This window comes from Macrosteles quadrilineatus, unplaced genomic scaffold (assembly GCF_028750875.1).
Source record: "Macrosteles quadrilineatus isolate MER2022 unplaced genomic scaffold, UCM_ALF_1.0 Scaffold_2__2_contigs__length_208266976, whole genome shotgun sequence".
NCBI classification, from domain to species: Eukaryota; Metazoa; Arthropoda; class Insecta; order Hemiptera; family Cicadellidae; genus Macrosteles; species Macrosteles quadrilineatus.
This window is the reverse complement of record NW_026542595.1, coordinates 120,816,398-120,939,633: the sequence shown is the minus strand read 5'-3', so window position 1 is coordinate 120,939,633 and position 123,236 is coordinate 120,816,398. Positions and strand designations below refer to the sequence as shown.

The 123,236-nt window shown below is 35.0% G+C and overlaps 3 protein-coding genes, 1 long non-coding RNA gene and 1 pseudogene across 4 annotated transcripts in view; 3 read left to right on the top strand and 2 right to left on the bottom strand.

Annotated features, from left to right (window-relative positions):
• The first annotated feature begins 11,748 nt into the window (after positions 1 to 11,748).
• LOC128986122 (uncharacterized) lies at positions 11,749 to 27,091 on the top strand. Its single transcript, XM_054406273.1, has 5 exons — positions 11,749 to 11,775; positions 21,602 to 22,632; positions 23,380 to 23,551; positions 24,696 to 24,874; positions 26,067 to 27,091. Exons 2-5 carry the CDS (start codon positions 21,664 to 21,666, stop codon positions 26,316 to 26,318), a joined length of 1,572 nt encoding a protein of 523 aa, XP_054262248.1. The 5' UTR covers positions 11,749 to 11,775; positions 21,602 to 21,663; the 3' UTR covers positions 26,319 to 27,091.
• A 4,088-nt stretch (positions 27,092 to 31,179) lies between these two features.
• On the top strand, positions 31,180 to 67,370 carry LOC128984828 (uncharacterized). The gene is made up of 5 exons (XM_054404196.1): positions 31,180 to 31,192; positions 31,661 to 31,733; positions 60,078 to 60,200; positions 61,613 to 61,693; positions 67,229 to 67,370. The coding sequence occupies exons 1-5, from the start codon at positions 31,180 to 31,182 to the stop codon at positions 67,317 to 67,319; spliced, it is 381 nt and encodes a 126-aa protein (XP_054260171.1). The 3' UTR covers positions 67,320 to 67,370.
• Positions 67,371 to 102,743: 35,373 nt separating this feature from the next.
• Positions 102,744 to 108,508, bottom strand: LOC128987934 (coiled-coil domain-containing protein 12-like; annotated as a pseudogene).
• A 3,225-nt stretch (positions 108,509 to 111,733) lies between these two features.
• Positions 111,734 to 114,073, bottom strand: LOC128987935 (uncharacterized). Its single transcript, XR_008490293.1, has 2 exons — positions 113,572 to 114,073; positions 111,734 to 111,800 (listed from the first exon to the last, which is right to left on the bottom strand). It is a non-coding gene; the product is annotated as an uncharacterized LOC128987935 (long non-coding RNA).
• A 1,627-nt stretch (positions 114,074 to 115,700) lies between these two features.
• Positions 115,701 to 123,236, top strand: part of LOC128987857 (28S ribosomal protein S15, mitochondrial) — a 12,863-nt gene continuing 5,327 nt past the window's right edge. The window contains exon 1 of the mRNA XM_054408911.1: positions 115,701 to 116,150. Within this exon, the coding sequence (XP_054264886.1) occupies positions 115,921 to 116,150 (230 nt within the window). The 5' untranslated portion in view covers positions 115,701 to 115,920. The remainder of the gene's footprint in view (positions 116,151 to 123,236) is intronic.

Below are 123,236 nucleotides of genomic sequence, written 5' to 3'. Positions count from 1 at the left end.
TACATCCTTTCTTTATGGTTCAAGTCTAAGTAGGTAGTTTTTTGATGGTTCCAAACTGTACATAGCTGGCCTTTATCAGTTCTTTTGACTAATAAAACAACTGATCTTAGTCATTAATAACGCTACTCAGATCATCTCAATCCATTCTGCACTCACTATTCATACTCCGCTTGAAATACGCACCAAATTGTATGTTGCTGTCTAAAGAACTAAGAATACCTGACGTTCAGCAAGGTAGGTCGCATTATTGAGTAGAAAAACCTGCAGTGCTCGTAGCATCAGGGGAATGATAGAGCTTATCTTGTTAGAGCCGTTGGCAAAACTCAAGCAAGTTACGTAGATTGAGAGATGTAACGAGAAGACAACGGTGAACAACCAGGCTCGGACAGTGCTACCAACTGCAGCAGTGACAGCGCAAGTGTAGTTGTGTAGTTCGACCCACAAAGAACGGTGAAGACGCAACCTCTCGACATTGGGGTCTCCTGCCATCATCTTGAATCAGAAGAGGAATTATTCAGATAAGAATTTCATGATATGTTTTAGTGAATTTCCCATGTTTGAAATAACACTTTCCCATATAAAGAAGAATCTATTACCCTCTCATACAGTAACAATGGTCTACGTGGTCTTCTACACAATGTTATGTTGTCACCTGAGTAAGGTTTGTGAAATTATGTTTTTCCTTTACATTTTAATTTCTGTGGTGTATGGAAATATATTTTGTAGCATGAAGTACAAGATGGAAAACATGTTCACTATGTTGGCCAGTGAATAGACTGTGTCATTTTTTATTGATCATAGGTAGTTTAAAATTGTAGGTTGATTGATATTAAGACCTAGCCAATTGAATTGTCATTGGGATTTAGCTGGTCTAGTGGTCTTCACTCTCCGAGGTCCTGGGTTCAAATCACACCCATCACCAATGGGTTTTATCTAAGTGACCGAATAAGCCTAGCATGGAATTGAGGGGGGAAATAAGTTTGAGCCTCAAACCACAGAAAACATAAACCTCATCAGCGGCATAACTGTTAATGGTTGTATTATCATCCTAAGTTCTAGGATAAAAAAACAACTATAAAACCAAGACAGAAACTCTAATAGAACATTAATGTTTATTTAATGGATGGAATGTTACAGAAATAAATCAAACCTATTACCTCGTTCAAACTTTTCTTCAGTATCTTCGCTGCTTGGGAAACAGAATGTGTAAACACCAGCCAAAACCACAGGACCAGTTTTATGTACCAAGTTGCTAGGAAATACATTACTGAAGTGGCTTTGGTGACTCTGTTCTTTACATCTGTGTAGAACGTGAAGTATATCAGAAGGGGAATGTATTCAATGAAAATGAGATAACTCGTGATAAGTGTTACTCCTGTGTATGGGTGATCTAGTAGCCAAGAAGATATTCTATCAGCCTCAGCAGCTTGAAAAGACTCCTGAAACATTTTTTGCACTGATGTTAAGTCAAACATTAAATAAAGTTTTTGAACTGTACTCATTATTCTATACATGGCTGCAATGAATTTGTTTCAGTAAAAAAGAATCCATAATACATTAAAGTACCTGGTGCTCAAGAAGTACGGTAATTTTATAGTTTTCAATGTGAATATTGTTATTCATGGTAAACCTGTATTGTTTTCAAATACATGCAGATTATGAATTAACTGTATTCATCCCTATTGTTTGAACTGAACCTTTCCTCATCATCTTCGTTTGCATTGAAGTATAGGAAAAAAATCATTGTTTCAACTGTTATCATCAAAAACATTTTGTCATAAACTTCAGGGTAAACATGGTGTTGACCGTACATTAATGTCAAATGTCAACCTCAATTGTTTCGAATACTCTTTGAACTGTTGTCAACTTCTCGTGGGAAAACAAAAAATTCCGTTGTAAACACTGAAAACTGTTACCATCATTGAAGTATGGTCAACAATAAACTATAGTTCGGCTGCTTAGAAAACGAGCTGCGCGCTAATGCTAAACCAACGCTGGAGGAGGTTGCTTTCTAAGCGGCCAAACTATAGTGATCTTTTTATTGTTGTAAACATTGGTGTGAATAAAACTTTAGTGTAAACATTTGTTGGACATTTCTAATAAATTGGTTTTGAATAACTGAGTTTATGTTCAATAAGCCAGATAAACATTGGAATTGGACATACAAAAAACTACAAGAAAATAAAGAACATCAATAACAACACAATCAGTTAGGGGTTCATTCGACTGTTCTCTATGAATAAGAAACTGGGTTTAAGTTATCCATTTATATAAAATGATTTACTTTAATACACTGAGTCAAAAATACCTGAAGACGTCGCCAGCCATTAAGTGCCTCTGCAATTTGACTAGATTTACTCCAAGTACATAATACTGCATGAGACAGTGAAACCAATAGCGAAGCATTCATCAGCGAAGTGACTGCAGAATCAAAACTCCTCCATCTCTCCATCTGAATGTAGTAATCGATGAGAACTGTGAACATCATTGCAACCTTGAGACCCATGGAGACTCCGCAGTAAATGCTCCATGGAGATCGGATATTGAATGAATAATCACCTAGAAAGATTGAAAGCACATTGAAGTAATATATTAATAATAACGTATTAAATATATAGATAACAAGGGAATGGAATGCATGTTTCACAGTTGTGTAATTAAATGCTCAAAGGACAGTGTAGGGTTGAACAAATAGTTATTTGTGTAACTAGTGAGCAAAGTGGCACATTACTGCACACAAGAGAAATGTTTACGCACAAGCCGCAGGCGAGTGTATCTCGAGGAATGAATCTCGAGTGCAGCAAAGGACATTTGCGCTCGTGTTGCACATTAGGCCCCTACATTTTTCCTAAAGTCACTATAAAGCATATAAGTAATTAGTCTTTCAACACTATACAAACACTATACAACACGTATTTAGATTAGGTTAAACCCAAGTGTTATGGAATGGAAAATAATGAACCAGCTGATTGTAGTATCTTTAGTATTACTTATTGTTCAAGAGTACAAGTATAAACAGTAATAATCAGTACAGAATAAACAAGTTGATTGTTCTAAAAAATATGCCAATATAACATTTTCTGACAATTTTGTAACTTTCTTACTTACGCACCAAGAGGAAAACAGTTCTATGCTGGTTCATGTTCATACTTACTCTTGATTTTTCAGTTGACAGGTTTTATGAAACGTGTTTTGCAGTTTCTTCTGGTCTACACATATATTCACAATCACTTTAACTGACTTCATTATTTAGGCCCACTTATCTTTCATTAATCTTATATTAATCTTTCAAATACTACACTTTAGGTTATGTTCAAACCAAGACTTGAACGAAAATAGAACTTAAAAACTATAAACACGAAATGACAGGTTAAGTCGTAGTTGTAATTGTCTTAATCAGCTGATCATAGTATTTACCTTTTGCAACTAAACATTTTATCAAACACTAATTGTTGCACCAATCAACAATTAAATTGGCCTGAACAGCTGATTAGTTGAATTTCGAATCATTACAATTTTACTTCTCCTCTCTCAATCCTTGAACCTCATTGGTCCGTTACCCGTGTTGTTATGAGTAAAACTAAGCTGTTATGAAAGTAAACATTAAACAATGCTGTAATGAGATACTTTTAAATTCTAAGAACTGTACTGAAATGGCTAATTTAAAAAACGGTCGTAGGTAAACATTTTTCATTCATCACTATGTATTTGAAAATAACCCATTTCCATACAACTTAACTTAGATCTTAAAAAATCATCAATTTCCATACACGAAAAACATGTTAATACATGAATTTTACCTGACTTGTTCCTTGATAGTGGAGTGCAGCCCAGCAGCCGAAGCAAGGTAACTGTAGCTTGTAGGGGTTGGGTTTGTGGAGTTTTCTTGTGTCTTAACTTCATTGTATCCAATTACAAGTCTTTCTACATTAGAATTTACAAAAATTTAGCAAAATCAAAATTGAGTTTAAAAGCAAAAGGTATAGGCCTACTTTAAACTAGGTATATATAAAGTCCTCAGAAAACTGTGATTAGATGACAGAAGGGTTCAAGTTTTCATTTGAGCATAATAAAGACTAAAAATTGTAGTACTATGAAAACTTAAATCTTCACTAGGTTTAGGTTGTATCTATCTTATTGTAATCATTTATTTCTGGTGGTCTGGGTCCAAATACTTCCAATCACTAAATACTTATCTCAGTGTGATTGAAAAGACCCGGAACGGTTTGATATATTTTTACCGTTACAGATAAAGTAATGGGACTTGGTACTATATCAATAATATCCATAAATGTGTCCTCTTAAGCTATTATTACGTTTTTAGCGCTTATGGGGGACGGCACACGAGGAGTCAGACAAAATTCTTAAATATCAGAACAGGTCGAGTTTGTTATCAAATTAAAGGTCTTAGGTAGAAGAACACATTGCCACAAACCCAAACTCAAAAGGACAATAACTGAGTCAATAATGGCAGGTGTTCAAAGATTCATTGCATTTTCATTGCTATTATAAGCTACCTCCTCAAAGGGGGGACCGTGGGAATTCGGAAGAAAACCATAAAATAAACGTAAGCATAGGTCGATATGCACATAAAATTAAAGGTCTTTATTAGTAGAATACAATTCCGCAAATTTGAGCCCAAAAGAATAACTGTGTAAAATATTGCAGCCGTTTGAAGTTTCAAAAAAGCAGATTCAAGAAATATTTGAACTGCTGCCATTTTTTACTCGGTTGTCCGTTCAAATTCAGGTACAAATCAATTATTAGAACACATTGCCACAAGGCAATGTGTTCTAATAATTGAGACCCTTAATTTTATACCAAAATTGACCTATGCTGCAATTTAAGAATTTCGTCTAACTCCTCGTGGGCCATCGTAAGGGATGATCAAGTGAAAATAGCTCAAAAGAGTGGACATTTATGGCTATTATTGATTTACCATTACCAAATCTCATTACTTTATCTATAATGGTAAAAAAAATATTTCACCGTTCTGACACTTTTCAATCACACTGTATATTATGAATCTGTTACCAGTGGTATGGAGGTCATTTCATGATGTATAACACAGTCCTAACTATAGAAGGCCTTACTAAGAGCTTAACTAGAAAACAAACAGGATAGGCCTCTAGATGAGTAGAACTTTGCTGTAACTCTGCTGAAAATCATACAATAACCAATTAACAATCAATTAGTAGACAGTAGCCGAACAATTGTACCATCACTCATCACTTTAGTCATTGAATAAATCCTCCCTGAGAAAACCGGGCATAAGTCAGAAATGCCGCAGCCATTTTTAGCTCAGAATTCCAGCAAAGCTAGTGAAATGCTATAACAAACTACCACTTGTACACAATCGGCAATAAGTTTACAAAAAATATCTCTCTTATATTTTAAAGTCGCATGCATGTGTAGCTGGACTAACAAAATATTAACCCAGATACAAGAAACGCATTATGAACAACTCTCCAACCCATTATCTCCATGTTTAGCGAGTTTATAGTTTGTGTAATTGTTTTTGTAACTGTTTCCATAATTAAAGGGTAGTTACGTTTTTACTCAACGGCCATAAATTACAATATTTGTTCTGCTTGTCCAAATGAACTATAATCTACTAGGAAATGTACTTGCCACACGGTAATACATTTTCACCACTCAATTTGTGTTACATTTTCGTATTAAAATTGATTGTAACATTGTTATCATTACCGGTACCTACTAAAGTGGCGTACACCTAGGTGGCAGATGCTAGATGCATATTTTAAGTGAATGATAAGAACGACGGAAGGATTCGTTATCCAAACACCATAAAGCTAATAATTGCTTTTCTCATAACTATTGGGATGACGTTGTACTACTCTCCATGAAAATGTAAATACAGAATACTGTGTTATCAATTGTCAGGAACCGGTGACCTATTGATTCGCAGGCGATCAATATAACCACTCGTCTATATATATGGGTGTGTGTGTGTGTGGATATCTATATAATTAATATACCACCAGCATGTGTTTTATGATGATTGTTTTGTTGGTCACGCAACCGATCCTAATCGCCGATGCTAATCATTTAGCCTGCTCATCTACGTCTGCTAACACAACATACAGTTCTAATCTGTCTAGTCTCAATGACAATGTCATAAACAGACCTTCACTGAGCGAGTCAGATTGTTTCCCGTACAATAACGTGTTTTATCACATTGGCAACACTTTCAGAGAAACGGAGTTTCCACTTTCCTGGCACAGATTCACACAAAGCCTATCTCACCATCTAGTCAACATTCTCATTGTTGGATAGGAAAGCACCGAGCTCGCAGAGTAGGCCTAGGCTAAAATACCGTAAACAATTAAATTTGCTCGGCATTGAAGATGTTTATGATTCTTTTAAACTAGGCTTCAGTCCAGCGATTGTTTTCTATAATATCTCAAGGCTAGGCGATCATCACTTGGAGAATATAATCCATTGGTGGTTGGCGGGATTTGAGCCCGGGGCTACAGAGACCAAAGTCGCGCTCCACCAATAGACCAGCTAGCTTTATCGCTTATGATGACCGGTTTAATTACTCAGCACGAAATGCCACTAAAAAATATAATATTGTCATTTATTCCAAAAGTGAAATCTAAAGCATGGTGTAAAAAGGTATTTAAATTATTGTTAAATAATGTATTGCAATAACAGAAGTTAAAACTGAAAATTATCAATAAGTTAGCAATTTTTAACAAAAAAACTTAGTTGAAAGCTTACTTACAATTGAATCTCTTCACGAATTGAGCTCTAGCTGGATTCGCCAACTATAACAATGTTTTAAACATTGGCTATTTACAAACAATTGGCTAATTTTTCTGAAACCCAACGTCAATCAATGCACAAGAGAGTAAGGAGTGAATAATACAAAAGACTGCTTAAACGTATGTTCCCAAAATGCTGTTAATGTATCCTAGTAAAAAAACAACTCAAACGTTTTTCAATAACAGAAACCAATCAGGCGAAGTAACTTTTTTCAGTCATCAAACATTTTTAAGGGTATATATGAGTATTTCCATGATCACTGAGTGCTTGTTATTTATTCAGTTACCCTCAATTGTATTCATGCAATTCGTTCGGCACTATTCAAATTAAAATGTGATTGGTTTTGAATCTGTTTATGGAAAGAGTTCTAGATTAATTAATGTTAGGGCTGTTGTTGTATGAGGGTTAATCGGAATATGTTCGTGTTCCTAAATTTAAAGAATTGTTGTTAGACTTTGTATTTAAATAGGAATTCAACATGTTAGAATAATTAACAGGCTAAAAGTGATGTCCAAAACTGCATTCTTAAAAGCAACAAATACTATTTCCGCCATTAAAATTTTCCTCCTCTAATATCCAATCTAAAACGACCATTTTAAAATTCAAATTCCTCCTTTGTTTTTAAGGTTTATTATTACAAAAGATACTTATTTGATTTGAAAGTAAAGTAGCAGGACTTTTCCTATCCCTAGGATGTTAAACTACTCTATGTTTCAGGAGGCAAGACAACTCCCCTCTTAAAAGTACTGTTCTTCATATGCTATTAACTTTTATTAATTTCTCCAAATGATATCGATAATGGCGTTTGATTTATAAAATTACGAAAAACCGAGTAAAATATGTTTTAAGTCAAATGAAAGGTCTCTGGAACAAAAACAACGATGTTGTTTGTCGTCTTACCATCGATTTTTGCATTGTATTAGGCTATATCTATAGTCAACTATTGCCCTGGTAACCACTGATGTCAAGTTACTGCTCTCAAGGGTAACACATTACTCGCCATTTCTCCTAAATTACACCGTCACGTGACGACGATCACCATTTACCACCCTGACTTATCGTCTGTGAAATTACAAACCATTTGACGATTAAACTACGTGATTCGAGCTAATTCCCGCCCCAGTGGTACGATTTGGCGCCAAATAGAGCGGCTTCGTGGCCTTGCACCCACTTTCCTATGTAGCCATGCGTATCGGACGGGGTCCTGACATGTCAGACGCGTGGCAGGCGTGCACGAACATGCACGGACACGCACACGCACGTTTTCTCCTTCCGCTCCCGAATCCATTGTCTTTTACAAGTCGTGAGATGAGTTTCAGGAGAATACTCTGATCGGCGAAGCCGGTCACAGTCTATCTCAAACTCGAGCTCAACTACATTGGTCCTCTGTTTGTACGGTGCAATACAGTAATACCTCTTGCAGTCTTGGTTAAAGGCTATGTAATTTGCCTTAGTTCAACGATTTATGTTGGGCTGGTAGTGTGTTTGTGTCCTAACGACTTGATCTTCTAGAATACCATTACCGCTTTGTTTTCGTAAGAATTTGTTTTTAAAATTTCCATTTTTCCATCCAAACAACAATAAAAATAACTGGAAAAATACTTTAGACGATATCGCTTACCAATACTGTTACAGAAGTAAAGTTTAACAACACAAAGAAACGTTCTCAGCTTTAAAGTTATAAGCCCAAGTCTCCGGGTCCGGGGTGAAACTTGTCCTCTTGCACGTTACAAAACGCTCATTTGAAAATTTCACTGTGGTGTATCCAACGCTAAAAATTCTTGAATTGTTTTCTTTGTTTGGTATGACAATTCATTGAGTGATATGAAAATACATTGCCAAATGTTCTGACTACCTAACGGGTACAACCTTAATCAAAAAAACAATTTAAACATTTCAGGAATAGCTCGAACCATTCTCACGAAGAAACAAACAGAAATGCTAATTTATCAAACTAGACGAGAATGGGAGACCGAATAGAGCAAAAGTCCATGCGAAGAAAATGATATTAGACCTTTCATTAGACCGAGTGTTGTTTCGTGATTCCTTCTCGTATCCATAGCTTTTCCACTCTTCCTCAAACCCAGAGAGAGAAAAGACCCTGTCTCTGTGCTACATCTCCATAGATTGCTTCACTTGACTCATAAACATCGGAAAAGACTCAATTCAACAAGCGTTCGAGTGGAAAGTGAAATTCCACCCTATTTTAAGTGACTAGATGTTAAATTAAACTAGGAGTTTACTAGTAGCCTATGCATGGTAATTCTCATCCCATTGTAAATGTTGAAGCTCGTTTTTCGTGTCAAGTTCATGTCCGGCGACACTGATCGATCAATAGGGTCGATGACATTTTGTTTCTATTGTTTTTGGGTTGATTTCATGATATGTGCTGTACTGTTTGGTTATATAACTAGGGAACAAGTTATTGTTTATAATTTTATTTGGCTAAACGAGGTTTTAAATGACTTAAATAACAAGTAACAAATTGTAAACAAATCACGACTCCTACAGTGCACCGGACAGGACTAACTAACTTTCAGCGGTTGAATAAGGATTTGAAATATACAAAGGGAGTAGGTTTTACCCAGTTGTTTCGACTAGAGTAACACACTTCACAAAATCAGCTGTTACCGGGTGAAATCAGGTGTTTACAAACGTCAGATGTTCGTCATGTGATCACTCTCGCTGTCCGTGGATCCATTGATCGCACCATGACATGGTAGAAAGTGTTGTCCTCTGCTGTTGTTGAACAACAGGGTTGACGACGGTGGGAGGTTGTATAGTAAAAGTAACAGTATAGTAATACAAGATGTATTATTTTAACTGTCTATGGATGCATTTCGTTTTAACATACTGATTAATTCGACAGCGTCTTTTATTTTAGAAGCTTCCTGAGGGTGACAGAACCATGCTTTGTTAAAAACAGGGTCACTGGAAGTCCTTGAAGACGTGCCATTGTCAAGACATGAATGGAGTAGAGAGTACAAGTGTAGGGAGCAGGATGCGGCAGAATACAGGGTTATTACAAATGATGTTCATGATTTCATACATACATGAAATATAGTTTTATTTGTTATACAAGAAATAATATGGTTACAACTTTTGAAAAACTCAAAAAGTTTTGACACAGATACACAGAACTGTAAATGCTCGATACCGGAACCCCTTGTGGTACGATGGATGTCAATAATATAGTCAAGCTCTTGCTAGACTTTGAAAAGTGTCTAGGTCTATTGTTTCGATAGCATTGGTAATCCGTTGCTGGATCTCAAGTATGCTATCTGATAATGGTGGTGTGTACGCCTTATCTTTGATGTATCCCCACAAGAAAAAAATCAGGGGGTGATGTCCGGAGATCTTGTAGGCCAGTTCAGGGGTGTGTCATTATTCGGACCACCGAGCTCGTTCCATATCTCAAGCAGCACATTGTTAAGTTCAGCCCTACTTCAAGTAGCATTCAAATGCAGCCCTTTTTTCTTAAATTTCAAGTGTCACTTGCCAATATAGTGGTTACTAGGAGGATAATCGTTAAACCTGGTTCTAAAGTGTCGTTCCACACTAATAACAGGTTGGTTAATGTAATATTCCAACTGGCAAAAAGCGTTCCTGCCTTCAAATTCAGCCATTACACAACACTTACAACAATTGACTTGACAAACAGCTGATATGCACCCAAATAAACTAAATGAAACTTTATGAGCTTTTCTTTCCAATGGTACCAACTAAAATAGTCTTGAAACAAATTAACCCAGTAATATTTATAATCAAAATCAGGAACATCATTTGTAATAACCCTGTACATTGTGTATAATTGAAAGTGTGATCGACTAGAGTGTGTACAACTAGAGACTCAATTATTACACTTACTTCATCAAAATTAAAATAATTACCTACTATTACCCCCATTGACCTAGTACAACTAAACGCTTGAAAATAGAAGACTAGAATAAATGCTCAAAATATAATATTTTTGGTGTTCTGTCTCGAATTAGGGTGCATATTTTATTTGTATTTGTATGAGAAAACAGAGATAGTTCTAAAACGGCTTTTATTTACCACAGAATCACCATCATGCGCTTTGTTCTTATACTGCTTTGATACAACTCTCCTGTATTTTTTGTGGCCTTGGCCTTAGGCTATAAATGTCAACAGTTTTGTCATCTTTAGCATTGTCCATAAATAGTTGTTAACTATAAAAGAAAACAAAAAACTTTACTTACATTATTAGTTTATGACTCTACTAAGACAACGCACTTTCTGTAGGTATTTTAAGCTGGCTACTGATAGACAAATAGAATTAAATATAGACCGTCAGCAGTGTTGTGGTTATCATAAGTTCTGGCGTCCACCACTGGGAGCACCGTGTAGTTGTGGCGCACGAGATACGTAACTACACGGCACTCGCAGCGATGGACGCCAGAACCTATGATAACCGCAGGACCGCTGACGGTCTATATTTATTGTATTTGTCTATGCTACTATGCGGCATTTTCAGCAGGGTGGGGGTAGAGCCGTAGAACAAAGTGGATGATATGACGTGCAGCTTTGTTACTTTCAAGATCAACTGTTTTTGTTTCTTCAGCCAGAATGTTATAAGATGCAATAATCAAGGACAGTAGGGTCCAGTTACGAACCATCAAAAAGCTCCAGACTTTTCTCAGACGACTTTTTGATTATAGTCCAGTGCTACCACCACCAACTACCAAACTATAGTGGTCCTTCGATTAAAATATATAATTTCCCCTTTCGTAAATTCGAGATAAACCTCGTCCAACTAGATACGCTCTGGCTACACCCATCTGGTGTGCCAGATCAGCTTATCTTACTCTATGCGACAATCACTCTGTGACAATTAAACCGCCAGTTTGGGCGCGCCAGAGCGGCAAAAGCCCGGGAAAGCAGGACGACGGGAAAGTGCGATTATAACGCAGTAGAGGGCGCATCTAACGTCAGTTGTGTGTTGGGCCGCGCCGCAGCCGCTTCGGGGTACGTAGCTGAAATTTGACACTACTCTTGGATAGTTTAAATAAACATAGATATGTTTGTTTGAGAAATGTGGTAATTTAGTTAAGTGGATGAGATTGGTTTTAACTGGTTCAGTTTTGTTTTTGTTGTTTTGTTTAAAATACATCTAAAAGTGTGGACGTAAGACTACGTTTAGAGGTAGGGATCCCTTAAAAGTGTAAAAAGCTTAGAACAATCATTGGAGTTTTCTATGGTTTTGTTTCAAATTAATTCATATAATTTAAGGAAATGAATCAACTCAATTTCAAACTGCTTACAATTTAGGCATCACGTTTTGTCGTCCAAAAATTAGAAAGACTAAAGAGGTTCTTTAAACTAATCTAGTTGTTTTCAACACGATGGTATAGTCATAGTGTTCATAAAACAGTAAGTTGTTGCTGTACCTTGCTCTTTAAACCTTACTATCCGGAGAGGTTTAATACAAGTTTTAATTAAAGCATCTTAAAGTTCAAGCGGCATCTTGAAGTTTTATTAAAAGGTTTAATAAAAGACATTTTTACCTAAATAGTGTTTAAATCCAAACAACGTTGTTGTTAAAATCATTTTTTGACGGGTTTTAACATATACATTCCATTGTCACCCACCCATGGTCAGAATGATAAATTTAGCGTGTAAAAATAGAATGCTGCATATCTCATACATTGTTGTTGTTGTTGATGTTGTTTTGAGTGAGAATGTTAAGGCGAGGATCGATAAAAGATGAGTGTTTATTTAATGAAATAGTTGCTTTTACTGACTAAGAACAACTGGTACAAGCCAGAACCATCTATTAACATTCCAACAATCAATCAAGAACAGTTAGGTTCAGCATCAAACAATAAAACAGCTGATATTTTAGTCTCCTTCTACTCACAATAGTGATATAGTGACTCGGACACTGATTAGCTTTGGTTATTGATTCGTCAGCTGTTTTGCACTGTTTGACCTTCTCTTGGTGATGATGTTTGAGAGAAAGACAGATGTGTCGTGTGAGAAACTTGTCATATATACCCCATTCTCACGGCTAATGTAGCCTCTCAAGGGTGGGACTCACGTGTGAAAGCATTGTTCACCACGCCGGTGTCTGAGTAAATCTTGCGACATCAGGGTAATTTGTGGTTAAATACAGTAAAAAATATGTAGACAACACGTTTCGATTACAACCATACTGCAAACATTTTCAAGACAGGAAATATTATGATGTAAAATATATCGTCAGGCCGCGCCGTATATACTTCTCAGTACATTTCACTTTTTAATTCGTTTATAGTATAGCAGACTACTTAAACACTTCAAACAGATATGATCTAACTAGTTCAATGTCCTACAGCATATTTAGGACATTTGTCTTCCTCAAGCATAACCATTTAGACGATATCGGCTGCCGCAATTCGACAATAATTCACCTATAAGAAAAACATTTTTTTTTAATTTCTTATGATAAAAATGATAGTCAAAAGATTAAAATATAAATGAATTATAGTCAAAACTAACCAATCTTATACCCAGGATCAATTACACAATTTTCCCACCCCATACTTTGCAAGGCTTGTAAGACCAATTAATTATTTATCATAGACTACCCATGTCAGCAGGTTCTTTGGACATGTTTATCTCAACAATCAGCTGATTTTATACAATAACTTTAACGAAAGTCAGAATTTTAATCCGGAATGTCCTAAAGGCCAGCTGACCATATACGAGATTTTACAAATATCAGCTGACTTTCTGAATGTTTGATCAGGATATGAACGATGGAGATCGTTTTAACTATGACTAGAAGTACGCTTATTCTGCGCGTAACGGGATGAGTGAACGTGGGCGCAACAATGGTCTTCCACCTACGATTTTTTTTTTTTTTTTTTTAGTACCACCTATCCTACTTTGATAAAAAATTATAAAAATTATCAAAAATCCAATATATGTTTATCTAACTAATGAATCTAAATCCCATAAACGGTTCCACTCCGCACTGCTTGCCTTTACCACTTCCATTGCCACTACCTACGTGGACCTGTTTCCCTCCCTCAGCATTTTAGTATTGCATATACATCAATCTAACTGCCACAAACTGTTCCCACGCTCAGAACTTCTCGCTTTTACCACTTCCTTCCCCACTTCCTACGACGTGAACCTGTTTTCCTCCCTTCCTATAGCCTTTTAGTATTGCAGATGCATTAATCTAACTGCCACCAACGGTTCCCACACTAATAATGTAAAACTACTTAGTTCTAAATATCTATATTTATAAAAGAGGAAATTTGTATATATATATTTAAACGTTATGGACTCTGAAACCGCTCGACAGATTGTAATGAAACTTTCAGGCATTACTAAGCATTATTCAAGGGTGGTTTATGTGAAGTTTGATGCAGATCCGTCAAAAGGGCTCCGCCCAGTGGCTCTAGTTACCTTATGAGTACTCATATTTAAATGGAATTAAAGAATCTTAACAGCTGTGTAAGCCAAACAATTTGATTCTGTGATGATCGATAGGCAGCATCAATAGGTTACAAAATGTGCCAACAGGGTGCAGCAATACAGTTGTTGCTAATTTCAACCAAGCAGCTGTGATACAAAATAAACTCTCAAAGTAGGATTGTTTACAGTTATGTTTGTTTTTAATTTAATAAATAATTTTTGATAGTATGTGAATAAGGAGTTTTATTTTTAAGTGCGTAAATCATTAACTTCACTAACATCATTAACATAATTGACTTTCTTTTTTCCAAAATGTTTATAAAAAAAAAATTGAATTTGTTTGTATGGTTTATTTCCCACAAAATAATGTATGGGAAATAAAAGTAACCAGTTAATATTTTAAGTTAATACTTTTAGTGGATTACTAAAAGTTTATCTACATACAGCAGATATATGGAATAATAATATTCTCTTAAGCGTTCTCTTCCTGTTGCGAAGCACAGGTATGGTGGCTAGTATACATATACTGTATATTTGTAATGTAAAGTTGAATTTTAATACTGAACATAAACTGTATATAACTGCCAACTAATATTGTGAATTTCAATTTACTAACGAAACGAAGACAGTGAAAAAGGCTGCGCTGGTAAAAGCGACCAGAATACACAGTAGTACCCTAGTTGTTATTGCACATAAAAATTATACTGGATCTAGCAGGCGAGATCGTTTTAACTATGATTAGTCATGATTTAGAATAGTGTAAGTAGACTTCTCACCCTTTTATAAAATTATGAAGCCTGTTTTATGTAAGCTTAGAGTGCGCTGATACCGGCCAAATATTTCCATTATATTTTAGGCTAGATTTCACGATTTGTCGATTTGTGATGTGCATTTGGTTGCAATATCAAACCCTTAGATTTATAATTTGATTGTTTTGTTCAATAGTAGTTTAGTTTAAAATATCAAATAAAAAATACAATAATGAACAGACCATCCTCTACACAAACCGGGCAAAACTAACCTTAAAATTGTCTTTTGCTTTTCCATAAATATATAAGGAGGCATGTTTAGTTAGTCGTCATTTTTACAACTTCACACTAGAATGTTTAGTACAACCGTTTTCTTCTTAATAAATCTGATAACAAACCACTAGGACTTGAAGGTCAGCTCTGAACCCAACAAGTTTTCCATCTTAAATGAATATGTTTACTGCGATGTTATCGCCAAATATTTCAACTTTTTGTGCCAAAGTTGGTTTCATCTTACAAGATTTACCGATTGTGGTAAAGTTCCCTGGAGGTCAGAGGTCAATATAACCTTGTTAATGATGTGGTTTGACCGCAGTATCGCGAATGTCATTTCCATGCCGTTGCCCTCTCGGCGAAAACCACTCTTTATACACAGTTTGTTAGGGTATTCGCCCGTTTATTAAGAAAAGAAATATGTTGAAGTAAAAAATCTCTACTAGATTTAGTATTATAAATGTAACTTTTGGTTTTACATGTCAGTAGTAATATATTCATCTAATCTATGACACTTTTAGTTTATAATTTTTTCTTTGATTTGAATATTTTTTGTCGTATCTAGTCTTCTTATCTTTATTCGTTTACTTCGATGAAATAATAAACATATTTATGTAGTCATATATAGTGCTAATTTATATGATTCTTTTCTTAATTTAATTCTATCCTCAATTTAATTATTGTTGATGTAAGTTTTTGTCATTTAACGTCGTGAGAGGTGGAGACTCGTGTTTCATACAAACCTGAGGAAATGTACAAAGATTCCTTAACATGAAACCTGAAAAAACGTAAAAATATGACTTAAACCATTGAACTACAAACAGGTCAAGACCGTTGCAACGTTATACTGATACAGATGTTTCTACAACTCACATGTTACCTTTTGCGTGTTCGAAACACTGCTGAATCTCTAATGTTATATTGATCGTCAAGCAAGTATCCTAGATTTTGTTCAGTTTGTTGAATAATTACTTGTTAATAGTATAAAACCGCCGTACGCTCTCTTAATAGTTAACTTAATAGTTAACCACCATTGAAACCATTCTAGTATGCATTTTGTGTACAATTTTATTTTGGTTTTCGGATTCTTAGGGATATTCACGACAAAACATGGCCTTTTTGGATCCACAGTGCTAAATTCTGCCCAAGAAAAACTCTAAATAATAAAGAATAACCTGTTACTGCACTTCAACCAGCCAAAACGTATAATTCCTTTTGAATCGCTAATTCTTTTCATTGTTGTTCCTCATCCGGTATCACTTATATCGAAATATGTAATCGAGTGAGATGAACAATCAACAATGGGTTGCAAAAATACGACCGCAACATCGACTAAAGATGTCAAGGAAAAATCCTTCTATGAATTTCTACTCTCTTTAAGTTCGTTACTATGATTGACTTTAGATACTTGACGTATTATTCCTATTCATTATGAACAAGCTGTTGTAACTGTTTGGTTCAAAAGGTAATTATTCTTTCGCGGCTTTTGATCATTGTACAAATCTGAACCACGTTTTGATGCGTGTCTCGTCCGGTTACTTTTGAATTCCTGATGTTTACTTAATTGATTTTCATATTTTAGGGTAAATTTGCCGATGTGCTTTACTTTTAGGTGGCAACAACAGAGGAAAGACAATATCTTATATTGATTGGTACATCGGGTTAAATAGATAAGAAGAAATAGTAACCAACAAAATGTTTGACACAAACCGAAAAGAATAAAACATGTAAAATAGTTTGTCTTCCAGCTGATCCCTAACGAAGTATTTACATTTTTTTCAACCCCACTGCAACCACAGTGCCATCCTTTATCCAGTGTAGTTCCCACTACCACCTCTAGTATCGCTAGTGTCGCTACGGACGCGGTTGGGTGGCCGTCACGGTCACGGACGGACGGGTAAACACGGTTACGGACCGCAGCCAGGGTCACGACGGATTGGTACTCCCACTTATTGTCACGTAGTCACGTAGAATAACAATAACAGATGTTATAAACAACAGGTGTGGTAAAGGAATAAATCAGCTGTTTAGTAGCCATTTTGCGATGATAACAGACGCGTTGTAGTTATGGATAGCCTATGGTGAACCAATGGTCGGGTCTGCGTTATAAGCCTGGCATTGTTCACCGGTTCGGCGGTCCTAAACTACTGCTGCTAATGTCACACTAAAGGAGACTAGAAAATCCAATAGGAAGAAGTAATTGTATGTAATACTGAAAAAATAACAGAAACAATGCATTGTTTTGGTTTCTCCTAAAGTATCTGATAATATCATACCAAATTTCACCCAAAATTTGTCAACGTTGTTAACATATTTTCTGTTGCATATTTTTCTGTTGCAACAATCAAATATGTAGATTGGATAAAATGTGTAAATCGTTGACTTATTTACTTGACTAGTGGAAGTACATTAACAGAAACAAACCAAAATATCGTATTGTTAATTAGATGTCTTTAGTCTAAATGGTATAAACACAGCGGTTGTTGTCAACCTAAAGGGCGGGCCGCCGCACTTGTGAACAATTCATTGACATAATCAATACAAATACCCTGCTTTGGACACGGACCCAATCTTTGGTTCATCATAGGCTGGCCAGAACTATAAACAAAAGTGAAAGATTTTTTTATATCCATTGAACCAACAAACCACCGGACACCGCTCAAGCGAAACTACAATGGAGTTTGACTGGTCATAATAGACCAAAAGGGAAACCAACTGTTACAATTGGGAACCTTGACAATGAACGAGAGAGACGGGAGAGAGTGAGGAGCATTTGGGCCGTGACCGAAAGTGAAGAGGGAAATTCCCTATCGTTCTACATCTGCTGGAGCTGTCACTCTTATCTTTATTGGACTGTGTAACAATCTGTGTAGTCGGACAAAACCGTGTTGCAAAGTTGAATACTTGTTTTATCTACAACTCTAAACTCTATACCACAGCCTATAGAATGTTAGCAACATTTAGGTAGTTTGAGGGGAAGTTCTCCAACCATTTATTTGCATTTTATTTATGTTGCTTAAACAGCTGTAGAGCTGTTATTTTAAAGGTAAAGGTCAAGTGGAGGGAATAGTACTCCTCCTATAAAACCGCCTAAATAGTGTGAACGAAGTATAGTACAACAATCTAAATAACTGAATAAATAAATCAATAGCTTATACAGCAGCTAATTGTGCTTGAAACCAAGCTAAACTGTAGATAATTAATTTCTTAAGCTATTTTACAAGCAATGATATCCAATGTTTTGTGTTTTGTGTTGTGTTGTTTTGTTTTGTGTTTTGTGTATCCATGCAAAAACGGTTGTATGTAAAAAGGTGGGTCAAAACGAATTAAAGAAATTTTAAATTTAAAGCCTGTTTTGACAAGGTTTCACATGGGTTACATTTGATTTTGGTTATGCCGAATAATGGTTTATACCTTATTCCAGAGTAAATTATAGGCTACAGTTACCACTCTATTCAGCTATTTTATCAGAGGACAAGGAACATATTTTTCTTTCAAATAGATCGTTGTTTTTTGTGCCAATGCTTTAAGAGTTATAGAAATATTTAAACAATAAATAGGTCACAGACATAGAATAAGAAATACATACTCAAATATTGTCTTCAGACGATCTGACGATTTTAAATATGCGTGTTAAATCCAAGCTAAAACTAAGTTTCTCGAAATTATAAAGTAAGTGCCAAAATAATCAGTGACGAAATCGTTATATATTATTAATTTTCAATACTGTTTTTCGGCACACATTGTACAATAGCTCAGTTTGCTTGAAACCAAGCTAAAATGTAGAGAATTGGTTTCGGAATTTATTGCAGTATACAAATAATTATATACACTGTTAAAGTGTTATTTTACCAATAAAAAATTGTTTGTAAACTAAATAAATGGGTCGAAACTAATACAATTTTAATTAAAAAATTTACAGCATTATATTTGGTTGACTTTTTAAATTTTATAATAAAAAAAAAGGCAAATGATTTCTTTTGCAGCACGGTAATTTGTTCCTTCGGATACTCTTGTGGCTGGATATTTCATTTGATTTTAGAACAGATTATGTCCGGTATTTTAAATTTATCTTATTTATTTAAAACAAGCGCATACAACTTGTTTACTCGTTATATTGTTATATTATTACTGTATTTGCTTTGATCAGAACCTCAGAAACCATACTATAATACTGTACTATGTTTTCTGTGTCAACGTGTAAAGTGGAAGGGGTCGGGTAGGCAATTTGAGTACAGTAGTTGTATTGCATCACTATTTTTGCAGGAGCTACGTTTAACTCCGCGACATAAATTAGAACGCAATGCTGTTATTGTCATAAAATGACGTTTCTATGAATAGGCCTACATTGAAACAATGTACATTTTTTTTCTGTGATTTTATGTAGAGTACGTTTTATGTATCCTAATTACTTCTTGACATCTTTCTAGCTTTAAAATCTTAACCAGATAAAACAATTTATTTAATAACATTTGCCTCTCCCAAACTATTTAAGATTTTTTTTTATTTAACGAATCATACTAAACAATTCAATTTATTTACAAATGCTTGTGCGTTTTTAAACGGTTGGTTGGCTTCTAAGCAAAAAATTTAAGTTTTACACTATTTACAAAATAAGAGAAAAAACTTTATACGCAGTACCTATTATTGTTATTGTCAGCACACTCAAATATAGACTAACATGAAACCCTCTCTAAAATTAAGTTAAGATATTTTACAATAGGATAACATGTATACTTTCAGGTCTAAAGCCACTTCACTTTAATTACACTCCTGTTTTATTATTTTGATTTAAACAAAGAAATCTATAATTAAGTTATAATTTCAATGTATTAGTCTATGATAACACTCACTACCAACTCATCTGTCATCTAACAATAATTTAAGCTGTAGTCACAAATCAGAAAGAACGGTTTTTGACATTTTTTACCGAAAAGCTATATAAGCTTTAACTGTACAATATACATGACCTTTAAAGAGTAATAAACCAAAAACTAAACCTTCCCATATAAAATGCATTTTACTTTTACAAGCATAAAACTAAAAAAAAACCTGTATTGTTTGGTAATACGTACAATTAACATGCATTTTGTATGGGAAAATTTTGTTTTTGGTTTATTACTCAAATACTTAAAGAAATAGACACTAGACGTAAATTGGAAAGTTGTTCATAAGACAACTTGACTTGACAAGACGCTTAAATTTATATGCTAAAATGTTTAGCGGTTTTGAAAATACTGGGTACCGGTATTACATAAATACAGGAAACATTCACAAAAATGCCCGCCATTTTGAAACTAGTTGAGATAATTTAGTTCTGTCTTCACCAAAATGTTGCTCTAAGCGAGCCCTTTCTACAAGTTTATAATAAAGATATAGGTTGACAGGAAGTTTCGAGATTCGAACCCGTGACCTCCATTTCTGAAACACCCTTTGCTTGAATCATGTTATCTAAGTATTTTAAATATGGATTCTTCGTAGGTGAATAATCGTAGGAAATAATTTTATTTCACGTTTTTAGGTGAAAAGGTACTCCCGTAAAAGTATGCATACGGGTGGTCTGCCTCACCCTGTATATTAACACGTACAAACTATGTACAAAATATCAGTGATAACAAATCGAGACAGTTTCTCCCTGAATTTCCCCTCAAGTCCCTAGGATAGTTGGTAACAATGGTGGTTCATGGATGAGAGATCCCGCCATATATTGGCCTCCGCTGAACCGTTTCCCGTGCTATCATGGTTCATGCTTCACAACCCCACCTCAGAGCAATCACTGAGTCATCGGAGCAAATCAATTTTCTCTCAGTGTAGACGTAGATGAAGAGTTAAATTACCCTTTCTGTAGTGTGAAGGAAATGTGCCCTTTCTCTGTCAATTCTGTACTCTCTTAGATCATAACTTATTGTCCCCATGTTTTTGAGGTGTTTGCTTTCTGGGATAGAGCGTTGTTACATGTTTCAAATGGTTTTGGGAGTTTCCATAGTAGTTTAAAGGTAGCTGAAGAAGCGGATTTACCTTGAGAAAATTCAGCAGCTTTTGAACCGTCCAAAACTTGATGCAACTGCTTTTGATCAAAGCTAAATAAATTATAATGGTTGTTTCATATTATAGAGTAAAATTTACATAGACATTTGTGTAGTCTGTCCGCAGCTTCCGTAATACAAGGACTATCTGAAATTATGATATATTTTCTCTAAATAGTTAACAGCCAAGAAGTTTCCATTTTAATCACTTACAATTTGACACTTGCAAGGAAATTCAGGGAGAGCAGCAGCAATAAACAATTAATCAATTCAATGTTTTTGTTCTTTTTAAATGAAACTGGTTTTGATTTTATTTGAATCCAGTGCGTTCTGTTTCAGGATTCTGGAAGCCAGCCTAGCATGACGTCAATTACAAAGAAGCCAGAAATTTAAAGAGTAAAATGCTTACTTCTGCCGTTCTTGTGGCTGTACTCAAAATTACGACTTGTTTCTCTTTGCAATTCCCATCTCATTTGTCAGATACTTCAGGAACGTTCACCGCAAGATCACATGGGCAGTCACAGGAGAATACGATCGTAATTCAAAGCAAAGCTTACAATGTCACAAGCGCTCCACAGAACGATTCCACAGAAACCTCTGTAAAGAAAAATGTTTACGTACGAGTAGAGGACTCGGAGGAAAACCTGACAGAACCAAAATCACCTTATGCCATAGACTGTGGGGACGACAAGGCTTGTTTGGAAGCACATGGACTGGACACACCGACTTTCAAACCTTACTCTCAAGAAGAACTGGAGAAATTCCTCTCACAATATGCTGAGAGTCACAAAACACCAATGGATGCTTCCAACAAACTAGCAAATCTGTACATGGACGATGAAGAAGCTGTTATCAACGTGTTGGAGTCGAATCCAAAAAGTAATAAGGATACACATTACAGTAATGACAATAATGAACAAGACAAGTCTAAATCTGCATCGTGGCATTTGCTGCAAGCGCAGAAACATAATCATCCGTATGATGACCACAAGGGTTGGGTGACGTTGGAGCCAGTGCCTTGGGCTCAGAGTCAGATTCAGAAATGGGAGCCGAACGCTAAGCCTCAGATACCTTCGTGGGAGCCGCCTCATCATCGACCATCTAGCCACTGGGACGCCCAAGGTCCTCCTCCATCTCATGACTACTCCACAGAAAGGCCTTGGAATAAACCTTCCTACGAGTATAAACCCTCAAGACCACAGTGGAATGAGTGGTCTAGACCTAACGATTTCCCTGAAAGACCGACCCCTGGGTGGGGTGGCAATCCTGATATCATCACAGACAATCGCCCCGGCTACTTTCCAGGCACACATCCTAGTCAGCGTCCTTGGTTCGACCAGGAACCTTACAGCTCTAACCGACCATCTCAGGTAACCATAAATTATGCTCTAAATAGTAGATTAGATTAGATTTTTTTAAATAAGGAACTAAAAAACAGTTGAGTAATCAGTAGTGCCACACACCTATCAACTGCATACTTGAAGTTCTTAATGTGAAACTTCCTAAAAAAGTATTACTTTTTTCTTATACTCTCAGAGCATGAATATTAATGAAAGGATTGTATTTAATCACATCTAAAATGTTGAATATGCACCAGCTGCTATATACGTTAATTTTGACACTTTGACAGGACTTAATTGGTTGTTTACTCTTCCTGAATTTAACTTTTGATTCTTACTATGGATTTTGCTATGTTTACTTAACAATAAAGTTATTAGTTTAGTTCGCACAGCTGATTGCAAATACATTAACCAAAACATGGCCTTATTATTTCATTGAGTACAAGGCTGATGAGACAAGAGAGTCCCAATAAAGCAGTCCCGGCCTATATAGTTGTAGCACTAATTCACAATGGAGTGTCTGCACAGCGTTTATATTTACTGTCTTATTTATGATTACTTTTATTACCATGGCAATAGGCCAGCTGTTGTGATTTTGCCACATATCATTACATCAGCCTTGTTAGAAGATGATTACCAAAGCCTCATATAATATCTTTATCAAAATAAGCAGAAACTACAATTGAGATTTGCCTATATGATGAACCAAATTAATCTGTTTTGGCCTAATACTATCAATATTCAATGCCATTATGTAATACTCTGCTAATGCTGTAGGTGTATGAGCAAAGGCCTGTTCACGCTCCATATCCTCACCATCCCCCGACCCATCCAGCTGAAGGAGATGGACAATGGGTGCTTCTCTCTAGCACTAAGGGCTACTCTCTACCTCATCGCAACAGGGGCGGCTATCAGCGAGCCCTCACATTTGATGCTAAAGCACCAACGGGTAAGATCACTCTGAGGTTTTTATTTTATTTTGGGTTCATCAAGACCATTAGTAATTGAAAAATAGTTAAAAGATATTTGGAAACAGACAAATCAAATTGTTGGGAACAGGAGCGTACACAGAAACATTTTTTGAGGGAGCAAACGATATTATGGTTTTGACTTTGGAAAGAAGATCTTTGAACAATTTTTTCTAAAACATGTTTTGCGTGGTCCAAACCCAAATTTCTTTCAAATTTTAAATTTACAATGTACTTTTTTGTCTTCATCAGTAACAAGACCTTATTAATTTGTGCAAGTGTATTGTGTGAGTAATCTACATGAGAATCTATTTTTTTCCTGATCGTAACAAGAACAAGACTTTAACTGTCCAAAAAATGTAAAACAATGGGTTGAAAAACACATAAAAATATTTTATTTATTTTAATTGCGTTTCTCTATGCTGTTGGCATTTTATACATTTTGAAGGGAATGGTTCAAGCTCTAGTCTTGTCAATATCTACCTTTTGTTACATACCATCATTAATTGATTAGCTAAATGAGAAAAGGCATCTGTGTCTGGTGAAGAACTTATTGGGAATCAAACCTTCAGATTCAGCACTGTGAGGACTTTGCTACCTAGGTCCTAGACAATCTATGTTATCTATACTTATTTAATTAATACGCAAGCAGATTTTTTGTGACGGAACTACTGAACCAATTGTCATTTTTTTGGTGTCATTGGAAAGAGCGTAACGTGAAGTTGTGCAGGAAACTTTCTTTTTAAGGAAATAATGAGAGAGTGAGGCCCTTGGAGCCCTTTAAAGTTTTGTATTTCTCCATAAGATTATAACATTGGAAACAAAAATTTTTATGAAACTCCAGCTGTTGTCAGAAATCAAAAGTAAGAAGAAGAGCATATGTTAATTGTAAACAGCCAATAAGTTTGCTAAATTAACAGTTTGCTACAAACATTTGCTGACTTGGTTGAAATTTGTTTTAAAATAATGCCTGTAATACTTAGCGATTGCTCAAATTCGAGCAACAGGGACACTAGCTATTTATATTTACCAAACAAAGTAATATATAAATAAAAAAGCCTACAATATTCTAACCCTTAAACTTAATATTTCATATTTCATTACACTTGCTTGTTATGTTGTCAGCCTCAATGTCATCGCATCGGACTGTGCGACTGACAGTGCTACCAGCTGATAACTCAACCAACACCACATTATCCCACGGAGGACTGTTGGAGGTGGAGAGCACGCTACAAACAGTGGAGGAGGCGCAGAGGGAACACGCTGCTAAGATGCTCAAACTCAAAACACTTTCGCCTGAACAGGTAAACTATTAAGATTATCTTTCATCACTTTTTGGCAATAGAAGCTTTTTGGTTTGTGACGTTTTTAAAGTTTCCTATGTATCCTTATCTATCTTCAACTTCTTCTAGTATACATAAATTATTCAAATCCAATTTTTTCAATTATGAATCATTGAGATATGGACGCCACCACCACTTATGTACAGTACGTATGTTCGCCGTAGAATGGAGAGAAATGATCTGTGCAGCTTTGTTACTGACTAAGTTTCAGTACTTTTGCATTCATATTCAGCAAAATATATGCACTTAAGAGTCCTTGGAGCCTAGACATTCTAACTCGTAAAACAATTAAAGAAATACAAAGACAATTTTTAATCTCACAGTATAAGTTACTAGATATTTAAATTACAATCACTCTACTGGAGTTTGAAATTGGTGAATAACACTCTTCAGCGGCTGTTTGAAATTAACAAAATTAACATTACTCTTATGGCGGGCAAATCCAAGATGGCCATTGGCTTCCATGGACTCCTTTGAAGAACAATTCAAAAAGAACATTTCTAATCTCACAGTATAAGTTACTAGATATTTAAATTACAATCACTCTACTGGAGTTTGAAAAAATATTTTGAGATGGTGAATAACACTCTTCAGCGGCTGTTTGAAATTAACAAAATTAACATTACTCTTATGGTGGGCAAATCCAAGATGGCCATTAGCTTCCATGGACTTCTTTGAAGAACAATTCAAAAAGAACATTTTTAATCTCACAGTATACTAGATATTTAAATTATAATCACTTTGGTGTTTGAAAAAATATTTTTGAACAGTGAATAACTCTTGAGCAGCTCCAAGGATTTTTAAGTGGTGTTCTTGGCCACAAAAAAATCATTGTAAAGATAATAAAAGGACAAAATAAGTCCTTATCAAGTTCCTCTTTCCGAACCTCCCATAGATCTTTGGATCCACCTCATCTTTTTAAAACAACAACTTTCAATAACATTAGTTTTTGGAGGAAAGAGCACTTTAGTGATGCATTGAAGCCAAAATTTGATACAGTATAACTAGCTACAAACTTACCCAAGAAAATTTTCAGGCAGTTGACAGCACACAACACAGTAAAGTTAAATTAAAAACTTGTGTTCCAGCAATTCCTGGATCCCTTTAGTATCCATTCTTTCAGTTTTCAATACCATCATCTGTCAATTTACAGGTCAAAGCTACCACGTCCGCACCAGTGGCTAGTCGTCGCTCCGTAGACGAGATCAAAGTTTTCTCTGCTTCGCCGAGCTCCATGCAGAGCAAAACCGCTGTTTTGGCAGCCATTGGTGCAGGAATGATCCCAGCCACCATGGCCATGCTGCTTCCCATGGTCCTGGGTAGACGGAAGAGAAGCACTGAAAGTGAAGTGAATAAAACTTTGGAGGAAAACATGTTTTTGAGACACAGAGCTAGATCTTTCTAGAGTGTATATAATATGTTCAACTATTTATGGCTGTAAATATGTAGTTTTAAGGTATGCAAAATTGACTTTAAAATAGTACAATTAATTCTTATGTAAATGTAAATATTTAATTTATTGTTTTTATTGTGGTTTTTAAGTGAATTGATGTAACAACCAGAAACCCGAAGTATTGTGAATAAAGGATGTAATGAAATTTAATATTATCTCAGGTACAAATATTTACAAAACTTCTTGATTAGCATTTTGCGTGTTGGAGATACTAAAGGAATACTTGTATGAATTTTAACACTAGATTTTTTTACTGTTTTTAGGATTTTGAAGTCAGACTGTAGAACTTGTATGTGTTTATATGAATTTATGAATGGTTGTATGTATGTTGTACTAAAATTTAATATTGTATTTAATATGTTAATCAATTTTTTTCGTGACACTTTATTTTACTTTTGATACATATTGGTTCAACAACTTCCTACTTACTGTATTTTATTCAGATACCAATTTTGATCACTATAGGCTAAATTTAACTGACTTTGACATTTAAAGTAAAAAAAAAATTTTTTGATATGGACTTGGTAAAATCATCCAGTGTATATTAGAAGAGGCTATGGTTAAGTTAAAATATTATTTTATTTTGATTTGTAAACAAATTATATCAGTTAAATTTTGTGTGAATGGCTGTATTATATAATACAGTACTGTAAAACAATCCAAATTTAGAGCTCAATATGTTATTGTAGGTTAAGGAACAATTATATAAGAAATATAAACTGTAAAATAGCAATTTTATTTATAAATCTACTGTGTTTATTAATTAATTCTTCCCCCGGCCATCCCATAAAGGTGAACTACAAGTGCTGAATTGACATGTTCCAACACTAAATGGTTTGTACTAAATGGATAAGGTTAATCTGATGTATTGATAGCAGATCAGAAGGACAAACAAACTCCTAAATATAAAAATGGCAGCATTGATGTTAAAGGGGTAATTTTACTTTATACCTTCAATATATTCTGTTTGGCCAATAGGGTGTGCCAATTCTTCAGAGATTAAAAAGCACAACCACTATTACTGTGGTAGACAAGCCTTTTTCATGGAGTAAGCTATATAGGCCTACAGTTGAATACTTCATACTTCATACCTCTTTTCTTCATCTTTGACCAGCAGTTGCTGAATAGAACAAGAGGTCAAGCAAGATGATGTTTAAGGTACAAGTTTTCACACTACATCTTGTTTATTTATTCAGTATTTTAGTTATGCGTAGTTTGTTGACTAAAACCTTTGACTATTAATACAACATAGTCAATGCTAAAACCCAAAAGTAAAATAGCTATAATGCATAATTCTTAAGTTTAAAAAGTATAAGTACTAAGGACTTCAACTCCTTAAAATGAATTTATTTATTTTGACCCAAAACAAATTTTTTACAATAATTTTACATCGTTATAGATACATGAGACAAGATACAGTACATATTTTTTTCATGCTGATTGTGCAGATACTTACAGTGATACATGCAAAGATGAATTCACATTTCAAGAAAGTTATCAAAATTATCCTACCACACAGGTGATTGAATTAAACTCAATTGAATTTTTAAGAAAAATAAAATACCCTTGGAGCAAACTTCCACCCTACACGGGTACGCAAAATTGCATTTATCTGGTTGGATTGTAGTGACACTTTATTTCCTTCACTTTGAAATTAACCTGACATCCAATTTGAAAAGAACAGGGTATTTAGTGAAATACCCTGTTCTTTTAAAATTTGATGTCAGGTTAATTTCTAAGTGAAGGAAATAAAGTGTGTTTTAATTTTAATTTTATTTAGCATTAAATAAAAAAAAAACAATAAATTTGAATTTGATCAATAAGTTATGACTTTAAATAAGTAAACTAAATTAGTTTATCAGACTCCATAGGTATAACATTATAATTTTTAATTTACAGTTTTTTTTATTTCCCTTTAACCATATAGGCCCACAACAATTGCCTCAACATATTATTAAATTCATGTTGTTTAAGCTCTAAAAATATTGTAGAAAAAACATTTATGTTTTGGGGGGCAGAAATAGGAAGAACCAATTTTGACCCCATAATTAGAAATCCCAGTAAATCCCCGTTCCCACCGTCCAATCATGCTGGTTTGAGAACTCATCCGAATAAATGTAAGTTTAGGTTGTTGGTTGTTTACACATTTTGTACCGAATTTAATCAACATTGCATGGTTTTTACTTGAGTATTTTACTTATTCATGGAAAAGTGATCAACGTACCCTCATGAAGTATGATTTTGTCTAGCGTCTGTAGAAACGGCCAAACCTTTGTTAACAATAATTATTGCCACAAACAGAAAACTTCTATCTAATTTGGTTTTAAAACTACAGATTTGTTTCAAGACTTAATTTACACACTGTGTAAATTGTATGCAGTATAGAGATATAGTATAGTATGGTATAGAGAATTTCATTGCAACTACTGGTAACTTAAATGTTGCTCGGCTAATTATCTCATTAATACCAAATACCTCATCAAAACATAGCGCAAACCGATGTCCGCGTGCGGTCTTATATCTGACCAAAATTATCATTTGGTTCTGTCACTCAAGTAAATCTATCTACAAACCTATGGATTTACATTGTTAAAATATCTTCTATTTTAACTGTTACTTATTGTAAACATAAATGATTTAAACATTCAGCTACTTACAAGAAGTGCAAAAAATTACCTTAGAATTACAGAAGACACGCCTGCTGATGACAACATGTTTGCAAAGGAAGTTCAAAGAAAGGCCAGACTTTGTACTATCGGTTTGCAATCATCTCACTAATGTAGACTCTCGCTTAAGTAGATTCTTGCTAAAGTTGACACTCATTAAAAGATCTGAAACAGTATCAAAGAATTCTTAAATGGTATACCAACTTGACCGAAACTTACTTCTAATTACCTATTTTAGACAGTGCAACCTGTTTTAAGTTGTAGAATTGGTTAACATAGTTTGTCAATGATCAATAATATAATTCTTAAAACAGTAATATGTGTGTAAAAAGCCAGTCTTTGTAGCTTCTTCCAAATCCTAAAGAGACAGTTATCTGTGTATTTTCACTAAATAGCAGTTAAAAATATAGTTAGGATATTTAACTTAAAACCTTATTCGCTCAACATTTTTTCTATGGGTTTACTCTCATTGAGCTCTAAAATATGCAATTGTGGTTCAATTCAGCCGTAAGTGTTAAGTGCGGGTATTACACATTTTGGACTTAGAAAGGTTTAGATCCTAACATAACAAATCTTCCCATAGCAATCAAACAACTTCCTTGTAAAATACAGCCTTTTTTTGTCTCCTTCAAGATCTAATAATGTTCATGTAACGTGTTGTGGCTCCACTATATTTAGTGTACTTTCTAGCTTACACTATAAGGTTCTACTCCCTATGACTGTTATTCCTTGAATAGATACTTACATAGTAGAATACAGCTCTTCCTCTCTGATGATGCATTGATAACAGCCAGCTGGATGATGGGAAGATAGTAAGGAAGCCAGGCCAGTGGGTTGGAAAAAGGTTTAAGGTATACTTTGGGTAAAGGACAACTAAGATAGAGAGAGGAGGTCCAGACACAATTATCTACCTCCTCTCTCTACCACCAGGGCTCCCTCGGCCATGTTGGGTTGGAGGGCCTCCCGTTTCTACCACAACATTACCGTACTATGGCAGGGCCGTAACACAAGCTTAATGCATATATTTATAACATAAATAAATCTTTATTGTCATTTGGTAATATAAAAATTACAATGGACAAGGTCAACATGTTTTGTCATTATATAAAATATTAAATAGGCTACAGAAAATGTTAAAATAAAGTTAAATGAATCTTGAAAGGATAAAGCATCAATAATAATAAAAAACTTTGAAATTAACTGGGAAAAAACTTAACAAGAACAAAGAATCATCAAGACTGCTTGGCCTCACATTTAAGAGTTGAAAAATCAACATTCTGCAAAAACTCCTCGACTGAATAAAAAGCACAACTTGTAAGCCAATCTCATAATTGTGACCTATACAAATGAATCTATATATTAATTTGAAACTGTTTTTCTTTGTGACAGCTAATTTGAGAGAACTGCTGGGCGTAGAAACTCGGTAGAGGTGTCTAAAGAAAGGGTTTGGTCAGTAGATGAGCCATCAAAAGAGAAACATGGTAAATTCCCTTGGCCTTTAAATTCCCATCCCATGTTATGGAGGAAAAACGGGTTTTTGTCACAGCTAATTTCAGAGAACGGCTGGGCATAGAAACTTGGTAGGGGTCTCTAAAGAAAGGTATTATGGTCTGTAGATGAGCCATCAAAAGAGAAACGAGGTTTTTTCACATATACACATAAACACACACGAAAACATTACAAATCATGTACCGGTACATGCGCGTGAGGCTGGCCAAGGACAAAACCAGACTGCGGGGTTTCACACACTCTTAGCAAACCCCACAGTCTGGTTTTGTCCTTGGCCGGCCTCATGCGCATGTACATGATTTGTAATTATAAATGTTTTTGTGTTTGTTTATGTGTATGTGTGAAACAATTTTGACGATGGCTTTTGCAAGAGAATATGTTTGACATTTGACGACTGAAGAGAAGATTTGAAAATGGGGTTTTAACCCCAAAACTATTGTTATCGAAGACAATAGGGGACTGATTGACGACAGGTCAGTAACCTCATTTTATATTACCCCACAGTATATAGCCATACAGCAAGTGTGAGTGAAATAAACTGTGGTACAGAAACAATTAAAAGTGTTGGTTTAGAAACACAATTTTTAAGTTTTCTTAACAAACAACATACTCGACAATTTTGAAATGATATTATTGGTATGTATTTCCCAAGTGAGTTTAGAGTCTATGGATATTCCAAGTAGTTCAACAGAAACAACATTGTCTGCTTCAAGATTACGCAAAGTAAAACAAATGTTTTATTACTACTTAGTAGGTAAAAAAATAAATCCTGGTATCAAAACTGTAAACAAAATTTTGAATTTTATCAAATGTCCATTGCGGTTTATGAGTTTTGAATTTTTTATGGGCCAAAGCCCACTTATCCCTCCTTACCACCCCTGGCAAGAATCTTAGAAGTTTAATCATGCAAAACCATACTTAAAGAGTTTATTTAAACTTACCATTTAATGTATTCATGTGTAATAGGAGGGTCAAATATTGTAAAGAGGAAGTGTTTGGCAATGTTGTGTGAGTAGGCTGGTAGTGTTGTTAAACAATAACTTGTTGTGCTGACCTACTGAAGGCTGTTGCTTTAAGTAGGGCAGGGCACTTGATAAAGGGGTCAGTTTTGGTGTGGAGTGTTGTGTGGTGCACCGGAGGACAGGGTCCTGCTGAGGGAGCTGGAGCCCAAGGCCCTTGGCCTTGGGTCCAGGTAAGAAAATGTTAAGGGTTTTCAAAATTGGGGTTTCAGTTTCTAATTAAATTATTTATACAGTTCCAGTCTACTCTACCTTTTTGATTGTTATGGTAGTTAATCTTTGTGTTCTTTGTGTTGTTTTGAGTAATTAATAAAGTTGGGTTTTGTAAGCGAGTGCTGAGTTTCATTCCTGAGCTACGTCACCCAAAGTAACAGTAGTATTCCAAAAATACGTACCGTTACAAGGTGATGGCGCCAGGAGTTTTTTACATTTTTACAAAACTTCGATCCTGGTACCTCTTGGGCAAAATAATTGGCTTTAAACACTACCAGCCTACTCACACAACATTGCCAAACACTTCCTCTTTACAATATTTGACCCTCCTATTACGCATGCGCCTCCATCGATATGGGCGAGGAGCCCGCCCCCCCAAGAGACCTCACCAGGGTGACCATACGGACCGAGAGTTTGAGGAAGTTTGTGTAAATTCATGTTGAATCTGGAACTATACGGGAATTTTAAATTTGCACTGGGGAAACCCGTTTTAGTCTGCAGTCTCGTTAAAATTGTGATTGTCATCCGTGGTCACGGCAAAATCGTTAACACCTCTCAAGGTCACGGCAAAATCAAGAACATCTTCCACGGTAATGGCAAAATCAAGAACATCTGCTAATACTATCAATTGGGTTTAACTATCAACTTTTTTCATGGTCGCAGAAAAATTGAAACATCTTTTTTAGTCACGGCAAAATAAAGAGCATAATCTGTGATCTCGGCGAAACTGTAAACATCTTCCACCGTCACAGTATAATCAAGATCATTGTATACGATCATTACAAAATCGAAAACATCTTCTGCCGTCATGGCAAAATTGAGAACTTCATACATGGACTTAGCAAAATCATTCACAACTCTTGAGGTTAAGAAAAAATCTTGGACATTATTTATGTGACATCATCGTCCCCCACGATCAGGGTAAAATCATTAATTTTCAAACGTGTATCTTCATAAACGCTTTCAGCGGTCACAGAAATTTACGCTCGGCTCGACTTGATCCAAGTTTGACCTGATAATTATTTTCAGTCCGTACAGACCTCTCGTGCAAACCGTTGGTCCGAGGGCCGACCAGATCCAAAAATATGGAGTACTCGCAGAAAACTAGTAAAAGATACACTGGGTGACTAGTAATCACGACTGGGAAAACCAGGTTTTCTAACAGGAAATCTGGAAAAGTTAGTGAATTTTGTTTAGGAGTTATGCCCACAATTAAAATTATGCTGTTTTGGGTGAGGGGAGGAGTTTCTAATTACTTAACAAGGTTGCCCCTGTAGTACATCTCCCTTGATGTATAGTATAGTGGCCTTTCGTGATTAAACTTCTGAGACTTTTACCAGACTACTGAAAAATGAGTTAAGAATAACTTAAAACACAAAATCTCTGTCTATCCTAAACCCCTTAACTAAACCTCAATCCCTACTTATAAAAACCAATATCAAATAATAGAAATGTATGTTAACTATGAATGTATTGCCTTTGTAATGAAGAATGTTTAATGCAATAAAATACTTATGACTTATGTTAGAGGAATAAATAAATGAAATTTGTATTAACATTTAGATTACACAACTTACCCCTATTTTGTGTGTATTTTGGCGGTTTTGCTTCTTCAAACGTTCAAACTAATATAACCAACCCAAATTTTTGTGTACTTGAAACCGCGATTGTGCAACGAAATGGGGTACATTTGTAGGCTACCTCTTTCAACGGGACATGGAAATACACAGTACGTATTCTAGCTTAAAGACTTTCTAAATCGCGTACATATTATTTCTACTCAATAATTATTAAAAGTTTTATTCAGGTGCACTATTGATTTAACAAAATATGGACTCAGCTCATATGGGCAATGTGCTCTTCTGCACTTGTATTATTTTGTATTGTATTACACAACCGAATATGTTTCCAATGATTGAAAACATGTATGACAATAATCTCATGAACTTATGATGATCTGTCTTGAATAATATGATCAAATATAAGCAACATTTGTCAAAAAGGCAGACACCAAACCCGCAGAATAGATATAGATATATGATAATTTCAAAAAGAAATAATTTTAAGACTAAGTGTGATACTGTATTGAGATTTTCCACTGATTTCGTAATGGTACGTTTTATTGCAAAACATGACATGATGCAGAAGAAAATAAATTTAAAAATTAGAAAATAACATAGCAAATACTGTACTTCTTTTTGACTAATTCAGTAACTCCTTATTATAGTTCGGCCGCTTAGAAAGCGACCTCCTCCAGCATTGGTTTAGCATTAGCGCGCAGGTCGTTTTCTAAGCGGCCGAACTATGTGTGATGTTTAAAATACAATTTGAATATTAACAGCTGTTTTATTAAAATGTAGTGAAAATTATGAATATGGCCATAATGTAAACACATCTGGGGAGTGGACTTTAAAGGTCACTGGGGCAGAGCCCCGAGGGAATTAATTTACTTTGTTTTTCTTTAGATGGCTTATCTACAGACCGAGACCTTTCTTTGGGCATCCCTACCAAGCTTCTAAGCCAAGCAGTTTTCTCAAATTATTGGAGACAATGTTTCCAATTAAATAAATAGATTCCTTAATATTAACCTCATGGGAGAAAAACCAACTTTGATGGAATAAAAAAGTTAACAAGACAACATTTTAAAGCTGGAGTAGTTTAATTACCATGTAACCATCCATCAGACTTATCGCCCACTACTATATAACACTTTTGTCTCTATCCCAACTGTCACTCAACTAATCACCTGTTAGTGACGTCACTCTATAGATTTATGTTTTTTTCCTCATACGCTGGTAACGATTTTCTAAAATTTGTCTCTAAACTCATAAAAAAAGAAACAAACCTATCTAAATTCAAGAACATTTTAAAAGAGCATATAATAAAGTTAGCATTCTATTCTTTTGGTGAGTTTTCCTCCTACCATAAACAGGAATAATAGTATTTTATTATTCTCAGTAATATAGTATATTATTATCAGAATAAGAATTCTGACACTATTCACTGTACCACCAATGTACATGATTTATGACGAATAAAGATGTTTGAATATGAATATGACTATTTTCATCGATTGGGTAAATCCCGAGTAGGTAAGTTTAATAACAGTTAACAGTAAAAGCAAAGTTAGAGAGATTTAATTAAGATTTATTGTTTACTTTTTAAATAAACGTGTTTGCATTAATACTATAGTTAAATCATCCGTGAGGGCCACATACAGTTCTTAACCCTCGAGTAAAACAGGAGCGGGCGCATGCGGAGGTTTATTCCGCAACACTAAATAGCATAATTTTTACGCATTTTACTTGTTGTTATAATGAAATATTATATGTAAATGTTGAATAACCTAATCAGAAACCTAATTTCATTGTTAATAACATTATTTGTATAATTTTATATGAGTAATATTTCAAATTATCATATTGAGTAATTTTCTAGTATAAAGTGGGTGTTACGAGAGAGGGCACGTGCGGAGTTTTGTTCCGCAATAATGCAATTATACATATACACGCAAACAAAATATATTTGATAGTAATCATAAATGAAATAATACATTTAAACATGTTTATAATTTTGTATGTATAAAATATACACACAGTTTGACAATAGCGCATGAGGAAATGAACTCTGCGCTAAGGACCTACGTGATAGGGCGCACACGGAGTAAACCTCCGAAAACTCACACCGCGTCAGTGAATTGCAACTGACAACAAAATGAGGAGGAATTCGGGAGTAAAAATAGCTTAGAGGCATTACCAGGATGGGATGCGTGAATTGGAGAGCCGGACACAACTGCAGACACCCATTATGCATATTTATATTAACCAAAACTACAAGTGCGGAGGAAAACTCCACAAGTGCCCGCTCAAGGGTTAATCATGTACAGATATACTGCACTGCTTACGCATCTTCGAAGCTTGTAGTACCAAAATACCCTTGTGCTTATCTAAATCATCGTATAACATTATAGCAACCGCAAGTAATCTCTCCTGTGAACTTACGTTATGCACCAACCGTATGTATTATATACGCAGTCTAGGAAACCACTGACGGCGTCTGCGTTTTGAGACCTGGATGAAAAGTGCAGCGCATCTATTACGTGTCTAGGAAACCATAGGCTCTGCAGTGAGGTCATCTGGTATCCCACACCTGCAGGTATCATTTCAGACACTCAAAAATCCTCCTGGTGCCATCCACCCCTTTAGCACGGTCCACATGATATCTTAGGTTGGTGGTCTGTGACAAAACTTGGGGAAAGGGAGCAGAAATGTAGGTTAAGAGGAGATGGATAGGTGGAATACAGTTAATCCACGTGTTAGGAAGCTGAAGAAATATGGATTAATGGTACAGCCCCTGCTCAGATGAAGAGTAGGGAGACAGGGAGGCTGGTTGCGATGGGCAAGCCACCGGGCGATGGGATCGCCAACCCCTACGCCATAAACAGCTGGTCTTAGTCAGTAACTAAGTTACACAGTTGAAAATACACTATGATGTTGACTTAGTTTTATTTTTGTGAGGTAGATTTACGATTTCTGCTAACTCTCAAGTTGTTTTACCAGAGAGGATGATAAAAATAATTTATTATAATGTACATCAGTTATAAGTTGCAAATAATTAATTAACTAGTGCTCCGCCACGGGAATATTGTCAGCATAGCAAATACTATTTATCTTTGTATTTTGCTGTTATATGAACTCAGAATGTTCAATGGCTGTAGTTTTCAAATTGACAGTTTGATTTTAATTCATTTTACATTTGATTCAAGAGCCACTGGCAGTCAATCCTTCCACTGTTTCAAAAAGCTATAATTGTATTTACTCAAGGCTGTATTTCAGCTGTAATTGTTTATATATGTGATGTAACATAATTATGTTCTTTTTCTATACACATTACACAAGGAGTTGATTAGCATTCTTATGGAAGTTGTTTGAAAAATTGCGATACTTGCAAATAAAGATTAGGCCTAAGCCCAGATTTCCTTAGACCTTAGATGCAACATATTTCTAGTTTCCACAAACATACTTTAAAACATGTTATCATCTGATTATTCTGAAAGATAGAATAAACAGTTGGCTCCTCAAATTTTACTCAAAAACAAGCTTTATAAACTACTAGCTGTAACCCGCGGGCTTTGCCCCGTTTAACTTCTTAATTTTCAAGAGGATCTCGTTCGCATGGCTCAATCACGTCCTGGTTGAAGTTCGTTCGCTATGCTCACTCACCTTTAGGTTGGAGCTCGTTCGCTACGCTCACTCACCTTTAGGTTGGAGCTCGTTCGCTGCGCTCACTTCCCTTCAGGTTAGCTCGTTCGCTACGCTCACTTGCCTTCAGGTTAGCTCGTTCACTACGCTAACTCGCCTCCAGGTTGAAGTTCGTTCGCTATGCTCACTCACCTTTTGGTTGCAAATTAGCTGTTGTCATAAATGTAAAAGAAATAATAGTGCTGCACCCTGTTGGTAATCCTTGTAACTTTAATGCTATATTGAACATCATAGAACAGAACCAACTTTTTTAATTGAAACAGCTGTTAAGATTCATTAATTCCATTTCTCATAAGGTTAACATGGGAAACTACAGAGCCACTGGGGCGGAGCCGGTTGGACGGATCACGAAATTGATGGTGTATAAACCTATTCCATGAAATTCTACACGTATGTACCAAGTTTCGTGGCAATCGGTTCAGCGGTGTCTGAGTTTATTACTGCCAAATATCTATACTTATAAAAGGCAAAGCCCTCACTGACACACTCACTCACTCACTCACTCACTCACTCATCACTAATCCTCCCAATTCCCATTTACCTAGGAGGCTAAAATTCGGTACACCGATTCTTTGGGCATTAAATAAGAAAACTAAGTAGTTTTTATTCTGATCGGCCATTCGGGCGAGTTTCCGATGTTAACCTTATGTTTTGTCATATTTAAAAGGAATTAATGAATCTTAACAGCTGTTTCAATTAAACAAGTTGGTTCTGTTCTGTGATGTTCAATAGCATTAAAGTTACAAGGATTACCAACAGGGTGCAGCACTATTATTTCTTTTAAATTTAACTTATGACAACAGCTAATTTGCAACCAATAGGTGAGTGAGCGTAGCGAACGAACTTCAACCTGGAGGCGAGTTAGCGTAGCGAACGAGCTAACCTGAAGGCAAGTGAGCGCAGCGAACGAGCTCCAACCTAAAAGTGAGTGAGCGTAGCGAACGAACTTCAACCAGGACGTGATTGAGCCATGCGAACGAGCTCACTTATGAAGTTAAACGGGGCAAAGCCCGCGGGTACAGCTAGTATATATAAATACTAACATCCTCTTTTATACTTATAGACTATACTGTAATCATGAATAATCCAGAGTCTGATTTTTACTCACTATTGTATGGCACTATTTATTAATATTATTACATGTCTTGCTATTATGATTTGTATGCATCTTGTTTCTCTTTCAGTATTATTATTAAGCCTTTCGCACGTTACCTGATATCCTCTTGCATATCTTTTTGTAATGCTAGCTTCTTTTGTTCATAGTCCACCTGTTACTAATTTTGTATGTTCTATTCAGTAGTATTACTATCCTTATGCATCTTGTGTTCACCTATTGTATTATTTAGTATTTATTATCGTTTGTTATCTCCCGTATGTAATGGCATTATTGTACAATGGCATCTGCCGTGAATAAACGAATTGAATTGAATTGAATTAACTATTTGTTTTAGATGTGTTTATTTTGTATAAGAATGCAATATTTCATTATCATTCATTAGACAAATTCGAACTGAATTCCAGCAACAAGGAAGCAAGAAAACAGCCATCTGACACTGCCTCATAAATCACAAAGTTCTTTCATAACACCATCTCTGCTAAAGTGGCGACAATGCATTATGTATTTTCTTCCAAGTTATTCGGGAATAAATTTGATCTTCAAACTCAACCCTTAACTCTATTGGCCACTGTTTTTGTATGCAAATTTAGGTTAATTCATTACCTACTCTGGAAATACTCTGGACTGGCATTCTAAATAATTTAATTGTTTAACAACTATTCTAACTACAATCAATTTATCACTGGAATGAGTCATAATAAAACGGCATATATATTTGCAAATCAAGCTGTCCCCAAAGGAACGGTAAATGACTTTGTTCTACCTACGAGTAGTAGCTGGCTTCTTTAATCCAACGGGAGTGGGAAGATTAAGAAAAACTCACTAAGTGGATTTACAATTTATTAACTTAACTCAAATAAAAACATTCTGTTTAATGAAAACAGTTGGAAACAAAGTGAAACTAAATAAAAGTAAAATCAGACATTAATAGTTTACAATACAATACAGTTTAAGAGGGAGGAAAAAGTAAGAGAGTCACGGCACGGACCTACCTGTAGGTTGGTTTTCAATATTTTCAATTGTTAATAATAAACCTATTTCTTTAATTGTGGTCAGCTTGGGTTTCACGCTGCTGTAGTTTTAAGTCACCACATTCTGCGGAGTAAGCAAAATTTATAATACAGTATAGCCTGCCAGGCCATGACGTCTTGTTAGAATTGTAAATAAATAAATAAACTAAAAAAAAATTAATAAATTGTGTACAATTATGACGGTCAGAACTAGAGCTCACCTCGTGGTCAAAAACTCGACCAAAAGTATCTATTGTTGCAACCTTCGGTATTTTTACCCCACGCTGAAAACAAAATACCGTATAAGATTGAAATTTTTTCCATTTTCTTTAATTTTCTGTATATATTTTGTTGTTATTTAATCACTAAAATGGCAACCCATAAGGCACATGTAAGTTTTTAAAAGTTTAAATTCATTTTTGTCCTTATTCTTGTGCCTCTTTTATTTTAGAACGGTATTCTGCACATCTACAGGCAAATATCTTCCTAACAGTTTTTCCTGCGATGCAGAGGAGCTGAGAAAAAAGTGTTTCAAAAAATACGCTTGACTATTAATATACACAATAAACCCCATGTTAAATCTCAAAAATAAAAAGAAATTTCCATTTTTGACCCAATTTACATACGTCATATTCTCAAAATATAAATAAAACCTGCACATTTAGGACCGATAATCTTTATTTTTGTACAACCAACGAGTAAATAGGTCCAATAGTATGGTCAGGGTGGCTGTCGTAAGCTTAGAAATTTGGCCCCATATTAAATCTCCATAAGAAAAGTTTACTTTCCATTTTTGACCCAGTTACAAAAAAAAAAAAAATAAAAAAATTTAAAATACAAATAAAATTGGCATAGAACCGATAACCTTTCTTTTGGTACAACCCATGTTTAATTCGGTCCAGTAGTATGGTCAGGCTATCTGTCATTTTACTTGCAAAAGTTTTTTAATATACAAGTTTAAGCTGGAAGGTTTTAGACATCACTTGGATACTTATATTATGTTGAATATAATTTCTGCTCCTGGCAGATTAAAATTTTGACCTCTTTCAAAAATCTGACCCCTTTCAAATTTTGAACTTGCATCTCTTACTCTTTCCTTTGAATACCACAAAAAATAAACCTACAAGAAACATTTTCTTAACATGTCGATTTTACAAGACTACAATAACACATTAAGATTTACTGACTTTACAAACTTTACTTTTTCCCAAACTAAATTAATAGCATTATCTATCATGTAGAATAAAATGTTAACAGAACAATATACAAAGAGAAAAGAAACTTATAACTACATGGTGTACATGATTGTTGAGTCTGCATTACTACTCCGTTCACAATATTTAAGCGGTTTGAGGGGAAGTTCCCCCACCTTTTTTTGTATTTAATGTACCTTATGTTGCTTAATCAGCTGTTGAGCTATTATTTCAAAGGTAAGGGTCAAGTGGAGGTGATTCTTCCACTAAACCTTCTTAATATAGTGAATGAATAACAAAAATAACTACAGTACACAGAACAGAAAATCAGCTAACAAAAACAGAAAACTTATATATACCTCAAATCCAGATAGAAATTGAATTAAATTCTACAAGGACCTTCAGACTTGCCAGTAAATTGCTTAGAAATTGTGAGGAATAAATACAACCTGCAGACCAAGAACATTTTTATTTGCCTGATTGGCGTTTAACAAAAAATTGTCACATTTACCTTTGTTGTTGTTGCCTGACCTCTTGCAGGTAAGATGCTTGTGTCACCCTATGGATTTCTCCACCTTATGCGGCGTCTTCAGGGGTCTTCTTGAATTTATCTCCTTATTACACTACGCTATTGTCTAAATTTACAAAAATATTGATACATAAATGGTCACTAGTATAGCGGTAGGGTCGATCGGACAACGCGTCGATGAGTAAGTGGCGTAGTCATGGCAGTAGGTCTTTCTTCCTCTGTTTCAATTCTTGGACTAGGATTGTCAGCATTAGACTATTCGAGGTTTGACACGATAACCAACCAAATGGAAAAGGAAACAACCAGACATACATGACCCAACCAAAAGATACGTACGTATCCACCAACTATATGGGCAAATCAACCTAAAAATTCCAAAAGAGTTGGACACACCTACCTATAAAGTGAAAACCAACCTCATTCCAAATTACGCAATTCCTTATATAAAAGACAGGCTAATTTAATAATGGGAGAGTCACAAAAATATTTCCTATAACCACCATCTAACAACTAATACCATCGGTTACACCAACAGAACAGTTTATCAACGATTTAAAGAGCATGACACAAGTCATCATAACAGCTCTACAATTCTACAATTCCCGATTCCCTCACAATTCAGAACAAAACCGACACAAAATCCTTAGCAAAAGTACAAGAAAGCTACAAAATATAAATGGATCGAACACCCTCCTAAACAAAAAAGAAGACTACACCAGTCCTACAATTTTCAAATTAATATACGACAGCGTCATTGAAACGGACAAAACTGGAAACACAGCACCTAACCATCAGCAACAACAGAGATCAAAGCACCGACCATAAACCAGGGGAGTCAAACTACCCTCAACCATCAATCGGCCCTAATGCCGACATCCCTAATTCTAGAAATGAAACGGGGAAAGAAAGACCATCCGCTATGATTCCGCCACGTGTACATCGTCGCCGTCCGATTGACCCGACCCCAATACTAGTGACCATGTGTGTAAATATAAATTAGTGTAGTAATAAGAAGATGAATTCAAGAAAACACCTGAAGATGAAACACAAGGTGGAGAAATTCATGGGGTGTCACAAATATCTTACTTAGAAGAACTCAGGTAACTACAACAAAGGTAAATCTAATGCGTATAATTCAAGTTCTTGAATCTGGTATGGCAAAAGATATTTAAAATATTTAATTTACCTTGTAAAATGTATTTCTTATTTAAAACATTAGGTTTAGTGAGTGCATAGGTTTGCTGCTACAGGACAGTAAAGTGTGTTTTTAGTGAAATACTAAAAGCCGAGTATGAAATAAATCAATTTGCCATAAAAGAAAATTACTTAAGATTATTATTATTTTTAAAATAACATGGAAATTTCAGATTTACCGTTTTTCTCCGGAACCATATAAAGTATGTACAATTTAATCTACTAAATCATCATTTGGGTTTCCAAGCTTTACAAAAATGTTTTAAAAACAATTCATACATTTTATGTTTTAGGAATGAAAAAGAAAAACCAATTTTTACCGCAGCTCCCTAGAACTCCATCCTCATAGCCCAAGCATGCTGATTCGCAATTTCATTGGAATAAACGTAAGGTTTACTAAATGTTTACATCAAATATGATCAAAATCGAATTTTAGTTACGAAGTTATCGGTTATCATCCTAATGGAATGAATGCATTTCAACGGATGGTGTTTTTGTTCTCTGGGGACATCAAAACGAATAAGTCAACCTGTCCCAGGTCCGGATATTACGGTAATAGCTTATCCCCTATATTGGAAAAGGAAATTTGGTAACAGTCGGAAAAGATATACTTAATGGGTGCGTTCGAGCGCATCAGTTTATATTTTGAAAGCTATCTGTTCCCTCTGTGAAGAACACACACACCGCAGGAGCTTTCACCGGACTCCTGTGCATGGCTAGTCTACTAAGTCCCTTTTGTATCAACTTGATTATCTTAAAAACACTCATACATAAATACACTATAACACAAAAAACTAGAGTACTGTATTATACATTGTAAGTATATGTGCTACATGAGACCGTACAAATGATTATTTTACATAAAAGACATGGGTAACCCAAAACTACTCGTGTAACAAGTTACACAAAATAAAAAAAAGAATAATGAAAAACACATAAACTCTGGCTCAGTACCCTGTGTTAGAGAGCCGGCTATTCTCTAAACAAGGCAATCTAGGCTTACGCCAGTTATCTCCCTAAACATTTTACTTATTGTTTATATTTTACCTCTCAGAGCTCTAACTCGGAATAGAGGAGACTACGATCCAGTCTTGTTATTTCGGGTGGGTTAGGAAAGGGTATTGGGAGTTAGTGAGGCACAGCGCTGTATTAACCTTTTCGTAGCTCCTCCATTCCAGCCATACATCTGTGAATTTTTCCAATTCTATTTAATTAAGTCTAGCACCAAAATATTGTTACAAACAAAAAACGGAACACTCTGTGCAAACGATGTTAGAGTATACCATATTTTTTATACCCTTGCCTTACATGAATGGACAACACAGTACCGGTACCAAACAATAATTTAATACAAACAATAATCACATCACTATAGTCCGTTGACAAAATGCAGGCGGTTTAAGGGGAAGTTTTTCTGGGTTTCCCTACCACTTTTCTCTTAATGTATGTACAGCTGATTAAGCGGTTGAGCTTATTGACATCTGTCCAGCTATTGTTTCTGTTGTAATAATAATAACAATAATCATCCTGCTTCACGATCTAGTCATCCTAATGATTATTGGAACAAAGTTTGGAAGACTAGTGAAACCTGTAAAAAGATATGAGTGAAACTGAAAGGGAGAGATGTTGTAATAATAAGCAGATGTTAGAATTAACATATGTTTGCTTGTTTACTTTTCTATGTACTTTTCTATGTATGTAACAGATCGGAAGAATAACTTGTACAAGATATGAAACTGACTGGCATTTTGTGAATGGACTTTGAACTGGACTCTATCTATAGCTGCAGACAAGCCTACTGAGGCGTTTGAAGCTTTGTACGAAATGTATTTTGTTTATAATCTTTTGTTGCATGAATAAATAAATAATAAATACACTTTTATACTTTTAATGTTCATTCATTGTAATTTTATCTCAGTTAAAAATATACTTTTTCTTCAAGTCAAGTCTAATGAATTTTCAATAGACAAAAATAAAGAAATTAAAAGAATTAAATTTATAAATTAAATTAAATTGAATTAAATTTTATTAGAGTTAAATTTAAAGAACCCCCTATAACCACCAAACTTTTGTAAACGGAGTTTAATACAAAAAAAGATTAGAAATAAACAGAGCATGTTCCAATACTTTGCTTCCCAAAGTCGTTCAGAGTGGCGAGTCGGTCTGTACAGCCCTATGTGGTTATACTGTTCCTGTGACGGCGACACAGAGCAGGTCCAAGTCGGCAACTAGTACTCTCCCTCGATCTTAACAGAAGAAAGACAACATCATCAATAGTATCAGGGACATACTACCTGATACTTAGAATACTGATAAGTCACTCATAATACATATATGTGTCGCATATCTAACCACCGCTACTCTGATAGTAGGACCTGGGACCTAACTAATTGTACATAGTCTCTTTCAATGAATATTCTTTTAATTTTTATGGTAGCCTATAGCCGCTGGATAAAAGAATATTACAATAAAAGGTTTAAGTTACCTGTATCCGTCAAGAGATCCTGGTTTGTAGTTAATTGAGTACAGCCGTTTTGTGTTGTAAAAACACATCTTCACAGGTCAAATGTACATTAATTATTTATTCCATGGAATGGTCGTCATAAGGTTTAAAGTTCATAAAAATAACACCTAGACATACACGAATCGGACACATACGGTGCCAGTAGAAGGTAGGTCATAGGCGTTTTTGTATTTTTTGTATTGACCAATTTATGTTTAATGTTTCAAGTATGTGTATGTGTTATTTCTGTGAACTTTAAACCTTATCACGACCATGGAATAAATCAATGTACGTTTGACCTGAAGATATGTTTTTACAACGCGAAACAGCTGTAGTCAATTAACTATAAACATGACGGATACAGGTAATTTAAACATTTTATTGTAATATTCTTTTACATTCCCCTTTAACTCCAGGCCACAGCCATTGAAGTGGCACAATAGGATTCTAATCTAACAGCTGTTTAGTTTCAAGGCAGCTGGTATTTGTGTATTTTTTAAAACACAAAAGCTTGGTAACTGGGGCTACTAAAATGTTGACTCCACTCTAAATGCACTGTTAGAAATATATTTTGAATTCTACTTGTAACAAGAAGATTGTTCTCTTCTCAAACCTCATACAGGAAACAGATAAGCTCAATATAGCAAGAACCTTAAAAAATATAAGATACCATTTAAAGTGGCTATGTATTTAGCAACTAATAAAAAACCATTAATTTCTTTGTTTTAAATAGTAAATCATTTGTAAGATAGTTACCTCAAGGGACAAAAGTGTTCGGGGAGCCTGATGTGGGGCAGAATCCAGCTGCATTAAATCCCATGCTACGCTTTTGATTGGAAGACACCAGCACACCACTGTGATATTCCTGCAACAAGGCACATCAATACAAGGGGTTAAAGGATTAACACAATTACAATTAATTATATACGTTTCTTGTGAAATCAACCAAGTCTAGAATTATCTATCATTTGATCTTATTTAATTGTTAGTTTATTTTTCCAATTTATAAATCAGTTTATTTATGTAAAATTGCATGTTTACTGTTTTTTACTGTATATTTATCGGGTAAATGACCAGTTGCTCGGTAGCTGTGGACGAGTGAGTGTGTGTTGTGCAATGTATTAACAGTGGTTCTATATCAAAAATAGTAAAACAATGAATCCTTTACGTGATGTTGCAATGTGGCGCAGAATTAGGCAGCGTAGGATTGAGCGGAAGTACTGGATTCACCCAATTAATCAAGTTATTAATTGAGTAAAAAAACAACTTTTTTTCTTTACCCTCCAATTGTTCAAAATCCTCTCTCAGAGCAGAGCAAACTAGTTTCCACGCATCTTTCGTTTAGTTTCTGTCCTTATAATAGTTTAAAGTTTCATCCCACAGTACTGGGTTTGCTTCCCCTAATTAAATCAAATCATCATTGTCGATTAACACTTCAGTTGCTATTTTCGATCTACATGATAATTCATTTGATGCCATTTCCACTCACAACTGTCACTATCACTCCAAAAAACAAACGCAGTATGCAAAGTGCACAGAGAGAAGGTGCAACGAGAACTAGGAATATTGGGGAGAACGCACGACATCCGACAAAAATATTGTGGTGTGGGTGAACACCAATTTAATCATGTACGACATTGCGAGCACGACAGTCTGGCGACAGTCGTGGATCACAGATTCAGTGGACAAATGCACCACGACAGAATGATGTGGTTGTTAGACTGTAGTACAGTGGGCAAGCGCTCATAAGATCCATTGGTTTACTAATTGGAATGTGCAGGCCGATGTAAGGTGCGAGGCAATTGGCTTTTTTGGGGAGCGACAAAAAATTGTAAATTAAAACATAGTGATTGTATTTGCATGCGATTGTGGTAATCTTCTGATTATCCTCGCAGTCCTGTAGGCATAATTCTGACTATTTTCCTGCGGCCGTGTAGACATTATTATCATCTTCCATTATCATGGCAATATATGATATACAGGGTGTCTCAGACCACCCGGCCGGCTTGTATAGCTCCAATATGAAAGCAAATGGAAACCTAATTGCAACTGGAACCCCCTATTTTGACCCCAAGGAATTCAGCTAAATTATTTTCAACCCCAAAAAAGCACCCCAAAGGGCAGATTTTGGGGGGTGGGGGTGGTTTTTGGGAAATTTTCAAATGTAAAGGGGGGTCGTGTTATACCTCTTTTTAAAGGTCCTTTAGTCCTGAGTATTTTAGTGGAAAAAGATTTAAATTATCTTCATCCCTATTTACAGGGTGTTCAAAAACGTACAAAAAATAGACCTTTGAACTACTTTTCACTGTAAAGAGGTGGAATTTCGTGGGGGGTTCAAATTTTGACAACACTTTAATTAATAAATGAGCTTTCAAAAAACTCTAGTTTTAACCCTTTTTCTATCTTTTTACTTATGCTACGCATTTTCAAACTTTTTGAAGTTTCAAAAGCTGTTATCTCAAAAATTTCAAATAGCAACATGGGTTTCATTACAAACCACATTGTAGCCCTTGAAATTTGCTATAATCTTTGTATTTAATGTTCTTTGGTATCTTCATTGGTTAAAGAGATATAACGAAATTAGTGTATTTTAATGTTTTATTAAATGGTATTCAAAGTGTTTGCTGTTGCAAATGTACACCTCTAGGTCTCAATTAAAACAAATCTTGTCTAAAAAAATAAAATAGTACTCAGATTGTTGATCTTGGAAGATTGATAAAGGTAAGAACACAACTGCAAATATGCTTAGTTATTTTACAATTCCATGGCTCTAATAGTGCTTTGAATGAATAATTTGTTTGAATCAGCAGCCTACATACCGATGGACTTCTACAAATGCTTAAATTGCCTTCCAATTTGTTCCATGCAAACCCCAACTCTGTTTATGCACGTAGTACTTCTTCTCCACTATTATGGTACTGTATTGCTATTTTACTACCGCAGGTGCATTCACCTCTCGTACAGATCCAGTAAGTTCCTTATAATTTGTTTTATCTGATCAAACGTGACCAGTTTCACGCTCACGCTCATTGATTTCATGATGATTTTTTTTTTATTTACCAGTAGCATTTATAGACAGTATTCATTCAAAGCACTATTAGAATTTTGTAAATTGTAAAATAACTAAGAATATTTGCAGTTGTGTTTTTCCTTTATTAATCCTCCAAGTTTAACAATCTGGGTAGTATTTTAATTTTTTAACATAATTAGTTTTAATTGAGACCTAGACGTGTACATTTACAACAGCAAACACTTTGAATACCATTTAATAAAACATTAAAATACACTAATTTCGCTATATCTCTTTAACCAATGAAGATACCAAAAAACATTAAATACAAAAATTATAGCAAATTTCAAGGGCTACAATGTGGTTTGTAATGAAACCCATGTTGCTATTTGAAATTTTTGAGATAACAGCTTTTGAAACTTCAAAAAGTTTGAAAATGCGTAGCATAAGTAAAAAGATAGCAAAAGGGTTAAAACCAGAGTTTTTTGAAAGCTCATTTATTAATTAAAGTGTTGTCAAAATTTGAACCCCCCACGAAATTCCACCTCTTTACAGTGAAAAGTAGTTCAAAGGTCTATTTTTTGTACGTTTTTGAACACCCTGTAAATAGGGATGAAGATAATTTAAATCTTTTTCCACTAAAATACTCAGGACTAAAGGACCTTTAAAAAGAGGTATAACACGACCCCCCTTTACATTTGAAAATTTCCCAAAAACCACCCCCACCCCCCAAAATCTGCCCTTTGGGGTGCTTTTTGGGGGTTGAAAATAATTTAGCTGAATTCCTTGGGGTCAAAATAGGGGGTTCCAGTTGCATTTAGGTTTCCATTTGCTTTCATATTGGAGCTATACAAGCCGGCCGGGTGGTCTGAGACACCCTGTATATGATGGAAACATATGAGGCAAAGTTCTGATCTTTTTCTGCACTTGTGTGGACATTAATATTGTCTTGCGTGATAGCCGGGGAAGTCAAATTCTGATCACCCCTCGCAGCCATGTAGAAATCATTATATCGTCGCCCACGGTCGTATGGACACATGTGTGGACATAGTAATTGCCTCCCCCTACTGCAGCTAAGTGATTAAATTGGTGTTCACCCACACCACAATTTTTTTGTCGGATGTCGTGCGTTCTCCCCAATATTCCTAGCTCTCGTTGCACCTTCTCTCTGTGCACTTTGCATACTGCGTTTGTTTTTTGGAGTGAATAGTGACAGTTGAGAGTGGAAATGGCATCAAATAAATTATCGTGTACATCGAAAATAGCAACTGAAGTGTTAATCGACAATGATGATTTGATTTAATTGGGGGAAGCAAACCCAGTACTGTGGGATGAAACTTAAAACTATTATAAGGACAGCAATATAGACAAGGCACATCAAGGGGTTAAAAGGATTAACACAATTATGATTAAATATATAAGTTTCTTGTAAAATCAACCAAGTCTTCGATTTATATAGGATTTACTGATTATTCTGGACAAACGCCAGTACTCAGTTAGGTAATTCGAATCTATCATGAGATCTATTTTATTTGTTAGTTTATTTTTCCAAATTATACATCGAGTTATTAACATACTATTGCAAGTTTACTGTTTAATTAGTAATGCTGATCTGTAAATCCATTGTGTATCTTCATAGACTAAAACAATTAAATATAAACTGTCAGCCGAGCTGCGGTTACCATAGGTTATGACACACACCACTGGGAGCGCTGTGTAGTTACGGAGCATGTACGTCGTAACGTAAATCCATTGAGTATCGTATTCTTATCCATTTAAACATTTAGTTATTAGATATACGGAAAGTAAATAAAAGAAACGTCTTATAACACTTAAAACATATATTTACGCTTATACTGTTACTCACAAGATGGTAAATATACAAAACAGATGGTAAGTGGTGATCGATTTCGATTGGACACACCAATCATCATCAGACCCAATAGGCGAATATCGATCACCACTTACCATCTGTTTTGTATATTTACCGTCTTGTGAGTAACATAAGCGTAAATATATGTTTTAAGTGTTATAAGACGTTTCTTTTATTTACTTTCCGTAAATTTAATAACACGTACAATGCTGATCAAGAAGTTATTTAGTTATTAGATATGTAAAAAGCTACCTGCAAATGATAAAAAAGACAGCTGATATTAACAGCTTCTCGAAGCGGGAAGTTCATACTTGGAAGTAGTTGAATTACTTGCTGTGAGATTTTCTCAGGAAAGTTCACCCGCTATAATCGGAGAGATCTGAAACAGGATCAACGAACTATTAAAAGTAATCCTATCTTGACCTAAACTTACTTCTATTTACCTGAGTCTCTTCATTTAGTGGCATTTGACTTCCAAATCCTAAAGGGACAGTTTAATAGTTGGCAGTTATTTTTTAGATTAGTAATTTTAAATATGGAATAGCTTGACCTAAAATATGTTATTTGCTGACATCTTATATTTTCCATTAAACTGGCTTGGATACTTCAAAATATTCTATGAGTTGAGATAGGTAGTAAATTTCTGCTATCTACTTAGACTAGGTTGTATTACCCTATTATTGTTTCTGTTTGTAGAGTAGATAAGATACTTACTTAGGTAGTCGAATACAGCTCTGACAGTGGGTTAGAATAAGGTTCAAGGGATACTTTGGATAAAGGACACCCGTGGTAGGGAGAGGAGGTCCAGACATAATTATTTTTATCTACCTCTTCTCTCTACACACAAGCGCTCCCTCGGCCATGTTTAGGTGGAGGGCCTCCTGTTTCTACCACATAATATTACCGTACTGTGGTAGGGCCGTAACACAAGCTTAAGGTGAGAATTACTAATCAAAAGATGTTTTCAAAACTCCAAAAATTTTTTTGAATTTTGTCAAATATATCTTAGGATATAAGTTTTGAAATAATTTGAGGGCCGAAGCCCATTTATCCCTCCTTGCCACCCCTGGTAAGAACCTTAGAAGTTTAATCATGCAAAACCTTACATAGGAATCTATTTTATATCTATTTTTTGGTCAATTGATGTCCATCTGCTGAAGCCTAAGTAGATGGCTTTGCCTAAGTAGATAAGAGTTATATAATGGCTTTTCATGGTTAAACTTCTTAAACTTTTACCAGGCTACTGAAAAATGTTAATAAATAATGTGAAATAACTTAATACAAAATATATGTATATCCTACAATTATTCCCTAACTTAAAGAAGGCGTATTAATAACACCTAATTAAATCAAATCAAATCAAATCAAATCAATTTATTGACACAAATAACGTTACATTGGGTGCTTATAGCAGTAACTGGTGTCTTGTCAATTACATAAATCTTAATAATAAAATACAATGGAAAAAACATTTTACATAAAACATAGAAGATTACTATAACAATAAAAATGTACAATGACTAACCCAAGGAGGTGTCTGCTAAAAAGTCTGAGATGGAATAATAAACCTTATCCAGTAGAATTTCTTTAATTTTAACTTTAAAAACATTTACTGCCAATTGTTTAAATTTATTCGGCAAATGGTTGTACAGCTTCAGGCCTGTATAAAAAGGACATTTTTCAAATTTTGTTGTCCGATGGATTGGGTAACTGTAAAGGTTCTTGTTCCTAGTGTTGTATTTATTTTTTATTAAGAACTTTTCAAAATCTTTTTTATTTTCATGGACATAATTAAGGCTTTCATAAATGAACAGGCTGGGGAAAGTTAATATGGACTGATTTTTGAAATGTTTTTTACAGGAAGCCCTAAATTTAGCGTTTGCCATATTTCTAATGAATCTTTTTTGCATTGAAAATATCTTTTTACTATTTTTTGAATTTCCCCATAAGGTAATGCCATACCTCAAAATCGATTCTACATGGGAAAAATAAACTATTCTGATAACATTTTTTGATGCACACTGAGAAAGAACTGAAAAAGCAAAAAAGAATGATCTTAATTTTTTTAACAAATAATCAATATGTTCCTTCCAATTTAGTTTTTGGTCAATGATCACTCCGAGAAATTTTTGTTGTAAAATATCTGTCATGTTTGACTTTTGAAAAAATAAGACGTTTGTTTTATCACTGTTTAGTGCCAGGCCATTAGCTGTAAACCATTCACGGAGATCTTCCAAAGTTTTGTTAACTGAAATTTGCACTTCCGACATTGAGTTGCCTTTCACAAAAGCAGTGGTATCATCTGCAAAAAGTATTAATTCTGAAAGAATTTTTTGGGGCAGGTCATTGATATAGATGATGAATAATAAAGGCCCCAGAATTGAGCCTTGAGGAATTCCACATTCTATATTTATCCAGTCTGAATAGTACTTTATTCCCTTTTTTATGATGAGAGTTCTTTGTTTACGGTTTGCCAAATATGATCTAAACCATTTAAGAATGTTACCTGTTATTCCAATTTTACTAAGTTTGTGAATTAGAAGTTCATGATTGACACAGTCAAATGCCTTAGACAAATCACAGAAAACACCAGCTGCATACTGCGATTCATCCAAGGCCAACATGGTTTTGTTAACAAAATTTGATAGAGCTGTTTGAGTGTTCATGTTTTTTCTGAAGCCAAATTGGTAATTGTGAAAGAAAGAATTATTTTCAAGAAATCTACTTAGGTTATCACACATAACCTTTTCAAAAATTTTTGATATGTTTGAGAGTAATGTGATTGGTCGATAATTATTTATGTTTACTTTTGATCCCTTCTTAAAAACTGGAATGACATTACCATATTTAAGTTTTTCTGGGAAAACACCACTGCTAATGGATGCTTTTATGATGTTACTCAATGCCGGTGCCAGTATTAATGAATTTTGCTTCAATAACTGGACAGGTATTCCATCCCAGCCTGTAGAAGGTTTATTTTTCAGACCTTTTATTATTTTGCTAATGTAATCATCAGAAAAATTCTCAATATAAAAATCTGAATAGTTATAAGATGGATATTCTTTCATGGTTTCTATTACATTTATCTTCGGAATATTCAATTCATTTACAATGTTTTTAAAATGGTTATTGAAATATTGTGACACTTCCCTAGGGTCATCAATCCTGGTATTACCAATTTCTAGCTCTATACAAGTTTGATTGTTACTCTCTAAACCTAGCTGTCTCCTTGCTACAGACCAAGTAGCCTTTACCTTATTGTCAGACACTTTAATGAAATTGCTGTTGGCCTGCCGCTTAGCTGCTTTGACAACCTTGTTAAAAGTGGTTTTGTATCTCTTAACATAATTCTTAAAATCAATGTTACCACTTTTTTTAGCCAACATATGTAATAGTCTTTTCTTTTTTGCAGATATTTTTAAGCCAGGTGTTATCCACATTTTATTACACTTACTTGAATTACTAGAATTTATTTTAACAGATTTTAATGGGAAAGATTGATCAAATTTTAACAGGAGCTCTCTAAGAAAATTATTATAAATATCATCAGCATTGCCACTGGTCAAATTAAATTGTATATCAAGGATATTTTTTGAGAACTGTGCCATTGATTGCTCATTAAAAATCCTTTTGTTTACAGTATTAGACTTTCCTTTCTTTTTACAGAAACACAGTTCCAACATCAAACAATTGTGGTCAGAAAAACTTAAGTCTAAATTCAGAACATTTGATACATCACACACTATATTAGTTGCTATATTATCTATACACGTTTTGCTCTGGTTTGTTATTCTAGTTGGGCTTTTAAAATTAAATTGAAATCCATAACTTTCTACAATTTCTATGAATTTATTGGATATGGTGTCATTTTTTAGAATGTCAATATTGAAATCAGCGGCAATAATAATTTTTTTAGTTAACTTTTCCTTTTTGAGCAATTGTAGTAGAAATTCTAGTTTTGACAGAAATAAATTAGCATTATTGTATCTTGGAATGCGATAAATTGAAATAAAAACTAAATTATACTCTAAAATCTCTACAAAAGATCCTTCAAAAACAAACTTTTCATTAATACTAGCTAAATCCTTCCTTACTCTAAAATCTATACCGTTTCTCAACAAAATACAAGATCCACCTCGAGACATGTTCTCCCTAGCATAGAAATCTGCTAAGACAAAACCATTTAAAGAATTCAGCAGCGATACACAATCTGGTGATAGCCAGTGTTCATTTAGAGAAATACCAATTACATTGTTTGTGCTACAGCTTAGAAATATTTCTAACTCATTTAGTTTGTTTGACGCATTAGTGAAAACTCCCTCAATGTTAAGATGCAAAAATGATTTTTTAATGAAGTTACTTTGTTCTAGCAATTTATCTCTAAAAAAGCTCCAGGATGTGTATCGGTTGCCGGACTCTTGCAGTGAACCTGATCTTTAACAGTTTTGACAGAATTTTTAACCTGACAGTTGGCAAGCTTCATTTTTACCCTTTTTGACCTTCGCAGAAGTGTCGGGTATTGCTCCAAAGACAATATGTTAGGCATGGAAGTATCACTTGTCACTGCACTTTTTCCATCTTCCTTACACAGGACATCTCGGTAAAGTCGCTGCTTCTCTGTGTTTGGTGTGTCCCAGCCGTAGAACTCGTCAGAAGAGCTTGGAGATGTAGAACCCCTCCTCACGGTTGACTGTCTAGTGAGCCCTCCTGGCAAGCCATCCAGCATTTGGGTTGAAGTGGAATCAGTAATAGCAGCAGGAACAGTAGGGCAACTTGAAGAGTCTCGAGACTGATTTTCACATGAAGAACTTGCATCTGGAGATTCTGATTCAGAATTTAGGTAGTGGTGCTTGCAAATAAGCTTAGCAAGATTCTCTGACAGAATAGATTTACCATGGTTGTTCATGTGTAAGCCATGACGTGTGAAGTGTTCTCTTCTTTGCCAGTTTAGATGCACAATATCTATGTATTTCTCCTCTCTAAGCCGCCTTTGTAACACTCCATTAAAGAATTTTATATTTTTATGTGACAAAGTTGTGTCAAACCTTGCAGGAACCAAAACTACTGATACCTTGGTTGATTTGGCGATATGTTTAATGTCTGCAAGGTCGGGTACAGACTGCCTTTGCATGTCAGGCAAAATGTCATTCGTACCAGCAAAGATTATGACATGATCATCATGGGTGTAGCCTGTGGTAAGTTTCAGGATATCACTGGTGACATACTTAAATGGTGCTCCAGGACGAGTTATGGCCATGACATGTGCGCCTGAGGGTAGATGTTGTTGAATTTTTAAACTAATGTCTTTTCCGTGACTGTCGCTTACCACTAAAACTTTTCTGCTCTGCTTCAGTTTTTGAATCGGGATATCATTTGTAGGAAGATGATTTGTTTGAGGCTTGGTTGCATTATCCTCAATACACCATTTGTTCAAATTTCCAGATTTATACTTTTGTTGGTTTTTGTTTTCTTTCTGTTGAGTCATTTTCTTCTTAGGACATTTCCTATTGTAGTTTTTATTACTAACAATATTCACTGGAGGTATAGGAATATTAGTTTGTGGGTTATTGCATAGTTTGCTCCAATAACTAGAGAAAAAATTAAAAAGTTCAATCTTTTTTTGTAGAACAAGATCCATATTTTCAGAGTTGTTAGCAGTGCGCGGGTCTGAAGTTTGTGTCTGTAACTTAGATATTACACAATCAACGTTTGTTAGCATGTGTACACCACAATCATGTCCATTGTTTTGAGTACTTGATTTTTCTTCTTCAAGTTTTATGTCCTTCTTAAAGACTTTATTAACTTTGGTGGACACAGCAACTGCACTATCATGATTTGTTTTGTTGAGAGAGTCATAGTGCCTCCATGTGTCGTGAGTGAGGTCTAGTACAAGAAGAGACCAGTGGCTGCCACTACTACCACTGGTAGATGTACTGTTGTTCAAGGGGAATAGTATAAGCTTGTATTTCTTTAAGCTTAGTCCTACTATTTGACTCTTGACTGTGTCCAAATCTGCTAGCTTAATGAGTTGGGTGACTGAAGGCTCAAAGATGTAGACGTTCTTCTCTTTTGTACATTTTTTGACATGATTTGTCAAATAAAAAGAGATCGCCTCATCTCCTAACCATTGTTTGCTGTTTAAAATGTCCATCTTATATTTATTGCAGAGTTTTTCGGTTTCCTTCATTTTAGTCCAAGCAGTTTCTTTTTCTTTTTTTAATTGAGTTATAGTCTTCTTTAACTCCTCCATAGCGTGTTGCAGTTCAGATATTCTCAATTTTTGTTCATTTGCTTTTGTCTCATAATCAGCAAAATAACAAACAGAGTCTGTCAGATTATCCTTGGTTATTGATAAGTCATTGTTGTCAGCCTCAATCAGTTCTTCCATTAACGACTTATTTTTATTTTTGGAGTGTTCATATACATTTTCTAAATGTGAAAAATCTTGTTTTAATGTGTCATAGGATTTTTGCAATTCTATATTCTTGCTAATATCAATATTCCATCCCTCCAAGGTTTGTCCAAAGTAGTTAACTAGTTTCTCAAAAGGTTCCACACCATACTGATCAATTAGTTTATTTAGCTCATATCTTAAAGGAACTGACAAATCAGTGATTTTCTGATTAATGCAATCAACTGTATTTTCATCCAAGGTATTTTCTGTTGGGGAACAGTTTTCATTTGTGAATACTATTATATTCTCCATATTTTTAAAGAATATTTTTATTAATCCATTTCTTGGAAAGTGAATTATAAAATAAAATATTTTTTATTGTTTGTAATGATATAGGAATAACTGCTTAATATGTATATTAGCTAACAATGCAGTAAAAGGAAAAAATATCTAATAATAAAAATATATGTACAGTATGCAACATTTGAGGAATCAATAAAATTGGAATTTACGTAAAACTACACAACTTACCACTTTTTTTTTTTTATATGTGATTTCCTTAATCTTCTTCTTCTGGTTCTTTTAACTAATATTAACAATCAACTCAAACTATCCAACTTTATGACTCATATCTGAAATCGCGTCAAATCAACGTTCATCACTATGTCCGTACAACAATATCAGATGATTTGAAACTGGACATTAAACTTTTACCAGGCTACTGAAAAATGGCTTAATAAATAGCTTAGGCTTATACAAAAAAAACTTAAAGAAGGCGTATCAATAACACCTAGTTAAAGGAAAACAATATCTAATAATAAATACCCCTGTCACAGCAAACCTGCAGACTAATCGAATTTCCATTTGCCTGATTGGATTTACACTAAAATGTCTACTTAAAAATATAAAACTTATTTCCTATAGAATTAGTTTAACAAGTACTTAGGTTTGCTGCATCAGGGAGGGCAAAACTGTTTTTTTTTTTTTTGTAAAATGTTAATAGTTAGTAAGAAATAAAAAAATTTTCCAAATTTGACCAAAATATGTTCATAAACAAGCAAACTACAACTGTTTACTTGTTCTCCATAAGAATAACATGGGAAATTTAAATTTACATTTTTTTGGAATTTTCTTCGTAACCATTAGGCGCATAATAACACTTCAATATACCGTACTAAATTATTTGTTTTTTTAAGCTCTACAAAATGGTCTGGAAAGAAATTGCTAAATTTTATGTGTTTTGGGTCAAAAATGGGAAAAACCTCTTTTTACACCATAAAAACCCCCGTAAACCCCCGTTCCCATAGTCCAATCATGCTGGTTTGCGAACTGGTTCAAGTTTATCCCGCCTTACACCTTCAAACAAAATTTTATCAAAATCGGACAAAAATTACTCAAGTTATCGGATGGACATATATATATATCCATATATAGATATATAAAAATTTGAGCGAATGGTGTTTTTGGCCTCTGGGGACATCAAAATGAAAAAGAAAATCGGTCCCGGTCTTACCATGAGACCTACGGTAATAGCTACTTCCCTATAGGGAAATTCGCTAAAATATATGTACAGTATGCTACATATTTTGGGAATCAATAAAATTTGAACTTTTGAATAACTACACAACTTACCAGTAACTTTTCATGTGTGATTTTCTTCCTCTTCTTCTTCTTATTCTTCTGGTTTTTTAAACTAATATTAACAATCAACACAAACCATCCATCTTTATAACTTATATCTGAAATCGCGTAAAGTGACGTTCATCACTATGTTGTCATTAGCTGTATGGGCTATTAATTAACAGCTGTGTCTAAGGAACATGTCGGCCTTAGTCACTAACAAGACTACAAGATCGCGCCACTCATCCTACACTCATCCTTCACTCATATTTGGGTTAAAATATGCACATATTGGCGTCCCCATCTTAAATAACTGATAACTGAACTGATAATTGTTCGTGCAACAATATTAGATTATTTAAAATTGGACATGGAAATAAATATAAGTACACACACACAAAACAAACAAATAATTAAGCGTCTTGAATTTGAAGATCTGCTCTCGAAGATGTCTCGTAGAGGATGGCCTGACACTAACCTATCATAGCTATAAAGCCTTTGTAGGCTACTGTAATAATATCTTAATTATCTTCCTAACTCTCTATCTGATAAAAAGAACCTGAACATCCCTATTCTGTCCTAGGACTTATGGCTATTCTATTCATGAGATGATATAGTAAAACTTGACCTAACACTATATACTTTAAAAAACCTAAAAAAATATAATCTGTTCTAAAACTTTATGGCTAACCTATTCATAAAAAAATATAGTAAAATTTCACCTAACACTATCTAATAAATAAACCTGAAAATCCCTAATCTGTTCTAAAAGCTTATGGCTAATTAATTCATGAGAAGATAAAGTAAAATTTCACCTAACACTGTATATTAGAAAAAGTGAAAATCCCTGATCTAATTAAAATTATAAATAAAATGAATTTAGTTATCTGTGATAACTCTAACCATCCCTAACCTCTTTCTAATAACCTAAAACTAAACGACGGGGATTTCTTCAGTGAAGCGAAGATTCAATCCGATGAAGGTCAGAACACATAATGCACACAAAAGGAATGTTGCTACCTTTGGTACGACAGCAACTCGAAACCTGCAAATAGCGAAGTCCAAGTGAGCAAATTTTGTGAGTTTAAGTCCGGCTTAAAGTTGTAATTCATTCTATGACGATCTTCTCCCAAAAGTTGACACCCATTTCAGTCGGAAAGATCTAAAACAGTGTCAAAGAATTGTTAAAATGAATCCTAACTAGACTGCCACTTATTTTAAATTACCTGTGTTTAATGATTCTACACTTTTTGGTGGTCCCACAGTTATGGTTTGATTAGCCTTGTCATAGTATTAAAAACACTAGCTTGACTGGCAATTAATTTTAATTATCTGTGTTAAATTTTTATGTATCCCACCTTTAGAGCCACTTTTGTAGTATTCAAAAACATAGTGAAAGAGAATTGACGCTTCGACCATGTTCCATGATTAGGTTTGTTTGGCGTCAGTTTTCAGCATCAGCCATTAATGTCCCTTGCCAATTCATGGAGGAGGGTTTGATTCTAGCATATCTCAACTAAATGTTCTATCCACATTGTTGAACAGGTTACAGTCTTTTTGAAGTATGTCACTTATTTGCTCCACCACTGACAAGAGCGCCATTGAACCAAATATGCTAAACAGTTCAACTAAAAATGTTTACTCAACCAAAGTTGAGAAAATAATAATAAAGAATGTTGTCTGTTGTCTATCAGCTCAATAAGGCTAGAACCTGTCCATCAAATGATGACTTAATATCGGGTAGCTCATGAAACTTTTTATAGTGTTAATGTATGAAACAAGTGTTGACCCATTTGTTTCTCTTAGGATATCAAACATAGGATATTCACCTGCGATTTAAGTGTTGGAGGAGGTTGACGTAGTGAAGGCTACAGTTCCGTTATTTCCCTTGATAAACTTTTGCTATGGTTGACAGACACCACAGTGATATGCCTGCAACAAAGTACGTCAGGAGGTTAAACGATTATTTCTTGTAAAATAAACCTAGTTGGTTTAGAATTTTAATAACCACATATTCTTTCACCATATATTGATTCTTCTGATTTGTCTGGACCAACACTAGTGAACTGTCAGGTAATTTTAATTGTTAGTTTTCAATACCAAATAATGTGTTGATTTATTGTTTATATACTATAGACAATTTTCTAAAACTATAGGCAAAGATCTAAAACAGTATAAAATAATTGGTAAAAGTTATCTCAAATTGACAAGCACTTTCTTTCAATCGCCTGTGTGGAACGATGCAATCTGTTTTATGTTGTTGGCAGTTAAATGTAGTTACCGTACTAAAAATGGGGAATTTAGGTTTTTACCTAAAACCCTATTCATTGACATCCAAGGTGGAATCTTCTTTCACAGCATTTTGACTAAAAAGCTTAACTGTCTGAAAGCTTTGCTTTGAATAGAGAAGAAAGACATTTTTATTTAGGTAAAGTTGGTTAAATCGAGGGTGTCTTTGAACCTTGTACGGGAAACAGATCAGCTCGACGGAGCAAGAACCTATCTACAAATTAATATTATTACCTTAATATTATGTAGCTTAAGAAACCTTTTACATTGTCAATGTACGTAACAGCTGTTGATTTGTTTGTTTCTATTAGGATATCAAACGTTGGCTACTCACCTGGCACCAAAGTGCTGAAGGAGATGGACGTAGTGAAGGCTACAGTTGCGTTGATTGACAGACACCACAGTGATATGCCTGCAACAATGCACGTCCAGAGGTTTGACTAACAGCACACTTCCTTTTATACTACAATATTAATTATTATACTTAATATTAATGAGCACCTAGCTTTGCTGCTACAGAGAAGGTGTTTTTAATTGAATCATTGATAGCTAATTAGTATGAAATACAAGGATTTGTCAAATTGTATTACACCCTATCCATAAACAAGCAAACTACAGCAGTTTACTTTATTCCCCATAATAATGAGCATAGAAATGTTGAATTTACACTTTTTTTACTTTCTCAATAACGGTAAGGCGTAAAACAACGCTTAATGCACTGTTCTTAAGCTCTATTAAAGAGATTTAGAAATAAATTGCTAAATTGTATATTTTTAGGTTAAAAAATGGGAATAACATATCTTAATCCCATAAAACGACCCATAAATTCCTGTTTCCATAGTCAGATCAGACTGGTTTGCAACCTCGTTTGAATAAACATGTTTACACGATACGTTTAATAGTTTGTACCTAGTTTAAGATTTATCCGATCATTTTTGCATAAGTTATCGCACTAATGGACATGTATATAAATATATATAGATAAATTTGAACAGATGTTGTTTTTGGCCTCTGGGGACCTCAAAACAAAAAGGTAAATCAGCCCCTGGTCCAGGTCTTACCACGACCTCATAAATAGCTAAGGTAATAGCTCATTTTCTATAATGGAATATTCTTCAAAATCAAACAAAATTACCTTAGCATTTATCAGAGGATACAGAGCTCACATCGCCTTTGTATAGGAAGTTCTAAGATGTCAGAACGCAGATTCTACGAATTCCCCTGGTCATACTAGTCGCTCACAACAATTGTAAAATCTAAAACAGAGTCTTAAAAGACAGTTTTTGGAAGAGGGCAAGAGTTATATCAACTGAAATAGATCCTACAAGTAATTGTTTTTGTTCCTGTACTTTGTATGTTTTGTACTTTATATTCATGCCTAGTTTTGTTGATAAATGTTTGGTCTACACTCAACTAGTGTTTGCTGCAAACTACTCTCCTGAAAAATTTTTCTCAGAACAGTCATGGAGGAAAGAGAGGCACTGTGTTTGTATAAACACAAGTACCGTAGTAAAATATGATCAGTAGCATACTATGCATTTCCACTTTGTCCCTTACCCTATGTTTTCACTTTATATGTGATATTTTCTTCAATAGTTTCATATGTAATAGAGTAATAATATATCTCAACTCTGAAATGACCAGACTTTAGAGTCTGCAATAAATGTAGTGCTTGGAATCAGTTGGATTACAGGTCATCGGTTCCCCTCGTAACAAATTCACAAGCATGCACGTCAACATTTTATAGGACAGGACCCAGAAAACTTGGATACTTGAAATATTCTGAGTTGGAATGGTAAATTTCTGCTATCTACTTACACTAAGGTTGTATTGTTTCTGTTTGTAGAGTAGATAAGATACTTACTTGGGTAGTCGAATACAGCTCTTATGATGCCTTTATGGAAGCTAGCAGGATGAAGAGTAGAAAGTAAGGAAATCATGTCAGTGGGTTAGAATAAGGTTCAAGGGATACTTTGGATAAGGGACCCGTGGTAGGGAGAGGAGGTCCAGACACAATTATTTTGATCTACCTCTTCTCTCTACCCACAAGCGCCTCCTCGGCCATGTTCAGTTGGAGGGCCTCCTGTTTCTACCACAATATTACCGAACTGTGGTAGGGCCGTAACACAAGCTTAAGGAGTGTATTACTAATCAAAAACTGTTTTCAAAACTCCAAACAAAATTTTAATTTTATGAAATATATCGCACGATATGAGTTTTGAAATAATTTAAGGGTCGAAGCCCATTTATCCCTCCTTGCCACCCCTGGTAAGAATCTTAGTAGTTTTAGTAGTTTAATCATGCAAAACATCCCATAGAAATCTTTTTTATATCTATTTTTTGGTAAATTGATGTCCCCATCTGCTGAAGGTGTATATAATCCCCTATTTACTGGCTTTGACTAAGTAGACAAGACTTATATAATGGCTTTTCATAGTTAAACTTCTTAAAATTTTACCAGGCTACTAAAAAATTATTTAATAAATAACTTAATACAAAATATATGTATATCCTACAATTATTCCTTAACTTAAAGAAGGCGTATTAATAACACCTAGTTAAAGAAAAACAATATCTAATAATAAAAATATATGTACAGTATGCAACTTTTATAGAATCAATAAAATTTGAATTTACAAAAAACTAAGCAACTTACCCCTATTTTTTTATTTGTGATTTCCTTAATCTTCTTCTTATTCTGGTTCTTTTAACTAATATTAACAATCAAATCAAACTATCCAACTATATGACTCATATCTGAAATCGCGTCAAATCAACATTTATAACTATGTTCGTGCAACAATATCAGTTGATTTGAAACTGGACATAGAAATAAGTATAAAAGCACGCACACACACACAGAACAAACAAATAACTAAGCGTCTTGAATTTGAAGATCTGCTCTCGTAGATGTCTCGTAGAGGATGGCCTAGCACTAACCTATCATAGCTATAAAGCCTTTGTGAGCTACTGTAATAATATCTTAATTTTCTCCCTAACTCTCTACCTGATAAAAAGAACCTGAAAATCCCTATTCTGTCCTAAAGCCTATGGCTAATCTATTCATGAGATGATATAGTAAAACTTGATCTAACACTATATACCTAAAAAAACCTAAACATTTTCAATCTATTCTAAAACCCTATGGCTAACCTATTCATGAAAAAATATAGTAAAATTTCACCTAACACTATCTAAAAAATAAACCTGAAAATCCCTAATCTGTTCTAAAAGCATATGGCTAATCAATTCATGAGAAGATTAAGTAAAATTTCACCTAACACTTTATAATAAAAAAACCTGAAAATCCCTGATCTAATCAAAATTTTAATAAAATGAATTTTGTTATCTGTGATAACTCTAACCATCCCTAACCTCTTTGTATTCACCTAAAACTAAAAGACGGGGATTTCTTCAGCAAAGCGAAGACTCAATCCGATGAATGATGGCAGAACATATAATGCACACAAAAGGAAAGTTCCTACCTTTGGTATGACAGCAACTCAAAACCTGTAATAGCAAAGTCCAAGTGAGCAAACATCATCTAAAAATTAGATTTTGTGAGTTTATAATTACAAAGATATTCCAATATTGCCTTTTAAATTATATCTATTTGGTATCTATTTACCTACTAAACTGAAATGTTGTATATTATATGTAATTATTGCAAATTACATGTACACTTCAATGCAAAATGCATGAAATAAGATCCCATGGAACCAAAAGGTTGGTTTAAATTTAATGAAAGATTATGACTTTGTTCGTAGATAAAGTCTCCATCAAACTGACGTCCCAGTAAAGCAGGCTAATTCAAATAAGACACCTGAATTCGTATTACTTGCGTTTTTTAAAATATCTTTCATCTAATTGATTTTTATCAAACCATTTTACATATTTAGTTACAAGAAATATAAAAAAATTACCTCTAATTTTTACAGAAGACACCTGATGTCAACATCTACGTATAGGAAGTTCATGTGTGATCCTCTTGAAAAATTTAACGCGCACGAAAAGTCGGAAAGATCTAAAACAGAATCAAAGAATTATTAACATGTATCCTAACTTGACCGGCACACACTTCTAATTACTAGTGTAAAATGATTCTACTATTTTTGGTGGTCCCACTAATATAAGATTATTAGTCATGTAAATCCTGTATTTGTTTGGTATTCAAAAACATAGTTTCAAAAATTGACAACTTCATATTGTTCTGTGATTAGGTTTGTTTGGTCTCAGTGGTCAACAGCTACATCAGTCACCGATCCATAAAAAAGGGCATAACTCTTATCTGTTTTTAACTAAATGTTCTATCCATATCGTCTAAGAGGTTATAGTTTTTATGTAGTTTGGCATTTCGCTCCACCACTGAAAGAGTTTCCTTGAATCTTATGTGGGAAACAGATCATAATCCAGTAACCTAACGCATTTTACCTTGCATGAAATGGGGTAGTAGGTTTCTTTTTTTATGTTGTTTGTAATAGTACCGAGTTGCTAAATCCAAATTTTCGACCTCGGCGACCTTCCGGATCACCTCCAAAAACCTTAAAAACTGGCAGAATTACGCACTATTTTTACGTTTGTCCAATTTTGACCATGAAGCATCACTTTTTCATAAAGAACAACCATAACCATTTTTAAAGTATATTAAATTACCTATCACATAAGACCAAAATGGTTATTACAGGCCTAATAGTTTTCAAGATATGACTCCACAAACAACGACTAAAATTACAAAATTTTGAATTTTTTTTAATGTTTGGCTAACGTTAACCCTTAAGCATAACTTAATCGTTATTTTTTACTAAAACAACCATAATAACTTTGAAACTGCATAAAATTACTCACAATTAAAGACCAAAATGGTTATTATAGGCCTAACACATTGAGAGATATGCCTCTTCAAGGTTCATAAAATCTTCCATAAATGTTTGTATTTTAAGATTCAAGTTGTTCAATTTGATCAAATTTTATAAAAGAACCATAATAAGAATATAAACAAATTTATTTAATTTCAACAACATAGTATAAGTTTTTTATGGAAGAAATCTATTGTAATTAAAATGTTTATAAAGTACTATCAAGAGGAATTGATATAAAGAATGAAGATGCAACAGTGAAAAAAGGTTTCAACTTTGCTGTCGTTCTGCCATGCAATATATTACTTCTTTTATGTCAGGATTTACTGGCACTCCTCAGGACCTCCTGTCCTGTCTGTGCTGTATGAATTGAGCAGTAGTGGGGGGAAGGACCAACTTGTTCAAACTACAGCACTGACACTAGAAGGACATGGGTATAGGTATCCTTACATGAGCCGGATAACAGATAAGGAACTCTTACACTGGATCTGCCTGCCTGCATGCTTATGAATTTTCACAATTTCTTGATAAGGAATAAGATTAAACAACTAGCATTAAATCAAGAGGACAGATTGTAACAAATTTCGAGAATTTAATTGAAAATAAGACTAATAATATGATTTTTTGGGTGAAAAAAGTTGTCTCAATTTGAAATTTCAAAGTCCTATAACTTCTGAACGCTTCAACCCATCAATTTGGGATTACCTGCAGGATATTATATAATTCAAATATCTACAATATCTGACCAAAAAACTATATGTCATCATGAGTCATATTATGGTTGTTTAGATAATAGTGACCACAGGTGTCCATAGTCCCCTTGGCACTGTGGGTGGTCTTTAGCTCTTTCCTGTGTTAAAACTTAATTCTTGCGTAAACTATAGGCTTTTATTGGTATTTTTTTCTTACTTTGCTCCAACTAGTACTCTTTTGATATATGAGGTTTTAAAAAGTCAATCGTGATTAATTTGAAAAATATTAACTAATAATGTATGATTTGCACAACACAACTCGCTTAAATTCTTGTAAATCTGACTTTGTTTTTGAATTATGAAGCAAGCTAGCTATTGACTTTTTATAGTCTAAATTGGTTCTTCAGTTCTTGGATCCTTCAGTGTAATAAAGCATTTTCAAGTGTTAAAAATATATAAACTGCAAGGAAATATAAAGTAAAATGTTAGTAAAAATAATTTGTAGTAGGTATTTTGTTTACGTAATGTTTTTCACTCATTAAATATGATTTTTTGTCTAAGTTAGAATTGTATTCCATTTATATATTATTTGTGTAATTTGTAATACCATAATCCTATTCAAAATTATTAAATTTAAGCTTTTTGCCATTTTAAAGTTGAAATAAGAAAATCTGTTACGCAAAATCAATGTTTACGTTATGTTTTTCACCTATTAAGTAAGCTTTATTTGTATCTTATACTTGTATTTTATACACTTTTTATGCAATTAAAAAAGCCATAACTCTATTCAAAATTATATAATTTAAGCCAATATTAAGCATTTTAAGGTTTAAGACACAAAATGTGTTAGGCCAAATTAATTAATTTACGTTATATTTTTGACCCCTTAAATGGGGTTTATATGAAAAAAATATGATTGTAATCCTTTTATACACTCTTTATACTATTACAAAAGCCATATTTGTATTCAAAATCATAGTATTTAAGCCATTATTAGGTATTTCTGTGTTGTAAACAGTTTAATTTAAAATCAAAATTACGTAAAAATGAATACCGTTCGTCACACAGGCCTGTGTTCTATCCCCGAGAACCATTTATTGTAACAATGTATGTGAGTATTTATGTAGATAGATATAATAGATTTATTTCCATTTAAAAATAAATTGTCAAAACACAATCTGTACTTGAAAAGAAATAAATTTTTTATTTCTTATTATATGGTTCTTTTATAAAACTTGACCAAATTGAATAGCTTGACAGTTTTGAATCTTAAAATACAAACATTTATGGAAGATTTTATAAACCTTGAAGAGGCATATCTCTCAATGTGTTAGGCCTATAATAACCATTTTGGTCTTTAATTGTGAGTAATTTTATGCAGTTTCAAAGTTATTATGGTTGTTTTAATAAAAAATAACGATTAAGTTATGCTTAAGGGTTAACGTTAGCCAAACATTAAAAAAAATTCAAAATTTTGTAATTTTAGTCGTTGTTTGTGGAGTCATATCTTGAAAACTATTAGGCCTGTAATAACCATTTTGGTCTTATATGATAGGTAATTTAATATACTTTAAAAATGGTTATGGTTGTTCTTTATGAAAAAGTGATGCTTCAGGGTCAAAATTGGACAAACGTAAAAATATTGCGAAATTCCGCCGATTTTTAAGCTTTTTGGAGGTGATCCGGAAGGTCGCCGAGGTCGAAAATTTGGATTTAGCAACTCGGCACTAATACAAACAACATAAAAAAGAGAAACCTACTACCCCATTTCATGCAAGGTAGACCCTGATTTTTATAACAAGGTTACTGGGTTATCAGCTCAATATGGAAAAAATGTTAAAAATTCTTAAGAGACATTTTACAGTGTCCATGTGTGTAACAACTTTTAACAATTGATTTCTTTGTTTAAATTAGGATATTCACCTTTGAGATCAAGGAGCCTGACTTTGGGGCAGAATACAGCTGCATCAAAATCCTTGCTAATCATTCGCAGACACCGCAGTGATATTCCTACAAAAAAATACGTCAAGAGGTTAGACAATAACCACACTTACTAATAAATACATTTATTGTACAATCAACCTAGTTTAGAATTTTATTTACCATATATTCTTTCACCATAAATTGATTCTTCTGATGTTTCTGGGCCAACACTAGTGAACTGTCAGGTAAATTTAATTGTTAGTTTTCAATACCAAATAATGTGTTGATTTATTGTTTATATACTATTTACGATTTTCTAAAACTATAGACAGAGATCTAAAACAGTATTGAATAATAAGTAAAAGATATTTTGGAGAAAGAATTTGAGTGCTGTATGACTAAAATTATACTAGATGGTATGTCGTTTATATTGTTAGGGTTATATAGAACTCCTGAATATAAATATATCCAACCTTTCTTAGCAAAACTAGATATTACTCTAGATTTATTAACAAAAAAGTTCAAGAATCATATTGGCAGGTGATATAAATATTAATGTTTTAAATCATGATAATGTGTACCATCAATTTTTAAATATCATAAATATATATAACATGTCTTATAGGGTTGACTTTCCAACTAGGATTACTGATAAATCAGCTACTGCAATTGATAACTTCATTACCAGTATTTTTGAAACAAAATTAAATGTCTCAGGTGTTATTACTCATGTCTCTGATCATGATGCTCAATTGCTTGAAATACAAAATGTTAACAGTATAAACAAAAAGGTAATGAAGAGGTTATGCAGAAAGTATACTGAAAATAATTTTAAAATGTTCCTTAGGGAATTAAGTAATGAACACTGGTATGATGTTTATCAATCTTCGGTGGATGCAAAATTTAATGTCTCTATGTCTACTTTCAGTCACATTTTTAACACTAATTTCCCCCGAAATGATGTGTGTAGAAAAAGTATCAAATATATGTAAATGGAATTCAAATGAAAAAGTGTGAAATCCATGAACTAGTAACATATACTAGAGCAAAAAGGAATTCACTGTTATATAAAACAATAAAAGTTTGTCGTAGGGGCCTGTGCGCATGGCGGTCGCTGACTTGTATGTATATGTGAGTGAGTGTGTATGTGTAAGTAGTTTTAAAATTTACTGATTTTTGATAAAAGTTTCTGTATCTGAGTTTCTGTAGATTTCTGTTTTGTTTTATTGTATAAGCTGATTATGATAAAATATTTATATTATGTTTTAAAGTACAGGTTAAGTGTAAGAAAGGGCCATGTGGCCCTAACTTTGCCTGTATAAATAAATGATTTTTCGTTTCGTTTTTTTCGTTAAAAGTAAAGAAAAAAGAGTTAAAGGAATCCATAAACAGTGCTAAACAAATATTTTACCAAAATAAATTTAGAAAATCTAGAAACATAACAAAGACTACATGGAATATAATTAAAAATGAGATTTCACTAAAATCAAAACAAACTGTCCCCTCCAAAATAATCTTAGTTCAAAATGATAACCAAATATCAGATCCTGTTGCTGTGAGTAATGTTTTCTATTTTGCAAAACATTGATTCAACATCAAATCACAACATTTTCACCAAAAAAAAGTGACTGCCATGACAAACGTTTTAAAATTTGAAACAATAACAGAAGACCATCTTAAAAAAGTTGTGCTTTCATTTGAAAATAAAATTTCTTCTGGGCATGATGAAATACCAATTATTACTCTAATTCAAAAATCACTACTTTTCATATCAAAACCATTAACACATTTAATAAACTCCTCTCTCATTTCAGGCATATTTCCATCCAAATTAAAGTTGGCTAAAGTTATTTCCGTATTTAAAAAAGGTAATCCTAAAGATCCATCATGCTATCGTACCATTTCAATTTTACGTGCCTTTTCCAAAATTTATGAGCGTATAGTTTATATTCAGCTGTCTGGATATCTTGAAATCAATCAGTTACTGGACAAAGAGCAACATGGCTTTCGAAAAGGAAAATCCACAGTAACAGCTGGTATAGAATTTATAGAGTCTATAATAAATGCAATTTGATAAAGGGAAAAAGGTTGTAGGAATATTCTTAGATGTCAGTAAAGCCTTTGACAGTGTGTCGCACAATAAATTAATTAACGTTTTAAATGAACTTGGAGTCCGTGGTAAAGAACTTAAATGGTTTGAATCCTACATTAAAAATAGACACCAGTTTGTTGAAGTGGATGACATCATAGAACATTATAAAATAAACTACATTGAAAAAATTCAATCACAGCATCAGACACTACGATATGGAGTCCCCCAGGGATCGATCCTGGGCCCTCTACTATTTCTTTGTTGTATTAGAGGTTTGCCTGGGACTATTCCTGGGAGTGACGGATCCATGTGTCTGTATGCTGATGATTCTAATATCCTGCTAAATGGAAATTCTAATTCTGAAATTGAAACATCTTCTTCAAAAAATCTTCAAGTAACTCATGAATTTTTAAAAGAAAAAAATCTTCTTATAAATGCAAATAAATCAAACTTCATATATTTTTCAACCAAACAATCAACAACAAAATTTGAAGCAAAAATTTGTATAAACAATGACAAGATAGACCAAGTTGGACAAACTAAATTTCTTGGTTTAATTATCGACAAAAATCTTAGTTGGGACAATCACGTTAAACATGTTGTAAAAAAATTGACTTCTGGTGTATGTGCTTTGAGACAGATGTCTCAGTTCTGCAGCATAGACACTTTGAGGATAATATACTTTTCATTACTGCATAGTCACATAGCTTATGGAATATCTATTTATGGAGCAACATCAAAGACCAATTTGGATTCTATTCTTATGAAACAATACCCCCGCCGCAGCAAACCTGCCGACTAAGCGAATTTCCATTTGTCTGAATTGATTTTCAGTTAAATATATTTTAATAACATTAGGTTTAACGAGTACCTAGATTTGCTGCTACAAGGAAACTAATAAAGTGTGTTTTTGAGTAAAATATTGATAGCTTAGTACAAAATAAATAAATTTGCCAAGTTTGATCAAAATATATTCATAAACAAGCAAACTACAACATTTGACAATATTCTCCATAAGAATAACATGGGAATTTTAAATTTACAATTTTTTTAATTTTCTCCGTTACTAATATTCGAACAAAAATACTTTTATATACTAAATTATTTGTTTTTTTAAGCTCTTTAAAAAGGTCTAAAGAGAAATTGGGAAATTTTGTGTTTTGAGGGTCAAAAGTGAGAAAAACCAATTTTTACCCCATAAAACCCCCCGTAAAGCCCCGTTCCCATGGTCCGATCGTGCTGGTTCGTGAACTCATTCAAGTTTATCCCGCTTTACACCTTTAAACCAAATTTCATCAAAATCGGACAAAAATTACTCAAGTTATCGCGTTCACGGACGTATATATATATATATATATATATAAGTCTATATATATATATATACATATATAAAAATTTGAACGAATAGTGTTTTTGGCCTCTGGGGACATCAAAATGAAAAAGTAAATCGGTCCCGGGTCTAGGTCTTACCGTGCCACCTACGGTAATAGCTACTTCCCTATAGGGAAATTCGCTAAAAGAGAGCTATTCGTCTAATGATGAAACTGCAAAGAAAACAATCAGCTAAGAGATATTTTAAGGAATTACAAATCCTAACGGTGTATAGTCTGTATATATATGAAGCATACCCTATGCAAAACAAATTCAATTGTCATCCACTTCAAGCAATACTGGTGACTATAACACTAGGTTTAAAATTAACCTACCCCGACATAAATTGGAATTTTTCAAAAAGAAAACTTATTATTCAGGTTTAAATTTTTTGCAACACCTGCCGGCTTATATAAAGACGGAAGACAATTTGAATAAATTTAAAAGAACACTAAAAGACTTTTTAATTAAATTTCCATTTTATTCCATAGAAGAATTTTTCAAAAATAAAAATTAATAGCTTACATAATTTGAACTCCATAGCAAAATTAGGGGAACAATTTAAATTTTCACAATGATTAGCAATACATTTTATTTTCTTTGTATATTTTTACCTAAGCCCGGAACCGGAAAATGGGTATATGTTTTTTATTTTAATAACTGCTAATGTTATTGTGATTGCAATAGTGTTATATTTTTAATATATTCAATTAGAAATTCTTCACTTATCTTAATAGTATATTTTAAGCACTTTGTAATATGTAGATATATGTATTTATAGCCTATTCGACTCTATTCAATACATGTTATTTTATGTATAATGAATAAAGAATGATTTGATTTGATTTGATTGATTTGATACTTCAATTTGACAGGAACTTGCTTTCAGTTACCTGTGTGGAATAAAAAGTAGTGAATAGTAAAAAAAATTCCGAATTTGGTTTTTACCTAAAAACTTATTCATTGACATATAAAAGTACTACCATGGAGGTAGTAATTCTTCTTTCTCAACATTTTGAATACTATGACAAGCCTTATTGTCTTAAAGCTTTGCTTTGTATTCAGAATAAAGAATGTATTCTTCTATTGAGAAGAAAGACATTTTTATTTATTTAAGTAAAGTTGGTTAAATCAAGTCTTTGGACATTATACGGGAAACAGATCAGCTCAAGGGAGCAAGAACCTATCTACAAAATAAGCTAATGACCTTAATATTATGTAGCTTAAGAAAACCTTTTACAGTGTCAATGTACGTAACAGCTGTTGATTTGTTTTTTTCTATTAGGATATCAAACGTTGGCTACTCACCTCTGGCACCAAAGTGCTGAAGGAGATGGACGTAGTGAAGGCTACAGTTGCGTTGATTGACAGACACCACAGTGATATGCCTGCAACAATGCATGTCCAGAGGTTAGACAAACAGCACACTTGCTTTTATACTACAATATTAATTATTTGTTTCTGTTTATGACTGATTTGTAATTTAAAAATAATTATAAATATCATTATACCTCCGCCGCAGCAAATTCTGTAGACTAAGCCAATTTCCATTTACCTAGCTAGATTCCCACTAAAATATTAACTTAAAAGTACCAGATTTATTGAGCGGAGAGAGCGAAGCTCTTATACGTCGACTCTTATGCATTTCGTAATACGCAAACTCCTCCTAGACGGCTGAATCAATCGTTTTCAAATTTTGCATGGTGATAAAGACCATATCGGTTTCAATGTAATCCTTATGGAAGCAGTATTTGACACATAAACAAAAACATATGATCAGGTGTTGACTTTTGAATGCAGTAGATAAAGAAATAGCTGATAGCATTATTCCACAGGTATTAGAACAGAAACGGTATGGATCATTAATATAATCAAATGACGACACTAGCTTGGGGTCCGTTACGTATGAAGTGGTTAAGGAAGTAGTAAAGGGGAGCAGTCTGGATTGTGGAATCTGTTTATGACGATTAGATTAAGGTATCTGAATTCCAAAAATTCTATGTTAAGGGAGGAAAACAGGTCCGCGATGTAGGAAGTGGTGAAGGAAGTAGTTAAGGCGAGCAGTCTGGAGTGTGGAAACTGTTTATGACGATTAGATTAAAGTATCTGCATTCCTAAAATTCTAAGGGAAGGGAGGAAAACAGGTCCGTGACGTAGGAGTGGTGATGGAAGTAGTAAAGGCGAGCAGTCTGGAGTGTGGAAACTGTTTATGACAATTAGATTAAGGTATCTGCAATCCTAAAATGCTATTGGAAGGGAAGGAAACAGGTCCGCGACGTAGGAAGTGGTGAAGGAAGTAGTAAAGGCGAGCTGTTTGGGGTGTGGGATCTGTGTGTGACCATTAGATTAAGATATTTGCAGTCCTATGATGCTATGGGAAGGGAAGGAAACAGGTCTACGACGTAGGAAGTGGTGAAGGAAGTAGTTTAGGGGAGCTGTCCGGAGAGTGAGAACTGTTAATGACGATTAGATTAAGGTATCTGCATTCCTAAAATTCTATGGGAAGGGAGGAAAACAGGTCCGCGACGTAGTAAGTGGTGAAGGAAGTAGTAAAGGCAAGCAGTCTAGAGTGTGGGATCTGTTTATGACGATTAGATTTAGGTATCTACAATCTTAAAATGCTATGGGAAGAGACGGAAACAGATCCGCGACGTAGGAAGAGGTGAAAGATGTAGTAAGGTGAGCAGTGTGGCGTGTGGAAACCGTTTGTAGCAGTTTAATTGTATCTGCAATGCTGAAATGCTATGAGGAGGGATGGAAACATACCCACGACATAGGGAATGGTGAAAAAAGTAGTAAAGGCTAGCAGTACGGAGTGTGGGAATGTTTGTGGCAATTAGATTAACGTATCTAAAATACTAAAATGCAATGGAAAGTGATGAATACAGGTCCACGACGTACGAAGTGGCTTAGGAAGTAGTAAAGTATGAGCATCAGCATAGCGTGAGATCCGTCTGTGGTAGTTAGATTAATGTACCCTCAATACTAAAATGCTATGAGAAGGGAAGGAAACAGGCCCCACGACGTAGGATGTGGTGAAGGAAGTAGTAAAGGCTGGCAGTGCAGAGTGGGGGAACCGTTTGGGCAGTTAGATAAATGTATCTGTAATACTTAAATGCTAATGAGAAAGGAAGGAAACAGGTCTATGACGTAGGGTGTGGTGAAGAAAGTAGTACAAGTGAGCAGTGTTGAGTTTGGGAATTGATTAATGTATCTGCAATGCTAAAATGCTACGGGAAGATCATGTAGACTGTATGTTAAAATGATTACGAAGCACGAATCGATACATATTTTATATACATGCAATCATTTACAATCGAAATTTACAACTGAGTTGACAACAGCTGATTTTTACTCCATAGAGGCTAAAAACTATTTTTACTCCCTAAATATTAAAACTGCTACTTTAGACCCGCAACGCATGCATTAAAAACTACTGTTTTTACTGCAGTATGACAAAAACAATATAATATGAACCCTTGATGATTCCGCTCAATTTTGTGGATGCCTCTGCAAACGCCACCTAGTTACCTTTATATTAATGAGCACTTAGCTTTGCTGCTACAGAGGTGTGTTTTTAATTGAATCGTTAATAGCTAATTAGTATGAAATACAAAGATTTGTCAAATTGTATTACAATGTATCCATAAACAAGCAAACTACAGCAGTTTACTTTATTCCCCATAACAATGAGCATAGAAATGTTGAATTTACACTTTTTTCCTTTATCCATAACGGTAAGGCGGAAAAAAAATGCTTGATGCACTTTTTTAAAGCTCTATAAAATGATTTAGAAATAAATTGCTAAATTGTACATTTTTAGGGTAAAAAATGGGAATAACCTATATTAATCCCATAAAACAACCCATAAATTCCTGTTCCCATAGTCAGATCATACTGGTTTGCAACCTCGTTTGAATATACATGTTTACACAATACATTTAATAGTTTGTACCTGATTTATCCGATCATTTTTGCATAAGTTATCGCACTAATAGACGTGTATATAAATATGTATGGATAAATTTGAACAGATGGTGTTTTTGGCCTCTGAGGACCTCAAAACAAAAAGGTAAATCAGCCCCTGGTCCAGGTCTTACCACGACACATAGGGTAAGGTTATAGCTCATTTTCTGTAATGGAATATTCTTCAAAATCAAACAAAATTACCTTAGCATTTATCAGAGGAGGCAGAGCTCACATCGCCTTTGTATAGGAAGTTCTAAGATGTCAGGAAGCAGATTCTACGAATTCCCCTGGTCATACTAGTCGCTCACAACAATTGTAAAGTCTAAAACAGAGTCTTAAAAAGACAGTTTTTAGAAGAGGGCAAGAGGTATATCAACTGAAAAAGAACCTACAAGTAATTGTTTTTGTTCCTGTACTTTGTATGTTTTGTACTTTATATTCATGCCTAGTTTTGGCCTACATGATAAATATTTGGTCTACACTAAACTAGTGTTTGCTGCAAACTACTCTCCTGAAAAATTTGTCTCAGAAGAGTCATGGAGGAACAACGAGAGGCACTGTGTTTGTATAAACACAAGTACCGTAGTAAAATATGATCAGTAGCATACTATGATCTTCCATTCTGTTCCTTACCCTATGAATTCACTTTATATGTGATATTTTCTTCAATAGTTTCATATGTAATAGAGTAATAATATATCATGGTAAATACTTGGAACTTGTGTTTGCCGCAGATTACTCTCCTGAAAAATTTGGCTCAGAAGAGTTATGAATGAACAACAAGAGGTGTGCGATACCTTCTGAACTCTGAGATGAACTGATTTTAGAGTCTGAAATAAATGTAGTGCTAGGAGTCTGCAAGATTACAGGTCATCGGTTCCCCTCGTAACAAATCCACAAGCATGCACGTTAAAGTTTGATAGGACAGGACCCAGAAAACTTGCAAACTGCAGAATCATAGAACTGCATAAATCACAGTCTCGTTTATCCGTCCGTTCCAGGGTAGACAAGGCTATAAATACAAGCTATAAATACGGCAAGCAATAACAGGCAATATATACATGCAAAAAATAACAGGTGCTCAAGACCTTCTGAACTCTGAGATGAACTGATTTTAGAGTCTGAAATAAATGTAGTGCTACAAGTCCACAAGATTACAGGTCATCGGTTCCCTTCGTAACAAATCCACAAGCATGCACGTTAAAGTTTGATAGGACAGGACCCAGAAAACTTGCAAACTGCAGAATCATAGAACTGCATAAATCACAGTCTCGTGTATCCGTCCGTTCCAGGGTAGACAAGGCTATAAATACAAGCTATAAATACGGCAAGCAATTACAGGCAATATGTACATGCAAAAAATAACAGGCAATATTTACATGCAAAAAAAAAAAACAGGCAGTATATATATGCAAAAAATAACAGGTGCTCAAGACCTTCTGAACTCTGAGATGAACTGACTTTAGAGTCTGCAATAAATGTAGTGCTAGGAGTCCACAAGATTACAAGTCATCGGTTCCCCTCGTAACAAATCCACAAGCATGCACGTTAAAGTTTGATAGGACAGGACCCAGAAAACTTGCAAACTGCAGAATCATAGAACTGCATAAATAACAATCCCATATGTCGGTTCGTTCCAGGGAAAAGAAGGAATTGTTGACCACTTGTAGTATTTCATAACTTTTCCAGGCCAAAATACTCCTACTTTAAAAATACATTTTTCTCTGCTATTGAACAATTGGGTTGCTCATCATAAACATTTGTAGTAAAGTATGGTCAATTACATACTTTGTAAAACTGCAGCATCAAAGAACTGCATATATCCCAACACTATATGTCGGACTGTTTTTGGGAAAGAAGATGTTGTTGACTACTTGTAGTAGTTCACAACCTTTCCAGGCTAAAATACTTCTGTATTTTTTGTTTATTCAACACCATCACTTTGTTTGATGTTCATATTTTATGGGCTTGCTTAACAGTTGCTCAAACATTGTGGTAATAAAAACCAGTGCTGGTTAACCTGTCTTTCTTCAGTAAAAGTGCTGAGATTCAATCCAAAGGATGGTCGTCAAAGATCCACCGTATATAAAACTAAAGGTAATACTTTTAGTATGACAGTAACCAAAAACCTGCAAACAGGGGAATCCAGATTGCTGCTTCCTTCACACTATCGAGTCTTGAATCACCTTAGTGTTGAGATACGGTTGATCTATATTCACGGTTCATAACTCGTCCAGGTGAGGTATTAACAGTGAGATATCTGCAACAAACAATGTTTTTAATTATTATTTCCGAATAATTGACATACTCAAACCAATGTTTTGACATGATTACAAAAGTAGTAATTACGTATGTATGTAGTAATTACTATTGTTGGGGTCAGCTCCGACGGGGAGTTTTAAAAGTTAAGTTATGTTTTTGGGAGAAAGAGTAGAGTTAAATTTTGTTCTATCAGAATAACATGGGAGTCAAAGGGGTGGTTGTTTAGTCGTCGTTTTTGAGTAAAAAAGGAGAAGTTCATTCTTATTATTCAGGTTTCAAAGGTTTAAGGTAAAACAGGGAACCTAGATTAGCGAATGCGCTGCCTCCAGATCGGTTCTGTAGTCGGCTTTTACATTGTAGTTACAATAGTCTTATTTGTAGGGTTGCTGTTTGTTTTAGAGCTCAATTAAAATAAAGGCTTGATTGTTATATACAATTTGACTTCTTATTTCTGGGGAAACCAACCCTTTCTCACATAACATAAGTAAACTAATACAATAAATTAGTGAAGATCACAGCTATGCCCTCATGTGTAAGTTCATGATAAACTAAGGAGTAGAGAAGATAGGTATCACAAGTTCCTCACACTTGGTTTTACCCAGCAGCAGTGGCGTTACCCAACTCTTGCTTTTATTCATGTTCTTAAAACCTGTATTAATACGGCCACGTTTTAAGCCACGTTTTAAGAAGGGAAGAGTCTAGTTAAACAGGTATACACGGGTAGACCAAAGGGTAGAAGACCCAGAGGAAGGCCAAGACTGCGTTGAAGAGACCAAGTCTTGAAAGATGTTAGAAAATTGGGAGATAAGAAAAAAGAGAAGAATTGACCGAAGACAGGGAAAAATGGAGGCGGATCGTTGGCGAGGCTAAAAACCACCTTGGGTTTACATGGCCACAGGAGTAAGTAAGTAAGTATAGTACGGCTCAGTAAAATGTCTAGACAAAGATATGTCTAAGAAAATCCACACATGCCTAATCTAATTACCTCAGTTTAGTGGTTTTGTCCCAATTACTCATCTTCTTAATACTGGTTTACTTACTATTCATAATTGGGCTTGGTAGAAACGGGATATATTACATTACCGATGAATAGTCATCCCTTGAATTCAAATTATTTTCTAACAGATGAATTTTTTTAAGTAGAGGTCCCATAGTCACAAAGTAAAATTTTATTAGTATATTCGTTTAAATAACATTTGTATATTTAATAATATTTGTAAATTTGAACAGATGGTGTTTTTGGCCTCTGAGGACCTCAAAACAAAAAGGTAAATCAGCCCCTGGTCCAGGTCTTACCACGACACATAGGGTAAGGTTATAGCTCATTTTCTGTAATGGAATATTCTTCAAAATCAAACAAAATTACCTTAGCATTTATCAGAGGAGGCAGAGCTCACATCGCCTTTGTATAGGAAGTTCTAAGATGTCAGGAAGCAGATTCTACGAATTCCCCTGGTCATACTAGTCGCTCACAACAATTGTAAAGTCTAAAACAGAGTCTTAAAAAGACAGTTTTTAGAAGAGGGCAAGAGGTATATCAACTGAAAAAGAACCTACAAGTAATTGTTTTTGTTCCTGTACTTTGTATGTTTTGTACTTTATATTCATGCCTAGTTTTGGCCTACATGATAAATATTTGGTCTACACTAAACTAGTGTTTGCTGCAAACTACTCTCCTGAAAAATTTGTCTCAGAAGAGTCATGGAGGAACAACGAGAGGCACTGTGTTTGTATAAACACAAGTACCGTAGTAAAATATGATCAGTAGCATACTATGATCTTCCATTCTGTTCCTTACCCTATGAATTCACTTTATATGTGATATTTTCTTCAATAGTTTCATATGTAATAGAGTAATAATATATCATGGTAAATACTTGGAACTTGTGTTTGCCGCAGATTACTCTCCTGAAAAATTTGGCTCAGAAGAGTTATGAATGAACAACAAGAGGTGTGCGATACCTTCTGAACTCTGAGATGAACTGATTTTAGAGTCTGAAATAAATGTAGTGCTAGGAGTCTGCAAGATTACAGGTCATCGGTTCCCCTCGTAACAAATCCACAAGCATGCACGTTAAAGTTTGATAGGACAGGACCCAGAAAACTTGCAAACTGCAGAATCATAGAACTGCATAAATCACAGTCTCGTTTATCCGTCCGTTCCAGGGTAGACAAGGCTATAAATACAAGCTATAAATACGGCAAGCAATAACAGGCAATATATACATGCAAAAAATAACAGGTGCTCAAGACCTTCTGAACTCTGAGATGAACTGATTTTAGAGTCTGAAATAAATGTAGTGCTACAAGTCCACAAGATTACAGGTCATCGGTTCCCCTCGTAACAAATCCACAAGCATGCACGTTAAAGTTTGATAGGACAGGACCCAGAAAACTTGCAAACTGCAGAATCATAGAACTGCATAAATCACAGTCTCGTGTATCCGTCCGTTCCAGGGTAGACAAGGCTATAAATACAAGCTATAAATACGGCAAGCAATTACAGGCAATATGTACATGCAAAAAATAACAGGCAATATTTACATGCAAAAAAAAAAACAGGCAGTATATATATGCAAAAAATAACAGGTGCTCAAGACCTTCAGAACTCTGAGATGAACTGACTTTAGAGTCTGCAATAAATGTAGTGCTAGGAGTCCACAAGATTACAAGTCATCGGTTCCCCTCGTAACAAATCCACAAGCATGCACGTTAAAGTTTGATAGGACAGGACCCAGAAAACTTGCAAACTGCAGAATCATAGAACTGCATAAATAACAATCCCATATGTCGGTTCGTTCCAGGGAAAAGAAGGAATTGTTGACCACTTGTAGTATTTCATAACTTTTCCAGGCCAAAATACTCCTACTTTAAAAATACATTTTTCTCTGCTATTGAACAATTGTGTTGCTCATCATAAACATTTGTAGTAAAGTATGGTCAATTACATACTTTGTAAAACTGCAGCATCAAAGAACTGCATATATCCCAACACTATATGTCGGACTGTTTTTGGGAAAGAAGATGTTGTTGACTACTTGTAGTAGTTCACAACCTTTCCAGGCTAAAATACTTCTGTATTTTTTGTTTATTCAACACCATCACTTTGTTTGATGTTCATATTTTATGGGCTTGCTTAACAGTTGCTCAAACATTGTGGTAATAAAAACCAGTGCTGGTTAACCTGTCTTTCTTCAGTAAAAGTGCTGAGATTCAATCCAAAGGATGGTCGTCAAAGATCCACCGTATATAAAAATAAAGGTAATACTTTTAGTATGACAGTAACCAAAAACCTGCAAACAGGGGAATCCAGATTGCTGCTTCCTTCACACTATCGAGTCTTGAATCACCTTAGTGTTGAGATGGTACGGTTGATCTATATTCACGGTACATAACTCGTCCAGGTGAGGTATTAACAGTGAGATATCTGCAACAAACAATGTTTTTAATTATTATTTCCGAATAATTGACATACTCAAACCAATGTTTTGACATGATTATAAAAGTAGTAATTACGTATGTATGTAGTAATTACTATTGTTGGGGTCAGCTCCGACGGGGAGTTTTAAAAGTTAAGTTATGTTTTTGGGAGAAAGAGTAGAGTTAAATTTTGTTCTATCAGAATAACATGGGAGTCAAAGGGGTTGTTGTTTAGTCGTCATTTTTGAGTAAAAAAGGAGAAGTTCATTCTTATTATTCAGGTTTCAAAGGTTTAAGGTAAAACAGGGAACCTAGATTAGCGAATGCACTGCCTCCAGATCGGTTCTGTAGTCGGCTTTTACATTGTAGTTACAATAGTCTTATTTGTAGGGTTGCTGTTTGTTTTAGAGCTCAATTAAAATAAAGGCTTGATTGTTATATACGATTTGACTTCTTATTTCTGGGGAAACCAACCCTTTCTCACATAACATAAGTAAACTAATACAATAAATTAGTGAAGATCACAGCTATGCCCTCATGTGTAAGTTCATGATAAACTAAGGAGTAGAGAAGATAGGTATCACAAGTTCCTCACACTTGGTTTTACCCAGCAGCAGTGGCGTTACCCAACTCTTGCTTTTATTCATGTTCTTAAAACCTGTATTAATACGGCCACGTTTTAAGCCACGTTTTAAGAAGGGAAGAGTCTAGTTAAACAGGTATACACGGGTAGACCAAAGGGTAGAAGACCCAGAGGAAGGCCAAGACTGCGTTGAAGAGACCAAGTCTTGAAAGCTGTTAGAAAATTGGGAGATAAGAAAAAAGAGAAGAATTGACCGAAGACAGGGAAAAATGGAGGCGGATCGTTGGCGAGGCTAAAAACCACCTTGGGTTTACATGGCCACAGGAGTAAGTAAGTAAGTATAGTACGGCTCAGTAAAATGTCTAGACAAAGATATGTCTAAGAAAATCCACACATGCCTAATCTAATTACCTCAGTTTAGTGGTTTTGTCCCAATTACTCATCTTCTTAATACTGGTTTACTTACTATTCATAATTAGGCTTGGTAGAAAAGGGATATATTACATTAGCAATGAATAGTTATCGCTTGAATTCAAACTAATTTCTAAGAGATGAGTTTTTTTAAGTAGAGGTCCCATAATCACAAGGTAAAATGTTATTAGTATATTCGTTTATTCATTTATTTTTGTTGTTATTAGTGTTAAATATCACTACCTTTTGTAAACTTTACAGTATTTCGATTATTAATACAATATTTAAGCAAATAACTGTACCTTCTTTAGGCGGCATAGCTGTACATGCATCAGAAACTTGTATATGCTGAACTAGCAGTATTTGTTAAATCCCCTGCTCTCTCTCTACAGACATCGGACAGTGTGCGTTTAGTTCTAGAAACAAAATAAATCGTTGCAGTTATAATAATAATTTATATACAGATCACTCTAGTTGGTGTATAGCCTTAGGATATGTAAACAGCTGTGCCTGGCTGTACACAGATAGCTAGGATGGTAGCTTACTCAATTACTATATCAAGATGAGTAGGCCTACTGTACCTAACTGGAATGGACACATCCTCGCTCTATGCTTACTCGCTTTGTGTTGTGATATCATTCAATATGGAAGCACCTCATGATGATTAAGTCTTGACGAGGAGCAATGATAAAATGTTATTCCTCAGACTTTTTATGATGGCCATGAGTAAATAATCCTTTGAACTTTGGAAGGGAAATTTACGGTGATTTTCATCATTTGTACAGGAAGTTGAGAAACCATCCTGAAGTAACCGACAGGATTCGTGGATCCATATAGGGATTGTCTTTTTCTTTCGTTTTTCCATGTCCAATGACATCAAGAAAACCAATTATTTGGACGATATAAAAAACAGTCAATGTGATTCCAAAAGTTGTAGCATACACCATTGACTATTCGATACTGAAGTAGGCTTCCCATCTATGAATCAGCTGTCGCCATTTATTTATTGAAAAATAACATAGTTAATTGTGTGAGCCAGTAACAGATGTAATACTGGTAGTGTCTAAAATCCTATTTTGTACCTTATATAGCTTCCACAACCACGGAGGACATCATCGTCGTGTTCCAATAACATTAGTAAAATCTTGGACATCTCCCAGGATCACAGCAAATGTGTGAACCCCTCCCACGGTTGAACAGAAAGCGTAAACTTCCCCCTCGATCTTGGGATGACCGTGAACATGTAATGCCATCATGTCAAAGTCGTGAACATATTCCACGATTGCATTATCATATCATTAATCACGGCGCCGCAAAATCGCTGATGGTTGGAACAAATCCCGTCCCGAGAAAATCCCAAACTAAATGTAAAGATTGAAAATACATTTTCCCTGAAAACATCCTACAATTTTGTCACCCTGTCACCCATTCATCGCTACCTATATGATTCCATCAAATATTCTTTTCAATGATAGATAATATTGTAATATACTAATATCAAGAACTTCTGATCATGTTTCTGGAGCACCTATCATAAATAATCACACAGGAGACTGCAGGTGCCATCCCTTACAATAGATGAAACTGGATAAAAAGCCATAAGTTTTTTGACATTGTATCCTCAACAAATTAGATCATGCTAGTCATGCTGCAGTAAAACACATATCTTAAAAACACAACAATTAGTGCAGTAAAACTCTTTATTTTTAACTATAATTTGTTCACAATTAAGGCGGTTTGAGGGGATGAAGCTCCCCCACCACTTTTTTGTATTTACATACATTGTTGCTTAATCAGCAGTTGAGCTATTATTTTCAAGGAAATGGTCAAGTGGAGGGGATAGATTTCTTTCTTTAATTGCCTAAATATTGTGAACGAAGTATAATTAAATTAATCTTAATAGCCTATGTAGGAATGAATTACAATTTAAATACAATCAACTGTTAAAAATATTAGTAGAAATGTTGAAGTTGGCCTATTTATCTGTTTAAATGTAATCAAACATTTTCTCCACAAGGATAACATTGAAATTTAGAAGACAATTGGGGCAGAGGTCTTTAGGAATTTCAAAATTTTGTTTTTGGTGGCAAATCAACCTATCCAACGACACCTTGAACATGGCGATCGGTTTTGTGACAACTTCAAAAAAATTATCATGAAAAGTCATGTTTGCCTATTAAATGTATACTAAGTGCACCTGTTGCTCGAATTCGAGCAATTGCAAAGTATTACTGGCGTTAGTTTCAAAACGAATAACAGTGATAATTTCTGACGACTTGAAGTCAACTCAAAGAAGATATAATCAATCACTCCAGTTATTGAAATTGAAAACGAATTCACTCTGAAAACGAACGCTCTTGTGTGTATCATGAGTTTACTATGAACATCTGTTTTAGTATGCAATTAATACAAATTATTTGTCTATTTAAGTAAACAAAAACTTTTCATCATAAAAAATACATTGTGATTTTGATGGCCTTTGGGGCAAATCCCGAGGACTTTTATTGTAGGAATTGGTGAAAGGTGGCGTCTGGACAAAAAATACTCAATTTTGACACATTGTTTGTAAAAATCCATCCATTATTAACAGAGGAGTAGAGTTTCGTATAAATTTCCTTCACGTATTATATATAAGGATATAATATATATGAGTATATGGAAGATAGATTTCTATTTAATAGCTCTTCTAGTAAAAGCATTCCGATTTTGGTTTATATTTTAAATAGCTCAATTTCCTTGTAAAACCATGTATAGAGCGGAGCGAGCAAAAGGAGAGAAGATCTTGTACGTCTCTTATGCGTTTGTCAACACGGAAATCCTCTTGGACGGCTGAGGAAATGGTTTTTAAAATTTGTGTGGTGATAGAAGACCATATCAAAGAGTGCCACATCTATAATGACATTGAAAAATTCTCCCAGGTATCCGCTACACGAGTCTCAAAGTTTCATTGTAACTAATCCTTGTGGAAGCAGTGTTTGACACTTTAAAAATGGTATAAGATAACTGTTGACTTAAATGCAGTACACCGGGAAACAGCTGATTTAATTATCAAAACCGTTAATGCAGATATTAATAGAACAGAGACTGTATGGATCATAAACTTGGTGTACAGTGTATAGAATATTCTATACCATCAGTGTTGTTTGTCGGGACTGAACTCAAATTATGAACTGTTCTGTTCAAATGCAGCTGTTACCATTTCTGTACTGTTTATTTTGCCTAATGATGTAGCTGTTGTGTTGAATTTCGTAAAAAAAATCATGTGTTGTGATTTGTTAGTTATTTTTTTCTGCCAGGTTTCCTGTGTGAACTTGAATTTTGTTAAATAATTGTGTGAAATTATTTGGTATAATTATTTTATTTCAGCAGTTATTTGTTAATGTAGAGGACAAAGCCTATTGTAATTCTTGTACTGAATGGCGAATAAAGCATTTGAATCTTTGAATCTTTTTAATCAATGGGGCCTAGCATGTCTCTTGGAGACATGAACGGTGGAGTAATACCGAATGCTTTACGGTAACCAACACAGCCAATAGCGCCTTCAAGATATTATGAACTGCCTGCATGACAGCGCTGCACTGCAAACCTGCATCACATCAAATGAAGGAGTTAATGCATCACATAGTGAATGAGTAAGTCGCGGTCGCGAAAATTAGACCAGCTGCGAATACACCCTCGGAAAGAAACAGGAGAAGTTGGTTGAAGAAGACGACTTTGTTATAAATTGGTGAATAGAGGCCTACACGGCTAACAATAACGCTTAATTATAACCGAATTTTAATTACCTCAGTAGATTATATAGAATTGTCTTGAGTGGCTAGCTGAGTTATCGTCACGGACTCATGTATATTCTATGCCCGATTAATTTATAAAATAACATACACAAAATAAAATTGCCAGAAATTGGTTTAAGTTTAATTCTTACCATAGATGTAGTTCGACAGTCGTTAGTTGTTGGTGAAAAACATCAATTTGTAACTTCGCTGCTTGTTTCTAAACACAGCTTATTTGATAAACCTGAAAATAAAAAGCTAATTAAAAATATAACAAAAAATTGTCTGTGTCATAAGTATTTAAAACAAAGTGATAGGTCTATAGTATTCGACCTTAGTCACTAACAAGACTACAAGATCGCGCCACTCATCCTACACTCATCTCCATTCATACTTGGCTTAAAATACCTACTTTGTATGGTCGCCATTTGATTGAAAAGTATAAATATAAGGTGTCAAATAATACATTTTTGCAGTCACTGTAGGTCGACTCCTGCATCTTATACCTACAGTTAACTTGGAAACAGTAGAGTCAATTTGAATTTTGATTGGATTTAGGGTGAATAATAGGGGTTTCGGCAAAACCTCACTAACTCGAAAGGCAACGGCTGACTATACGCAAAAAACAATTTTCAGAACATTTAGTTTTAATTGTTGAATATTCTAAATGTCTTTGAAGATTGTTTACCCGATATGTAAAAATATTCATGCACGTTAGTTTTTGTGTAAAATGTTGTCTGTTATGTATTTGTTAAGTCCCATTAAAATTTAAATGTTCTGGATAACTCATCAAACCCCAAATTCGACAACCCTTGGGCTCTCAAGAGTTACTAAGGTTTTACTGTATATGCCTTGTCACAAGAATACCTTCGAATTGCAACTTTTAAGACTACCCGAAGAACCCACAGATAAATTGAAAACTGCAGTTAGGTTCTGTTCAAGTATTCGTGGCTGTAGCTAATCATTTATTAACTATGCCTACAACGTGGTTAAATTTTTTGAATGATGAGCTACTGTCCAAAAATCTAAATCCGTTTGTTTACAACACTGTGATGCTGGATGTGGATGTGTTATAGCTGTTATTACGGTTTAAAATTTGTTTTATTTTGTAAAATGTTATAAAAAATCGTAAGATATTTGTGATTGTTCAAACAGAATCATTAGAATAGAATTGCACAACATGTCCACGATATGCAAAATTATCGAAAGCAAAAAGGAACACTAGTAGCCTAAAAGAAAGACCGAGCCCGTTTTGTGACGTCATCTTCTGCGATAGTTCTATTTGGTTCTACACAATAGAAGCATCATGTAGTTTAATCTTATCGCCTTGGATTTGGAGGAATAGAGAAGTTACGATCAATATTTTCAGTAAAACGGACTCTATATTGTGTTATCTGTGTTTTTCCAAGAAGCCCGATAACGCGTGTGTTGATAAAACAGTCAGGTTTGTGGTTTATAGCTAACATTTGCGACGCATGTGATGATCGTTTGAACGATAATGGAATCGAATATTTGTTGATATATGAATTCAATTCGGTTTTTTTAGCGAGCAGATAACAAATTCCCCACGTATTTAAATAGGGAAATTCGCTATATAAAACAGCTGAAGGGTGAAGGGGAGATGAAAAGCTCAGGGCTGTCAAACACAAAACTTGGACGATGGATTAAATAAATACCCCTACCACAGCGAACCTGCCACCCATTTACCAGGCTGGATTACCCCTAAAACATTCGCTTCAAATTCTAAGGATTCATTTCCTATATAAATCACATCAATTTGAATAAATGCTTAGGTTTGCTGCTACTGTACAAGGAAGGGACCTTGTATATGGCTTTTATTGAAATGTTGATAGCTTTGTATGAAGTAGACAAATTAGCCGAATTTGATTATATATCCCATAACAAGCAAACTAAACCAGTTTATTGATTATCCTCCATATGAATAACTTCAGCATTTTTAATATACACTTTTTGGGGGTTTTCTCCTTATTTTCAAAATACTAAATTAGCTCTCTTCTAGTCTCTACGAAATGGTTTGGAAATACATTGCAATGTTTTATGTTTAGGGGGTCGAAATGTTTACCCAATAAACCCCATACAACCCCGTCCCCATTGTCCGATCATGCTGGTTCGCGAACTCGTTCGAATAAACGTATAGGTTTACACGTTTGTACACAATTTCATTGAAATCAGATCATTTTTAATCGAGTCATCGCACTAATAGATCAATCCTACGGATTTTCAAGTTTTTATATTTAATAGTAAAATAATGAGGTGTATTTCAAATTTTTCAAGATAAATCATGATATAAATTTGGGGTCTCAGTTTATCAACATTGTTGTGAACTAAATACATTATTAAATGGCGTGTTCAGTAATGTTCAAAACAATTGACCACTTCATAGCTCAAGCAATCTTACTTGAACCAAAAAGAGTCCATACAAATTTCCAAAACAACCCTTTAATTTCCTTTTGAAAACTGTGATAAGCTCAAAGGGAAACTAAGTTATAGGTTGTAAGTAAGAGAGCACTTAATAAAATTCAAAGCTTTTATTAAATTTTAATTTAATAGCAATAACATCAGAGGGGTAAGTCGCAAACCTAATCTACTTATAATCCAATAGTATGTATACCCCCGGCGCAACAAACCTGTAGACTAGGTCAATTGCAATGTTTCTGGTCGGATTCTCACTAAATGCTATTTCCCTAAACAAGCCATATTTATTCCCCATAGCATTAGATTTAACGATAACCTAGGTTGTTTCTGCTACGAGGAAGGAAAAAGGTGTTTTACCAATCGAATAGCAGATTGAATAAATAAATTTGCCAAATTTGGAAAACATACAATCATAAACTACAGCAGTTCCCTTTTTCTCCATAAAAATAACATGTGAATCCAATGTACAGTTTTGGGGGTTATCTCTATAACATAATTGTACAACAACGCCTCAATATACAAAATTACTTGTTTGTCAAGCTAGATGGTTGTAATGAAAAATGAAAATCTTCATTTTTTAAGTAAACATTAGAAAAAACTATTTTTGAAAACTTCAAACCCCCATAGAACCACGTTCCCATGACTGTATTAGTCTTGCTAATTCGCGAACTTATTCAAGATTATTTAGTAGTATACCTTTTAAGCCAAATCTCATTAAAATCGGGCCAAAACTACTCAAGTTGTCGCGTTTGTATATTTAAATATATACGTATACAGTATCTATTCTGTATATATATAAATGAATACAAATTTGAACGAATTGTGTTTTTGGCCTCTGGGGAAATTACAATAAAAAAGTAAATCGGTCCTGGGTCTAGGTCTTGCCATGCCACCTTTGGTAATAGCTTCCCCTATAGGGAAATTAAATTACCCCCGCCGCAAAAAAAGAAAAATAAATAAAATAACTTAACATGTTTTATCAATTTGTGATAGCCGTTTTGTATAAATAGCTTTACATCAAGTTGATTACTATGGTCTGATTTCAAACACTTTACATAGTTAGAATCTAGATTAACTGCGATGGGTATCTCAAAAATTAAATATATGCTAAATGCTCAAAATATGTATAATTTCACTTAATTTATCGCAGTTAGATGAATTAGCGTAAGACTTGAAAGTAACCGTCGATTTCGACGGGTTTCACCTATTAATGTAAAATTGTTCATTATTGTAAAATTCTATACGGCTAAACTTTATATGTCGAGGGTAGAAAATAGGAATAACAATTTTACCCCAAACCTCGTTTCTATAGTCCGATCATGTGAGAGACATATGTTATTTACCTACATGGAAAATCAAAAATAGACCACTGACTTGGCAGCGTTTTATGTGATAGAGGCTTGTCGATAGAAGCACCGTTAGTTGTTATCTTATCGCTCCTACGTTCGAAGGAAAAAATGAAATCGAGTGCTGACAAAACATTACACAATACACATGTGTTAGTAGTCAGTCGGGGTTTAGTAACCGTCTGCGGCGCATGTATTTTATTTGTCGCAGTGATACTCTGATCGATTATTTTGTTACTAAATAAAACGCGGGTTGGTTTATAACAAACGAAACATTTACCGTCACGCAATGTATCTTGAGTTCTTGCGGCGACAAAGGAAGGTGAAAAGTTTTGCGTTGAGGCTGTGATCGAACCGCGAACTCGCACGACAGACACTAATTTCACACTCGTGAATCTCACACTAATTATTTTACGCGATGCATTTAGGACGAGCAACAGTTTCGTACGAGTCTCAAATACCATCGCCGATTTTTTTGGAACACCGATGATCGCTTCGCGTCTGGTAGCGACACGCGTTAAAGTCTCTGAGATCGCGAGTGTGTTGGTGTGTAGCCCGAATGTGAAATAAGTCATTTGTTTGTGTATAAGTGTTTGTGTTGTGTAAAAACGGATACCATTAAAAGGTGAGTACCGATAATAGGTCGGATAAATCATTGTAAGAATTAACTTTAATCCCTTTACAAAGGTACATTTTTTTTAACGATCACTAAAATTGTATTACAACGCTTGGTAAAAAAATACAAACATGTAGCTAATTATTTAACCTTTCCTCGTGTACAGATGTTTTTGTATAAAAAAATCACTGGACGTTGCACGTTTACTAAAATATCATTATGGCTCAAAATAAAAGTAAGTAAAGAAATGCCACGCCCCCTTGGATGGAAATAGGTCTAAAGGATAAAATTTGGAGTACATGCTTAGGTCGAGGTCTTTTATGACACTAAACATAAATTTTATTTGAATACCTATTTTTTTATTCGAAGGGAAGTTGAGGAGTTTTAAAAAGTACTAGATAAAATTCAGTTTAAAAAGTTTCAAGTGTAGCCTATATATGCTTGAATAAAAGCATCTTTGTAGAAAGGGGGGGGGGTGATAATTTAATTAATTTGGGGTTACAATCATTAAGCCAATGATGCTGACAAATAATAATAATAACTGTTGTAATATAAATTATAAATTGGGAAAACTTCCCGATTAGGTTCTTAACATTCAAACAACGTGTATATAACAGATCTTATTTGAAGGGGTGGAGGGTGAGTTAGGACAAAAACATGTAAAAGCGTTGACAACTAAAAAGGCTAAATGATGGTAATGTCCACAACAATTGAACAGCTTAACCTATCTGAGACTTGAACCTATATTAGGCCATAAATATTGTTAAAACAACCCTTCAACTTCATTTGAAAACCATCATAAACCTAAGGGTCAGGGGGGCGCTAAAATATAGGTTTTAAGTAAGTTAGCATTTAATATATTTATTGAATTTCAATCCCAATAAAGTCAGAGGGGTCTGTTGTTATCTTAAATCCATCAACAGAATCCAAAAGTATGAAAATAAACTTTAAATTGTTTCTCAATTTGTGCTAGCCGTTTTATAACAACCAGTTATTTACTGGTTAGTTAGTTAGTTATGGTCTGATTTCATAACATTTTACATAAAAAAAAAACTGTTAACTGTAATGGGTATCTCGAAAATTAAATATAGGCTAAACCGTTTTAATAAATGATTTTTAAATTAAACTAGGCCTTTACCCGTTTACCTATGTTAGGTTATTAAAAAGAAGTAGGCTTAATTTAAATAAACGCCAGATAAAACAGTCCAGGCCTATATCAGATTGTCTGAAATCTAGGCTAGAATAGGTCTGACCTCACACATAGGTTAGCTGCTAAATACAAGTCTGATACAATATATAATTATTATTGTAGTTGCATTAACCCATAAACAATAAGATTATTACCAATAACTGACGTTAATTACAAAAATAAAACTCTAAAATCCTAATCTTAATGTCCTAATATCCCAAGTCCCAAACCTAGGCCGGAGATTTTAGGCTCGGTTACTTGCCTCAAAAAATAACACATCATGTACATAAATAACATAAAATAAGAATTAAATACATAAATAACCCATTTTACAACAGATTAGTATCAAAATAGTTGGCAAATAATAATAATCAAGTCATTAAAAGCCAACAAAAATGTTGAGATAATCCCCCAAACTGCCTTCAACCAATGAGAAGATAGCTTTAAGATAGCGTAGGCTTACCATGGATACAATTAATAATTTCAGTAATAAAATTCACGTTAAATATAACTATTATTTGATAAAAACTATATAGGTAATTGCAACCCGTTTTATTTATATCAAATATAACATAGGCTACGACATAATTCACCTAATCAATCATAAAACCTCTCCAAAAATGTAGGCCTACCACTAAAAATCAGTAGGCCTAATTAACTTAATTCAACATGGCGGCCTTCAAAACTGCCGACAATCAAGTCTAAAGCTGAAACTGAAAATTATCATTTCTCAGAAATAAATTAGGCTAAATCACCAATATTTTATACACATAGCCAATCAACATTATTTCATACATTATTAGTGTAATTACGCGAACAAATTAACGCAATATTAATAAAAATTACAAAATCAGATCCTAAATTAATGCTATTAGGCCTAGTCCATTAGCTTCTGAGGTACCTAGACTTATTTAGTTGAAATTAACAACAAAAACCAAGTAACCAACTACAATCAGTTGAAAATGACTTACTTGGTACATTATTTAAAAGTTTTGAGACTAAATTTAATGTTATAACGCAATTTTTAACTTGATAATTCAATTTTATGCGTCACTGATAACGCATCACTTTACATCTGAGAACAATGAATAATGGCGTCAGCGAAAAGGAAAGTGAAGCCGGAAAATCATAATTCAACCGGAAGAGCAAGAAAGATAAGTGCGCCAAGTCGGGCGTGCCAACCTTTGGCGATAAAAACTAGCCAGTCACCTTTCATAGATTGATTAATTAAGCTGTTGCACATTGATCATCGCATCGGGATACGATGTTTCGGAACCGAGTGGACCCGATGATAGCCGACCTATTCCGATCAGTCTGAAGCGCGAATTTTAACTGGTTTTTGGCGGGGACGCGTTAATTATGTATTTGTGACACTAGTTTTAAACCCAAATATTAAGTGGGAGTAACTTAAATGTGATATTGTGTCTGACTTACTCATGATAGCTCTTGGCGTGCAACATTTTACTTAATATACTTCCCTTGAAATAAATCTTACTGTCGATAGTTTTGAATAAGTATTCTGTCTGCTTCGTTTTAACTAAAATACACTACAAAATAGCCGCCAGAGGTACAACCCACCTACCCCCCCCCCCCTGAGGAGTGCAATCTCCATTTAATCATTATATCTCTGCTGATGTCTATCCTGGTATCTAGTCAATGTTTTTAGGTGATGCATACTCAAAATGGCTTCAGTTTAATTTTGATGATAAAAATCACTTATTCACTAAATGTTTGATAAACTTCATTCGAACACTATTTATAAATTTATCTCTTACTCCCACAAAGGTATATAGTGTTGGATATATTTAGTTATTGTCATGTTTACTCAATAATAATGAATGCATATAATCTAGAATCATTGATTATACATACGAGTACGATATTAAATTAAATTTTGATTTGTATAGTTTTGTCAGAGATGTTAATAAGGTTGTTTTATTCCAAGACTACACCATCAGTATTAGATTAGCGCGTTACTACATCCAAACGTATCGCATTCAATTAATAAAAATAAACTATATACATCAGACAATACTGTTCAGTAACGTGTAAGCACACATATTTCCACTCAACCTAATTGCCATTATAATTTATCACCGTGGTAATAATTACGTTTACGGACAGATCGAAAACGCCGAATAGTTACTAGCTAAAAAGGTGTCGCAAATAAATAATCAGCGCTGAGCTCTGTGGCGTTTGTTATCTTATCGCTGGAGATTAACACCTGCAAGTAGATCGACTCAGATTCGCGAGTGGAGTGAAAACAACGTAACTGGGCGTTAAAACAGTTATCTATGATTGAGGTTATGTATCAATTATTGTAAAAGTGACTTGTTTTTGTTTAAATATACTTGATTTGTTTTAAGCAATACCTTATTGATTGATTAGCTTTCTCTGCGTCAACTTCGGAACAAATCCCTTTCATCACACACGTTTTTAGAGTTCTCATCGATCTGTTAATTGTTATTTTTAATTACATTCTTCAGGTCGTTTCACTAATGTCTTGACCTAACAGTGAGCTTGTTGGTTACACTTAAAGCAATTAATAAATAAATAGTAAATATTAGTATCTTTAAATATTGTCTTGTAAATTACGGCATGTATACAAACTGATGTTTCTCTGTAATTACCAGCTAAAATGTTAGTTTCCGCGTAAAATTACTTTGACTTAAAACTTGGAATTTTTCTTCAATATGTTAATCACAATTAATTACCTAGTAAAATAACATGTTAAACTCCCTTACAGGTTTCAGAAAATTAGTTAAACACTTTCTGCTTTATCCTACTCGTTTTAAAATCTAATGTTACTTTTATGGAGGTGTGGAAAACGAATTGCTGCTCTCTCATCCAACGTAAAAATACCCCCACCGCAGCAAACCTGCAGGACAACCAGCATAATCGGACTATGGGAACGGGGGTTTATGGGATAAAAACTGATTCTTCCCATTTTTGACTCTAAAACACAAAATTTCATAATTTATCTCCAACCCATTTTGTAATTTTGTAGAGCTTAAAAAATGAATAACTTTGTATTAATGAAGTGTTGTTGTATGCCCAATGGTTACGGAGGTAATTTACAAAATTGTAAATTTAAAATTCCCATGTTATTCTTATGGAGAATAAATAAACTGTTGTAGTTTGGTTGTTTATGGACATATTTAATCCAACTTAGGAAATTGTCTTTATTTAATAGGTACTAAGCTATATACATTGCAATAAAAAACACATCTCAATATATTCCCTGTAACAGCAAACCTAAGTACTCCATAAAATTAATTTTAATCAAATAGGAAATAAATCGGATTTTTTGGGATTATTTTAGTAGAAATCGAGCCAGGTAAATGGAAATTCGCTTAGTCTGCAGGTTTGCTGCTGCGAGGGTATTTCTACAATGCCACTTTAACCAACAACCAAATAAATGCAACATCAACAACAATAACAAAATACAAACAGGTACCTAACTTAATTATGATAAGTTCTTGAAACTAGGTAACACCATAATAAAACAATTCCACGCAGATTTTCAGATGATAATTTTAGTCACGTGGATTAGAATAAAGAGAATTAAAATTCCGTCGTCGTATAGGGTCTATAAGTGTGGTATGAAAAGGTAGTTGATATATCTGAACCAAAGTGTTTTACGTTCAATACTTTGCCCGGTAATCACGATTTTATTTACAATCTGTTCATCTCTTTGAATTCAGAAAATACGGTAACAAATGAAACATTCGCTAGTCCATCGACAGATCTGATTTAAACATTTTGATTTCAATGAGAAAAATATTAAAATACAAAAGGTAAAAGATATAAGAGTGTTAAATAAGTGGATTTGGATACAGTTAGATTTGGAATGCAACAGCTGACTTCCCCTCTCTCCTCATCCCCCCCCCCCCTCAAAGGAGGAGGTCGAACGGTCAAATTCACCGATTAGCTGGTAGACAGATTTAAACAAACAACGCTTCGACGCGATTATTTTATTTTGTAATCCCACTCAAGTTTCCGATTATACCTGTAAATTACTTTTTCCTACAGTCACCCGACAAAGTTGGCTTCCCTGTACTGTTTATAGTAGGTACAGAAAGCTGCTAATTGCTGCATATTTATACTTTGCCGTACGGTTTATACTTTGCCGCACGGTTTATACTTTGCCGCACATCAGGATTCCAACCAAACAACACAAAACAGCGTGGTTTTATTATGCACGTAATCCGTGTACGCTTGGAAATAGGTTGGCAACACTTAAAGATAATAATACTATGAACAGCTGATTGACTATTATAACTACGATTTAACCTGTCATTTCGTGTTTATAGTTTTGGTATTTCTGAACTTTCTGGACTTTTCTTTTAAACGTTTTTAAAACATTCCTACGGTCTTAATAAACAGGAAAATACCTTTAAAGCATTTTTTTTTTAGGCGCGGAAACCACTTCAAATTACAAAAACATACGGAACTATATTCTCAAAAGACGGAGCACATTTCTTGCCGAGGAAAAATAGCGGAGTGATACGGACCACGGGTACTACTTTCTCCAGGGCACCATTTGTGTAATTGTGTTGCTAGCTGAACCTAAAAACGTGTTGTATAGTGTTTGAAAGACTAATTATTTATGTTTTATAGTGACTGTAGGAAAAATATAATGTGTAACACGAGTGAAAAAGGCCTTTGCTGCACTCGAGATCATTCCGCACTCGCCTGCGGCTCGTGCGTAAACATTGCTCTCGTGTGCAGCAAAGTGCCACTTTCATCACTAGTTACACAAATAACTAATTTAGTAGTTATACAGAACAGTTTTGTAAAAAAAAATGTTAAGTCGATAAGCGTCTGTAAATTATTAGTACGATAATCAATGTAATCTTTGAGTTTGGTGTCACTGTAAAAGTAATCAGTTAATTAATTATGGTGAAATATGGACTGAATAAAAATGCAATTTACTTTTTAAATTACTTCCCGTGTTCTTGAGTTAAAAACCAAAATTTAAAACCAAAACCCCTTTTTAGTAAGACTTGCAACATCAGACATTTCAGAATTGTCGTTTTTCGATATACAATATGTTTCGTAAATGCAATAGGTACATGATGAGACTATAAAATAATAAAAATAAACAATTATCACAGTTTCTACTTACTTTTTATAGTTGAATTTTAATATTTATCAAGCTATGCATCAGACTTCTGCATTATAACAAGGACCAACATTAACTGATTATGGCCAGAGAAGCTATAAAAGATGTCTACTTTATTTAAAAAACGTGTTTTTCATTATTGATTGGCCTCTAAACGTCAGAATCAACTAACAAATTAACTGTTAAAATAAACGTTCAGGTTACTGTATTGCCCATAATAATTATAAATTTGAATGTAGTTAATTAATATCCAAGCCTATGAAAAAATCATTGTTTAAGATGCTCACTCATCCATCAACACTAGGCCTAATGTTTATGTTTTCTATCTCAATAAAACTAAATACTAAAACATAATATGTTATTCCAGCCTTATTGTTCATCTTGATAATTACCCAAGTACCAATTGAATCGGGTGCCATTCATAAAAGCAAATAAACCGTAAAATCTTTTACACAAATACACAATTTATTCTACGTTCTTGAAAATTGGTTAAAAGTTATAACCAATCGAAATCGATCACCACTTACCATCTTTTGTTTATTTACCGTCTTGTGAGTAACAGTATAAGCGTAAATATATGTTTTAAGTGTTATAAGACGTATCTTTATTTACTTTCTGTAAATTTAATAACACGTACAATGCTGATCAAGAAGCTATTTAAAAGTTATAACCAAATCAGGCAAAAGTTACTAATTTACCTTACATCGACCTAAAACAAAACTCCTCACCTTAAAAGCAAAAATTGTAATATTCTTGTATATTCTGTTTACCTCTTTCTAATAAATACAAAGATTTCTTTGAATTATTTAACAAACCCTTTACACAATCATATTTAGTTTTAATCCTGTACTGCAACTGCAAACCAAGAGAGAGAGAAGATATTTTAAATTCGACTCAAAATCTATCTGCATCTGGAACATTCATCGACTTCGAATTCGCAGACAATGAATCAGCAACAGCTGCTGACGCTCAAGAATACCAACCTACTAAAATTAACTACTCCTACAAAATTAGGCAAATTTCTGTCAACTTGATTTCAGATTTTGTTGTAATTCCTAATTATTCTGTAGTACAGTATTCATGATCTATATCATTGCATGTTAAGCTTATCTTATGTTTCAATATTTTACCTTTGCAATGTTTTGACTACTAATACTGTTTATTAAACTGTAAGAATATAACTACTATAACACTAAATATGGTAAAGAAAATTCGTTGATATAGTTTTCTTGCTGTGTTGATTGTTTTCATTAGACAAAAATATATCTAAACCAGTTGGCTCGAATGTTTCCTCAAATTAGATAATCACACATGCTCTACTGTGGCAGTTAAATCCACAGTCAAAATGAGTATTAGATATGGACATATTGGCGTAATAAAAAAATCCGCCATAGTATTGCAGTTGGCGATGAAACCTTGCATATTGTAAGATAAGGATTCAACGTTTTTAGGCTGATACTCAAGCCGAGTTATCAGGATATTTATCGGTGTACATTATAGTCTAATCATCACAGTAATAAATCACAGAATAAGAGTTAAGTTACTTTACAAATAATTGGCAATCTGCGGCAATTCATACTCATTATGAGTTTTGAATGTAAATCCACTTATAAACAATAGATTTGTTCATAGATATGTCCAAACCCAAACTTTGCTATAAAGGTTTCAAGTTTTTGTTAGTTTTCGCTTTTAATCACTGTTATATTTTAATTGATTTATTAAATGCTAAAAGTGAATAATTTCCTTCTGTACCTGTATTACTCATGGTATACACGAACAAAAACGTTTTTACTTCGAATTGTGTAAAATTACTCTGACAAATTCTACTTCTTGGATTAGGCCTAATTGTACTAAAAACTCTAAAAGTTGCATAATCTATAATGATGTTCTAAATATATTCTTACCTACGGAGCAAATAGTGATACAGCCTTTATCGTAGTATGTAATGCATTTTTAGACATTTAGCTTAATTTACTTTATAAAGATTACGAAACCACAAACGTAATATCACTACATTGAAGAGATGCTGTTCGTTTCATGACTTCTGGAAAGGAACGTAACTCTTACGAACTACTCTGACTCAGCAATAATCAGCATCTATGAACTCAAGAACAGCTGATTCTCAAGTTTACCAGCATGCCATGCCATATCAATTAGACAAAACTTGTCATTACTAATGAACAAAATGTGGACTATAATGAATGGCTAATTATATATTTTATCCCAACTATTAAGTCTGCTTTATGTTATTTCGTTATTTGATTTTTAGTCATATTTTTTGTTAATGTTATATTATTAATGTTCGTTTTTAGAGGTTAGATGCATTTAATCACACTCATTAAAAATATAGGATAAAATTCATGTTTCTCGTGGTACAAAAGTGGTACAAGTTGTAGTTTTTTGTAGGTGTTTAATCTTATATTTCTCAGGTAATATTTTTCGCAACACCACAAATATTGTCGTTAACAATATAATACATTAAACGTGGCCATATAAATTAAATAAATATGAATATATGAATACGTTATCATATGAGTGTATCTTTTTATTTAAAATAACCGTATACAGGATGATCCAAAATGATGTGAACAATGTGTTGAGAACATTTTTATAATGTAAACTGTGTACGTTTTAAAACTACTCCTTTTTACTTTTATTTACATTTCTTTAAACATTTTTTATATTTTGATTTGCAATGGTGATTAATGTAAAAACAATTAGGTTAGTATACCATACTACAGGTTTATTGGACTTAAATGATAAAACTCAAATATCTTATCGATATTCAGTAGATATCGTAGTCCATGATGGACTTGTGTTAGTTCCTTCATCTGCGCAACGCAACCCGCAATGTTTGAGTGAAAAGAGGATGTTGCGTGGACAAAATGTAGGCGCTTCAAATGTGCAAGATGCCAGTTTGTAGTGCAGCTTTTGTCAAACAATATGGTGATTTTAAAAGTTATTTGCACAGTAAATACTTAATGCTTTTCCGTGTGGTTACTCACATTTTAGATTTTAATATTATTTTTCAAAATTTGTACGTACATTACACGAGTAAATAGTGTAAATATATTTGGAATATCAAAATTGTGAAATAGAAGGATGTTTCTATACAGTATCATAGATTGAACTTACCATCAAGAATTGCATTTTGTTTGAACATAACACACATACTAAAATTGTGGAACTAACTAGGTGTTTAAAATACTAAAAATCAGGGATAATTCAGGAAGAGAGGTACCCACAGTTTCTAAAATATAAATTACTAGCTGGCCCTGCAGACGTCGTCCTGTCCTAATGTGGTTTTTTGTCAATGCTCGTTCATTTTCAAGATGAGCTCGTTCGCATGGCTCAATCACGTCCTGGTTGAAGTTCGTTTGCTACGCTTACTCACCTTTAGGTTGGAGCTCGTTCGCTGCCCTCGCTTGCCTTCAGGTTAGCTCGTTCGCTACGCTAATTCGCCTCCAGTTGAAGTTATCAGCTGTTGTCATACATTTAAAAAAATAATAGTGCTGCACCCTGTTGGTAAACCTATGACCTTTTTAACGCTATAGAGCGTCACAGAATCAAATTGTTTAGTTGAACAAGCTGTTAAGATTCTTTAATTCCATTTAAATATGAGTACTCATAAGGTTAATATGGGAAACTCCAGAGCCACTGGGGCGGAGGCCTTTTGACGGATCTGCACCAAACTTCACACTAAACCGTCCTTGAATAATGCCTGAAAGTTTCATTACAATCCGTCGAGCGGTTTCAGAGTCCATAAAGGACAAACAAACATACATTGGATTTTATATATATAGAAGGTAGAAGGCAGGAGACCACGAGGCCGTCCCAAACTTAGCTGGAAGGATCAAGTACAAAAAGATGTAAGAAGACTGGGAAGGAGTGAAAATGACACCATAGACAGAGACATCTGGAGGCAGTGTGTGGGCGAGGCCAAGTACCTCTTAGGGTACCAGTGGCCACTCCAGTAAGTAAGTAAGTAAGTAAGAAGGTAGATGATCTCCAGATTCTCAGATAAAAATTGGTTTCCATTAAATCTTGTATATTATAAAGAAAGATATTTAAATATATAATTCAGAAATTTAACTCCAATATAATTAGCAGGGGTTCTCAACCTTTGTCGCTCCACAAACTTCTTATAACCCTGCATTTTTCACCTCTCAGCCCCCCCACCAACCATATTAAACTCTTATATCATATTTAATTGCACATTATTCATTCACGTCACGCTTGTGATCTAGTCGGTGGACTCGTCACATTTTATACCTTAATTAACTTACCCCTTAAAATCGTTAATGTTGAGAAGAGCAGTGTTTCTACCTGTAAAAGGAGGGTGAGTGGCATCTAGGAATCGTATGGTGCTGCAGGGATGCTGGTTTGTTTGCCAAACACTTGATAAGAACATACTTTTTCTTAAACTGTTGGTTAAATTCAAGGTTAGGATCTGGAAAACGTTTTGTTCTCACATCAGCTATTACACATAAAATCTGTTCAACCCAAACCTTGACAGTGTCAATCACAAGTCACCTTTTACCAACCAAAATTAACTTAAACCTTTGTCAAAATTTTCCAGTATGTGAAGAAAAATGGGGGAAAGTTATCTGCAGTGGTTGACAGCAAAAAAAGTCTCAAAGTTCAAGTTTATATAAGACAAAAAAAAAGGTCCGAAGCTAAATAGAGTGTCTTACCCAATAAAATGCAACAACTTGCCTTTTCATAATAGTAATGCATAAGAAAAAATAATAATCAAACTTCAATGAAACATTGTAATTAAAATAGTTATTTGTGTAAAACTAGTGGGCAAAGTGGCACTTTGCTGCACACGAGGCGGAATGATCTCGAGTGCAGCAAAGGCCTTTTGCACTCGTGTTACACATTATATTTTTCCTACAGTCACTATTAAGCATATAAATAATTAGGGGACTTTCATGTTAAAGGGAACATTTATTATTATCGATGATTTTTTTTTATATCGATTTTTTCCCTTTACGATACATTACAAATTGACAGCTGATATTTAGGCTAAAATATAGTCTATTATATGGAAAGAAATGAATCTGTTCTAAGCTAACCTAACATAACCAACCAAACTTGCTGTACCATTTAAAAATTCCGTTTGATAACAGGAAAGGCGAGTGGAGAATATTAAATGGAGTTTTTAAATGTTACAGCAAGTTTGGTTAGTTTAGAACAGTTTTATTTCAATATTTTTTAAATTTTTGTTTGTCGATTCTGAACAATATTTGTTTATCGTAGTTGTCAGCTGATATGTTTCAATTTGTTAATATCGATATATCGAGAAAAAAATCAACGATAATAATGAATGTTCCCTTTAACAGGAAAGTACCATAATTAGTCATTCAAACACTATACAACACATTTTTAGGTTCAGCTGGCAACACAAATAGGTGCCCTAGAGAAAGTAGTACCCGGTCCGTATCACTCCGCTATTTTTAAATGTGCTCCGCGACTTGAGAATATAGTTCCGTATGTTTTTGTAATTTGAAGTGGTTTCCACGCCTAAAAAATGCTTTAAAGGTATTTTCTTCTTATTAAGATTGTAGGAATGTTTTAAAAACATTTAAAAGAAAAGTCCAGAAAGTTCAGAAATACCAAAACTATAAACATAAAATGACGGGTTAAATCGTAGTTATAATAGTCAATCAGCTGCTCATAGTATTATTATCTTCAAGTGTTGCCAACCTATTTCCAAGCGTACACGGATTACGTGCATAATAGAACCACGCTGTTTTGTGTTGTTTCGTTGGAAACCTGAGGTGCGCCAAAGTATAAATCGTACGACAAAGTATAAATATGCAGCAATTAGCAGCTTTCTGTACTATAAACAGTACAAGGAAGCCAACTTTGTCTGGTGACTGTAGGAAAGAAATAGCCTATTGCTGCAAGTTATAGAGATGACTTGCAGGTTTTTTAACAAGTTTTTATTTACCATCTGTTTTTACTAACAGCAACATTAGGAAAATTTTATGGAAATTCAATATGAGTTATTTAGATAGTGTTGCACAGTGTCCAAATGTCACAAAGTCCAAAATATAATTTTTAGCTGTCTCGTGATTTTCAAAATATAATTTTTTAGCTGTCTCACGACGTCCAATCTAAACTATTCGTCTGTTGCTCCACGTCCAAATCTCATTATGTCCAAAGGTAACTGCACAAAACATAGTCTTTCTACAAGCTTTGGACGTCATGGGATTGGTCATAGTGCAACAGCGCACTTTATACTCTTCAAAAGTTAGCAGTAGCACCATGTCCAAAGCTGCTCGACGGTTAGCTGGACTAGGTTAGGTTAGGTTGGTTAGGTTTTGGACGAGGTGCAATTGCTACTTTTTTAAGAGTGTAAAGTGTGCTGTTTAACAACGACCCTTAATTTAAATAAGATTTTCACTCTATCACCACAGTTAGCTGAAGTTACATAAAACCTCAATAGTAACCGTCGATTTTGATGGGTTTCCCTTCCCCTAGTATGTTCTGTAATCCAAACAATTTAATAGTCCGAACTACCCCCGGTCCCAATTAGCTCGGATTAAAGAGGTTCTAATGTAACATAGGTCCAAACATATTTGAATATAATGTATTAAAAAGGTAATTTGTTCATTACCAAATCAAATAAAACCAACAAAAATAACTAAAAGGTACCTAACTTTATCCTATTTGCAATTTCAAAAACATTCAATTTTATTTTAACAGACAGCTGACTGAAATAATGTAATAATAATATTTTGTATTAGTGGACAATTTTTTATTGTATAATGGTAGAATTATAATCAATTTCCTACACTACCTTCAAAGGAACCACACCATTCCCCTTTTCTCCTGATCAAAATTACACTAGTTAGTTAAACACTAAATAGGTTACCACCAAGGTGTTTCACAAAATATAAATTACTTAGGTTCAGTACAAAAATGTATTGGTATTATTTACATGGATATTTACAACCTAAGATTTACAAGTGTCTAGTCCTCGTCAACATCTTCCTACGTTGCACGAGCTCCTATGTTGACGCTGGTGGCAAGGTCCGTTTGTCCTGTCTTGAGCCGATTTCTCATTAATTCTGCGATGGCCCGCTGAGTTCTTTAACCTCTCGAGTTTCTTTGAAACGTCTCGCTTCAAGTCCCAGTCTGGTTTGCGAGGAGCCAAATTTGAAAGGTCCTGAAACATAGCAACACAACAGTGTAAATATAATTAAATATTAAAATAATTAAATAAAGATTGTGTGGTCTGTATCAATACAAAAATATCAGAAACAGCCAAGCTGAAACAGTCAATAGCGTGGACAATGCTCAAATACAGTTTTTTTACAAACGGCAACAGCATCTCTGGGCAAGAGATGTCCTATTTGCAAAACATGCAGAACTTTGCAATGTGTTTTGGTTACACTATCCATAAGCGTGATCGGGTATCTCCTTTTCAGGATGCTATGTGGTTGTTGTCAATGACTGTAAATATTTTTGTATATATTTGTTTTATTATTAGACTCAAGTAATTTAAAATAACAATGACACATTAATCTATGCTTTGCACTATTTGATTAAAGATTAATTTGAATTGATGCTGTGTACAGGGTGCCTCAGCCACCGGATCTTAGTACAACAAGAGCCTACTTAGTGCGGAAGCTTGAGGCACAAGGGGATGTGACTCAAACGAGAGACCCAGCAAACGCCTTGGCACACTAAAATTGCAGCTAAAAGAGGGTGAAAGTTTGAATTTGGCCCAAAACTCTACAATGATATCGCCAAGCATCTCAAACAGCTGGGGGGCCTAGCTTTCAAAAGATACATGAAAAAATTGTAAAATAATTCTATGTATGGTTCTTATTTTATCATACTCGTTGTTTTGATCATAATCAGGCCTACTGCATATGTTATGTTATTATTATTTGACAAGAGTAAATCTTTCAGCAGTACTGAGAGACTCAGAAATAAAGGCATTTTTAATTATTAATTTTAGACGTTCCTTTTTATTTTTACCTTTGATTGTTTAACAAGGATCTTAAAATATCAAAGGTTGATATTTGGACCATCACAAGTAGGCTACCATGACAAACATTGTTATACAACTATTTCTGCAAGTTAATCTCAACAAAAACAGTTGACATGAGCTGCAACCTAGAAGTCAAGCTTAGGACTACAATGTTGGAGAGCTGGGTTTATTACTTTGGTTTAGAAACAAACTCTTTCAATAGAACCTTTGACTATTAGACATTCCATCCCCATGTTAAAGTTGTCGCCAGTTGTTTAAACAAAATTGTCGTAGTTGATGTGAGCCACCTACAGATTGCGCTGATCTAATTTATTGATTTCTTTTGAGTACAAGAACTGTTTTCCAAGTCAGACTGATTTAACGACTTATTGTGAGCTATAGCAACTGTTATGACCCATAAACTGTGTTAGCGACAAAGTTTAACGTAAAATAGTTATTTGTGCAACTAGTGAGAAAAGTGAGCAATTGACTCACTCGAGAGAAATCCTTACTCACGAGCCGTAGGCGAGTGAGGAATGGTTTCTCGAGTGAGGCAATTGTACTTTGAACTCGAGTTGCACATTATATTTTTCCTACAGTTACCATAAAACAAATAAATTTGTGAAGAAACATAACCTATTTTTACACAGAAGTGAACTTTTAATATAACATTTAATCTGAAGTGACAAATACAACAGTACAACAGCTGACCAGCTGATTTACAGCCAGTGCTGCCAACGTATTTCGCGCGCATACGACGTTGCCTGCATGTTACGCGCTCACTATTTCGTGCCTTCACGTTGCAAATCTGGAGTGAGACAAAGTAATTAGAGTGAGACAATGTTAACATTGTCTCACTGATGAGCGAATTGGCCACTTTGCTTTCTCAAATCAGTGAGAGAACATGTACATTATTAGGTAACTGTAGGAAAAATAGAATTTTAGACACTAGCGCATTCTATGACTGGCTCACACAACAACTATGTTCTTTTTCAATAAATAATTGGCAACAGCTGGTCTATATAGATGGGATGTCTTCTTCAGTATCTTATAGCCAATAATAGAACTCCTTGATTAGAAACAGAAACAAGTACTTTGGGGTTATTACTCAATTAATTATCAATTAATTGAGAGGGGGACGCCACCTAGGTGGGTATTTTAACCCAAGTATGAGCGAAAGATGAGTGTAGAATGGAGTGAGATGATCTGTGTAGCTTTTTACTGACTAAGATCAGCTGTTTCAGTAGCCAGGATCATTTTTTACTTAAAGCCCAATGATCAGGGACAGCTGGGTCCAGTTTAAAACCATCTTAAAGCTACTGGGTTTCACAAGGTGGAACTGGCGACCTTTTAATTGTTAGTCCCTATAACCACTCAGTTACTAATACTGTACATATACTGATCAATGACTAAGTAGTCTAAGGCATTTTTAAAGTACAATCTAATTAATCCAAATAATGTAATACAATTATAATGGCAAAGAATGATTGTCCATGTGTTAGTCTGTTGTTCCATCACGTGAAACTACGTGTCCAATAGTACTGAGATAGGGTGCATTCAGCAATCGCGTAGGTAAAAGCTCGGCTCAAAATTTTAACCCAGTAACAGATTTGAGAAGTTAATTTTCTTAAATAAAAAAAAAAATCCTTGCAGGTCCCCAGAGAGGCCCCTGGCAACTATCGTGTACACCCTTAGGGAAAAACGGCTCAGAGCATAATACGACTAAACAATGTCTCCATTGTCCTCATTATATTTTTTACTAAATATATGTTGGATACAAATACAAAATTACCCAAAATGTGTTAAATAAATAGAAATATTTTAAACTGTGCCAATAATTTTTTCTTCTATTTTATTTTATTACAGATTTTACAGGGAAATTTACTACTAACCTACACCACAGGAAAGCACCCATTCCTAGGTGCAGACATAAAAATACCCGTTCTTCCCGGTGTGCTGCTGCACAAAAATTGAATGGAATGTAGGCGATACCGGCACTCACCGGTGAGCGTTTAGCGTGGCAGAAAGGAACTATATCAGTCACCGGTGAGTGGCCCGCAGCGAACGTGTTAATCAGCTCTCAATCGTAGCAATAATGACTAAGAAAGAACCTTCATAAACATTACATAACTAAACACTGACCAGTTCTTCAATGACCACTTTGGAGTTAGCTGCCTCTAGTTGGGACTTGACTTCACTTTCTACATCTCCAGGTTTAGCTGCAGGAACAACGTTCTCCTTCAGTGATTCATCCTCAGGAACGTAACTCCGGAATTTGGGCCTGGGGAAACACAGAGAATTAATAATCACTTTGCTAAGCTAAGCAGTAATAGGCGTTTAAACACTTCATCTAGGCCTACTTACTTTAAGCTGAATATAAAAGTAGGGTGAGTGTAAAATGAAATCTATGTTACTGACTAAGATCAGTCGTTTCTTTAGACAAGATGTTTAAAGAACCAATGAACAAGGACCAGTTTCAAACCATCATAGCTTCTGACATCTCTCAGGATCAAACAGACGACCCTCTTTTTTGGGAGTGTTACATGTTGTCCTATGATATAAGACAATTTCACAACGTACAAAATATAATTTTTGACAACGTCCAGTATAAACTATTTGACTGTTGCACGGTGTCCAATTCTCATCATGTCCAAATGTACAGTTACTGCAAGAAACATAGTCTTTCTACAAGCTTTGGACGTCATGGGATTGGTCGTCATGTTCTTAAAAATTAGCAGTAGACCACGTCCAAAGCCGCTGCTAGTTGCATGACGTCTAATAGCTCAACCCTGTCGCACAGCATTCAGAGCTCCAGCATACGGAAGTAAATTAGGTCAAGTTTGGTTAGTTTATGTTAGGGTCGGTTAGTATACACTATAGTTGGTAAAACAGTTTACAGTGTGCAGGCTCTTTGTACGTCATGGGACAGCGCTGAGATATTGGCCATCGTGCAACTGGTAGTGGCTTTGTAAGATCATTGTTCGAAGGTAAATTATAGGAGGACTCATATCAGATCTCTCATGGTCCATCAATCGGACTTCTGGGGTAGGCCTACTTAATTACAAGGGCTCACATTTAACATCTTAATTCCACTGTGCGGCTCTGTGATTTGTCCTCAGTAGTCAGATTAAAGTTATTAAATTTCATTTTCAAACCCCACCAGGGGGCAACTTTTTGGTTTATTCACGCCTATATGCGATATCTAAATTATATCGTATATAGGAGTGAATTAATGTTTTGAAGAGATGAAATGGTGATAGTAAAGTAGAGGAAGTCTTAGGAATTATAGGCGGAATTATAGGCAGAATTATAAGACCTACGAAACGTTTTCCTGACTAAACTCTGAAAAGAAACTGAAAGGGAAAGATGTTTAACCTCTATGGTTATTTAATTAATATTTAACCATATGTTTTTATTTACTTTCTTTAATAATATTGTCTTGTATTAGTGTCTTGATTAAAAACAATTTAGTTTCTTTTGATCTTTTAATTTTTATCTAAAAAAGAAATAGAACAGTTTGTTTAAATGTTTGATTTTATAGATTTTTAATTTAATGTTGGATTTGGCAATGAGTAATTAATGAAAATTAACATGTACAATTCACTATTGTATTGACACTATTGTAATTCTTGACGAATTAACAATAAAGAATATTGTATTGTATTGTATTGTATTAGAGCTAAAACTAGCTGGTGAATACTCTGAATATACTATCATTGACTATTAATACAACTAGACATCACATTCCCACGTTAAAGTTGTCACCAACTGTAATCAAATTGTATTGTAATCAATGATTATTTAACGACCAATAAAATACTTGATTACACCAGTTTTTTAATCAAAATCATTGTAGGCTAGTTGGTGTGAACCAACGATTGATTGCGCTGATCTAAATCACTATATTTCTGTCAAATAGACAGACTTTTCAACAAGTCAAACTAATAGAATGACTTATGGTGAGCTATAGCGACTGTTGTGACCCATCAACTTGGTCAGCAACAATAAAATAGGTGGAAAATGGAATTATAGCCCCTAGCGCATTCTGTGACTGGCTCACATAACTAGGCTATGTTCTTTTTAGTAAAAAATTGGCAACAGCTGTTCTATATAGATGGGATGTCTAATTGTGTATCCAATAGTCAATGATATTCAAGATGGGTTTTCCAAGGCTCAGAAGCAGTGCGCGGAGAAAGCGATTTTAATGGCGGTCCGCTTCGCTTCAAGGAAAACAGTTCTATTAAAATAGCAAAATAGCTGAGACAAGAGGAGCATGGACTCTGCCTCTCGCATTCCGGGCGTAGGAAAACCCAGCTTAAGACTGAAGATGGTTAAGGTAGTAACATTTTTTATCCAGTCCTTATTAGGATTGTCGGTCTTGGTGACAAGATATTAAGAACTGAGCAACAAACAACAAACAAATTTCTGAAAGTGATGTAACAGTGAATAGTTATTACCCAGTTATCTAAGATGATTTAAGTAGGCTATCTTAAACCTAGGTCTACACTGAAGAGATTTAAAAGTTCGATTCATTTCACTTACTTAGGCAGCGTGCCGATCTCTGAAGTTGGTTTGCTCTCTTCTTTATCATGGTCTTCAACTTTCCTCTTCAAATTGTTTAACCTTTCTTTCCTTTTGATTGCTTCTTCCTCCAAATTACCTATCTTAACTTCTGATGTTATTTTCTTGCAATTTATTTAGTACCGCATGGTTCAACGTCAGGGCCTTAGCGTTTTTATCCTGTAAAAAAATGAAAATGAAATTATTAAGCCACAAATTTGTACCTTTTTAAAGTTTATGTTAGGTGTGCATTTGTGCAGTCCATCTAATATAGGTCTTCAAGCTCAATATCCATTATACTTACAAAATGTTTTCAAAATATAAATTAATTATTTTTTATTTTGAACTTTATTTTAGGCCTACACATTTTTTGCGCTATCACTTGGTTCACGATGACGGAAATATGACAGACAGAGACATTAGTCATATGAATTTAGTTGGCCTGAATAATTTACGATTCAAACTTAAATATGATTTATATATTAGCTTAGGTAAGTTACCTAATCATAAATTTCTTATAACATAATGGGACTGCGAAGTTTAAAGTCATTTCAAGACTGGCAAGGTTTTATTTTTTTAAGGCTCTTATCCAACCCTATAAAGATAGGAACTACCACTCTCTCTTCCATAGCCATATAAACTATGGTCTGGCGCTGTGGGGGCATAGCCCCGCCACCCAAAGTTCTGCTACTTCAAAAGAAGGCTGTACGAATAATAATATCGTCGAGTACAACTGACCATTGTCGGCCAATTTTCAAGGAGCTTGGTATCCTGACCATACATAGCCAATATGTGCCTAACATCCTAGCTCTCCTGAAAGAAAATGAGTCATCGTTCATGACTAGAGACGTGCAGCATGATTACGCGACGTGCAGAGCATGTGATCTTGACCTGCCCCGTTGCCAAATCAGTCACAGTCTGAACTTCCACCCATGGCTTGATATTCGGCTTTTTAATACGCTGCCAAAAGGAGTTTGTGCTATTAGGTTTAATAATAGACCAGAAACTGACATGGACCCCCCATATTGACAGCCTGTGTAGTAAGCTGAATAGCAGTGTCTACCTGATAAGAAGGATAAAAACCATAAGTGACACCAACATAGCCAAGATTGCCTACCACTCACTGTTTGAATCACATCTTCGATATGGCCTTGAAGTATGGGGAAACTCATCGGCAACCAACCTCCAACGTGTGCTTATCCACCAGAAAAAAGCAGTAAGAATATTAGCAGACATGGACAAGAGAGAAAGTCACAGACCGAAATTCCGTGAGCTAAAAATCCTAACGATTACAAGCCTGTACATCCTAGCTGTGGCTAATCACGCAAGCAGGCTACAGCTCCAACGAGGTACGGATAGGCACAGCCATAACACCCGAGAGGCTATGAATTACACACTTCCAGTCCATCATCTAACTCTTTTTGAAGAAAAGTCTTCCTACATGGGAGCGGAGTTCCTGAACCTGCTCCCAGAGACAATAAAAGGCCCCAGCATAAGCAGCACCAGACAACGCTTATCGGCTTGGCTTGTGGAGAGACCATTCTACACAGTTGAGGAGTTCATGAATTGGAGAACTTCACCGATGTTCCAGTGAGGATTAAACAACCCTCATAGTAATAACCATCACTACCGACAGCGCCTCAAAGCCCAACAACTTTACGCTATTTTATAATTAAATCTCTGTAATGTTTGACGCCTATTCTGTACTCTATGTTCAAGAATAAAGTATTCTGATTCTGATAAAAAGCGATTTAAGTAAACGCTAGCCGAGCGAGGGTATCTCCTTAAGGTATGGCTCAAGCGGCAGCGAGGCATATCCAGGTCATGAGCCCTTCTTATTCCATAGTAGGCCCCTGTACTCGATCAAGGAACTGATTGACGAACCACTCGCCTTTCCAAAAATCCGAGTCACATCCGTCAGTTCAGATTAAATTGTATATATATATGTTTATAGTGTTTTATAAGTTTACTCTTTTTTTTGACGCAATCTATCCAACTTTTGTTGGTCAAAGATAAAGGAATCAAGTATTCAAGTAAGTAAGTATTCAAGTACTCATGTCTATCACCACGGGTCACAAAATCACTAAGGTTCTCCTTTAGCAAGACCAGACTATTGAGTAAAAACTGGCTCACCACTGAGAGGATTTCCAATTCTCTGAAGATGGGTCGGCAATGTTCTCTAGGGCCTTTAGATGTTATCAACCTCACAGCTTTTTTTTGTAACAGAAGTATTTCATGGCATGCAGGGGAGTGTCCCCAGAGCACTATTCCGTACATCAAATGGCTATGAAAAAAGGCATGGTATATGGTTATCAGATAGGTCTTAGTGACTTCATCTTGGAGTTTCCTTAGTAGATAGAGAACTCTAGATAACCTAACACATACCCTATCAATGTGGTTAGACCAGTTTAGCCTAGAGTCCAGCCAAAACCCAAGCAACTTCACGGCTTCCCCATGATCAGTCCTCGACTTGAGGGTGCACATCAATGATTGTGTCTTTTCTTAATTTATTTTTAAGCGATTAGCAACAAACCAGGACTTAGCCTCAACAAGCAACTCGTCCGCTGTATCCCTCAACAGGTTAATGTCTTTCCCTCTAGTCACCAAGGTGGTGTCGTCTGCAAAGAGGAGGGTGCAGCCGTTTAGCCAAAGGTCGTTTATCGCTTAAAGATTGTAAATAAAGTATTCTTGTATCTTGTATCATGATGCTAAACAGTAGAGGGCCTAACACCGAACCTTGAGGAACGCCATGGGAAACAACTTGGACATTTGATGAAACTCCGTTCACTGATACAGATTGCCTACAATTTCCTTAATAATTCTGCAGAGAGCACAACACTGCACCACCAATACCATATTTTTTTTTAGTTTCCCTAGAAGGATGTTATGGGAAACAACATCGAACGCCTTACTCAGATCGCATAACCTCAGCATGACTGAGTCATGGCACTCGAAGGCATCTGAGATGAGGTCAGTCAGATTCATTAGGGCTGTAGTAGTTGAGCGCCCGCTTCGGAAGCCGTGCTGGGCATCCGAAAGCAAGTTGTTACCTTCAAAATATTTAATCAGCTGCCTCTTCATTACAGTCTCAAGTACCTTAGAGAACACCGGCAAGATAGATATGGGGCGGTAGTTAGACAGATCTGAGGGAACTCCCTATTTAAAGATTGGGATGGTCCTAGCTACTTTTAGGACATCAGGAAAGGACCCTATTAATAAGCACAAGTTAATTAGCTTAGTTGGCAGTGCACATATCAGATGTATAATACCTTTTAGTATAGAACAGGAGATACCATTTACATCTTGGCTGTCAGAGTTTTTAAAGCCCTTCACTAAACTTAGGGAACGTTCACTCACCTCAGTCCAACTTGTTAGTGTGTGGTTAGTGGCATAATCAGTGACTGCAACAACCGGATCTTCATGCTGCAACAAGGAGAGGTTGTTGATGATATCATCAGCTATCCTGACAAAATAGTCATTAAAAACATCAGGGGATGCAGTTATCTTAGGGCCAGGGTTGTTCCTCCTGTGCTCATTTACGACATCCTACGCAGCCTTACAAGTATTGGACGCCTTCAATATTTTGTTTACATTGCTGACTTTCTTCGCTTCCTTAACTTTAGCACTGTAGTCTTTCATTAGTTTTTGTTGGTCAAAGAAGAAACCAAGTACCTATCAAGTAGGCCTAAGTAAGTATCAAGTATCAAGTAAGTACCCTCACCATTTACTTGAATTAGGTCTATTTTGAAGAATTGAAAATATTATTTTAAGTGGTCTTCAAAGATTCAATGAAAGTTTATATAAATATGGCTCATTTTAATTTTGTAATAACTTAACCAGTGTTTCTGAAGTTGAATCTTCAGTTTTAATAACTTAATCTACCTAGTCGAACTCACTGTACAAAGTCACAGTGAATTTAGGATGGTCAACCGTCAATTCTATAAGTATTTATTTATTTATTTATTTATACACGGTAACACCATTTATACAATAGTGGTTAGCGTAATCAATTACAAGATGGCATAATTTATGACGACACTACATTACTAATGCAATTAATAATAAACAAAACTGAACTTGAAAAAACTTTGAGTAAGTATGTTATTTAAGGAAAAACAACAGACAATAATAACAGGCAATGCTGACAAAAAAACAATCAATAACAGGCAATGAAAGGCTATAAATACAAGCTATAAATACGGCAAGCAATAACAGGCAATGAAAGGCTGTCAGTAGTGACTAGGATAGGCTTAATTAAACTTAAGTTTATCGCTCAATCTCTTAAAAGAATTTTTGTTTGGATAACCTTAGGAATGAGCATCAACAGTAGATGTTTTCGAAACATCAATGTTTTCTGTCGATGTTCCATGTTTTTTACTTCGATAGTAGAGTTTAACTTACCCTACCAATGTTTTTGTCGAACATCGATGTTTTTGACCAAGTAGGCCTACCAAAGGTAAGTTATTGAAATATTGATGTTTTCCATGACTGAATTGCATTAATTAGCTAGGCCTATTGTAGCAGAGAGAGCAGACAAAAAGCTTAAAAAAATAAGCCCCGATAACGTTGATGTTTTCGCAACGTTTTAAGTTATCAATACATCGATGGTTGAATTAAACTTATCGATGATCATCTCAAGTTAGAGCCTATGATAATATAGAGTAACGTAAGTTACGTACCTAGATTATCTGACCCATCCTATGTTAATGTTAATGGTTGGACAAGATTGCGTTCTTCAGTAGGGTTATGGTAATCCATTCCTAAATCTGCAAATTCGGCTGTTGGAAGCCGGCACTAACAACTACGGCTGCACTTTACTTTTTAGGTCCTAGGCCTACACTCATTCGAATGAATATATCGATCGATATATCAATTAATCGATTGTAACCAAACGATATATCGAATGAAACAATTGAATAATCGATATTTTCATTCGAATGAGTGTAGGACCTAAAGTAAAGTGCAGCCATAACTTAGGCCTTCATATGCCTAAGCACCGGTAGGCCTACTACTTTGAAAATTGTTTGAAATAAATGGGCCAAGGATTTTGGTAAACACACAAATCCTAGTCTTGCCAAGGCCAACAGTAAAGGATTTAATACTGTAGATATAGTTAAATAGGCTACCTAAGCCTACTGAGAACGCATTCAAATGGCTCAAGTGGAGGGTTTTATGCCTAGTTAGTAAATATTACCTTTAAAATTGAGCTAGTGAGCTGTACTCATTCTGTAAGAATATCACAAAACTGTTTGAACTAAACTGAAGGTTCAGAATTTATGTGGAGGAGGGATAATGAATGATTACGATTACGTTTTGTTTGAGGTTATTAGATAAAGCCCCCCACACACTACCAGACCAGACCTCCAGACCAGACCGTCTGGCTGCAACCAGACCGTCTTGGACGGCTCTACACACTCCCAGACCAGACGGTCTAACATTCGTAATTGAGAGACCGTGGTGAGAACTCTAACAAATGGATGAATACTGTAGCGACGAGACGATCGGTCGTCTGACAGACAGCGCTACACACTCACAGACCAGACAAAAATAGTGGTGGGGGAACCTCAGACCGTCTGTGGTCTGAGGGTTCAACCATCAGACACGCAGACAGTCTGGTCCGAGAAAATCGGTCTGCAGACAGTCCCATACACTATAAGACAAGTGCCAGACGCCAGACCAGACGGTCTGCTGGAGACTGGAGGTCTGGTCTGGTAGTGTGTGGGGGGCTTAAGAAAACGCAAACGTCGCAAACAGCAAAAAGAAAAAAGGGCATGGTGTGTTCTTCTTCTTAAGACCACGAAAAGTGACCTGGTTTTTTTGTCATGAGGCTGTGGAGTAAAGTTGAATTGGATCGAACCAGTGGGGTCCCATATGGTCGACATTTCATATTTCAAAACTGAAATATTCCCATATAGCCGACAGTGAATGAGATTTCAGCGCTGATGGATCATGGCTGTCGTTTATATGTAACCCACAATCCACCCATCGAATCATACTAACAAAACAAGAGACTCTCGGTATTAGACCGTGGTGAAGTTAGCGGCTCTTTTCATCGGCGCTTTTTCGGATTATAATAGATATGGGTTGGTACGCCTGCGGACGCCACAAACGTGTTTTGCAGGGATGTCGGAAACACAATTCAATGACAATACGGTGCGAAATGATGTTTTTACATTTATATAATGTCAATTATACCTTGATAAAACGTGTATACACGTTAAAACTAATTAATTGATGTATTTTAAAAGGCATATTTGAGACCGTACTGTACATTATACGTAGCTATGGCTTAACATAACGCGATCAATTAAAACTCCGAACATAAAAAAGTGCACAATCATAATCTTTTTCCTAAGCCCATCACATCAACTTTGAGGTATTCTAATGGTAATATACAATGTGTAGAATACTCAGTATAAATATGATTGAGGCAGTCCAGTAAATTACGAAGCTATAAGGCAAAATCTATATGGTTGATAGGAATTTGCGTCAGGAAAAAGTGCACAATCTTTTTCCTAAGCCAGTCACATCAACTTTGAGGTATTCTAATGGTAATAAACAATGTGTAGAATACTCAGTATAAATATGATTGAGGCAGTCCCCTAAATTACGAAGTTATATGGCAAAATGTATATGGTTGATAGGAACTCGCATCAGGAAAATGTGCACAATTTGACCCTAAGTCCATCACATCAACTTTGAGGTAATCTAATGGTAATATACAATGTGTATATTACCATTAGAATACCTCAAAGTTGATGTGATTGGCTTAGGAAAAAGATTGTGCACTTTTTCCTGACGCAATTTTCTATCAACCATATAGATGTTGCCTTATAGCTTCGTAATTTACTGGACTGCCTCAATCATATTTATACTGAGTATTCTACACATTGTATATTACCATTAGAATACCTCAAAGTTGATGTAATGGGCTTAGGAAAAAGATTATGCACTTTTTTATGTTTAGAGTTTTAATTGATCGCGTTATGTTAAGCCATAGCTACGTATAATGTACAGTACGGTCTCAAATATGCCTTTTAAAATACGTCAATTAATTAGTTTTAACGTGTATACACGTTTTATCAAGGTATAATTGACATTATATAAATGTAAAAACATCATTTTCGCACCTTATTGTCATTGAATTGAGTTTCCGACATCCCTGCAAAACACGTTTGTGGCGTCCGCAGGCATACCAACCCATATCTATTACAATCCGAAAAAGCGCCGATGAAAAGATCCGATAACTTCACGACGGTTTGTAAGCTTCCATTCCAAGCTTGAAGGTTCTGCTTCAGCTTTACTGCTTCAGTGCTCTGCTCTCTGCTCCTGCTGCAATTTTAATTATTTCTGTCTGCCGTTTGCTAGGCTAGCTAATCTGTCTGCTTCAGACTTCAGATTTTAGATTTTTATTCAATTCATACTTATATTAAATAATTGTATTAGTTCATAGTTCAGTCTTGGCTCTAGATTTAAAAAATGTATTATGTTTTGAATTAGTATATTAGTATTTTGGCATTTTCTTTAGGTTTTGCCTCTAATAATGGCATCGTTACTTGGTAGGCCAACTAAAACTTTGATTTGCAGCCACAAGTTTACATCATTTTCATTACAAAACAGAAGAGATTTCAAGTCTGCTTTGAAAATAAAATGGGTTAGACCAGAACCTGTACCTTTTAATGACCCGAAGATGACTGGAGATTTGGCTACTCTTGGTACAATGGAAATGACACAAATCCCTTCACTATGGAGAGACTCCACAGAACTTCAGAGGTAGGCCTACTCACATTTTAAAGGGGTAATTATTTAACATGTCTACACTGGGATATGATGTAATTTTTAGATGTCTACCAAGAGATTTGGGTACAGTTTCTTAACTGGGCAAGGCCTATGCTAAGATTGATTGAAACTATCGAATTGAAAATATTGATTAATAATCGATATTTTTAAATATATCTATTATAAAATAAAACTAACCTAACCTAACCAACAAACTTGCTGATGGGTGAAAAAATCGCATGAAGGTTTACTTATCGAATCGATAGTTTCAATCGATATTAGCATAGCCCATTTAAGAAACTGTACCCGAGCTTTTTCACGCAGAATCCAAAAATGCAATCAGTTTTTGCCGGAGAGGTTCCTAAGTGGCCGTACAATTAAATAATTAATAGCTTATCAAGCTTCAGTTTCGCTGAGTTATTCCTATTTGGGGTTTGGACGAGTCCAAGTTCTAGCGGCGGGTAAGTTACAGTTTCTTAACTGGGCTACTGTGATATCTATTAAAACTATCGATTCGATTAGTAAACCTTCATGCGATTTTTTCGGCTGCACTTTACTTGACGTCCTGCACTCATTCGAATGAAAATATCGATCGATATATCGATTAATCGATTGCTTCATTCGATATATCGTTTGGTTAGTTAGGTAAGGTTAACCTAACCTAACTAACCAAACGATATATCGAATGAAAATATCGAATCGAAAAAACCAATCGAATGAGTGTAGGACGTCAAGTAAAGTGCAGCCATTTATTCACCATCAGTAAGTTTGGTTGGTTAGGTTAGGTTATGATAGTTTGTATAATAGTTATAGGTATTTTAAAATATCACTTACCCTATTAATTAATATTTTCAATTTGAATGGTTTCAATCGATATTAGCGTAGCCCAGTTAAGAAACTGTACCCCTAGCAGCGACTAACACTAAAAGGGGAGGAAGGTTTGTGGAGTGGAAACAGCTGTTAAGTTAGCTGTTTACATTTGATGCTAAACAAACAAAATCACTCACGACGACATGAGACCAAAATCAGTATTAGGCCTACAATATGCAATAATTTGATTTGTGAAAGCAGATGGACTTTGATACCGTTTATAAAATAGTCCTACAGTACTTTTTTTTTTTTTTTTTTTTTTTTTTTGCTCGTATATACGCCAGTGGCATTTTTGTAATGAAGTCAAACACTTTTAAGGGAAAGCGGTCCAAACCCATTAAAGTTACTTAACTCAAGTTTTTTTTTTTTTTTTAGGGTGAGGAGGGAAAATGCTTTTACGCACACAGGTAGCCAGCCTGTAGTGTGAGACTCCTGAGTTTGTCACAGACTACTCACTAAAAAACCCCCTCTACTCTTGTTCGGTATTCATATTTTTAGATTATTTAGAAATTAATCATTATGTTAATTAAGTCACTGGTTAATTAATCATGCTAATGTGTATATAAATCACCACATTTATTGTAATATTATTTAGTCTCAGTAACAATTTATTGTAAATAGACTCCCGCTTTCAATATTCAAATGAGATTGCTAAGCCTGCTCGAATTTCCCGCCACAGTAAGGCCTATTTTCCTGTACTACATACCCATGAATCACCTGACGCCGTGTTTGCTTCAATCGCATTTCCTATTGGCCATCGAATTCCTAGACCCCTCTAAACCGCAATTGCATTTTTCAAGGTGTGAAGCCGGCGATCGGCGTCTGTCTGTCCACGGTCGGCGTCCATAACTCACGGTGTATTCCGTTTCTCGTATCTCGGGACATTAATTGCCCATTTTACCTCTCTTAAACGTATTTTTTAGGCTATAGATTAATTATATCTGGCCTCCCTCTCCTCTATAGTACATTTATCCGTTATCCGCTCGCGCATATTTAAGTGTCTTGTGTGCTTTAAAAATAAACCACGAAACAAAATCCCTCTAATGGGTGATTTACCTGCTCATCGGGTCAATCCTACTCGTCCATTCTCATCTACAGGCGTAGATTACGCCGGACCATTTAGTGTTCGCGTTTGCAGTCTCAAAGCTCTTAGAAAGATTAAGGTCTATTTGTGTATTTTTATCTGCATGGCTACCAAAGCTATTCATATAGAGGTAGTCACCGATCTTACCACCTCAGGCTTCATTGCCGCTCTCACACGTTTTGTGTCGAGACGCGGACTCTGTTCCGATCTGTATTCTGACTGCGGAACCAACTTTGTTGGTGCAAACTCGGAATTACGCAAGGTAATCCGTGAAACCATCCTTACACCTGATTCGCAGGACAAAATTGTTCATTTCACCACCCCCAAAGGAATTAACTTCCATTTCAACCCCCCCTCTGCACCTCATCAAGGTGGCTTATGGGAAAGTGCCGTTAAAAGTGCAAAATACCATCTGAAACGGGTAATTGGTGAAACCATTTTAACTTTAACCCAATTTCAAACTTTGTCCATTCAAGTAGAGGCAATGCTAAACTCGCGCCCTCTTACAGCTCTTAGTTCAGACCCTTCCGAAATTTCTGTGCTGACCCCTGGACATTTCCTCATCGGAGCTCCATTAGTTGCCCTGCCGGAACCTCACCTGTCTGAAGTGCCCTTCAATCGTCTTCGTCAGTGGCAGCTTGTCCAGGCTTTTCACCAGCGTATCTGGAGGCGTTGGCAGCTTGAATATCTCCACTCCCTCCAGCAGCGATTCAAGTGGACCACCCCTCATGAGAATTTGAAGACCGGAGACTTGGTGCTCATTCACTCCAATTCTCCTCCACTCACCTGGCCTCTTGGACGCATCGTCTCCACTCACCCTGGCGCTGATGGAACAGTTCGAGTCGTCACAGTGAAGACAGCTTCTGGGACTTTCACACGGCCTGTTCACAAGGTCTTCCCATGAAGACTAAGTCCAAGAAACCTACTCTATGTACATATTAGATTTAAGTGTGGTTTACGTTTGCTCTTGTGTTTTTTAATTAATTGTCTGTTGAAGCTGTAATGCTTCAAGGGGGCCGGAATGTTCGGTATTCATATTTTTAGATTATTTAGAAATTAATCATTATGTTAATTAAGTCACTGGTTAATTAATCATGCTAATGTGTATATAAATCACCACATTTATTGTAATATTATTTAGTCTCAGTAACAATTTATTGTAAATAGACTCCCGCTTTCAATATTCAAATGAGATTGCTAAGCCTGCTCGAATTTCCCGCCACAGTAAGGCCTATTTTCCTGTACTACATACCCATGAATCACCTGACGCCGTGTTTGCTTCAATCGCATTTCCTATTGGCCATCGAATTCCTAGACCCCTCTAAACCGCAATTGCATTTTTCAAGGTGTGAAGCCGGCGATCGGCGTCTGTCTGTCCACGGTCGGCGTCCATAACTCACGGTGTATTCCGTTTCTCGTATCTCGGGACATTAATTGCCCATTTTATCTCTCTTAAACGTATTTTTTAGGCTATAGATTAATTATATCTGGCCTCCCTCTCCTCTATAGTACATTTAACTATATATACATTTTAATTTCCCCCTTTTGTTTGTGATTAAATTACTTAAATTGTGATCTAGTGCTTTCAGACACTTCAAACCTCAAGACAGTGTGTGCGCGTCCGTGTATTACTTCTAGACTTTCCGTACGTTTTCACCGCGACTTCCGCGTATTAGTGAGCTCTTTGTGATTATGAACTTGGGTGCGTTGCGTTCTCCAAAATTCTACAAAACAGAAGCACTCGGTCTAAGGACTCCGCCATCCGCCATCGCTCCACCATAGACGACGCCGCTGCCATACTCTCCACCTTTGGATAATTGGACTCAAGGTACAACCTTAAAGTTTTGTGTGTGTTTTAATTAGACTCTAAAACTAATCTCATTTGCCCCTCACAAGACATTTTATTCCATCTCGGGACCTCAGTGCCCTTCAAATTGCAGATTCGCCATTTTCTCTAATTTAATTATTTTTCTCTTGAACTATTAATTAGTTCTGGTCCTTCGAGTTATTAATTATTTTCATTTTCACCCATTACGCCCCCAACAACTCTGTCGGACACAGACCTGGGATTGTTTGTCACATTACTTCAAGTCAGGCCAACATGTGACCTAAGCCCACAGGGCTCGCACCGTTTCTGGCATTATTTATTTTTTGACCTACACCGCATCCCGGTCGAGGTCAAGCTTCTTGGCGCGGAGAACACCCTGGATGTAAAGTGACACACAGGTCCAAATGTCCTCACCCTCCATCATCATCGGTATGACTGTGTCCACCGACAGCAGTCCTACGAACTGTTGAGCCTCTAGGCGGGGCCTTTCCCAATGCTGGCAGTGGAAGAAAGTGTGTTCCACGTCATCGGGAATGCCTGGGCAGTATATGCAATCGGGTGACACGGCTTTGCCCATCCTGAACAGGTACGACCGGAAAAAGCCGTGACCCGTCAGAAATTGGGTGAGGTAGAAGTTCACCTCTCCGCACCGCCGATTAACCCAAGGTTGGACCTGTTGTATCAGTCGCCTGGTCCAGAGCCCCCTTGTCTCCTGTTCCCAGCTCTCCTGCCACAGCTGGAAGGTCCGGGTGCGTTCCTCAATTCTTGCCTGGTCCTCCCCACGGCGCTGATAAATTGCCTTCCTCTCCGCTGCCAAAAGTTTGACGGGGATGACTCCAGCAACCACCAGGACGGCGGGTTCGGACACTGTTCGATAGGCAGATGCTACCCTTAGTGCTGCCTGACGCTGCACTCGGGCGAGCCGCATCCTATATACCTCCTTATTGAGAGCGTCTGCCCAGACTTCCGCACCGTACAGGAGCACGGACTGGACCGCAGACATCAACAGCCTTCTGCGGCTGGACCGTGGACCTCCGACATTGGCCATTAACCGACTAAGGGAAGAAACCATTTTAGCGGCCTTGTCCGCCGTACGGGTGATCTGGTCTCGCCAGCTGAGCTTGCTGTCCACCATGACCCCAAGGTACTTTGCGGCACGAGTGGTTTGGACTTCAACGTTCCCCACCATCAAAGGCACGATGGTGTCAGTCAATCCTCTTTTTAGTCAGAATCACAATCTCAGTTTTGCTCAGAGCGAGCGAGAGACCATGTTCTGCCATCCATGCGTTAATGGTTCGCATGACTCGATTTAGTTTCAGCTGGGCAAGCTCAATGCTACGTGCAGCTATTAAGGCCGCAACGTCATCTGCATACCCAACTAGGACGGGGGTACTTAACTCAAGTAGGTACGATACTTAAACTATTAATCACATCAACATTAATTATAAAATACACCCGCCGCAGCAAACCTGCAGACTAAGCGAATTTCCATTTGACTGATTGGATTTACACTGAAATGTCTACTTAAAAATATAACATTTATTCCCGATTTAAATAGAATTAGTTTAACAAGTACTTAGGTTTGCTGCATAGCTATGTTAATAGTTATGTTATGTTAATAGTTAGTAAGAAATAAAAACATTTTCCAAATTTGATCAAAATATGTTCATAAACAAGCAAACTACAACAGTTTACTCATTCTCCATAAGAATAACATGGGAATTTTAAATTTACAATTTTTTGGAATTTTCTCCGTAACCATTAGGCGCATAACAACGCTTCAATGTACCAAATTATTTGTTTTTTGAAGCTCTACAAAATGGTTTGGAAATAAATTGCTAAATTTTATGATTTTTGGGTCAAAAATGGGAAAAACCTATTTTTACCCCATAAAACCCCCCGTAAACACCCGTTCCCATGGTCCGATTATGCTGGATCGCGAATTCGTTCGAATAAACGTAGGTTTACACGTTTCTACCAAATTTCATCAAAATCGGATCATTTTTGCTCGAGTTATCGTGCTGATGGACACACACATATATATATATATATATATATATATATATATATTATTTTCTTGCATTTTTAGGGCTACTAATATAATAAAAACAAAACATATATAACAAAGTACCCTTTTAGTAATTATTTTATTTTTCATGACGACATGTTTCGGAACTAAGTCCATTGTCAAGTCATTTTTACCATAATGATGGTAAAAATGACTTGACAATGGACTTAGTTCCGAAACATGTCGTCATGAAAAATAAAATAATTACTAAAAGGGTACTTTGTTATATATGTTTTGTTTTTAATATATATATATATTTATGAATTTGAACGGATGGTGTTTTTGGCCTCTAGGGACCTCAAAACGAAAAAAAAAATCGGTCCCGCGTCCAGGTCTTACCATGAGTACTACGGTAATAGCTTAAAATTCCCTATTTGGGAAATTCGCTAAAAATTGAATTTATTCTCGTACAATACAAGTAATAGAAGCTATGCCACTGCCACTTCAATAACGACATGATCGTCCTCAATTCCACCCTCAACGTCTGTTAACTAACGTGCCATACTTAGTGAATAATCCCACAGTGCCTAAAAGTGAAACCTTGCAACAGTGCATAATTTCATGTATCAGGAACTAATAAATAATATTACATGTGTAATAAGGTAACCACAACAATGCGAGATTCTATGCTTGGTAAAAATATTTTCTTTAGCTGTAAGACATACAAGAAGTTATTGAATCCCTTTTAGGCTATATTAAATTAAACTCAGATAATCTATTCTAACATAACGTAACCCAACAACCCTCTTAATTTACAAAAAATTCCATTTAAGTTAAGTTAATGACAAAAAAGTCATGTGAGGAAAATAGGTTGGTCCTTATGTGGATTCGTGTCTGTATTAAGTCCTTTGAAGATAGGTTAAAAATTAGGTAATCTATCAAGCATTTTTAATATAGTTATTATGTGTTTCACCCACTATTTCAATTGTGCAAAGACAGTCTGGAGGTAAAGTAAATGAATAAGTAGGTTCATTATAACCTAAACTTAACCTTCCTAATCTAACCTAACTTCAAAACACTTAATACAGTCACGAATCCACATAAAACCCGACCTATCTTCCCCACATGCCTAAATAAGCTAGCTGATTATTTAGTTTCAAAACAAATTCATTACGTTCCGCATTAAGTCGAGTATAAACAGCTGTTTGCTCTCCTCACTCAATCCTCAGCCTACATACGGACCCCGCCATAACACCATCTACCGCTAAATTAACCTTAACCCTCCGAGTG

Bases quoted from the DNA above. Each gene is read 5' to 3' on its own strand.
- LOC128984828 (XM_054404196.1), top strand. The intron at 31,734-60,077 runs GTAAGAAAATGT...TGTTTCTATTAG, and splicing joins GCCCTTGGCCTTGGGTCCAG to GATATCAAACGTTGGCTACT. The intron at 60,201-61,612 runs GTTTGACTAACA...TTCTGTTTGTAG, and splicing joins GCAACAATGCACGTCCAGAG to AGTAGATAAGATACTTACTT.
- LOC128986122 (XM_054406273.1), top strand. From the start codon at position 21,664: ATGCTTACTTCTGCCGTTCTTGTGGCTGTACTCAAAATTACGACTTGT. The intron at 22,633-23,379 runs GTAACCATAAAT...CTAATGCTGTAG, and splicing joins GCTCTAACCGACCATCTCAG to GTGTATGAGCAAAGGCCTGT. The intron at 24,875-26,066 runs GTAAACTATTAA...GTCAATTTACAG, and splicing joins AAACACTTTCGCCTGAACAG to GTCAAAGCTACCACGTCCGC.